The sequence below is a fragment of the Thunnus maccoyii genome, chromosome 2 (genome assembly GCF_910596095.1).
Source record: "Thunnus maccoyii chromosome 2, fThuMac1.1, whole genome shotgun sequence".
Lineage (NCBI taxonomy): Eukaryota > Metazoa > Chordata > Actinopteri > Scombriformes > Scombridae > Thunnus > Thunnus maccoyii.
The window spans coordinates 12,183,466-12,327,644 of record NC_056534.1 but is presented as its reverse complement, the minus strand read 5'-3'; the positions used below and the strand labels follow the sequence as shown (position 1 = coordinate 12,327,644).

Genomic DNA, 144,179 nt, shown 5'->3' with positions numbered 1-144,179 from the left:
AGACTCAGATGAAAGCTGAGATTAAGGAATGAGAGGCAGCAGCAGAGGCTCGTTCCTCAGATAATTCAGGTCTAATCTATGCTCTGCAGGTGTGCAGTTAGCACCAAGAAGGTGAGCCAAGCACCTCTACAAAGATTTACTCTCCGCCCTTATCTCATCCATAGAAACCACAGACACACACCAACATACACAAACACACAACATTACACTGAGTTCAGGAGTTTGCCATGATGAAATTCCACCACAGAATTGAGGTTTTTAACAAGACTGATACGTGGAGTTCTGCTTCAGACAAAAAGGAGTGAATCATGTAATTGTATGTTCAGAAATATAACGTTTTAGAATTTTTCAAAATACACACAAAATGACATGACATTGGAGAAAAGAAATGATAAAAGAAATGAAACCATGTTTGAATGATAAGGCTTTGTATGCTTGATCAAAACGATTTAAAAAGACTGCAGAAAATCGAACACGGCTAATGAGCGTGCACTCAGAACATTTTGTAAAATTATACCCTACTGATTAGTGGCATTTGTTTAGTGAAAGTACATTTTACTGTGAAATAACCTTTTGTCGAAGAAAGGCAGTAATTGAAGATCTGGGGGTTTTGGGGGTTGCAAATCCTTTTTAGAAATTTATTTTGTTCAATGAAACATTACATCTTAGATTTTGTGTAACTTCAGATTAATTTTGTGTAACTTCAGACTGAATGTAGAGCATTCTTCTCAGGCAGCCAGGTGTTAGAGGCAACAACAGTTTTCACAGCACTCCGACAAGCGGAAACCAATCCGCACTCCTTCCAGCAGGCTTGTGTATGAGGATTGAGATGGAAGTAGTTTACTTAGCCATATTATGAAGTAAATATGTCAATTTTGAATACTGAGCATAGTGATAGAAAGTGGATTGTGCTGCAGAAGGGGTTTGAGAAGTTTCTATAGATGTTTTAATCTTTTTTTTTAAACTTCATCACAGTTGGAATCAATAATTTCCAAACTGACTGCTGCCTCAGTTGTCTGCGAAGAAGAAAGCTAAATACAATTTAACAGCAGGGAAAAGTTATTCACACTCAAAAGATTGATTTTTGGGAATGAAGAATGTTTTTTTATTTTTTTTAAAGGCCCTGCAGGCACCCACTCAGGTGTTTTCACTTATACTGATTAGACCTTTGCTCACGTTGAAGTTAGGTGGAGCAATGTTGGAAATGACATGAAGTCACCAGAGATGTGTCCCACATTTACTACAACATACTAACTTTGCAGTCATACCATACAAATAAAAATCTTTGTACTTCATGGCTTTGTGCTTCAGATAATGGAAGTTAAACTGTGACACAGTCAGATAAACTTCACAAAGAGAAGCAAAACTCTTGCAGCTGTGAGTAGGTCCCCCATGTCCTCTGTGCATCATGGAACAAACAACATGGTTTATTAATTTTGTATGACTTTAGTTGACAGGGACAATTGTCATTGATCAACAGAATAAAAAAGATAAAGATGGAATAAAATACTATGGGTGCAACAAAATCATCAGAGTCAGGAAGCTGTCAACCAGTCTGCACACACCCACATCATCTAGAGGAAGCTGTAATGGGATGAATAAGTGAAAACACCTGTGTGGGTGGACCGTGTCTTATTAATATTAAACCTATTAATTTTAAGGTGCTGTTAGCAGGAGTTTTTACTGTCTAAGGCTATTTGATCAAACTAGATCTCATCATGCTATTACCTCACTCATCTTGTGTTAATAATTTAAAAAATGAAAACCTAGAAGCTGCCACAAAAAATTGAAGATAAAAGACATTACATGAAAGAAAATCTGTATTAAAATAGGTTTTGAGGGTTTAAACATATGATACTAATTCTGTGACCTTATGCTACTTGGCCAACATGTTTCAAACCCTTTCAACACCTTTAGTTTAAAGGAGCCCTGAGGGTCTGGGGCTGCACGCTGACTCAAACAGAATTAAAAATATAGCTTGGGGCCATGAAATCATGTTTTAAAAGCTATAATCTTAAAATCAATGCGAACAGGTAACCAGTGAAGAGATGCCAGTATTTCATCTTTGTAGCGTTTTACATTCTAGCCGGTGCATTTAGCAGCATGATAGAGAAGTGCGGTTGGTGCCAGGAAAAAAAGAGGATTGCAGTATGTGAATGTGGTGAGAAACACTTGATTAAAAACAGCTTCATTTCTTTCAATGGCTTCACATATTCTATTAGAGAAAAAGACAAAGCGTGTTGTTGAACAACATCTCTGTGAAAGAACTTATTTATCATTTTTTCATCACAAGATCATAGCCTTTGAAACACCCAACCATCTTCATTTTGTTCAGCAAAGTTTGTTCTGTGTTTTTTCAGTTCCCACAAGTCAGCATTTCCCTCACCATTTTTCCTACCAATTGGTTCTCTAAAAACCTCCAGCACATTCTTATGTTCCGGCTCAGCAGGATAAGCTATAAAACTGCAGTTCATTTGTCTTCTCCGCAGATGGAGTATGTAGATGGCTACTGCCTCTTTCTGTGCTTTAGTGCTGCCGGCTGTGATGTGGTATATGGTCGTGCTATTCAGCCTCGTCCTCTTCTGCACAGTTAGCCAGTTCCCAGCTGGCAAAGTCTCATTCAACTTCATCTTCCCCACACAGAAGCATATGTCAAATGAACCGTGTGTGTGTGTGTGTGTGCGTGTGTGTGCTTGATAAGTGAAAAAAGTCAGGAGCTCCAGTAACTGAAATGTTTTCCTGATGCCTAGTTATTTTCAGGTTTAATCTTTTTTTAATTTTTTGAACGGAGGGGAAAGAGATTAAAAAATATATATAAATAATAAAAAATCCATGTGCACTTCAAATTCTAAATAATGTGTTTTTTTCTTATCACTTTGTGGAACTCAAAAACCATTAGCCTATCAGCAGGAGTAGTCTTAAGTTTTCTTTTAATATTTTCTAGCATTCTTATCTATGTTCCTTGCAAGACTTTGTGTAGTATAAAGTAAACAGCTGTCTGTTTGGCAGCAGGAAAGCCAGCAGAGTAGGTAAAAATCTGTTTTAACAGATGTACAAAAAGTCTGTAAGGCTTTTGTTGAAAACAGGTAAAAATCACAGAACATTCACGTTCCCCACAGGATGAGTTGTAATATATTTGGTGATCCCTGGACTTTTCATCTGATCCCATCATCAGGTCAAGATTTTAATTTAAACCAAATACCTGCAAACCTAATGGCATAAACATTAACGAGCAGAGATAGCGACCATGGTAAACATTATACTGTTAATTATATTATACTGTTATTATTATTAATTATATTGTTAAACATCAGCAGGTTAATATTGTTGTTGTGTCTATGTGAGCATGTAGATGTTAGCATTTAGCTCAGAGCACTGCTCTGCATTAGTACTGTAAAATTTCACATGCTAGTATGGCTGTAGACTCTTAAAGGATACATATTATGGACATTTACAGGTCTATATTTTTAGTCTGGTGCTCCACTGGAATATCTTTTATAGTTAAAAAAAATCCTTATTTATTTCATACTGACCCTTTATGCAACCCCTCAGTTCAGCCTCTGTATGAAATAGGCCATTTTAGCTCCTGTCTCTTTAAGGCCCCCTCCCAACTAGCCTACAGTGTTCTGATTGGCCAACTCTCGAAAGCTGCTCCTTAGGAGACTTCTGCCAGCTCCGGAGGCCACGTAAACAAACCATAAAGACCATAACCTGTCCAGCACGGTGCTGTTAAACCAGAAACACCGCGGCTACACCTTATTTTTATACAGTCTATGGGCTACACACAGCACAGCATGGCTATGCTAACGACACTAGCCATGCTAACTAGCTGCTAGCATCAAACATGACACACAAAAAAAACAGAAAGGCAAACTCGTCTACTGGCAATGTGAAAGGAATTAATCACCTATTTTTAGCGAGTTTACCCTACCTGTATATACACACCAATTTTGGTGTAAAAATGGTTTAAATCTGACCAAGATGTGAGACAAGATGTGCATGAGAGAGTCTGTCACCATCTTTCCAGTCTACTGTACACTCCATTGTCCTCTGGACTGTTTATTTTAGTAAACTATGATTTCGGTAGTTTGAGCCAAGCGCTGACCTTTATTAACACCATTCAGTCTTCAGTGCCACAGAACTCCTTTGTGAGTTATACTTACCTCTTTATGTGTCATATTTAGAGATGGATGTTTAGAGCAGTAGATTCATCCTCACCAATAAATCCTTCAGATGTCAACACACTCAAGGACAGGGATTCCCTGAAGTTATAAGCTGTCCTTCTTCTGAGATAATGTTTGTAGCTCTCTCCTGGGAATAGTTGCCGACATTTTCCCTTTGCCCAGTAGACTTTTAATTTAGACATAAAACACAATCTGTACATTCTGACAAGGAAAATTCATTATAGATGTATTTGACTGAAAATATTTGCTTGCACTGGCAGGCACTCATAGTGACACTTGAAGTGTGCTTGTTTGAGGAGCAAAATCCTTCAAGATGAGTTTTGCTTGTAAATCTGGGTTAGGAATAACTCAGGTAACCTGGTGCATCTAGGTTGTCAACATACCCCTCCCTTGTTCACTCATTCTCTATTTGCTATATAACAGACACTGCTGTAAATAGTCTACACTACAGTAAGCAGTAAAAACATCATAATTTTGTGTCATCACTGACAGATTGAGAGCTGCACAACAGTAATTTTATCTGTAAAATGCGACACATTGTGGTGTACATGCCATGGATGATACGCTGTAATTCATTCATTTACAACTGTACTTTTCCTTCTGTGACATGTCAAAATTGTTCCATGAAAAAGGCCTCTGAATTGTGAAACAACTGCTTTACAGTTTAGCAGATGATGCAAGTAGTCTCTACTTTTTAGATTTATATATGACAGATTTATATATACTGTATACCTAAAGCTAAACATTTTGAGTTTTACAGATTTTCACCAAAAACATACCCCTGTTCTTTCAATGAGTAAATTAAGGTATGTTGTTGAGTTAAACCAAGTTAAACCGTTCACCCAGATTATATGTACACTCAGTTCTTGTGTTTTCTGCTCCAAAGAGAGTTCACATTCAACAATATGCCTCTTGCAGCTATGACAACTCAGAAAATTATGAAAAACATATAAGCTGCTGATCATACACAGTCATTTTTTTTAAATGTCAGATGTTTAAAAACCAGACAGCGATTTGTTGTCTACCCATTTTATTAAAATGGCAATGAATACCCTTATTTGATATGACTGTGAAAAATTAAAAAATTAGAAGACCTAAGTGTCCTCATGGAAAACAGGGCAAATGTTGCCTCATTTATGCACAAAAGCCTCTGAGTCCTGTTAACTTTTCAGACCTCTGACTGCTCATATGCTCTGGTATGTGCCTGCAGACAAAACATAATCCAGGTCAAACAAAAAAAAGACGAAGACAAAATGAATCCCTCCTAATACAGCAGAGGATGGTGTAGAGGGATCTTTGGTGACATTTTTTTCCCTTTAACAATGTAACTACCACCCATGAGGGTCCAGGTTGTCAGGATGTTGAAGACATGATGGGCTGCTGGTGAGAGGTGTTTTCATTGCTGAAGGCAAAGTTCCTATTACCTTACATATACTGTAGATTGTTCAGCAGACAGTTTGCAGGGAAATGGTTAGTCTGCACTGCTATGTAGGCAAAGTGATGAAGTATTTGTTGTTGTGTTCCTCATTTGTGTGACCCATCATGTTACAAATTTGAGATTAAACGATTAAAAGTAATTCATGTATGTTCAGAAACTTGCAGCAGTAACAGCATTTGCTGAATGATGGTCAATCCTTCAAGGAGAAAGCCACCTGCCTGTCGACCTTGACGTCACTGAGCACTCTTTTTCTTGAATCCTTTTGGGCTTTACAGCCTCCAGGATACAAGGTATTTTACCTTGGTGTGGATAGGTGATGATGACATTCACACTTAATTGCATCATGAACAACTTCCACGTCTAACATGTCTCCCTAAAGGATGATTTGGTCTTAATCACAGAATAAAAAATGGCTCCAAATGTAGTCCAAAAGACATCACATACTTAAACTCCTATATTCTTTGGGGGCAACTTAATAAAATGAGTTGACATATTTTTGGATGCATGAAAAAAATCATAAAAGCATGCCAAAATATATTTTGATGGCAATCAAAGAAAAAGCCATCTATCTATCTATCTATGTTCAATTGACTAATTTAATCATCTCATTAATAAGAATGTTGGATTCTGCTGAGGAAAATGAGCCTATATGTGTGATGCAGCATACCTCTGAAGGCCTGGTCACACCAACATTTAAAAAGGCCAAATTTTGTGTGGAATCAACAATGGAATTGCCTTGATCAGTACATTTGCTAGTGGGGTGAAATATGCCTGTGTTAAACTTGGACAGACAAATTCACAGACAGACAATTCAATGAATTTTGCTGTGCCACTTCTTGATGTGACCACGCCTTAAAAAGTTGTTTTCATTCAGTATTACAAAGAAAATGGAAAGCTGCACACTCATAATTCTGATTCCATCAAAATGTGCAGCTTTTCATTTTCTCTGCCTGAAAGTCAGCACCTTTTTACAATAGATGTCCTTTTCCCCCCTAGTTTTTAACATCACTCAAATGCAGTGTGTATACCCTTGAGGCCTGATATGTTGAATTCATTTCCCTCCTCAAAAAACATTTATTAAGATTAATTATATTGTTTCATTGTTTACATCCATCTTTACTGACCTGCAGTCTTCTTCTTTGTTGCATTTGATGGTGCATTGCTACATTTCTTTGGATGTAACTGCCGTTAACAATCAATCAGCCAAATAGCTTCAAACTGGCAACAGGAATGTAAATTACATTGCCCACACACTTACAGTACTGTGCAAAAGTTTTAGGCACTAAAAGTAAAGTGAGAATGCTTACAAAAATATTGCTATAAACTGTTTTGATTTATCAATGAACTTCTTCTACAAAGTTGAGTAAACAGCAGAAACCTAAATGAAATCAATATTTGCTGTGAGCAGCTTTGTCTTTAAAACAGCAGCAGTTCTCCCCGGTACACTTCAACACAATTTTTCATGGTAACTTGCAGGTACGTTGCTGTAACTATCCTGGAGAAAGAATGTTCTTCTGTGGATTTATTGTTTAGGCCATCTCAGGTGCTTCTTCATGTAATCCCAGATTGACTCCATGATGTTGAGGTCAGGGCTCTGTGGGAGCCATGCCATACCATACCATCTGTTGCAGGACTCATCATTCTTCTTGTTGCTGAAAGTAGTTCTTTATGACTCTAGCTGTATGCTTGGGGTCATTGTCATGTCATGAATAAATTTGGGACCGATCAGACACTTCCCTGATGGTATTACATAATGGATAAGAATCTAAACATCTACGGTGCCTAAAACTTTTGCACAGTACTGTATGTGCATGCCTACATACTGCCATAGCACAACTAGTGGTTTAAAAGTCCACAAAGGACCTTCAACTCACCTGCAGTACATCATGCATAACCAGCTCAAACAAGACTGAAGACTGTATACACGGCTTCATGAAGTGAAATTCATCTTCAGCCTTTAGTTCTCTTCACTGTATTCATTATTCTACACTGCTATGCGAAATACACAGATGGATCAATGTCTGACCCTGGGATAACATGTAAGTTAATAACCCATGCTTCAGCTTTTATAAGGTCATGTCAGCAGACAGGAATGGTAAAGGTGGTTAGTTCACCTCCCCATGGGCCACGACACCGAGTCAGACATGTGGTCTGTCATTTATTCTCCATTTAAGTCTCGGCTGAACCGATCTCAGTGGAGGATGTCACGGGTGCAGCCATGTTTGTGGGTCACTAACCTCGCTGGTTACTCCAACTGTCAAGCAGGTCTTAGGGAATCTTGTTAAATGCGAAAATGTAAGTATTTTTATCGGCTGGCTTGCAAATTATTAGCACCACTGAACAGAGGATGTTGTTAAAATAAACACTGTATTAAGGAATTTTATATCTTTCTTGTTTGATGCTTAAGTAATAATTGAATTAAAACATTGAGCTTGTGGTATTGTGAAAAATTTTGAGTTGATCTTCTATTTATCCTGTGTTATATAGTCAATTTCACGAAGGATTAAACCTTATTTTGAAGTGAGCAGTTGTGCTTGGGTGGATTTGTTTATATGTGTGGGTGCGTATAGAGAAAAGGTGGAGAATAGCCGACTACATTTGAAAGTGATAAAAATATCCTGCTACTTATCATGATCTGGATTTTTACCCTATGCATTGTGTAGCAAAATATGAAATTCTGTTAAAACATTCTTAACATGTCATTTAATGGAATTTCATTTGACTGTATTTCTTTGTGGAGGGTTATTTGTATTTTTCATGCTCTTTCATTCACTTTCTCAATGTAAAATTGAATTCTTGAATTCTGATGTTTTTCTACCATTTACAGCTAGATCCTACCTGGTTGGCAAAAGGACCTCTACGAATAAGTAGAAGGCTGAATACATTCTTAAGTGGCTCTATATTTGTACCATTATGTTGACCATAATACGCTTCTTAGATGAGGGCTGTGTACTCAAGAATGGATGGATAGCCAGAGCAGAAGCCAAATGGACATAGAGCCAAATTGTCTCTGGTGCTTTAGGGATAGAAAGGCAGCATTGTTGTTCACTGTTGCCTCCCCCAGCGTGAAGCTCTGGGTCTGTGCCACGAGTGGATGCTGTGCTTTTCTCTTCACACTCCGCAATGGTGGAGTGCTTAAATAAAGAAATACAAGCAGGAGGTTTTGTAGGATAAAAAAATCTTTGTCTCTACCTACATTTTCAACCATGTGCATTCAAATTCAGATTAAAGCTTTCAAACTGATTTCCACAGCCATTCACCTGTTGAGTAATTTGACTAACGTGAAAGAGTTTCATCTTTTTTTATGCAGCCAAGACACCAGTTTTTCAAAGGGTTGTGTAGAAGCTTGATTAAGACAACTGCAACATTAGCATGAAGGTAAACTGTATTCAGAATTTCTATTTTATTATATTATGTTAGGCTAAATTGCTACTATAAGCTTAATTACTTAAGGTACAAACGGTGTGCCATCACTGATCTAACTCAATAACTGTATGCTGAAATTTGCAGGAACCTTTTCAGCAATCTGTGTCCATTCAATAACTGAAATGACATCACCGAAATTGGCTAAGAGTGAACAGAGAAGTGCAATTTTGTCATTCAAGAAACACCATGCCTCTGTGGCAATTCAAAGTCCTTAACATAAGGTGAAGAAATGTATTACAACATTTAAAAAACACAAAACAGAAATTTAAGTGTATTAAAATATCATAAATTAGATAAATAACTTAATAAAAAATAATAAATAAAAGACAAAAGACATACAGTTACAGTTCAGTAATAAGTAAATAAAATGCAGTGTAATACCACGTCTCTTGCAAGGGCAAGACTGTAATTATAGCAGGAGGGCTATAATTAATTATAGTTCATCTAAATAATAGTGGTTAGTTGGTGTCAAGATTGTTTGCTAAGTAGCAACCCATCAGCAGCAGATTAATCATTCCCTTGATGGCAGCAACAGTGCAACTGCAACTGACTGGATTGTACAATGATGGAGACTGCTCCCATTTACTGCAGGGAAGATTAAAGCATAGGTTCACAGTTTTTCAAGTCTGTAGTCGGGTGCCCATATGAACATCGAAACAGGTTTTACATGCTGTAATCATTTGTCCTGTTTATACTGGCTGTTAAAAGATCCCTTCATAATGCACTTGTAAGAGATGAGGGACAAAATCCACAGTCCTCATTCTGTGCAAATATATATTCAAAAGTTTGTATCAAGCTAAAACCAGGCTTCAGCAGTTTGAATAAGTTAAATCAAGTGGTTAACTTCCAAAGTTATGTTGTTGATTTTTTGTAAGGGACTATTTTCAGCTGCAGATTTGATGCACAACCGAGTGCATTGATTTACAGAAGCAAAACAGTGCATGTGGGACTGACTCAAAAAAAATGATAGTGCACATGTTCATTGTAATGAAGGAACATGTCACCAAGTGCAACAGCTTGGCTTGTTGATGTGTTTTTTAATAGTTTTAAATAATGAGGTCTATAGCACAGAGAAATAAGCTACATTAGACACAGACAACAGTAGGATAAATTCATTGTTAATTATAGTCTTTTCATGGGATTCTTTAACAATAAGAAAAACAATATCACCAGATTTATCCTTTAAACAAATCTATATAAATCCATCAAACCTCCTACAGTAATGAGTGATATCAATCTGGTCAGATCTGTCCAGATGTGTCCAATGGGTCAACAGCTGAAAAATACTCTTACTCTTTGCATGAAGAAAATCTTAATTTGCAATTTGTAATTAATTTGTTCTTTAGAGAAGTTGCTCCCTACAGTCACTAAAAGGAGCTTGACCAATATCATGCATAGGGCCCCCAGAACTCCAGAGAGGGTCCTGTGTAGGGTGACAGTTCTTTAAGCAGTGATCCATGATAGTGATCTAATGGTCTGCGGGTTGGGAGGGAGGGGTGGGACCTTCTGGGTGCTTTGTGACCTGAACATGTCTTCCTGATAAACTGTCAAGGGGTTCTGCTGAACTATCTACATTCAGTTGAGGTGAGGGATGCTGGTAAGATGGCCTTGCTATCATCATTCATCACCAACAAACTGGTCTGCAATCCATATCTGTTTCACATGAATGTATGTATTCTCTGTGGATGAAATCAAATTTTAATCTATTCTGTAGATGCTGTGCTCTTAATTTTGGAATATAGCCAACCCAGAAAATAGATAACAAACAGGACAGTTTGTTATTAAAGCAAAAATGAGCTACTTTTCTTTCCTTTGGTGTATTTTCTGTCCAGCAGACAGATGTATTCAATTGGAAAATTCAGTCTTAGCAGTTCACTTACCTGTTCTCCTCTAATTTTCCCCACCACCCTGTTATTTCTAGAGTCTGACCTTTAGGTATGTATTGGACACAATTACAGGCCTTTACAGGATTGGAATACATCAAATAATATAGAAGTAACATGTTCATACATAGAAAGCTGACATTTGTATGGACAGAAAGGGGGGAAAAATCACCCTAAATGTCATTTTAGATGACATTCATTTGATCAGAGTCATTTTCTCACATCTAATCAGCCACCAATGTTATTTTGGTTACATTTTCTAAAACAATTGTATTTACACTTCGTCATTTCATGCATCTTGGGCTGATCATGTAGCTATCGAATATCAAAAAAGCTTGTAAATGCATCCAAGAACCATTTCAAATAGACTAAAATCTTGTTGCAAGGCATGTTGAAAAGGTGTAAATGTATCTCTCTCTCTCTCTCTTCAAGACACCTACATGATCTTTACTTCTCAGGTGTAATTATATGTCGGTAAGTGCTAGTTGTGGAAATAGCCACTCAAAGAGTCTGTCCCCTGTGATAACTGAAGCTGAATTTAGACTGAAATCAGCCATTGTCACTCAATCAGTGTCTCATTAAAAGGATAGAAAAAGTGTCTTCTTGCAATTACAGAATTGTGTTGGAGAGTGTCTAAGTAAGACTTTGTAAATCCAACACTATCAGAATGAAATAAATTTCAATAGAGAAAGTAGAGAAAAGAACCAATCTTAAACCAAGTTTTGGTCACAAAACCTGATGCATTGCTATATTTGAAACTACACCTTGTGTCACCTGGACAAGTACAATACTGATACACATTAATGCACTGCAATCTAATTTAACACTGCAATTGGATATTTCTTCATCATGATTACTTTATATTTTGTACCTGAGAAGACTTTTTATTGTGATATTGCTAATTAAAGTTCCTCCACACCCACAGGGGTGTTTTCATTTTCCAACTAATAAGAACTTTGCTCCCATTAAAGTTTTGACGTATATCTTGCCCCGCTCTCCTTTCAGTGTCAGCAAACATTTCTAGTGGCATCCAAACAGTATGCACGTAATAAGCACACAAAAAGGGTAGGAGCAAGAGGGTGAAATCTAGATGTTTTGTGCTGATCCCTTGGGTGCTGATTACTGCATCTATATGGCTTCACACTGAAGTATACACCAGTGTGTCAGGAAAATAAGAATTTATGTGAATAAGCAGAACTGCTTAAGTCCTGAGTCTTCAACAGCTAACGGGTCCTCAAAGTTACTCTAGGGGGGCTTTTCACAAATTTAAATATTTGAAAATACACATTTACATGAATCCAACTTATCATTATCTTACAAGATAAATTTGCAAAAAAAGCTTAATTTACATAACATTGATTATAGGCTGCCCATGAATCCTCGTGAAATCATGTCAGCAAGCTAACCTACGCTAAATCTCTATGCAGCACCTCTACATAACAGCAACATATTATTGAAACATATTGGCCAGTTAGATGTATTATTATCCCAAGTTTACGGACAACTTCTCAAGCAAGAGACTCTGCCATACCCTCCACCTCAGAAACCACTGGCAAAAGTGCAGCGGATGACGCTAACGCACCTAACATTAACATTGCTACAACTGCTGCTGACTTAGCAGCTACAGGTAAGCGCAAAAAAGAGAAGGCACGAAAATATTCAGAGAATTATCTCAAGTTTGGATTTAACTTCAAGGTGACTGTCATCTGCTCTGCAGTGCTGTCAAACAAAGCTATGAAGCAAGCAAAGCTGCAACATCACTTGGAGTTACAGCCACTTAAAAGAAAAACCATCAGAATATTTCCAAGTTTGTCTCCAATCTCTCAAAGGTCACCAGACATTAATGAGATAGTCAGCTAAAGTTGGTGAGCTAGCTTTGAAAGCCTCTTATTTAGTTATTCAGATTGCTCAGAAGAAAAAGCTATACATAATTGCAGATAATTTAACATTGGCTGTGTAAAACAATGTTTGGAAATGATGAGTATGTTAAGAAATTGAGAATTATGCTGTTGTTGGACACAACCATTGCTTGCCGTATTGATGACATGGCATCTGATATGAGGGTGCAACTGATAGAGGCTTTTGCATTACAATTGGATTAATCTACGGACATGTCATAGGACACTCAGCTTCTGGTGTTTGTGCAGTTTGTTGATCAAAACAAAATATATAAATTTAAAAAAATTAAAAATTAAAAAAAAAAAAAGATATGCAGGAGGACTTTTTGTTTTGTAAGCAGCTTCTTGAATGCACAACTAGTTCTGAAATTTTCAAAGTGATCAATGTTTTTTTCCAGAGAAAATGACATACCCCGAGCAAAATGTGTTGCACTGTGCACTGATGGTGCACGATCCATGACTGGTTTAAAAAGTGGACTAATAGCGCTTGTAAAGGCTGTGGCATCACAAGTGATGTGGATGCACTCCATGCTACACAGGGAGTCACTTGCTGCAAAAGAAATGACTGCTGAATTGTCGTTATGGACTCGATTGTGATAGCTGTCAATTTTGTCAAGACGAGTCATGCGTTTCTTTTCTACTCTCTGTGCTGCTGAAGAATACAGTGCTCTACCATTCTGAGGTTCGATGGTTTTCACGCGGAACAGTGTTGTCATGCATGTTGGAGTTACGCACGTGTATTCTGGAGTCTTTACTTCTCTGAAACCACGCAGAGCTGGCTACAAATTTCAGTGACGATGTCTGGGTCACTAACCTTGCATATCTTGCTGACGTTTTCTCTGAACTGAACTTAACAGTTCTATGCAAGGATGCAATACACAATACACATGCCATCCAGCTGTATGACAGAGTGGAAGACTTTCTCGAAAAAATCAGAAAATGGAGGGGGCGAGTCAGGGAGGGAATTTTTTCCATGTTTCCAGCAGTAGATGAGTTGGGAGATTCTGCAGTGCTCTCGCTTCATGTAACACATGCAATTGTTGCACACTTGGAGGTATTCATGGTCAATTTGGGGAATATTTTTCTGAGACTGACTCCTGGCACAGGGATAAGACATGGATACAGTTTCCATTCAAACACAAGACAGGCTGCCAAGTCTTACACATTGACCATGAGACTCACACAATTCACCCTTTTGAGGCACTCTCACACCACACGTCCATTTTCTCATGCAGTGAAAAACGAATTCATAACTGATAACATTGCAGCGTGAAAAAAGGACATTGACAGCACACGGACAGACAAGACAGAGCAGCACAGCGCAACAGCAGCACCGTGCAGCAGCAAGTTATTCAGACCATCAGGGGGAAAATGAGAAATATACATAAATTTATTATATTGTAATTTGTTCCCATGCATGCTGCTCAAAACAATTTCAGTCTCTTCTCCCTCTGCACTCATGCCATGCGCATGCAGGCAGGGGTGAGAGTGAGTTACTATGGTTACAGGGACACTCTATGTCTCTGTTGCTCTGAAACTCTCTTGCGATTCCCAATAATAGGTTTTTAGGTTAGTTGTGAGGCCATTTGATTAAATTGTTTGTACTTTGTTGTTGTTTGTTAGACTTTGAAGATGGCCTTGTGAGTATTGAGAATAGCAACACTCAGGTTTACCACAGTTTAACCAGGTTTAATTATCCAAATCATATTGTGATGTGTTGTAAGGCTATGTCATAAATTGTAAGTCCTTGTTTGACCTTGAAGATGGCCTAGTAGCCTGCAACCTACTACCACTTTAGGCCACATAATGTTTTATAAATATAATTTAAAATATGAAATAGCCATTCTTCTGATAATCATTTCCTGTCCTGATCCACCCAATTATGTTCTGTTCTTGATGCATTTTTGGTTTTCATAGCACCCTCAATCTAGTCAATCTAGTGCAGATGGCTGTTTCTTGGCTTAATCCAAGAAGTTAGATGGTGTAAAAATGCAGGAAATTTCTTTTAAATTACAATTTTTCCCCCCGCCAAGTATGTATCTTTTCAAGTTTGCTCCCCTATTTTAAAACATTACGAGGCACCCATGGTGATGATTATAGATCTTCCTTATCCTATGTTTCGAAGAAAAAAATGTGTACTATCTGGAGTGTATATCAAAAACACTAACCAATAAACACAAATTAGCAAAAAGAAAAGGTGTTGGTTCATAAGGCCAGAGAGAGGTTGAGTGGGTCCTTTCTATCCCTAAAGCACCAGAGACAATTTGGCTCTAGCCCCCCCCCCCCCCCCCCCCCCCCCCAACCACCACCACCACCACCACCACCTCCCAACCCACAGGAACAAATCTCACTCCAAGCTGAAGTGAAAACTTGGCAGCCCTGACTCAGTCAAGGGGTCCTTGTCCTGAAAAACATTCCTGCCTTCCATGGCTTGGATGGCAGGAATCTTGCAGAAACTGGTGGTTAAAGGCACACGGTGAGTCAATAATAACCTCACTTCTCAGTAACTTCCATTTATCATACACACATTGTTTCCTTTGATGCTTACTCTCTCTTTCAAAGCAGCAGGAGCAAATGAATTATTGTATAGTTGAAATCACTGAGGGCAGTACCTCTTTATGGATTCTTTTAGGCCTGAATATGTCTGGACATGCCACTATTCCAATAATGATGTCCTTGTTTCATAATTTGTAGAAATCGTGTGCATGGACACAGATCCAACAATCTCAAAGGGCCATTAGCCTGAGGGATATGATGAATATTGCATGGCTTGTTTGGAGAGGCCTTTAAGGAGGTAATTGTTGCAGCAGAACAACTAATACGTCTGCTTAAATCTGAGACATCCAATGTCCATTTATAGTATTAAGAGCATGCAAAAGCCCATTGCTAATGCATTAATAATTATCTCACTTCACACAGAGTTTACTGTCTTAATTTGCTATGCAGCAATGTGGAATTTCCAACCTTGCTGTCTCTTAAACAAAGCAAACAGTAATTTGTATTTTACTCATTGATGCTGTGGTGATGTACTGTATATGCTGCTGTTGATAAGTAAGTATTAATAAATAATAGTCCTTCTGTTGGGACTAAATACCACTCAAACATACAAAATAGTGGTAACCTTTTTTCAATGAAAATCAACATGTCACACATTATTCACTTCTTTATGAACTGACAGCCTATGAGAGTTCAATAGGCATACATATTACAACTTAACAAGAATGAAAAGTAACCCTTAACCAAGTTACATAGACAATTACACAGATTATGAAATAATACAGGTACTGTATATATGTTGGTTTAAATTAAGCATCGACTGCATTCACCAAGATAATCAGCAGATAATACTAAATTTTTACTGAAACATATTCTGACCCAAAAGAAGCATTAGATTTTTTTGGTACCGTAACAAACCTGACAGTTCTGTTTTGTTGTTACAAAGATGTACAGTATCTCTATGAAGGGCTCTCTTGGTATCGAGCATAAACACAAACTGGAGTGGATGTGAGTCATCTGTGTTAAGTACAGTACAAATTTCTCAGAAAATGACCCACATGGGTGTAAATCAGTGGGACTGTCTCTCTACATCGGCTGACTCTTACCTCCCTTACAGAGCTCCCACTCACCATTGCTGCACTGTGAGGGTCATAACAGACAGGTCTTGGTGGGAAATTAACAGATGCACTACAATGCAGGGTACCTACCAAAATAGTACTTACAGAGATGGTGAACAGCTTGTAATATCCAGTATGTATCAAATTTTTCTGATTATGTGAACACACTGGTTTATGCAAATATATTCAAAAGCATGCATATGCATCGACACTGAGCAAACTCATTTTCTTTTGTAAGAGTAAGAAATAATATGATTTGTGGCATAAAGAATGAAATCTGCAACCCAGTACTGTAAGTGCACCTGGAATTAAAATGATTTTTAAAACTACAATTTCCAAGTTCAAAAATTAACTTTCACGCTCAAAATTTGACACACTTTGTTCTTCCACACTTCAATGCCTTTAAGTGTAAAGTATAAGATGATTAATTCCCCATTTGGACTCACTCAACAGCTCCAGTTAGCTCTGTGTTCACTATCTTTTCCAATGCACAAAGGAATTAATGAGTTTTGTTAAAGATGCCAAAGTGTTAATGAATTTAGATGGTTAGGTTGGCATCCATTGCAAACATGTCAATGGAAAAAGTTTTTAATTGGCACATAGAACTTTGGCTAAGATTATATAAAGACTTCTTCTTGACACTATTATAACATCTACTTTAATTAACATAATTCATTTTGTGATTTTGGTTTTTAGTACATTTCTGTACAAATAAAACTAAAAATTGAAGTTGCTGCAGAACAAAAGCTGTTATGGCCGCCACCAGCCCCTGCTTTATGTGTAGTCCTTTTCTTTAGTGTTTTTTTTACATGTCAAACAGTCTACAAGGCTCCTCCCACTTCCTGGTTAGCCTCGGCGGTGATTGGAGCGGCACAACAACACTCCAATCCAGAAGATTCAATCAGGGGTCTGAACCAATAAATGTCTGGCCAGCCTGTCAGTCCGGGCAGCTAGTATATTGTTAACAGCTCGTCACTATGCCTCTCGTTGTTGTGTTTAAGAGTGTAGATCTGTTGTAGGTCTGTTGTTGTGAAACTAGAAGAAGTACTCGATCACTAACTGTGCTTCTTGTTGCTATCAGTTAAAAGGGTAAGATATCTATTGCTGTGAAACTAGTACGAGGCACTCGTTTGTTACCTGGGGACTGGGCCAGGTTTAGTTCTGCTGACCACTGATTGCATGCACACTTAGTATTCCTTTGTTAGTTTCATTAGGAGCAGGGGTGCTGTTCTTATTATGCGCATGTTTTTCCAACCCACTAAAGAGTAGGTCTAGACAGTGAGGTTTTATTTTTAGAGACTGAGCCAAAAAGGCAGAGGACTACTGTAAAACAGTAGTCCTTGCCTAAGGGTGACGGTTTGATGTCTGTCGTGGAGAGATCAAACCAAAACTCAATTATTCGTCTCATCAAGACCCACAAATCAGACCCCCCTGACCTAAATCCAACAGGAAGTCTGCAATTAGCCTTTCAAAATAAGACTTTGCCCCAATTTTAGCCCCCAAACAAACGATATCTCCTCCGAGGGCATTAATGGTATCGGCTTCAAACTTTAATTGGTGACTTATGACACTATGCTGAAAAGAAGTTGTTAAAAACTGGATTTTATAAGCCCTCAAAGTCGCAGTGCCACATCACACCTTACAATGTAAAACAATGGGGAGGCAATCTATGGGCATGAACTTTGTGTCAAACAGAGGCTTCTGACGTCTAAACTATAAGTCTGACCACTTTCAAACCTGTATCAATGGATTCGCCACAAAATTTCCTACTAAAAAATATGATTTTTAGTGTAAGATTTGGCCAAAGTAATGGGATTTATGAGGATATTTCACAAAAAGCGTACTCTAAAATCCTCCTCTCTAACTGCTCCTGGTGATGTCACTCCCTCAGTGCTGTGAAACATTCCGCAATACACACTCATCATAAAATCACAGGAGGAGCAAGAAAAGACTTTAAAACTCAAACTCTAATATCTCAAAAACAGAACAAACAAAAGATAGAAAAAACATGTAAATTCAAGATTTGTAGGTCAAACTCTCATGACTCATTTAAAGTTAAAATGAAGTCTGTATCTAAAACTATATGGAAGCAGCAAATGTTCAAAAAGGTGTGGGTTCGCTCACACTCTCCATTCAACTGTATGAGTATTTTTCTGTGTCCAGCTGCAGTTACTTATTGTCTCTACACACCTGACAGAACACATTTCAATCAAACTATGACCAGGTCATGTGGGTTAAAAGTCTTTACTTTTCTAAGAATAGACTTGATGAAAATTAGGAAATTAATTTGTTTTACATACAAATCATGAAGAGTTTTCAATTTACTAATTGAAATTCAAGTGAATGGGCCCAAAACTTGCATGATTTTGATGACATAGACAAGTCTCACCCTGCAGAAAATTCTCATCCTGTCAATCAAACTTTCAAAATAAAAGCACACCACACTTGTAAGAAATATCCCTCATTTTTAAAAAGCAAAATGATCTGATCTCGACGGGCTAGAGTGCGAGGTCCCGACCAACGCTGCTTGCAGCTTTAATTATCTTTGTTTTTTTGTGTTAGTTAGTTTTAGTTCAGGTTTAGGAGCCCTCTTTTGGTTATACTAGTTTTGTTTTTTTTAACAGCATCCACAGGCCCCTCTTCTTTGGTAGTTTGCCTCTTGTGTTTGTGTATTTTTGAAACGATCTACCTTCTTGTTAATAGCATTATTTTACCAAAAACATCTGGTTTTACAGTGCTTCCTTTTCCCCTAGTGAGCTGGGTCGTAACAAAAGCTATGGAAAAAGTTATTCGGTGACAACCTTTTTTCACGACTAGAAAAAGAAGACAAAAACTACATAAAAAGTAGCCTTTGAAAACAAGAACTATGACAAAATATCATTAACAAATAAAACCTGAACAATAAAGATGGAACAAGTTGATTGAGCGAACAAGCCTTTTTCACTTATCTTGCGATAGACAAGAAAGAAGAAAGTAATAATGGGAACTGTACAAAACAAAGATGACACCAGCTATAGCCTCACAATGCTTAGAAAACATAAACACCTCAAATGCAGGACAAAAATAAAACTACACTTTCACTACCCAAAACTAGATAGTCATCAGTGACTTAATCATCAAGATAGTAATGTCTTCAGTTTCTGTTGAGTAAACTTGGCTAAACTAACAAAAATCAAATGACTAAAATTTAATTAAAACTTCTACATTTTTGTCAAAAGACTAAAAGTAAATCAAAATCAGGTGCCAAAATTAACACTGCTCAACAGACAAGCTAAGAAACTGCCTCCTCAAACATTTGTCTTGCACAATTTGAACACATTTATTTGCCAGAGCTGGATGGATTCTTGTAACCTCATCCACAGCAGAACACGGCCAAAAATGCCCTCTTTGTACAGTCACCTCCAGGTTAATTAACACATGGAGAAGGAGCCATCTCCCCTTACTGCCACTCTCAGAATAGTCTCCTGCCAAAAGCAGCTGCAGGTGGGCCAACCAATGAGCACAAACAAATCCTGCCTTTGTAGGTGACATTAATTGCATCCCACTCTAACAGAACATACCAACAGCAGGTGCTGCAACCAGATGGGTATGTGAATGCCATCTTACAGCCATGGCATCACACCAAAATTCAGAGGCGCCTTCAGTCATAATTATTTGTCACTCTTTGTATCAAGAGAAATTTTAGCTTGACAGGGTGCCAAGAGAAATGTTGAGGTGAGGCTACTGTTCAGACAAAAGCAATACAGTTTATTCTGCGTTGTAGCATGTAGCATGTGCACTTATTTTGTGGAAAAAAAGAGAAAAAAACAATGTAAGAGATTTAATTTGGAATGTTTTTTGGGGTTTTTTCTGTCAGTATTACTTTATCCAGCCATCTACTGAACCTTGTCTGTCTCCTGTGTGTTTGACCTCAAGGTCATGTCTCATTTTTGATGTGGTGCTATGAACGATGACCCCCCCACCCACACCTCCCCAACACCACCACCTTTCCCTGTACTCCCATGATGACCACCGATGCAGTAAATCATTTGCTGGGGGAGTCCCCATAACAGAGCCAGCCAGTCTGCAGGCTGTGAGGGAGGAGTGCATGTTGAAGACTTGCCATGGAAGGTTTCTATCACTGCACAGTCAGTTCTTATCGTTGCTCCCTTTGATGAGAGGAGAGTGGAGGAAGATAATGTCTGAAGGTCAGTTCTCAGCACCGAGCAGGAACCTGATAAGGACTGAAAGTATACTGAGTAAAAGAAACCCTCCGGTCCCGACCGACAACCAACAACTATACCACTCAAAAAGAGATTAAATGGCTTTTTTAAACAGACCTGTACACAGTATCTAATGTTACGATAAAGAGTGCACTGAGTAAGACATGCACTATTTGAGAAATGTGCAATTGTGTTAATCTTTCTTTCTTTGAAGTCAAACTAAAATAAGAATTTAATTCAATTTTACAATATAAAGTAATGATACTGCAGCTATTTTTCAAAAGGGCACAAAACCATTTTGGACATATTTGTGCAAACAACATTTCTGTGTCATGTTTCCCATGACAGAAGACTGACATCTGAGAGCTGACGTTGCCAGGAGACAAACTGTCATTTTCCTACCAACTGCAGCACATACATTATAGCCTAAAAACCTTTCAACTTTGAATACAAGACTTATCCATTTTTCAACCAGCCGATATATAGTAGTATTGGTTATATAAAATACAAGACGTTTATTCCTTTACAACATTTAACATTTAAGGGGATCTATTGTGCTGGCTAACAAGCTAGACTAACAAGCTTCCATTTTCTAATGTTAGCATTAATTCCCACTAGATTTTACTCTTCGCTCATGCTCATTCAACACCTATTTAGTTATGGGCAACTCCTGCATACAACTCATTACTGTTAGCTGTCTTCAAAACTCACAGCAATTAGTAGTCCTGCATCCTCAACACTCCATGTTTTACCTGGTGATTTGAATCACAGCACAGAGTAGCTTACAGAGTCACTGAGGAATGTAGGGAGTGCTCAAATTACAAATAGGATTAGCAATGGCTAACAGTGTTGGACATTATGTGGCTGTTGGAATTATGATATTATGAACAATTTTTAGTGCCCACTCACACAGATGTTGCACCAATCAAATTACCAGTACTGACACTGTTAGTCAGACCAAAAAAAATCACATCCCTCTGTGAATCAATGCAATCGTGCTATAGATGCAGAAAAAAACAAAACTAAAATTTATTTGTTTTGTTAATTACAATTTTGACCAAAAAAGTACACAAGTCGAAACAAACACCAAGGATATCTGTATGCTGATTTCTTAGCAAACTGAAGAAATTTTAATTGCAGTTCAACTTTAAAACATGCATGATTGTACTATTCACTGTGTGTAAGATATTTTAAAGTTTAACTTGTAAATTAGGGGTAGCCTTTTATAAATATTCAAGTGAATATCAGGTACCATTTTTGCCTAAAAACTGTTTACTGTTGGATTGAAATTCTTCACATGTAGATAATATTTTTTTTTCTGCTGTCTCAAAAGAGGCATTTTGGCAAGTCATAATTTGTGGACACTTTCTACTCTATCACACAGCACACAGCCAAAATGCTTCTCAGGCTCTCTGCAGGCACTCATCACTGCCAAAGTGAGAGCAAATCTGTGAAAACAGTGGACGCCAATTCCCACTGACCAGGAGTAGTGACCATGCTCACAGTTCAATATTTAGGCAGCTGTTCAGAGTTCCCACAGTCAGAGTTGCTTGACCAAAACTTTGATATGACTCAGTCTATTTTCTTAAGCTTGTCTGTATATTAATGTCCGTAATTTTTTGTGGAAAAATATTTTATTGCCTTTGCCATTGTCAGTAGTTATGACAGATGATACACTTACAGGTGCACTGTATTGTCAAATATGTAATTAAATTCCCCTTTTCTTTAAAACATGTAAAGCCTACACACAATGACGAATCCACCAGAACCAATCAGTTGTTAAAAAAGAAAATAAGCCAGTTATTCAGTTCTTATTGTATCCATATTCAAAGATGTGGGCTGTTCTCCAGTGATAACAGATAGTGGTGGAATAATATTATCTCTCCCCTTTTGTATTTGAATTTAAATTTATTTGAATCACAATGGAATGTATGATATGCCATTCCTAAAAGACATTTGGATTTGTGTTTGTCAGCCGCATCTAAATTATTCGCTCATCTCAATGAATTACTCAACTACTTTTTTAAATGGGTGAAGCTTCAATCTGTCACTCACTTTTGTATTTGCAATAACACATTTCTATCAATCATGCTTTTTTCTTTTTTCTTTTTACTGTGCCTCAAATGCTTTCAAGCCAAACAACTGTGAATTTAATTAAGTTGGTGTTATCATATTTCTTTTTAATGTTGTCTTTGAGTCTTCACTCTATTTTCGTTGCAGCAGACGTCGTCCACAGTGGAGTCTAATGATCGCAGAGAAAAAATTCAAGCTAATCAGAGGCAGCAACAATAACCACTATCAGGAGCCGGTTCCCATGAAGGCTCCTACTGCTGCAATTCAAGTCCCATACTATGTTATGGAGTCAAAAGAATTTGGTGTCAAACTCACCCAAAATATACTAAACACCATCATTCTCTTTGAGTTCAGGCCATAAGGGTCATTGCTCCTGCAGTGCATAGTGCAACCTAGTGTGTGCTTTTTGGGAGGTAAAAAAAACATATAATATATAAAGAATGTCATTGCTTAGAGACTACTGTACATCGGAAAGCAACTGCATGGCCCCTGCATTAAGATTATACATTTGCTTACTTCTCAAAGATGATTTTCAGTTAAATTAAATGAAAGACAGCACAAGTTGTCACTTGAAAGTCTTAAAGCCGGCAAAACCTCAATCCAAAGATGGCTGCCATCTCACAATCGTAGCACCGCACCAGGAAATGGCTGACATATTTTCAAATTTAATTAATAAGGCTAAATCCTCCACTTTGGAGACATAGTAACATGCAGTAGTGCAAATAATAACCTTAATCCTACTGACTGGGGTACCCACAGACCCCAGAGGTATACTTTTTGTCATATGTCACAGGTGCTTTATTCTATTATTTCATTTTTTTCATGACTTTGTCAATTAATTTGTTCCTAATGACTTTATATCATTGTTTTCTGTTTCTGTTTTAATTAGTGCTTTTTAAAAAATACCAATGTATTGGGGTTCTTGGGGGACCCCAGTCAAAAGCATCCAATTCCACCTCTGCAGTTTTAATAGATGGAACTATTTATTGAGTTCATGTTTGTCATGGGTCCTGGGGGTAAGGTCATTCTGTCAGTCATTTTGAAGGCTTTGTGGAAAGATTGTACTTGGGATAAAAGCTACAATTTGTACTAAAGCAAAGTATATATTTTCATTTTACACAACATGCAAATTAACTGTAACTTTCCTAAAATAATAATAATCAGTTTTTTTTTTTCAGATGACATTAATTACAAAACTAATGATGTTTTGAGAAGAAATAAGTTAACATTTTGCTATGATGGTTGTTTCTTATAGTAGTTTATTCCTGGGTTCCCCACGGACCCCAGTCGGTAGTCCTTGTATGTTAAATGTTGGTAGGGACAATGGAGTGGGGCATGGATATGTGTGTATGCAAAACATTTGAATTACTTTTGACTGGCATTTTCCGCAGCCTTTACAAATAAAGATTTGCATACAAAAAAGGTAAAAGGTGCATTTGCTTAATAATAAAACTCACAAAAAACAGCCAGTGTAACATAATTTAATTTAGTTTTTACTAAGGGAAATTCATCGGACCTGCATGTGACATTGATGTGTTGCAAATTTGGGTGTCTGATTCTGTATCAGATCTCCATATTACATGATACCACTTTTTTTTTTGTTTTTTTACAAATGCTTGTTATACAATGCCGTGTGTTCTGCAGAGCAATGAGTCAGGAAGCATTGCTGTGTTTTCCTTGCTCTCAAAACAAGATTTATGTCATGACTGAGCAACTGGTCCTCAATATTGATGTGCTTTAAGCTTGGCCTTTTAAGGATCATTATTCAACTAAATATGATCACAGTGTAGCCACCTGTCATATTTGATCTACATTGTAATCAGTTCAATGTTTTTATAATGCCATAAAGACAGCAGGCCCCATTTTGTCATTCAGACATGAGGACATTACACAATCAGTGTGAAAGTGCAGCATCCGAAGCATAATACATGGCTATTTGAAAGAATAATGTCAGAGGATGAATTTTAGTTGTGCATTGTTTTGTAATATAGTTTTACAATCACAATGGATTTCTAAATTTTAAAAGGGTTAACAAAATGAAAATTGTAAATCAGTTTGTCATTTTTGTTAGTTTTTTTCATTGCATTGTGAGTACACAGACTCAGTATATAAAAATTAACTACATTTAAAAATTCTTCATATTCGTATGTTACAGTAAATATTTGTAGTGTATTCCATGGTTTCACCAGTGAATGTATGTTTTATTGTAAGTAAAATCTTATATATGGTAATATCCATCCCAAGTCTAATTACACTAGTATACATTATATGTCCAGGACTTAGGTGATTCAGATTCTGATGAATTGATCGTATTACATGTGTTCCAGATGTGGACAACAGTGGTCATAAAATGTGAAAAAAAAATGCTTGTGAAGTTGACATTTAACCAACAGAAATTCTGGGCAGGATACAACCAGATATCTGAAGCCAGTTTTTTTTTCCTTTTTTTTATGAGCTGGATGCTCGTGTGAAAAATAGAGTGGGAAGAGGGAGGTACAAAATACCAATACTTGCACAGACTGAAAGAAATAAATGAGACAGGAGAGGAAAGAGGGGAGGTACAGTGAACAAGAGAGCCAGATAATGCCTTATCTTGCTGCAGTCAAGGGTACTTACACTACAAAGTCTGACACTGCAAATAATCCCAGCTGGTAACTCTTTAAAGTTTCAACTCTTCTCCATGAAACTTTATTATTCCTTTCAATCTACTTTCTTTTATTTACATAGACATTCTTAAAACTGACCTTGCAGTTTTTGCTGCACACCATTTGATGAAATGGGAATTGATTTTATTGATCGGCGGTCCATATGCATCTGAGTTTCACTCCGCTGCAGTTTCTATGGACTAAGCTGCAATTTCTGATTTAAACTGCAGAATCTTTTGGCGGGTAATGATCATGATATAGATCTACTGATGAGGATGAGCCTTCCAACACCACCATTTCACAGCTTCATATTCAGTCCAGTGGATACATCAGAAATTGGCAGAACAAAATGTATGTGTTCAGTCGTGCACAAAGTGATGCTGATAACTTGTAACATGACATGGGTTGTGCAGTGACTATGTTGGCTAGCTATTATGTGCGACAGTAACATTGGCTTATTTAGTGATGTTATTGCCTGGGAAAAAATGGTCTATGTAGTATTGTATATTTATTGATTTTTCTTTTTTTCATTGTTTAAGCAGTTGGCAAGCTGCTGTGAAAAGAAAGATAGCAAGTACAGTGACTAGTAGTGCTACCTACCTTGGATAACCAAAATAGCTTGTTCATACTACACATATTCTGCAAAACGTTGATTGACATATACAGATATATGCTTGTCGTATATGTCCATGTTTAACTACTATATCTATTTGTTGCATATAAGGCATGACCAAGGTTTTTGTGGTTATGTTTATGCACTCAAAGCACTTGCTTGAGATAGGATTAAAGATTGTGGTCTTCGTTAAATATTAAAAATGTCAACAACAACTTGAAGCATGACACAGAATGTTTTTTAATATTTAGTCAAAACCGCAATCTTTCCTTAATCAGTGTTTTAGTAGCCTAATCCTAAACATATGTGTTACTCAGGATTCAAGTAGAGTAAGTTATTGCCTTGGATGCAGGGGATGTAGAATTGGATAGTGGAACATCTGGGCATACTCCACTTTGAACATTGTGTTTGACACTGAACGTGATATAAAAGCTCTGTGCAGATTTACTTCATTGCCATGAGAACATCACTTGATCATAATGATTCCATTCATAGATATCGACCTGCAATTATTTTATATGCAAAGTAAAGTTAAAAAATAAATAAATAAAAAGAATCCTTAAGATTTTCTGAGCACTCCCAGAATTTAAGAAAGAGGGGATGAGGATTGCAGTGTTCGGGGCACAAATGATTTATCCATGTGTAATGAGTCTTAAATGAATCACAAGTAATGACAATCAAACTTTATAGAAGAGTCCGTCTGCAGGCCTGTTCTGCCCAGCTGTTCTTCTACATTATTAAGGAAAACTGAGAAAAAAAAACTCACTGAATGAAGAACAACTAAGTTTGAGGTCTCTAATTAAACTGTACTCTGTTAGGGAGCTGTATGTCATGTGTATGTGATGTTCATACAATGGAGGAACCATGTTTTCAACTGAGCATCCTTTAACATAATCGCCATTCAGTAAAACGCATGTGTTCTTTCTATGTGGATACTGTAAGCACAGAAATGACTGAAAGTGAGTTCTAAAATTAGAAATTAATTTTTATTAAAGTGAATATTTTAGATTTCACCACAGCCTTCACGCCTCAGTATACATCTTTGCTTTGCTGTCCTCAGGAATGTTTCACAAATCAATTCAATCTGCCTGTCTGCCCCTCCCCAAACCATTTGCATGTGCTCACACCCACACACTCACTTTTTTTTCCATCAGTGATGAGATACGAAGATCATAGAAGAGGCTCTCTGCGCCCCCTCATCCCTAATATCAGCCTGCTCTCTCTCCACTTGATTCGAGTAGTCGGTGGTTGGCAGTGAGGAAATTTTCTCTGAGACTGGGCTGATGCCAGAGACGCTCTATGGTGGTTCAGTTTTCAAGTTTTACCACAGCAGCCCATTAGGTCATACATTTATTACTCATGACAGACCAGGGAGGAGAGGAGAGATGAGAAACCCAAAAGTTTAAATTTCTTCTGAGGATAAAATAGACAGAATATCGCAAGAAAGGAAAACACTAGCATACTTTTCCTCTTGCCTGATACATTTTTACACTAAGGAACCAGACTGAACATCTGTGTATCCTACGCAGCTGTTGGATTATTTTACATCAAACCTGGTACGCCTTGTATCCCCATGACAAACTGGCATTTTCTGAATATGATCTCATCAGCTGCCCCTCTGATTAAGGCATACTGTAGTAAAGTTTAAGCAACTAGTTGGATATGGTTAGGGAAAGATTGTGATAATCGCAAAGTAATTGTTGTGAAACCTGCATTGATAGACTTTTTGGCCACTTGGGGGCCGTGCAACAAGCTGACATGCACAACATTAGCATTCATTTGGAATGTATGTCCAATGTTCACTCTCCTTTTAGCTCTGTTTGTGCTCTCCACCAACACTTGAGGAAAAGACACAGTTCATAAGCTGCTAAATGCTGCGTTCCCCAGCTAGTCACTAACTTAGTCTCTCTGCCGTTTGGTGCAGGGCAGGTAGTAAACAGCAGGTTTTAGCGTTTTAGCAGAAACTAAGCTAATGAGAGCAGTGAAAGTGAATAAAAACAATAAAGTCGCAGGCCGTAAAACCAAAGCAATGCTAAAGAAATACAAAAAAAAAGCTAAAATGCTCTGAAGAGCAGTGGGTAACTGCATTTGTCACTAGCAACCCCTTTCACATTACATATAGTTATTTGATCCATTTTTAACATAGAAAAATTGACTGGAGCAGCTATAAGGTATTGTTAGGTGTATCTTTGATGCTTTATCAGTTGCTTATAAGGCTGCAACAGAGGCAACCCACACAGCTCATTATTTTTAATTAGCTCTATCTTTTTTGTCCATTACAACTGGCCTTTACCAGTGCCTGTGTCAACAACTGTTTGTGCTGCCAATAACCGGCCATTAACATTTTCACAATCAAACTACAGTACACGCTTCTATCTTTTGATGTAATGCACTCTGATCCTTATCCTTCAGTGAAAGTTTGAATAGTTTATGTTGATCTAACTGCAAAAGACCATGAAAATGAGTCTGTGCACTTTTTACTACACAGTGGATTTGCATTTTGTGGAACTGACATTAGGATAAGGTTTGCATTTGATACTTTGACACAGTCACCTTTATATGAATGATGAAGCTGAAAATATTCTTTCTAATGCCACTGCATGATTTCAAACAATTTTCTCCAGTACCTGAAACTGATCCTCCTTTAAACTGAAGGAAATAGACTCAGATGTTCAACAATACACAAACTGAACCAGTAACTGTAAGTGCATTTATTTTGTTTTTATAAAATAAATTTCTGTACGTTGCTGTTTGGACAATGCAACCCAAGGATTGAGGAGAAGGCTTTAGCATGGCTGGTGGGTAAAATTGTAATTTTCATGTGTCTGCTGTATTATAGCATACATCTTGTGCATGTGTGATTCATTTCTCATGCAAACATAAATGAAAGTCTCTACATAAACCACATTGAAAATGAGACATTGTACGTGAGCCAGTTTTAAGTTGCAGGAGAAGCACCATTTTTTAAAGATGATATGGAGTGAGTCCCATAGGTTTTTTTTCCTTCTCCTTTCTTGCAGCGATGTGCAGAGGCTCACAGGTCAAATGCGATAAATGTTCAAGATTAAAGATTATACAGTAGTCAGTTTAATGATAAGTATTTCATCCAAAATTACTTTAGTCTAGTTCCTAAGAGGCTCACCTTATTATATATCAAGTACATGGGCTGCATAAATCAGCCAGTTCATCACTGATTTCATATGGACCCCTTTTTTTCATCGAATGACAGGCATGAAACCCACTAGTGGGACGCTGATCTCAAGGTTGGTCATCCGCACGGGTTGCTGCACACGGGGCGACACTTTTCCATTAGTGGTTCGCTCCTGTCCGACAAGGGTCAAGGGCTCAGTTGAAAAGAAACTGTCACCATACACTATAGCCGAAGTATGCTAGAATTCAGTGGAGGATATAATAGTTCATATTGATCTGGCTGCAATGGACCATGAAAATAAACTTTTTTAGGCTCACTTTTGTGCAACTAACATCCAGATAAACCCAAATTTGCATTTGTATGGTTTTAAGCAGCACCTTTATAAAAATGATAAAGCTGAAGAATTTCCTTTGTTAGGTTTGCAGGTATACAATTTGAAATGTCCTACAGCACCTTTGAGATTTGAGATTTATCAACAGAACACAACGCATGATGAATATCGACATTTTGATGAGTGTTTTGCCTTGAATTTGTCCTCTATTAGGACATATGGAACTGTATTGTGGGGCCAATGGTTTCCTGTGAAGGTAGTTCTTAAGTTGTTCATTTGATATGCCATTTAGGAGCTGGAACAGTCTGGGATCTTATTAGAGGCAGAGGGTAAATATAAAAGACTCATTTGGTTTAAATCCAGGGCAGGGAGTAAGGGAGGGAAGATGAGGAAACGAGAAGGAAAAATGTGGATGGGGAATGGGAGGGGTAGACTTTATAGTTTGCCTATGACAGAAAAAAATGATCCAAGAGGGAACTGGAATGGAGAAGGCAAACTTCCAAAGGGGAAGGAGAGAGAGAGATTATTATGGTAAATGATAGACAGCTGCAGGGGTTGGATGAGCTGAGATGATAAACGATACATAATCTGAGGCACATGAAAATCATGGGGCCAATTGATTGACAGATGGGCCAATTGGTGGCCGACGAGTGGGGAAGGCAGGCTACAAGTCATGACTAAGTCAGAGTCCATCATTACAGTTCCTGATTTATTTGTCAGAGATAAATCTGTGTGCTCAGTATGACAGACGGAGAGGACCGTGTGCAGACTCGGTAGAGACGGAGTGCACTAACTCTGTGATGTCGACACAGGAGTCTAGTTCAGAAGTCTGACTGGGATTAATTATAAAGCTAACCATTTTCTTTAGTGGCCTGCGGTTATTTTATCAGTGAAGTGGATAAATAACAATCCTCTCGCTATACACAAAGTGCACTGCCTTCAAGACACACATAATGCAATCATTAAAAATAGTTCTGATAGAGCTTGGTTGTATTAAATTATAAACACAGACCTCTTTTAGTGATGGAACACCTTTTTATATCCCGTGATACAATAAGTGAATGTTATTACAGCAACTGAATAACACTAAATATTTCACAGTTAGGGGATTAATGGAAGCACTTCAGGGCTGATGTGTCGGATGCAGCCTTTATTAACAGAGTGGCTCTAAATGTTTTTCATATTGAACTGACCTGCCTGACACAAAATGTGTGAATAGTGTGCACTTCACATTCCAGTTTCACTGTCACTTTATCAAGTAGTTCTTTGAAATTTATTCACCAAACATTTGTCCTTAAAATGTCATCTAATTTGTAATGTACTTAATAGTCAGCAAAGTTATAAAGCAGTACTGCAATATGAAGTTCACACTTGCTACTTGTAGCTATAGAATTGAAACAACAATGCAATATAATATATTCCAACAGCTGTAGTAGTATTGCCAAGTTGTTGTATTTATTCATTGTGTGGCTGCTTTTAGTATTCTGAAACACTATAAAGCAAACATTGTACTGCACTGAAATACTTTTTTAATTAGTGTATTTTTAGAATGTTGTATCCTAGTAACTGCTTTAAATTATCTATGACATTATGAGTAGCTTTACACTGCTGATATTGACCCTGTGAAATGGATTACAATGTAGAGATACACAAAACATAACAGATCTAACATTGTTGAGTCCAGCTTTCTTTGCAGTGCCGCTTACAATAGGATGTGTTTAATTTGTATGTTTTAAGTCATGCTAGCAGCATGGCTCGAGGCGTGGCAATGTCAGTCTGTTGGTCTGACTCACATTGGTCCTTAGGTCCAGAAATATCTCAACACTTTTTTGATGTATTGTTATTGATTTTTTTTTTACAGACATAAAGGATGTACAGGATCAACTACTGACTTTGGTGAACACCTCACTTTCCCTACAACACAACCATGACATTGACATTTGTGGCGTGAAATATCTCAACAACTATTTGATGGATTGCAATGAAATTTACAACAGATATTCAAGCCCCCAAGAGGATACTTTCTAATGGTTCTGGTGATACTTTTTCTCTAGTGCCCCCAGCAAGTCAACATTTTCAGTTATTCTGTGAAATATCTCAATGTCTACTTGATGAAATTGCACAAAATTTGGTACAGGCTTTCATAGTTCCTGTATGATGTATTATAATGACGATGGGAATCCTCTGACTCTTTCTCTAACACCACCAGGAGGTTAACTGATTAGTTTAGTGTGAAATTCTGTACACACATTTATGGTCCCCATAGGATGAATTGTAATAACTTCGATCTCATCACTTTTCCTCCAGCGCAATCATCCAATGAAAATTTCATTTTGGGCAATACTTTGGTTTACGACCAAATACCTGCAAAACTCATGACATTCCTATCAGCCTCAGCTGTACTATGTGTTTAGTGCTAATTAGCAAATGTTTGTTCTAAAATGCTAAACCAGCATGGTGAACATGGTAGAAAATGAAACCTGCTAAACATTGAGCCACCAGTATGCTGTAGACTCTTAGTCTTGCTAATTAATCACTTCCTGTGTATAGCAGTCTTGACTGAATGGTAGTCTAACTCTTCAACTAATGGCTATTAAAAGCTTGAATGTTGTATAAACCACACATTGTAAGAACTAAAGCAGGAAAACAGACAAAAACTTTACCTTTTTTACTAACTGCATAGCAGTGTAGCCTTGTAATTTTCCAATAATATGAAACTACAAACTCCAAGATCTTGCACTGTAAACCTCACACTGACACACCTCACCAATCATGAATTACCACTTTTTACATTAACTTACCAAAATGGCTACCTGTAGAGAGCTACAGGTCAGCAGAATTGACTTCACACCTTAACTGTGATACCTTAATTCCACTCAGCCTGGGGAATGCTAGATGATTGTTAAATATGACGGAACTTCAGTGCACTGGGCTAGTATAGCAGTCTTGCTAGCTTTCACACACACTCACTTTCAAACTTAATTAAACTACATAAAGATGTTTTTAAATCACTCTATATTAAAAATATTATGAAAGAAAATAATGACAATCCCTTGTGCCTTTATCAGTCAGCTGCTAAACAAACACATGGAACACATTTTTGAGTGGAGGGGGACTTTAAGTGTACTGCTGCTAATAAAGGTCATTTAAACTGTGAGTTCAAAACTCCAAACAAACCATTTACTAAATTAATGTAAATATAAGTCGATTTTTTTAGTAGGGATGGGACAGTCTTTGTTATTTTCTGCTCCACTTTGTACTTTAGGCTCATAAGATTTCTGTATTTCTACATACAACTTTGCCTAGTAAAGCTTCAACCCCTCCCTTGGTGTAGAAACAGCTGTGGTGACTGCTGGGTAAACAAAACATGCAGTTCATTAAGAGTCATTAATCAAGTAAAGCCCATAGTAGCAGAATCATATATCATTCACCATAAACACACTTCCTGGTTAAGTTTAACATAGATGCGGACTTTATAGCTGTATGGATGTGCAGTGACTAACATATCAAACAGCAAAAAACACCATTGTATGGCTGATAAAAGATTATTGCCTTCTGTGAGTAATTGCCTCACCTTCTCCAAATGTTCCTGCCCAAAAGGTGAGCCCCTCCTTTTATCAGACAAGAGAGGAAACTGAAGCTTTTCTTTTGGGTGACTTGTACTGTTATTTGATTCCTGTGGAAGGAGTAAATGAGCTGTGAAGGTGAGGCAAGAAAAGAGTGGGATTGACACTTTTCTGACCATGGAAATGTGTTTACACTAAACCCCTCTTACATAAGTCAGCAGCTGGGTAGTCCGCACAACATACACACACGGGCACACACACCTTCCTAGCAGATGGAGACTTCATTATTCCAGAGGAGAAACAAGCCTTTGTTTAGAGCACAAGCACAGCCAATTCAGACTATAGTGGAGGACTGGCAGTCTATTTCCAACAGTAAATGAACTCAGTGTGTGCATGTGATCTGCTCCTTGTGAGACTCTATTGTAGCTTACAGATGTGATCAGAGGGATACCGAATTATTATTTTATAGTGTTTTCTTTCTCTTTTGGAAGAAAATGAAAATGCGGGCACTCAATAGAGACATTTCGCAACATTCTCTGCTCGCAGTGGTATTGTTGTTATTAAAAATCCCTATGAGTTTAAGTATGTGTGTTTTTTCATTCCCTGTCTGTCTGCAGTTCTGTAGTGTATGGCTGACAGTCCCTTGGCAGGTGGAACAACATGCTGCTCTGGGATTCTGTTCAGATGTTGTTAACCACAAATCTGTCTCTACAAGCAGGAAACAGCAAGGAAATAGATTCTTCCCCCATTCTGCACACTGGGATAGACTGGTGGCTGCAAGCCTGAGACCATAGAGACCATACTTTATGACAACTATACAGATTTTATTGCAGTGCCTCAGTGTAGCCAGACATAAATACAAATATATGGTGTGGTCCTTATGCACAGAAGGCATACAGTAGCTTATAAGAAAAGAGACACAAGTATGGTTGGGAAATACAGTGTTGCAAGGGTAAAACAAATGTAATTACGGGGTGATGATCTTTCAGAGTTCTGTTCTTTCTCAGGAATATACCATAAAATACTATATAATATCTGACAGGCAGATTACAATATTATGCAGCATTGCTTCTATCTTCTGGGAAACATATTCAGAGTGCGTATGATTTTATTCTCAACACGTTTTGTGTTGAGTATGATGGCAATTGTTTTTGAATAAATAATACTAACATTATAGCCAAATTAAGGTAAAATATAAACAAATTAATCTTACATTAAAAAGAGAAAAATTCCAAAACCATATCATTATTCTTGTATACAGCAATAATATTTGCATGTTCTCCTTGTGTATGTAATATGCACCAGCCTTCTCCATGACCCTGCACAGGAATGAGCAGGTGAAGTAAATAAACAAATGAATAATGTTATGCCCAGCATAAATACTGTCAATCATATACACGCAAGCATGGCATGGCAATGTGAGGTAGGTTTATTCATTTCATGCACAAAGGAAACCCAGAGTGTATCAAAAATGTTGAATACAAAAATTAGGCATAAAAGGATAGAGAACACTTTAGAAGACATTAAAAAGATAAAAATAGACAACTAAATCAATGGTAGTTCAGGAAATAAGCACAATGTGGATGATGATGAATTGTTAAGGTTCAATCAAAGACATAAATGTTTTGAATCCATTTTGGGTAAAGTCTTCATATATATAAATATATAAATATACAAATATATTATGGATATTAATTATATTATATTATTATATAGAGATACAGATACAGATAATACCTATATGTGTATGTGAAGTGAAGGCATGAAGGAGTCATTATGTGGTAACACAATGACCTAAGTTCTAAGATGTTGTTTTTGCACTGAAAGTGGCTCTAATCCATTTACCCCTGATATGTTTTAAGATCACATTTCTAGAGTGAGGAATTTATATTGAAAATAATAATCTTTCAAGCCCTGTGAGAAATTAGCAACCTGTCCAAAAGGCTTCATCGCCTTTTTTGGGAGGACAACTGTGGCTCAGGAGGTAGAGTGTGTCATCCACTAACTGATCCCCAGCTCTTCCTGTCCATGTGTCAAAGTGTCCTTGAGCAAGACAGTGAACCCCAAGTTGCTCCCGATGATTAGGCCAGCACTTTGTATGTGCCATCGGTGTGTCTGAGTGTGTTTGTGAATGGGTGAGTGAGAGGAAAATATTGTAAAGAGCTTTGTCGGTTCAGGTAGAAAAGCACTATGGATGGATGGATGGATGAAGAGATGGATGGATGAAGAGATGGACAGACAGAAAGATGGGTAGACAATCACTGGATGAATGGATTGGATGACTGAATGGATTCATTGATGGATGGACTGACAAACGGATGGATAATCCTCATCGTTTCAGTGAGAGATGGGCATCAATTACTGTGACTTATTGAAAATGAGTCATGTTGAAAACAATAGGGAGGCAGTGCCACTTGTGTATGTGACTGGTGCCCCATGAGAACCATTGTATCTTAACAAACTCCCTTTCTCTTCTTCAGAGGCAAACAAGTGATTATGCAGCTAACTAAGCTTACAGGCAGGATGAAGAAGAGTCTCTGAGGATGTGTGTCTCACCACACAGAGCAACACAACACTTTGTGGTTCCTACACAAACACACACCACAAATGTGTGAGGGCTTTCTGTATAATAAAACAAGCTACCAGCTTTGAGAAGACAACTACACACATTTCTCTGATCTCATTATTTTTAAAGGATATACTGGTGCTTTTCTGTGTAATATTCTGAGGTTTCATTCCAACATGTCTAAATTTGATACCCACTGGAGAAAAATTTTGCTTTCAACAGTATTCATGTTTGAGTTAAGCACATCGTGGGTAGCTTAACAAGCACTGGATATATGCAATGCTTTCTAGGAGTGTATGTTTGTGTGTTTTTGTCTGACGCTTCACACTAACTAGTGCAGTGTGGATGCAGTGCGTTTAATGGTCCAATAGAAGTGCAGATGCAGAGAGGTCACTAAAAATGCCCTCCAACTGTTTTTCGCACTCTTTTGCTGCATACACAACAAGCCAACAAACATCTGCCAAAACTGCCCCTGGGAATTTTTCTTAGTGTATGTCTGCAATGCATGTGCTTGAGGTTTTATTCTAATGGTAAGCAACTCCATAGAGCTCAACTCAATATTATAAAATGTTTCTATTTCTAAGAGCAGCGGTTTTAAAAGTGTGGTCTCAGATGTCCTAAATATTATGGCACAAAGTGTATGTATTTTGTGTGTGTGTGTGTGTGTGTGTGTGTGTGTGTGTGTGTGTGTGTGTGTATGTGTTTGTGTGTGTGTACATGCTGTAGAGGAACAACACAAATCTCCTTATCTTAATTGGCGTCTTTACAAAAGGAAATTGGATAGTTTTGACAGTTGTTGTAAAAGTAGCTATTTAAACAAGTTCAACAAACTCACTGCTTGCCTGATGTGACACAGCAATATTTACTTTTGCCTAATAGGGTTTTCTGGGTAATTCATTCATTTCCAATATTTTCTGGTGCAAATATGTAAAATATTAATACTATTAACTAATAACAAACACTAATAATTCTGAGCTGTACAAGCTGCACTTGAATATCTCCAGACTGTCAAAGTCATCTTACATGTTTGGACTGTCCTTTGATTTTGATGCTTCATGGCTGTGATTCTATGATCTTCATAGTTCAGCTACCGACGTGATTCTCAAGATATTTATTACTGAACAATACATTTTGATACCTTGATTCTTATTTCTTTTGAACTTTGTTATTGGATGCATTAAAAATAATTTGTACTTAAGGTGAAAAGTTATGTTTCTGGGGTCCTCTTTCTTTAAGAAAATAGTCCCTACTAGAATTTTAATAAACCCTCTCAGCTCTTAGAGTAATGCCAAGAATCATCTCATGAGCTTTAAATCAGATTCAGGTTAAAGGATAAGGTTGCCAATGTTTATATTTTTCTTACTGCCAACTAATCCCAAGACCAGAATCAGCAATATACTAAAAAGTATGGTCATTAAAGCCAAAGCTGACATACATGGTTATTCTACTGTGCCACAGACCTCTTTTGTTGTGCAAAAGCTATTCAAAACACATCAAATAAACATGTGACATGTTCCTTATGTGTATTAATCCACAAGCTGAAAATAGTCCCCTACAAATTCACTGTTTCCTCCTTTTTTTAGTATTGTTTGTTAAAAACTGCAGCCAGCTTTTCAGGAAATTACTGAGACATCTGTGTTTGTGAATTGTTTTTTAAGTTACAACTTCAGTGGCAACAAGTGCTTGGGGCTGAGTTGAGAAGAAATTATTGAGAGGCGGACTAAGAAATTGTTGGTTTTTGGTCTTTTTTATGGGATTTGTTGGCAAGATGAAAATATAACATATTTCCAGCCTTTAAGATATCGTTCCCTTATTTGTCACTAGGGTATCTCAAATGTAAACACATTTTTAATGAAATTTGCTTTAAGTTATTAGCTTTTGCTGTGGATTCTTTAAGAGTATTTTTCAACATTATGAGCATTTCATATTTATATTTATATTGTATGCAAATCTGGATCCAAATTCATATTTAAAAAAGAAAATTATGTAATTACAATAGTCAGGAGATTGTCTATCCTTGGCAGGGCTATGCAGTGTTTTCTACTTTTAGTCTGGTCACAATCATTCAAGTATTAAACAATGTTTAAGTACAAAAGTGTAAATGATGAAAAACTGACAAAGCTGGATTAATTGTGACTATGAATTTCCATAACATCCACAAGTCATGCTGGTGACTATTTGGTGTTAGCTGAGTTGTGATCGATAACTTGACCTTGCTGTGCACTTGCAGTTGAATGTGATCCTGACTGCTCAAATTTGGAGTCAGTCCTTGTATTGGCCATCATCCTCTGCCACTACCATCAAAAACTCTTTGCAATACTGGTGCCTTTAGGCATAAAGCAGTCTGCACACTACTTTGAAATCAAACCTATCGGGCTACATCGTAAAATAATGGGCCGAAACAAAGTCCAAGCTTGGAATCAGACAAGGAGTTAGAATGCCCACGTTGATAACAGTATAACTGTGGGATATACAAGATTACAGTGATCACATACACATGTAGGCGGCCATGAGCAGCACTGCTACAGCTGTAATCAAGTGCAATGGGGTGTAACATCACTGCCCTTACCATACCATAGAGTGATACTGTTTTTATGTGGGAGTTACCAATAATGGCCAATGCTTCATTTTCTCTCATATAGCTTCCAGCGTCTGTGTCATATCGCTGACCAGCCTGTGACTAGTCTACACACAAATACAGACATTGCACATACATACTGAACAGCTGTTTTATGATTTCACACTCCCTCCAGGCTTGTAGATGATGGATGTGAGCAGAATATAACCTTATTTAGAAAGCAAATAACATTCGCTAGATGGGAAAAGCTGACATTTTCACTATCTTAACTCAAATCTATTTTCAAATGTGATGTCAGCTTCGCTTTGAAGACACATTACAAACACTGTCCAAATAAAATGTGGTGGTTTTGCATAGTGTTTAAGAAGCTCAACACTATCTTTAGTTTATCTGTCTGTCTATTTGAGGAGTAATTTACTACTGACTCTCCTCTATCCTTTCATCTCTCAAATACAATTTTATTATGAGTTCTCATTTCCATAATGGAGGAGGGTAGAATTAAAAACTAATATTATATAGATGCACAGATACATAGAAGAAAACACTCTATTTAGGGTAAATGTGTTAACAAGACATTTCTGACTTAGTTTCAAGGAGGTTGACAGAAGGGTTTCCAAACATTCCTCCAGAAGATGAATGATGTTGAATTTTCTATCTTTACTCAGTCCTCACTAGTGGCTATCAAAAGGGAAACTCAGATCTGTCAGACTTAAATTAATCACTTTCCTTGTCTCAACATGACATGTGTGGAGTAAAATCAAATCAGGCTTTTCAGCACATAAAAGAAATATATTTTTCTACAGATCATTAATTGTCCCTTTGCTAAGCTCCACATCCTCTCTTCGTTACTGCTGTTAGGCCTGCCATGCTTCTCACATTAGCACATCTCATATGCAGATTCAATGATGACAGATGATAACAGATTCACCTCACACCTCAAAATTACATTTTTTGTCATTTTGAAACAATAGATCTTTGATTTCAGACAGAGATAGACGATAGAAGTAGGCTGCTCATTTCTAGCTGATGACCATCTTGTTTTGTTTTAAAACAGAACTCTGTACAAGAGTCTAACATGCACTCAATGGTCACATACAGTATATGATATCATGCTAAAGCAACATGTCCCAGGCAAAATGTTAGTAACCTCATCAATGCAAGTTGTGAAAAGACATGGAAATAAAGGAGCAGCATTGTTCTTGTGTTGCAGCATAGCTAGGTTCAACTCTACAGTGCAGGATGGTGGATTTGCCTGTCCTGAATGCTGAGACTTTTTCTAATGTAACCCAAATATGCAACAGTTATCAAAAGATATGCTAATAATGGCCTGGAAGTAACATTAGATACTATATGTAGTGAGCTAGTTAGTTGGACATGCTAACATTTGCAGCTAAATGAGACAAACACACTGTTAAACCATTCTTTATAACATTCCTCTTGTGTTTTTGACTTTGGAAAGGCTTTTAGCCTAAACTGTTTAGATACCGAGTATCACTCCTACTAGAGCCTCATGCACACCATGTCGGCATGTGGAGAAATCCAAAGCTGACAGACCTGGTTACAGTCTAGTTGTTGCTGTGATTGGACAATCGCTGTTCGGGGGGAGGGGTCTAGCGAACAGTGAACAGAATAAAGAAAGTAAAACCAAATTAAACGCTGCAAGAGTGACATTTGACACATTTTTTATACTTAAAATATATTAAATAATATAGACATATTAGAATTTTTACATTTAGTATGTTTGTTATTAATTCAGTTGTTAGTGTTAACTAACAAGCCAAGTGAGTTGATGCTGTATTCTCTATAGGATAGATTAAGGCAGCTGATCAAGGGATCCAGAGAGCAGAGATCACATTAGAATGAATTGTTAATTAATTAGGTCTATTTGTCATTGCCACGAATGTGTCGTGGGACTGCACAGAATCTGTACTTGTTGATTCTGGTAGCTGCAGCTGTGAGGGTATCAGATTTCCCTGGAGGGTCCGTGAGGCACAGGCGGGCTGAGAAAAGAGCAAGCGTCTGGTGGCTGAGGCGCAGACAGACACGGCCTGCTGACCTTTGAGCCAGTTGCTGATTCTGCGGGTGGTGGCATGAGGGTAAATAATGGTGACGTGCCTGTCACCTCAGGGTACAACTGCTTGGAAGTTTGAGGAGAGGAAGCTGTCATAAATTCACCAGGGGCCAGATTGGGTGGTCCACTGCCTCAACTGAAGGGCATTTCCATTTAGTTGTTTAAGTGGAAGTTTAATGAACTGATTGAAATGGCAGGAAAAAGAGCGGTTTCATATCTTTTCTCATTTATAGCTGCTGGGACATTAGCAAACAGAGTGGCATGTCCGCAAGGGACCCCCAAATGAACAAATTACATGTTCTGTTCATTTCTTGCCATAATTTAAAGCTCACAGAATCTGTATATTTCATATTAACTCACTATGTGTAATGTGAAAGAGATAACTCATAGTAATGAACCCATAGAATTATCACTCAGCCTTGCAGCTTTATGGATTTTTCAGCCTCTTCTAGCTTATTTTTTTGTTTTACTTTTACTGTGTGGTTGGTTCAAATTGTTCTCATCAACCCCATATCCAGCAGCAACAAGCTGCTGTTTCCAGCAAACAAAACCTAATAAAATGGTTCTACTTTACTTTAAAAGTACCAAGCTGCAGATGTTTGAAACTAGTTGGTGAAGAAAAATCAAAGCACACAGTAAGTTCTTATAATTTAATCAATCTGCATTCTGTCAAACTGGAGAAGAACATAAGTTGGTCAGCTGGAGACCACCAAGGTGACGCTGTGGAAAGACAATGAAAATGCCAGATATTGCAGCATGGTCTCCAAAGATAAATGCCTGATTGTAATTCACAAAATCAATTCCCTTCATTTGTCTCCTTCCACTGCTAGAATGGTGCCAGCACCAAAAGGCTACTTAGAAATTTAAGGGATCAATAGAAAATAAAGCCCTGACAAAGATTTATGGTGGAAGCACCATCTTAAGAATAAATGGGTTGAAGAAAAAAAGGAAATGTGTACGTTTTTTTCACAGATGCGGTCAATACATGGGAAATATATAAGTTCTTGGAGACAATATAATTGTATTGTGGTTATTTTCTACTGCAAGGAAACAGCACCAATTTATCTTGTCTCAGTGGAAATAGAAAGTGGTAATTTCAGATACTTATCATTGATATGGTTGAATGGGAGACTCTAATTGTTTGATTTTTTCACTCTAGGACACCATTTAGCTGATGTAATCTTGATAAACCTGACAAGGCAATCCGGTTTTAGAGGTAAACAGTCTGTGTAAAAGGCATGATACTGGTGTAAAGTACATCAAGACTTAGCATTGCTTCTCATTTGGTGGCCAGCGGGCTATTACATTACTGATGTAACAGCTGATGACCTCACTTTTATAGGTTACTATTATTTCTCATAATAGGGGCCAGTTGACAGATAAATGGATAGAGGCCTTTATAGAAAAATGATTTCAGGACATTTTCACATTTGTTGCACATAAATACTGATAAAAAGTGTTTTCAAAGGTGTCTGTGATATAATGTTGAATAGGAAGGTTGCCTCTAAAATTATTTTGTTAAGGCAGCTATAATCAAGATTTTTACAATGACCATGTATCAAATGACAATGTGCACTGTAATGATGAACCTACAGATAACAGTTTCAGCTCATTTTCCGGCCTGCATCCATTTTGGTTCACTCAAAACGCTCTCATAGTGTTGTTTTCAGCTATACCAAGCAGCTTTTTTCATTGAAAAAGCTCTAAAAACCCACTGTACACTACCTGCTCTGCAGCAAACAGACACAGTTTTCAACAAACTGATCAACATAGTCTAGTCATTTAGCAACTAAAGAGCCAGATTCCCTGAGCCAGAGCTAAAATAGATCGAATACTGACCTTACATTTACCAGGTGGCCAGAAACATAACACCAAATGAATGATAATGTTGCTCTGTAACTGCTGGATGTGTAAATAAGCAACTGTTTGCTAACAAGTTCAACATATTAACTTAAAAGGTCATTGTCAGCATTGCGTTCACAACTTGTTTTCATTGCAATCCTTAAGATTTTCATGAAATTATACCCCATTTTTGACACAATTTATGGTTAGCATTTTTTCAGCATTAGCCATTCAGTGTATTTACAGTCTTACCTCTCTATACAGTAGTTTTTATTTTTATTGCGTAGTCTGCCATTCCTGCACTGGATTCAATTTGTCTACCTACACACAAGGGATTCCTTGGAAACAATGCATGCATGTAATCTAGCATTACTGTTTGTAATTTGATCTCATTGACATCAGCCTCTCTTTTTACTTGCTCACTCTCCTCCAGCAATATCTGTATTAAGTAAACTGAACATTTCCTACTGCCACTGCTTGACATTGCTCAACTGGCAAAATACGGGATGACTTTTGTTGTGAAGCAGTCACAGGAAACGCAATGCCAATGGCTATATTTGGCATTTTTTGATAGCGGATTAGTTTTAGTCATTGCAGAGAGGAATGGGACAAGAAGGAGCAGCTCAGCAGCAGTGAGCCGTTAGATAAAGAGCTGCAGGCGATAGGCTGAACAAAATTACAAGGTAACCAACTTCACTGTTCCCTGCTTTTGTGTGGAAAACTACTCACAACGTGTGTAAAATTACTCTGGTTGCTCAAGGCGTTATGGAAAAAAGCTAATTATTGACTGACTTCTTTAGTTAAACTTAAGTTGGTTTGGCTGCATTCTAAACAGATACAACAGTTGTTCCTCTGACAGGGCCGCTGCTCCTAGATTTCTGCAACCTGTAGTAGTAAAGCGCACCTGCAACCAGAGGTACTGCTGAATCAACCAGGACAGAAATCAATAAGCACCATAATTTTAAGCATTTTTATAACATCATAAAAACATTTTATCAAGTTGCCATCAAAATAGTCCCAAAAGCACACTATGCTTAGCATTTAAATGTTATTTTTAGAAGGAATGTGAATAAAAGAGCATAATAACATATGGCTGAGCATAATGCCCAGATGTCACTGCAGAAGCTTTGCCCTCCCCTTGACTTGTGGGTCACAATATCAGCATCTGTGAAATTAATATGCGATGTATATGCTTTTTTAGGGATTTTTTTGTCTTACCATGAACCTGCGAGCCTTGGTCAGGTGCTCATGATCCTTTAATGGCATGCCTTGATGAGTAAGCCACGGCCATTCACACATTGAGAAAAGACTCAGGGCATAAACATGCCAGAAATTTTAAAAGGTTGAAGATTGGACTGCATGTCTCACTAGCCAAGGGCAATTTCAAGGTGGAACTAAATGAATGATGATGATAATAACATCCCGGGTCACCCCTGTAGTTATGTGAAATATTTCTGCCCTATCTAATGTATTTTTGATTCTCCAGTATCAGCCACAAGCAAAGGCTGGTCACTGGTGCCCAGTTTGCTGTAGATTCTTAGTCTGTAATGAAATGAAAGAATGAAATATTCACTTCAATTTCAGGAAATTTGCAAGCGCACTGCAATTTTCATGAATTCTTTACTGCTTATGATAAACTAGTCATATTATTCTTTATTAATATTTTATCTTCCATGCTGACGATTTTCATGCTTCTCACAAAAAGATACAGATTCACATGCTGCACACATTATTTTAGGAATATTATTCTTCGAGGCTGAGAAAGTAGACAGTATTGTATTGTGTACTAATGACCATGAGGCTGAAATAAAACCCATTTTTTAATTTTGACAATTTCATAACATAACAGTAATGATTCGGTGCTGCACTACATTACATTCACACCACATTATGCCAGTATAAAGACGACTTCTTGTCTCCCTCCTTAAGGTCCGGATCTCCTCAGTTTGTCTTCAGTCCCAGAGGAGTTCTGAGATAACTCGGCCTGATCAAAGAATTTGAATGAATCATTCTGTAGTCTGTGGGCCTTTAGCTCCAGGGAGAGTCACAGCCTGATTGGATTTTCCACTTTCAGGAGCAATCCTCTGTAATGTCACTGACACCTCACTAAAGCAACACTGTCATAGTCTGTTATCTGGTTCAATATTCTCCTATTGGCATTTTCCTGTCTGTGAAGAGCAGGGGACATACCAAGAAAATGAGACAAGTGAGGGAATATCCTCCTTGTTATTTCCAACCAGCAAGAAAGGGAGATGGTGTTATGTTACATTGACAGAAATATGAAACGGCCTTTCTCTGCAGGGAGTCGACTGTTACAGCATTTTGATACAGAGCATTACGGAGCACCATATCAAACTGTTAGCTCCACAAACACAACAGCCCTTCATCAATTATGCTCACAGACTAAACATGCAGGCTTATTGACTGTCATGTGAGCACTCAGTCAGTTCAGTTAGCTTGTGTATTTGTGTATCCATATCAGCATATACAGTAAGAGCATAGTTGTTTGTATGCGAGAACACACATCATTAAGTCTCTGAAGGAAAATTTGACAAACCCACTCTACAAGGAAACTCTTTTAGGTGGAAAGTAGACAGACCATACTATCTTTTGTGACTCCAAAATATAGATGGTATAAAAATAGTGCAACTTTTCCTCTTGCATTTATTCACCTGAAATATGCTGCAAGATTAAAATAGTAGATGAAAGCTTTCCGAGAGATTTGTCACAGCAGTCTGTCAATTATACTTATGTTACCTTATCTTTTTCCCTCTCAGTTGGAATTCTCCCTGATCATAATATATGAATATCTGATCCATTATAAAAATATTGGATTTAGCTCTCAGAGGCACATTTTTCATTTATGTAGCTCCAAGACAAAACCTTATGCTCTTATTCTTTCTTTTCTCATTTTTCCTCTCTGAGGTGTACTTACTCTGATGTGATTTTTTTATGAAGAAGTGAAAATGGCTTTATGTTTCCAGTGAACAATACCAAAGTTTGATTACAGGGACACCAAAACTAAGAAGACTTTTCAACTTTATATACATCAAAACCACTGTCACTTTACTGCCTATGTCAAAGTAATAACGTAAAACTGCTGCTAATGAAACTTTAAGTCTCTGATTAACACGTCCAAAAGAAATTTGCAAGTGTAAGATATCAATAACTGTAAGTACAGATGTTTTACAACTAATATTTATATTCATATTGTGGAATTGTAGAATTTCACCTTTGCATATTTTTTAAGAAGTATATTTTTGTCTTTTTCATTGCCTACTACAGTACCTGCAGTAGGAGAGAATGGTCAATGGTGTAAGCAAGATAAAATGTTAAATGATGTATGATCAACAAGCTGAAACAAAGGAAAAGTCTGACTTCAGTAATGCAAAGCAGATCATAAATTGTATGGTCCATCTAATTCTTGAGGCTAAATCCAGCAGGATTCAGGCAGCCAGAAAAACAAAATGTGTTCATTCTAAAGTGTTGAGGTAACTCAGTCGGTGCAGAATGAAATGTTGAGGAATCAAGACACACCTGCAGGCAGATGAGAAAGAAACCTCAGAAACCTGGCTCATTGTGTATACAGTGATATGACTCTCATGAATTCTCATGTTCCTTGTTAACATTACCTGAATATAATCAAAACCATAATAAGACTCAAAACCAGGATTATAATAAGCATGTAAACTTACTCACTGTATCATGGCCATAGTGTTAGCTTGGTGCAGGGGCTGGAGCTGTAGAGAGGCTGTTAGTCGACACCAAAGGAGGAGAAATGCACTTCTCAGTACCTCAAAAGTTATCTTAATAACATGTCGTGTCTTTATAGCTTCAAGCTAGCCACTGGTAGCCTTGCCTACATTTGGCTGGTTAACCTTTAGTTGAGTACAGGACTTCTCTGAAGTGCTACATGCCGTAAGTCGCTGGGGCTAAGCTAACGTCAGTTGTATTTGGACAGTAATTACCTCCAACAATTGGCTGGATGCTTGTTAAATCAGTGTCTTGTTTTTCTTTTCAACTAAACATATGAAATACAGAAAATATGATGAGTGGGAATGTAGGCTTCGGAGTTGTTTAAAGGCACCTTTAATTTGGCCAGCACTGATCAAAGCAGACATTTTCACATTCTTCTCAACATCTGCCCTTTATTGCATATTTGTGTTAAACAGTTTCTACAATAATGTGTAATAAACCCAATTTCAACTTGCTGACTTTTTTTGGGCATCTGTCTTTGTATATCAGCCTCTAGACTTCACAAAGACCAGCCCTGTCTCCTGCAATTTTATGAAATGAGCACAGTGTGTAGAATTTAGCGGCATCTAACAGAACAGCAGAAATGGAATATAATATTTATAAGTATGTTTTTATTAGTGTATAATCCAATGAAAATAAAAAATTGTGTTCATTACCTTAGAATGTGCCCCTCCATGGAAGGGGATCTGCTCACTACATAGAGAGTGTGTCCCCTTCCACAGAGGCCACCATGTTGCACCGCCATGTTTCTACAGTAGCCCAGAACGGACAAACCAAACACTGGCTTTAGAGAAGGCCTTTCACAAATTTCGCGGCCACTGGAGGCTCTCCTACATACTTGGAAAGGGAGGGTAAGGGGAGGGGTATTCAGTTGGTTTCAATCTGCAATCTCACCGCTAGATAAATTCTACACAGTGGACCTTTAAAATGCCCATGCGAAATAAAAAGGGAGAATTACATTTGCCATTTGCCTATACAAGTAAAATATTGCATTCAAACCATGATATTGGTACAGAAACTATAATGTAGTACAGGAGTTTCATCTTTACACCTCTTTTCTCCACAAGATGTAGTGTACATTGCATGGTTTGTGTTCACTTCCTCAACTCTTATGAGATTGTTTTGTTGCCCTAACAGTACTGCTCTTGGTCTCTGGGAAACTGCCACTGTACAGAACAGCCTGTTCCCAGGTGCAGTCATATCAAGGCTTGCACAGGACAGTGATGTTTGAACACCCTAATCCTCAGCCTTCATTTTTCCCAAACTTCAATAGCCACCGCTGTTGCCACTTCCCCCACAACAGCTACCTCTGTAATGTTTTGCACACAAACCCAAAGAGGGCCCCGGCTGCAAGAAACATTCGTTAGACCTTCAAAGGAGAGCCGAACTTGCTTGATGATAAAACACTGTTTTGACCCGTCTCTTTGAAGAGTGTTACAATACATGAACTGTACGAAAAGCCTGAGTACACATATAATATGCTGCACAAACTCTCTCTCTCTCTCTCTCTCTCATCCACACACACACACATAGTCATACAGTACATACAAAATGACAAAGGGATAAGATGGATAGCAAGAGCGACTACAGTCCATTTTGCAGCAACCTTCAGATCAATCCAAAAAGGAAAGGGCAGGGTTTTCGCCCTATCAGTATAACAGAGTCTGTTGACCTTTTTAAATGAGTGAAAGATACGCTAAGGTAAAGTAAACAATGGTTTGTTTGCAGTATCAAGGCAAGCTGTATTGATCCCTGTTCTCAGAAAAGGTCATGCACTTGAGAGGTGATTGTTATTAGATAAGCAAAAAACAGACAGTGAACTTTTCAGTTTGGCAAGCGCAAGGGCAGAAAATGACTTTTAATTGTATTAGCTCTGTATTAATTCGGCGTCTGAAATTTATTTTCATTTCATGCACATTTTTGTGTTAGGCATGGTTGCTTAGTTTGGCTTTGGCCGGACATCTGTGCTGAGTCAGCAGTAGAGTTGTGTGTGGTAGGTCATTAGCTAACGAGGGACCTTATAATGTCTGATAAATAGCTAATAAGTGTAGTCATAAATGTAGCATTGGGAGACCCCTCAGGTCCTGTTAACTAAATGTTGTACTAAATGTGCCTAGGGTGATCCAGCCACGTATGAATAGCTGTATATACATGAAATAACCAAATACAAGTGTTGACAAAACATGGATAACACATTTGGACATTAATCTAACATTATTAATCTAATTTAACTCCTAACATGGTTATTGTGACAATTATTGTTTCATTAGGAAGATATTATTGGCTATGTGCTGGGGTGTGTTTGCTTTGATTGACAAATGTCTCAGACTATCACAGTCAGCTGCACTGCTTGTTGCTTGCTTGTCCCCATTTCCAAATTTGAATTTTCAGGTTTTAACAACTGCCAAGATGACAGAGAGCAAATCAAACTCAGCTCCAGACTTCAAGACATCTGTTCAGAAAGTGGCATGTGACATCACAGATGCAACCTCCATATTTTCCCAATGCATGTGATATGAAAGGCATTCTGATGCCAGATGTGGACTGCCGTCCTTCTCAACTGGATGTAGAATCAACAAACTGGAAATGCAACAAATGACATGGGTCTCAGTAACCTTCATCTTAATCCCAAGTCTCCTGCTTCTTCAGATCTGATTATGCATCAAACCATGTTTAAAAAGCTGTATACAGTATGTAAAACATTATTAGCAATTATGCTATTACTCTTTGTCATGTTGACATTATGAATTCCAAGTTTTACAACTTCATTTTTATACCAACAAATGAAAAACTTCACAATTTGATTACTGAGTAAACCTGCTCCAAAAAGCAAGTTTTGTATGTGATGTCATTCTTTGAGGGGCAGAGGGTGTCAACTGACGTATTAAAAATAACTCTGAGCACTGCAAGCAGGCACATTTTTACCCCATTACATTTAATTAAATGAGACAGTGAAGAAAAGGGTTTCTCTCATAGAGCAACTGACAAACTCCCACAGAGATGAGGAAGTTGATGAAAATGGAATGGTTTATTCCTTCAGGGTCCTTTTTATTCTTTTAAAATGTTTATGTATGGGCTATTGATTTAGACAAAACATGCTATAATGACCCTCTCAGTTGCGGTTTGGCTGTGTGTGTTTGCCTCTTGCTCATTCCTCCGTGCTGTCTTGAGTTTGCCAGACTGCCACTAAGGAAGAAAGAAGCCCATCAAACATTGATGAATGCCACTCTCCGCCTGCTGCTCCACTGATTTGCATCTTCATCCTGGCACTGATTTTCAGCTCTGGGTCTTGCAGGGGGGGACTTAAACATGCAAATACACATAAATTAAAGACTCTATCTTAAAGCCAGGTCATTTATATAAAGTGTTACACCTTTTATAGCACACACGCATTACACACAGGCACACACACACACAGGAACATATTGCCTTATTACAATAACAGTGCTGTTAGGGCCACCAGCACAGCCCTCTATGACCATGTCCTGTGTGCAGATTATTTGCCACTGAAGCACTCCTGCGAGTCAGTGAGGAAAGAGGCAGAACTGATGTCCATCTCACGATGTCAGTTTCAGGTACATAATGCACCATGAGAAAAAGTTTGTAACTCTGGGGGTCAGATTTTCATGATTGGCACTCAGAAATCAACAACCAAAAAAAAGGTAGCTGAATATCCACTGGATTGACATTTCCTAAGCCCAGCACCGCTTAGTTACTGTTGCTACGCCTGTCAAGCTTTCTGTCCGTGAGCGGCACATATTCAGTTTATCATGTACAGTAAGAAAAAAGTAAAGTAAAGTAAGTGAACTTACTGTTCATACTGCACCAATTCTGACTGTCATCGGTTCAGTAGTATGTTCAGTTTGTTGCTGGTTCAAGCTGTTATGTTCAGTTCAGAACAAAACTAGGCCTATAGAGCACTGTTTACAAGGATAAGAGTTCAGGAGCCATGTTTGCAACACAAAACACATTATGATGGTTTCTGTTGGTTTTGCAGACTTTAATAAGAGTTTAATGAGGAAGTCATGCACTGTGTATCACAGCTGAGCCCACAATGGTGCTCCAAGTCACCAGTGAGAGGAGCTCCACTGCTGAGAGCTACTGATTCAGTCAGTGACAATGGTTATTCAATGGTTATTAAGTTCAGTTTGAACTTGATTTTGTGTTAAAGATTTTTAGCATGTAGCCTGCTGAACACCTCTAGTAAAAGAGTCTTAAGATGCACTTGATGCATCATGCTAAAAGACTGACAAAAAGTTAATATCCACACAGCTGATAATTCCCATAGAAGACATAGAAATAAAGGAATAGCATTGTTTTTGTACTTCATTGTATAGAGCTAGTTAGCTCTAGCATTGCAGTACAGTATGACAACGAAAAATCTAAGATCAGACAGTTATTTCTCACATAGCCCCATTTGGATGCTTAGTTTACAGGCAAACATACTATCTAAGGTAAGGTTTGGGATGGGGTCACTGGAGTGTCAGCTTCCCCAGATCACCGCAAATGTGACTGAACCCTGATATAGCAGCATCCTAAACTGGCACCCATGTAGACAGCTCCCACCCAGTGGATCTCTAAATGCTGAGGGGGGCTTTTTCTAAACTTGTAACCCTACAAAGTGATGTAATTTGCTGATGATATGCTCCCTAGTCAGTAAGCTATCCATCCACTCCACCCATTTTCCGCTGCTTATCCAGGACCAGCTTGTGGTGCCATTAGACTGAGTAAGGAAACCCAGACAATCTTCACCCTGGCAGCGCCCTCCAGCTACTCCTGGGGGAACCCAAGGCATTCCCAGGCAGTGACAATGGTTATGATCAGTAAGCTAGTTAGCTGGAAATGCTAACGTTTGCAGCTGTGCATCACTCCTACTAGAGCCCCATGCGCACCGCTTCTTTTGTATTGCTGTCAATGCAAAACCTCATAGGTCTGCCGTGCTTCGTTGCGGTTGCTAAGCTATGTTTAGACAATTGCTGTTCGGGGAAGGGAGTGAACAGATATTGTAATGTAATAGTGATCCATAGTTTTGGGTTACAGTACCTGTGACAATGAACTAGTGATTCATAGATTTCAGCAACAAGACACCAACAATTACACAAGTTTAATTTGTACCTGCTGTAAAAAAGGATACAGTGTGAACATAGTGGCTGTCTGTTTGCCACAGATGTGATTACACAAAACATTGTCTTCAGGCAAGGACCAAGTACCCATCCTCTGCTGTGATTGTGCCAAGGACATACACGCATTATTCCAGCACTTAGTCACGCAAATGTTCTCTGTTTTGTACACAAGACGGAAAGAAAGAGAGAGCGAGGGAAACTTTAGTCCTTTTAGGTCCTTTTATTCACTCCCAGGAGTGATCTGACATCCCCCAGATCTGAGGATTAGGAAGCAGCGTGAAGGCCTCAGGACATTCCCTAAGCTGTCTAAATCTGAGAAACGATATGGCTCCTATTAGATAAGCAAATGTGTCTGTAAATACATAATACATGACTGCCAGAAGACTATGATTGGCTTGTTTTTGTACAAAGAATGCGATTTAAGAGCAAGGCGGTGTCTTGTGGAGCCTGAATGAATACACTGTGAAGTACTTATTGGTTTCTGTTATTTGCAATTTAGTGTCTTCTGAGCACTAGTTCGTTGATGGAAACTGTGGGCTGGTTGACAGTGAAAGGCAACATCATCCTCAGGGGTTTGAAGCACTCCCAATCCTCTGTATCACTGTCTTAAAGCCCTGAGCTGTAAGTGAAGTCATAGTTGTTGGTTTGAGTGTCTTGTTGACATGTGAAACTGCCCTTGTAAAGCAGAATAACTCTGACTCGGGCATCTGTTTCTTGCTGATATATACAAATTCACAACTTTTATGGCAACAAGAAATTATCTGGGCTCCCAGGGTGGGAGATGAGTAATGTGTGTTAACATGAAGTGGAGTGCCACATCATTTTAATGTGCAACAACAAGAAGATGAGGTTTCTCTACAAACACGAGCCTCCATTACAAGGCTTTACTAATCCATCCATGCAAATCCATGTCCAAAATGCGCCTTTTGTGTATAATCCCGACACAATTTCTGTGGGATTAGGATTTAGCAAAAGGAAAAAATGACTGGTGGAATACAGTACATCAAAAATATCAGTCGGTGTGGTGTTCAATTTGTTGTTTATCCTCCACTGCCTTTATATATTACATTACATCAAAGAACTGACCTTGCAAAAAAGCTGAAGGAAGTCTGCCTCAGAAAAAATCTTACCAAATTCTGTATGGTGACATGCTGGTTATTTGTAACGATAGCATATACAGAGTTACTCTGCATGTAAAAGCAGATTAAATGACTTAATCCTATATCATAACAATTTATTCTACTTCAATCTAGCTTTGTGCTTGTCCTGGCACGACACACATAGACATGCACTGCATATGGTAAGCAGCCATGATATGTTTAGCGTACACTCTTCAAAGACATTATCTCCCCAAGCAGCCAGTCAATCAGCGCTCCAGAGCCCAGAGTCTCTGGAGGAGAGGAGCTGAGGTGATTTGAGGAGAGAGAGAGAGAAAAAAAAGATGTACTGATGTATCGGAGCAACATGATTAGACAAGACTGATGACTCAACTTCCTCTGATAAGCATAGAGGAATAGTTTGACTTTTCATGCTAAGCTAAGCTAACAGGCTTCTGGCTGTAGGTTCATATTTAATGGACAAATATGAGAGTCGTATTGAGCTTCTCAACTAACTCTAAGCAAGAAAGCAAATATGTGTGCCTCACAAAATGTCAAACCATTATTTTTAATATTGTTTGCAAGTGACTAGCAAGTATCAGCAGTTTTGCATTTAGGTTTGAGGCAAATAGTGTCATACATTTCATATATTTTGATTGTTTTTTCACATACAAAAAATACAATAAAATAAAACATCAAAAACTCATGAAATCATCCTCAGTGCTTTTTCTCTTCTGTGGGTGACTAGATGGACTTTGTTCTCAGGGCTAATAAGGCGAACAGCCTGTTTAGAATATATTTTGGATGTACAACTGTGATCCACTTGGGGACATCTCCAGGGACGGCCAGTGAATTAAAAAATAACAAAGAGCTTCGAAATGTAACACAGTCTGAGTCCAATGTAGAGTTTATAAGGAGGAAAAAGAGGGTTATTGATTTCCAAATGGACATGGTACAGGTTCTCATTATAGCCTTGCATGCAGACAGACTGCAGAGAGCACTAATCTGTTTCACACGTTTTATTTTCCACTTGCATGCTCTCTTAAAGCAACAACGCCAATAAATAATGCATTAGTGTTAACTCTCCAACCAGGTTGCTCCAGATATAGCACAGTGTCATTTTTTAGGTAATTATGGAAGCTTCTACAACCAAGGGGCTTTGCTCAGATAATCTCCTGCTTTGCTTGAGGCAGCAGAAGACTTTATTTTCAGAGCACAGCGGTTTGTCTCCAGCTACAGGGGAAATGTCAATTGTTTATTTCCCATAAATTTCTTGTCTTATTTTCTGAAAACCACTCCCCTACCCCCACGCTAAAAAGGTGTCAGGTACACTGTGTGACAAAATAAAACTTCATTTTGAAACCCAAAATCTCTGCTCATTTTGTAATAATTTACCCCCAACAGGTACGCTATCTTTTTGCACTGAGGTCCATCTTAAGAACAACACATAGCACCAGCTCTGGGAGGGTCAGTGACTTTACTTGAGGACACTTCAGCAGGGTGGAGATTGAATTATTCTAATCTCTTTTACAGTTAAGCTCTGCCTGAGGATTCTACACCGATTGGGTGGTGGGAGAAACAGATACCTGGTGCTCTATTGCTGCAGGCGCACTACAAATCATCTGTATCTTTTCCTGATCTCTATCCAGTCTCAAGTTGCAGGGGAACCTACAGCTTAAGACATTAGTCACAGGGAAAGGAGAAGTAACTCACTCAGCACGCCAGTTCATGCCTGTTCTTAACATCTAAGAGGAAATTGAGCCTTCTGTGTGTTACACGTGAGAGAATATGCAGCATACTGTATGGCTTTTAATGAGACGCTTAGACTTCACATCAGTATGGCATAGGATGCGGAGACAACTGATGAGTCAGTTGTCAGTCTATCACACTACTTGCCATCAGAAAATTACGCTCTAGCAAATATCCTCCTGGGTACAAAATGTTATTCCTTAGTGTCTCCTGATCATATAGAAAGCTCTCTTTGTGTTTGCTTTACCTTGTTATTGAGGTACTGGAGGAGTTCCCTAATGCAAACAGTATACATCCATATGGTCTATAAGACTCTAGGACCTGACCCCCAGCAGCCAGGACTGCAAACACTTCATGAGATCAAAGCAGTGGAACCAGCCCTGGGCATCACCTGACCTGAATTCAATTAAAGCTTTACAGGCAGATCAGAGGAGAAGCTAAGAGAGAGAAAGCAGTTTTAGATACCTAACATTGTCTTGGACAAAACTGAGGGAGAGATAGAGGAGAGGCCAGGAGAGAGATGAAACATTGCACACTTGCTCTCTGACACGCACGCTCAATCTTTCTCTCACACCCTCTCTTGCACACATACACACACACATACACACACACACCAAGCCCATAGGTCTCGTTCGTTTACTCAGCCTGTGGGCAAATGTGACTTTAATGAGCCAGTGCTGAATGGACATTAGGCAGAGATTCTCACGCTGGACCGCCAGCTTAAACAGCCCTGCTCTGGCATTTTTTGGCAGTCACTTCACAGCACGGTGTCGAGTTTATGTTTGAGGAGCCGAATGAAGACATTTGCTTCTCTGATGCCCAAACGCATTCACTGATCACTATGAAAACTACATGGGGGTTTCATAAAGGGCACACGGACACAATTCATAAACAGTAGAGATGGAGAGAAAATAAAATGAAAAAAAAACAAAACAAAATGTTGTAAGGTGTTTGCTAATATTCTGGACAGAATAAACAAGGCTACACTGCAGGCAACACACTGAGCTGTGCATGCATGGAATGAGAGAGGAGTCCTTGCTGTCCACATGAATAGACCTCCCATCCCCCTCCCCTTCCAAGTGTGTAGGAAAAACCTATGGTGGCCATGAAACTTGCGAAAAACGCAAAAGGCCCTCTCTAGAGCCAGCGTTTGGTTTGTCCATTCTGGGCTACTGTAAAAACATAGTGGTGCAACATGGCCAGCTCTGTGGAAGAGGACCCACTCCCTAGATATAAAGGGCTCATTCTAAGGTAACGAAAAAAAATCTTATTTTTCAGGTGATTATATGTTAATTAAAACATACTTGTGAATATTATATTCCATTTCTGCCAAGTCCATTCTGCTAGATGCCACTAAATTCTACACACTGCTGCTTTAAATTGTGGTGTTTATTTTAGAAATGCACCATTCTCTCCTATGCTGAAGAAGAAAATATGCATCAGACATACAATTAACGATTTAAATTAAATTATTAGACTAAGTAGGTTTATCTGCGTGACAAATAATTGGATAAGCAGACTGCAAAAACAAAAACAGACAGGTTAATAGGCTAATCAAATACCTCACTTTCCCCACCAGTTGTATATGCGACTTCCTTTCACTCCTCCCCCTCCTCAGCCTGCACGAACGGGAATACTGTGAGCAAGAAAATCACGACTTTGCCATTTCTTTACTCTTTTGTCATCTTGTGCGCTCCTGTCAGGATTGTGATATTTCCGATATCACCTAAAGGCGGCAACAGTGTGCAACTCCACCTGAACCGTTGTGGAGGAGAGGAGCGAGGCAAACCATAGCCTACAGCTCTATCAAGCCAGCATGTGTGAGGACTGAGACTTTGAGCGGATCGGAACAGAAAGCTCTGAAACTGTGAGGGACTGAGGAAGAATAAAGTGACGGATTCACTCAAACAGAAGCCTCCCTCATATGCGAGATGCTCGCCAAAAATATTTACCAGAAACTGACAGGATTTATGTGAAGGGAAGTTTGGAGCGGCAGCCGGCAGTCATCCAGCTGGTCTGGTGAGTAGACTTGAGTGAAATTATATTGACTCGTTGTTTTGTTAATAAAGACGGTAAAAAATACTCTTAAAACTTGGTGCTCAACTCGAAGCATCTTTTAGAGGACGTTAAAGTAAAGTGAGTTTTTCTGTCTGACTTGTGCCAAACAACCAAATATACAAATACACATGCTTAGCGCACTGGAACACATGCACCTGCACACAAACTCACACACAGAAACAGTCAGGGGCAGTACAAGTTGACAAGTTGTCAAGCTGCATGCAGCACAAGCTTTCTGCAGGCGCACCAGCTGGATGACTGCAGTCCGGGCAAGAGCAGTGAGACAGCGCCATCAATCGCATAGCAGCCACACTCCTGTGTGCCTGAAGAGGGGAGGCAGTGCAGCTTAGAGGTCTAAAGAAGCAGTCAGGATGACTGTGAAAGGAGGGGGGCTGGTGGGATCAGCGCCTTCATGGCGAATGTGCCTCCACCATCAGTCACCCTGCTCTAATGCCAAAGTACAGAGACTGGGACGCACAGCTGGGCACTGTGTTTTAAGCCAGCCTATTAAAAAGAATAACATTACTAAGAATAATGAGAAGAAGATTATCTCAAGAACTGATGTAAAACACATAAAATGCAACAACACGCGCGGGGAAGTTTGCATTTGCAAGTATTATTAGTCTATTTATCATCATCAGGGATGCCCTGAACTGCGTTCATTTGCCAAATACAGTTTACCCACCTTTTTATGCTGACAGCAAAATTATGATGTGAATTCACGGGTCATTTTTCAGCACAGCGAGCATAAATTACTGTCTAATTGAAAATATTTTTATATTGTTTGTTTGACTCCCAGCAGCTGGAGGTCACACAAAACGCACCCTTTTTCCCTTCACAAAATGCCTCTTTAGAGCGCATAAATGGTTTAGGATGCAGCTGAAGAGGTGAATGTTGGTGATTACGGTTAGTCCCATTTAGGAAGGGCAAGGTTTTGCCCTTTGTTACAACCTCGAAGGGGACTATAATGAATGTTATTTTAAACTATTTTAGGTTATAAAAATAACAAACAGAATGTCAGAAAGAAAAATGCGTGAAATTGTTTAGTAAGTCTCATATGCGCAATTGCATCACAATGAGCAATTTAGACAAAATATTAATAATAGTTAATAACCTGCTGGTCACTATCCGTAGTTAACTTGCTCTAAGAGATGGATACATATGTTATGAAGTTTTAGTAACGAGTTATTTCACAAAAATTAAACCCTTTAGCCCATATAGGGTACTTTGGGGCTATAGGTGAAGCGGTGGCTACTAGATTAAAAATCATCCGATTTAGTGAAACACAACACTTGGCCTTTTTCAGAATATTTCAGATGAATATACAATGTAGCCACCAAGAATCAAAGTGCCCAGGTCTTACGGGTTCACAGCGGAAAGGTTTTATCCTTCTGCCTACCGGTAAGTAGATCCGGACGTGCGCAGCGCGGAGAGATACGGAGCAGATCCAGTGTGGGAGAGAAAGGGAAGCAGTGAGGGAGAAGAGAGAGGCAGCCTGGTGGTGGTAGATGGAGTAACGGAGAGTAGAGAAGTCCACGTATTACCATGCCGAGATTTGGACTACACAAACTACATGCAAAACCTCCCAATCTACGAGATTAATAATAGAAGAGGTATGTGAAGATGCGTGTTTGTACTCTGTGGTGTTTTTTTAGTCAGCAGCGGTTAAGCTTCGGCATCTCTGTAACGTGTAAAAAAGTTAGGTTAGGTCGTTTATTGTGGGCTGCGGGGCTGTGAAAGAAACCAACCGCCGCTGCTTTCTCTCTACCTCTTTGGAGAAGTTTATCCTCAACGAAACTGAACGCTAAATGTCGTTTTCTTTAGCACGGAGGTTTGAAATGTGTCTGGTTAATTCTGACATTAGTTTATACGTTGTTTTGTGTTATGTTGATAAGATATGTGGTGTTTTTTTAAGCATATTTCTGCCCAGCGCGCGGCTGCCATCGTTTCATGAGGTGAATGGCTTTAGTTGGGGGATGGGGGTTAGAAATGAAATAGTCTGGAGGCACATAACTTATTTTCTTGAAACATTTAACTTTTTTGCATTGTGAAAACTAGTCGCTGGTAACAGGGTGCATGCAAACGGAATTTAGTAAACGCTTAATCTTTTTTTCGTTATATATGCAAATATGCTACAGGTTTTTAGTCTTAGTTCATGAATTTTTACAATGGTCGCACACAAGCAGATGGTTCTTTTGTACCTGCAGGCGATAGTTTCAGATTTAAGGTAATTTGAACTAGACTCTGTCACTTATTAACCCCACATAAAACATTAATAACTAACCTCTGTCCGGGTCATTTAGACACACCAAAAGTAAATAATGTGGGTTTTATACACAGGACTCCTTCGCAGACATAGCAACGACTTGCCTTTATTTGTCTTTGTGCGGACACCCACACAGAGCCTCAGACGTTGTAAAGCGGCTGTAAACGAATGAATCTGCAATTTTAAAACAGTTTCACAATCATCTCCGCTGTAGTTTTAACCGTGATTGTAGCTCGATGATGAGATCGTAATGAGCATACTTGTGCTTGGTTTGCAAAGGCAGATTTTTAAAAAAAAATCTTTTTGTGCAACAGTAGTTGGGAGAAAAGTCCAGTGTCGTTTTAAGTTGTTGTGTTAGTTGTTGATACCTGTGCAATAATGTATTAATTAATAAGATTATATTTTTAAATTATTTGTAGGTGACCAGAAATGAAAATGAATGCATTTCCATACAAGTGAAAAAAGGAAGCAGTACTAAATACGCAGTCTTGCATTTAATATATTTTTTGCATACAGGAAATTATTAAATTCACATGTTCTCTTATTGTCAGTTCTTTGTCTGAGCTCATTAAGCTGATGTTTGGATAAATGAGGCTCTGCTGTTAGGAAGTGCACATAGCTGGCTGGCATCTGGCAGTGTGCAGACAGGGGAGCAGTGCAGGCTTAGATCTTGTCACCTGACTGACTGCTCTGCTTCATCTTATTTCCACATGGAACCTATTTGGACATTTATCAGCCTAACCATCACTTGTCATGACATTTAAAGGAGTCTGGGAAAGTGCACAGCAAAGAAAGGAATAAGAGTTTCAGCATTTAGACTATCTCCTCAAGATGATAATGATAGTGATCTAATTTGCCTGTTCGCTCAGTTTAATTGTAATTACAGTTAATTGCCTCCACAAATCCAGTTTGTTAAACTATTTTGTCTGGGAGAAAGTGTTATGTAACTAATCATAATTTTGTTCGTTCCAGGTGAAGATCACGGTACAATAATGGGGAAGCGCTTGGTTTCACTGCTTGTGCTGCTCCTGCCGCTCATCTGTGGCTGCGCCGGGAACCAACGGATGGTGAGGGCCGCCTCCATGCAATTCACCCACTCTGTTTACAATGCCACCATATATGAGAACTCTGCTGCTAAGACATACTTAGAGAGTCACACCAAGATGGGGATCTATATCACAGACCCAACCTGGGAGATACGGTACAAAATCATCTCTGGAGACAATGAGAACTTATTCAAAGCAGAGGACTACCTGCTGGGAGATTTCAGTTTTTTGCGAATAAGGACCAAAGGAGGCAGCACAGCCATTCTGAACCGGGAGGTTAAAGACCACTACATGCTGACTGTTAAAGCTTCAGAGAGGGGCACCAATCTGGAGTGTCGCACCAGAGTGAAGGTGCAGGTACTTGACACCAATGATCTGAGGCCTCTCTTCTCGCCAACATCCTATAGCATCTCTCTGCCGGAGAACACGGCAATACGCACAAGTGTGGCCAAGGTCACAGCAACAGATGCAGATATTGGTACGAATGGAGAATACTACTATAGTTTTAGAGAGTGGACGGACATGTTTGCTGTTCATCCGACTAGCGGCGTAGTGACACTGACCGGCAAACTCGACTACTCTGAGACGAAGCTGTACGAGTTGGAGATCCTTGCAGTGGACAGAGGGATGAAGCTTTACGGTAGCAGTGGCTTCAGTAGCATGGCCAAACTTACCGTGAGGGTGGAGCAGGCCAATGAGCATGCACCTGTAATCACAGCAGTAACCTTGGCCCCCTCAGATGCAGACCATGACCCCACCTATGCTATTGTGACAGTAGAGGACAATGATCAGGGACCAAATGGAGAGATAGCATCATTGAGTATTGTGGCTGGTGACCCCCTTCAGCAGTTCAAGGCCATAAGAACCAGCCCTGGGAGCAAGGAGTATAAAATAAAAGCAGTCAAAGATGTAGACTGGGACAGCCAGCCCTTTGGATACAACCTCACTTTACAGGCAAAGGACAAAGGAAGCCCCCCTCAATTTTCATCTGCTAAATTGGTACATGTCACTTCTGCACAGTTTAAAGTGGGCCCCCCTATATTTGAAAATGCCATTTACAGAGTCAATCTGAGTGAATTTTCCCCTCTTCATACACCTGTCACTATGGTAACAGCTGTGCCAAAGTATCCACAGCTAAAATATGCTTTTAGACACAAATCTGACAAGAACAGATTCACTATCAATCCAGATACTGGCTTAATCAGCACTACAGGACCAATCAATGCTGATTTTGCATCCCAATTTGAGCTGGACGTTATCACCAGTGACAAAAAAGCGGCGACAAAAGTGATCATTGATGTGATTGACGTGAATAACAATGCACCTGAGTTCCAGCAGACATCTTACAGGACCACTGTTGATGAAAATGCACCCATTGGGACCAGTGTGGTAACGGTTAAAGCCACTGATCTAGATAGAGGTGAGAATGGCTATGTGACCTACAGCATTACCAATATGAGCCCACAGCCATTTGTCATCGACTACTTCTCGGGTGTCATCAGTACCTCAGAGGTCCTAGATTATGAGCTCATGCCAAGGATTTACAATCTGAGAGTCAGGGCATCAGACTGGGGATCCCCTTTCCGGAGAGAGGTGGAAGCATCAGTCACCATAACATTAAATAACTTGAACGACAATAACCCCCTGTTTGAAAATGTAGACTGTGAAGTCACTGTGCCGAGAGATCACGGCGTGGGAGAGCAGATAACAACAGTGTCTGCCATTGATGCTGATGAACTGCAGCTAGTACGGTACAATATTAAAGCTGGGAATGATCTTGATCTGTTTGATCTGAATCCAAACTCTGGGGTACTTTCACTGAAGCACACGCTGAGTGAGGGAGAAGCAGCTAAAGTGTCCTTTCATAGTTTACAAATCATCGCAACTGATGGTGAACACGAGACTCAGCCAATGATCATGAACATAACTGTCATCACAGCACGCAAGCCTGTCCAGTTAAAATGCGTCGAAACCGGTGTTGCCACTATGTTGGCTGAAAAGCTACTACAAGGCAGCAAAATCCACACGCAAACTGAGCCAGATGACAACTTTATGGACATTCCCTCCGTCAATCGGTACGCTCCTCAGTTTGCAGAGTCTTTCCCAAGTATTATCTCAGTTAAAGAGGACCTCCCAGTTGGGGCCCGGGTTGTCCATCTGAGTGCTACAGATGCAGACAGTGGCTTCAATGGGAAACTAGTGTACGTTATTTCAGGAGGTGACACAGAAAGCCGCTTCATAGTAGAAATGGAAACAGGCTGGCTTTTGGTTTATTCTCCTCTTGATAGGGAAACAACAGACCATTACACGCTCAACATTACCGTTTATGATCTTGGCATACCACAGAAATCCTCATCACGCCTCTTGGATGTTAAGATCCTAGATGCCAACGATAATAGCCCTCAATTTTTGCAAGATTCGTATTCTGTTGAAATAAGCGAGAGTACACCTGTTGGTACAGAAATTATCCAGGTGGACTCGACAGACAAGGATCAAGGAGATAATGGCATTGTGAAGTATTCGATTTTGGGTGGCACGGATCATTTTGCAATCAATGAGGAGACTGGTGTGGTGACTGTGACAAAGCCGCTGGATCGTGAGCTCCATCCAGTTTATGTCTTGAAGATTGCGGCACGTGACCAGGCATTAAATGAACCCCAGCTAGTGTCCACAGTGCCACTTAAGATCACCTTGGAAGATGTGAATGATAATCCGCCTAAATTTGTCCCCCCTAATTACCGTGTGAAGGTGAGGGAAGACCTTCCTATTGGTACTGTAATTATGTGGCTGGAGGCTCATGACCCTGATATTGGACCCTCCAGTCAGGTACGATACAGCCTCATTGATAACGGAGATGGGAATTTTGAAGTAGACAAACTGAGCGGTGCTGTGCGGATTGTGCAGAACCTAGATTATGAGACAAGACAGGTGTACAATCTGACTGCAAAAGCTAAAGACAAAGGGAAGCCCATATCCTTGTCATCAACCTGTTTCATTGAGGTGGACGTAGTTGATGTGAACGAAAATCTCTACCGTCCTTTGTTCCGATCGTTTGTGGAAAAGGGATTTATAAAAGAAGATGCACTTGTTGGGACTTCAGTGATGACAGTAACAGCCGAAGATGAGGACAAAGGACAAGATGGAGAGATTCGATACTCCATACGAGATGGATCTGGCCTGGGGATATTTACCATTGATGAGGAAACTGGTGAGTTTCTTCTCTTTTTTCAATGTCACTATAAAGTTAAGTAAAGCTGAAATACGCATGCATCAGCTTGAAACAATTTGCATAAGGAAAGTTTTATGCAGAGTTTATTCAGTCATGTCATTGTATGGAACAATGAGGTAAGGGAGTCTTCCAGGAGACGGGTAAGGTTCTTGATTCCATTCATTTTTCTTCTTTGGGAGAATTGATGGCATGAACAGATGGAACAGCTGTCTCTTAGACCTGTGTGGACATTCTTAAGTAGTTGCTGTGGAACGAAGAAGATTCCCAGTGATCTCACCTCCTCTTTCACCTTCTCTTTCTCCAGTCATGCTATGACTGCATATACTCTAGTTATGCATATACTCCACTCTATAGTTTCAATTTGGAAAATAGTCAAATTTATTTGACCTCAGGTTAAGATATTCTAATAGCATTTTTTTTAAAAATGGTTTTTAGAACAGCATATTTGACATATTGTACTGACGGACAGGATTTGCTCGCGGGTTTCTTATTATGTTGCTGAAAATATGTTAATACTTTCTCAGCTGCCCAGAATGATTTTAACAGCTGACTCAAATTAGCTCAAAATAAGCAGTCTGGAATTCCAGGAGTTCCTACCCAAAACCCAGCAATCACCTGATTTGGATGTTTTAGACTTCGTTTGCTGTACTCTTTTTTAAACTTGATAACCACATTCTTGGGTGGCTTAATGTGATTTGAAATTAAACATCTCTCTGCAGTATACATATTTAATGTCTAAATGAGGCTGTGAAACTTAATGCATAATACATTGATTTCTCTTGGCACATGTAACCTCAAAGGTTCATATCTACATGAGAAACCTGGAAATGCAATTACAAATCTACTGCTGACTTTTCCTGTTGTAAAAGGGGTTTATATCATTAGTTTAATGTTTATTAGAAATCAGATGCATGTGAATTATTCAGTACATTGACAGGAAGTCTCTTCTGTGAATCTGGTGGGAAATACTTTCTTTTGCATGGTAAATTTAGCATGAGGAGATTCGCCTTTATGACCGATCCATCCTCCAGGGCTGCGTGTCATCTGTGGTGTGTTTGTGATTGTTTCTGTGGTAATGGTTGAATATCTGATTTGTATTAGGGTTTTGTTTTATTAACAGATATGCTGGGATATTTAAAGCTTGAACTAGTGACTGCTCATGCATTCATGCAAGGATTACAAGTGTTGTTCTGTGTTGTTTATTACATAAGTTTCCTTCCTATTTACATTCGTAAATTGACAGAATTTTGCATAGATTTAAGATGGTCTGCCGTACTACATTATTGGTCTTGATGGAACCACATGCAAGCCAGCCGCTGGCATCCATGTCTAACTCATAATCCTGTGTAGGGTACAGATTCATGGAGCCTGGTCTGATCTTCTACTTAATCCCAGAGGCCTATATTAAGTGATTATCAGGAGGTGCAATGATAGGATTGTCCTAGGTTGGGTCCTGTTATTATGGATTACATCTGAGGTCAGTAGACAACTAAATACAGCCAAGGTGGTAATGCCCCTCCTAAGATTTCACTAGATGGAGGGTGCGGTTTGTTAGGCTACCATATGCATTTGGAGTATTATGCCTCTAAAAAGGAAAATATAAACATGGGTGCACACCCGGCTATATACTCAGTGCTGCAGCTGCATGTTGTGAATCCTAACCAAAATGTTTTAAAATGGTTTAAAATTGGAAAACAAATGAAAAAGTGGTGTAAGGAAAAATGCCAAGAGTCATACACCTTCAGATAGGGAATTTATTTTTCAGAATGAGTGAGGGAAAACTGCTGAAGTCCTGTTTTACTTGACGCTTGTAATCTTAAACCCCTGCAGTTGTTGCAAGAGTACATCAGTCTACTGCAAAGTCTTTATCTGTGTTATATAGTGCTGTGTTTGTTCGATCACCACAATATAAATCACTATTCTCTCAGTTATTCCTCTTATACTGGCATCCACTATATGCCACACAGTAACAACAATACTACTTTGTGGGTAACAATGTGTTGCTGTGGAAAGCGCTGCATTTTTGGTGGTTGATGCAAGCAGACACTGAGTGAATCTCATTGAGTAGGTGTATCTAACAAATCTGAACAAAGTATATATTTTAGAACAGGCACACAGGCCGTGCTTGCCACCCACTTGACTGACGTTTCCAAACCATGCATGGAACAAACAAGTTATTTGTTTGTTTGCTAGACATGGTAGTTAAATTTAAAAGTGGTGTCTATGATTGCTGTTTATTGAATGCCATCCTGTTCTCATTTCCATCAATTCCAAGTAAAAAAGTCTTTTACTCCAGATATGGTTCCCTTTCTGTTAGACTGCTGAGGGAGTCCATGGCAACTGTTTGCCCAGACATTCTCAGTGTTATTAAAAGCTCTGTGGTCACTGGCTCGGTGCCATCTTAATTTAAACTTACTCTTATCAAGACTCTTTTCTGGGCCTCTTTCAATGCTGTGAACTAGCCTATATTTACCATTCCTCGCTGTAGTCTAAAAATGCTCTAATCATCAAGTGATTTTTTACCTATGGGGACCAAAATGTCTGTATGCATCTCATAGTTTGCTAGATGTTTGAGTTCCTTCACTAACAACTAGTTTACGTTTTCCCCAACAACCTGTGCTGCGACGGTAGCTTGTATGCTTTAAGTGGCTGCCTACAGCTTTAGTGGTGCCCTAAAGGTCAAGCAATATTGGTTTTCAAGGGCTGATGCCTATTTTTGAAGCGGCCAGGGTGGCAATTGGCTGATGTAATAACATTTTTCACCCTTTTCCTCTTTTAGCTGCAAAGCTATTGCTCTAAAACAATTGAAAACAAATTTAAAAGATGCTAGCACTCTTGGGCTGGACATCCACCAAAACTGCACATGCACCAGAAAATGTTATTTGCCTTACAGTATGACTGGGAATTAATTCTAAAGTGTGTCACACTGTGTGTGGGTCTGAAGGAGTAAAGAAAGTTGTGATTCCTGGAACAATGCCCTCAAATTGAATATAGTCAAAGAAATACAGTATGTGCCATTATAGAGTTAACTATGATATACAAAGGGTAAGATCAGAAAAATAATGTAAAGAAAAAAACATACACAAACACTGCCAATAACTGCTTGCAGTAGTACTCAGGTTTATTCACATGAACCTCTCTTAGGTCAGCTTCTATTGCCAGTTGAAATAGGCTAGCAAGGAAACAACGCTTATCACTATGACCGGAATCAAGTCTCCACTCCTAAAGTATGCTTGACTCACATTCAACCTGACACACCTAACATAAGGAAACAACAAATAGATAAAACAGGCAAGCCTTTTTTTTATTGCCAATGAGTAACAGCAGTATCTCCTTATAATCATACAGGCCAGATGGACCGCCAGGCCAACAAGAGGCAAAAAAAAAATCTTTTTTTTATGCAAAAATAACACCAAATATCCATTCATTTGGAAATCAATAGCATTTGGGAGCCTCTGTGTAGCACTGTTCCAAAACGAGAGTCAACCTCTGTGTTGTTGCCTGGTAAACTCTTGGTAGAGTAGCTCCATTAAAGGCGCAGTATGTAGAATTTAGTGGCATCTAGCAGAACGGACTTGGCAGAAATGGAATATAATATTCATAAGTATGTTTTTAATTTATATATAATCACCTGAAAATAAGAATCATGTTTTTGTTACCTTAGAATGAGCTCTTTATATCTACATAGGGAGCAGTCCTCTTCCACGGAACGTGCCATGGTGCACCGCCATGTTTCTACAATACCCTAGAACAGACAAACCAAACACTGGCTCTAGAGAGGGCCTTTCGCATTTTTTGCGAGTTTCGCAGCCACCGTGGGTTCTCCTACACACTTGGGAGGGTGAGGGGAGGTGTATTCATTTGATTGCAATATGCAAACTCACCACTAGATTCCACTAGATCTTACTCACAGGTCTATTAAGACCGAGTGTGTGGTTGAGGGAGTGCAAGCGGCAGAAAAGTGACGGTGAATGTGAGTGGAGCAGAAGAAAAGGCTGGCAGTAAGTTGTCAATCTAGCAGTGAATGTACAGTACAGGCTGCAGTGTGTCAGTTTATAAATGTTGTAGCTTCTCAAGACAAATAAAGTCCTGTCTGTTGTTTCCCTAACTGCTGGAAGGGGGTTAGCCCTGAAGTTAGCAACAATGGGTTAGTCTAGCCTGGCCAGTCTCTCTTAAGGTGTACTGACCTTCAATGTGGACCAGCTAATCTCATTTTAGTGTCAATCTCAGCCGCTCCTTTTACCGTCTGGTATGACTAAGGGAGATTGTGCAAATCAGGAAGTTAATCCTTAATTGGTCAAAAGCTTCGGGTCGACAGTTTGGCACTTTTAGATTAAACATTGACTTCATCACAGGTTTCAGGATGGAGTGATGTTAGGTTAAAGATTTTTTGAGGGTTTGACTTGAATGATTTGGGACAGTGGTGAATTGAATGATTTGGTCTAGTTTACAGTGATGTTGACAGTACATGAGATTTGGATTTATTAAAGTGACTAAGAAGAGGGACTTTTGTACTCTTTAGACAGAGAGGACCATTAAAATGTTTTATCAGGATCAATATATGTGTTATACTTACCACAGTTAAAAGTTTTCTGCTCCTTGAAAGCAGTTTTTATTTCATTAATTTTCCTCACAGTGGAAGAGTCCTGTTTGTGGTGTAACTGATTTAGTCTCTAATCTAATCTTTTCAGATGAATGTTAATAAAAAAGGTTGATGATTGATTGTCTAATCAATTGTACGATGTTTTATTCGTGTTAAAGGTCACTTTGAATGATTTTAACTAATGATAATGTAGAAAAACAAAGACTTTAAATTTGGGATGGTCCATATTCACTTCGGGACAGCTTAGATTGTATTTCGCGATGGCTCTAGGAGGATGGTGAAAAAAATTAATGAGCCCTCTGACCTCACTCAATTGACCACATATGGGTCCTGGGCACTCACTACATTGAAAAGCTATCAACATCACTGAGTTTAGTTTTTCTTTTGGACAAGAGAGCAATGCTATTTAATAATCTGCAGTTAAGAATATCTGAAGCCAAACACCTCTTTTAAATTAGTCCTAGAGCAGTGACAGCAAATTTGTTGCATAATACAAGTGGTAGGGAGGGAGGATGTTGTTTGCAAGATTGAAAATAAATGCAGTAAAAATTCTGAAGCTGAAAAGATGAGTTGATCAATTGATTAGTCGATGGAAAAAATTGTCAGCAGAAAGATGAATCAGATCAGATCAGATCAATAACTAAAATAATTGTTAGAGATGTGGATGATGATGTGTCTTGGAAAATGATCTAGCCGATCACATGTTTCAGGGGTCACGTTTCCCAGAGAAACTGTCATTCATATAATTTCTATATCTTAATCGTTTTGAACCAAGACCTTCAGTATTTGGACCAAGTAGCCCAGTTCATGAAAAATAAGGTTTACCAAATTTAATAAGCTACACCTGTTATATCAAATATATACAGTATTTAATTAACATCTAGGTAAATAGAAGTATTATATTGGACTGGGTATTGGCAGATACCCAGTATTAAAGGACTTCATCAGGACATCCCTAATAATTGTTTGTTGCAGCCCTAACAAAAACACTCTGTTAAGCCTTATTGTTCAAATGTGGAGAAATGTTCATTACTCCTCAGTAATACCTGTCTATCCTTTACATATGTACAGTAGGTACATAGATGTCTAGATGAATCAGTCTATCTATTTAGTATACTGTGTACAATATACTATGAAATACATTTTGGGCCATATCGTCTGTCCTTTTAGTGAAAATCAACTAATGCAGGTCACAGGACAATCAATTAGTGTGTCCCTACTTGGAAGGAATGAGTAACTGACGGCTAGATTGCTATGGTGGTGATGGTATGGAGTTAGACACAACTTGCTTTGAAGATGTGTTCAAAGCAAGTTGTGTCTCAGCTTGAAGTGAAATTATCCAGTATACAAGGTGACCAGAGTAAAGAGTGTTCTTTCTAGATGAGACACAGATGCTGATTGTATAATGTATGCATTGCCCTTTCTTGTTGGATAATATATGCATTGCCCTTTCACTTGAAGCTGTTTGCAGCCCGTACTGTGAAAGCATTCTTTGTGAAAGCAAATGAAACACTTTGATGCATAATGAGAAAGTCCTATTAGTGTGTTTTTCATCTCCACAAATTATCCACTTCTTTTTCTACTGTCTCGCTATTGAAGTTAACTGATTTTTGACAATTATGAAAAGATGTAGAGTAGTTATTGTTCATGGATGTCTTTTGGCATCAAATATAATGTGCTAAAACTGAGAACTGTTGCTCTTTGTCCCTGATTTTCTATTCAGCGCCTATAAGTTTAAGATAAAAATGGAACTGCAAAGTGGCACATGATTCCAAATAGTCTTTGCTTGAGTGCTGTTACTGTGGAGACGGAACCAGGAATGTGCAGCGGGACAAAGTTGATTGTAGGTTGCTAAATGAAAAACACACTGTCCCTAGTTAAAAGTATGTTGTCCTGTCAGTCCATTAAATCTTTTAAAGAAACTTAGAGCTGTCTTGTGCAGAGGACGTGCTTCATTGTGTGTTAATTCTTGTCATACTAATACTCACTTGATTTAGATCTATACTCCCGTGAATGTACTGCAAATAACATTTTTAGTGGGGAGGTTCTTAATGATGTTATAGTACCGTATTTTATTTAAAACTTTCACCAATTTCATTTTACTGTTTTAGTTTTGGTTTGCAAACCACTGGTACCAAACAGAAATACTGCCCTAAACGGCAGTGTATAGCATTAAGTTAGCGTGGCTTTGCCAGACTAATTCACAAATGCATATTAGTCTGGAACCTTTCAGTTCATTTTTGATTTCCATAGGGCATTATCAATGGACAGACCAAAATGGACGCAAATGGATGAACCTATAACCAATTAGAGCATCGAACCGTGTGACCTAGCACTGAGACATGCAAGTTGGGCGGTGCTTGGTTTTGACTGGTCTTTTTTCAACATGGCACCCAAGTCACAAACTTTCTCAACAACCTAATCTTGGTTCATATTTGATCAGTGCTGCCTTGTTTGACCGTTTTATCTGAGTTTCATGAGCTCTGCGGATTTTTTCTCAACTTTAGACTGCAGACTGTCAGTCATCGTATCAAACCCACCCCATATTAGATAAATGGTTGTGATTGGCCTGTCCAGTTCCAGGCTGGGTGGAAATCTGTCTGACTGGGAGGGGCCAGACACATCTGCCAGGGCAAATGAAACATGAGATCGGCAGATTTGTCTGGTTCCCAGGCTAGCATTAAGTAGTACAAACAGCAGTGATTTTTTGAAAACATTAGCATCTTCCCCAAAGACACATCTGAGCATCTTCACCAAGGGTCCTCTCTGCTAAATTATGGCAGAGATATGAGAGATACTGACATGCTTTTATCCTTTTATTCAAATTTAAGTGACTATTTCAGGCATTTACAGCCAATTTCATGATGTGTGATGCCTGACAAGTTACAGAGCTGGCCTGTGGAAGCCTATAGCAGACTATATTAAAATGACAAATGTAAACATGAAAATGAAGATGTAATTCCAGAATAGCATAATAATTTTCCACATATGTGTGTGTGTGTTATTTGAGTAAAACTCAAATAACACACAGTAAAGAGTAAAACTCAAATAACAGCCAAATAACAGGAACAGCCTGGCTACACAACAAGATTTTGCCGCACCATCAGGCCGAGACAAGTCCTTGACTTGTAAACTCTGTAAAGGGTGTACACGAATGGCTGCCTTATCAGGCATTCAAAAATAAAAAGGCTAAAAAGTCATTAAGGGCTACTGTGATAATCTGTTCCCACCAAGAGATATTGCATTTTGATTATGTGGTAAAATATCCATTCGATGTAGCATATATGTTGATTGTTCATATATACACAGCCAGTATTTTGTTGAAGTCATCCTTAATTTAGGCAAAGACACTGTTTACATCCTTGACTCAGGTTTGAAATACACAGCGGTAGTGTTGACCACTTAAAGAAAACTTAAAAGTTAAGTTTGTAGTTGCAGGCATATTATGTGTTCAAGAAGAGTCCAATATATATTCATAAAGTTTACATAAGAGGAATTGGTCTGTTCTCATACGAAAGAACATTTTTATTATTATTTCCTCTTTGTTCCTTTTACGAGAAGGGAGTGCAAAGCTGGAACAGTATGTGCATTACAGGACACCATTGTGTAGTGACGCAGTCAAGTCCAGCAAGAACCTGAGGGGGGGGGGCGTGAGATTCAAGATGGCGGAATAAAGATCGCACAGTAAACAGTAATGCCAATGTCAATATCCTTTATTAAATGTGAGTATCAGTGTGCCAAAGGGCAAATACAACACATATGTGTTACAGGTGATCCATCTGAACCTGTGTTCAGCACAGCGGGTAGTGTTCTTACACCAGTCTGCAGTCTATTAAAGCTAGAAAAGGTGAACATGTTGGTATTTCTGGCCAGAAACCTTGAGCAGTCTTTATTAAATTTATTTTATTGAGCTACATGATTTTTATTATAGCTATATTACAGCTAAATGAGGTTATTTTTGGCTTCACTTTTGGGGAACTGTCCAGCTCATTAACAGAGAGCTTTAGTAAATTATGTTATTCAGTCTGTAGTGTAGGTATAATAAAATCATGTAGCTTAATTAAATGAAATGAAATTTAATTGTATGATCTGTTCATTTTAATACATTTATATTTATTGAAAAGTAGTGATATCTGTGCATATAGAGCCATGAGCAGTGCTGTTGTTCTGTCCAGTAAAAACATGAAGCTTCACTTTACATTCAGACGAACTAATGGCAGCTACAATTGTTAGATTACATCCATGAGACCAACATTTATTTATTTTTAGTTTCTCCCTTCTTCTAGTCTTTATACTAAGCTAAGCTAATTGGCTGCTCTCTGTATTTTCATATTTACTGCACAGACATGAGAGCGATATTGATCCTCTCATCTAACTCTCAGCAAGAAAATGAATGAGAATATTTCCAAAATTGTGGAATTATTCCTTTAAATACTGCCATCTTCTTTTCTTGTTAAAACATTTGTTGGGACTGTAAGAGGTTTTTGGTCAGCTGAGAGTATATCCTCTGTATGTCAGCAGAGGTTATTGTATACAATGGGAATACTGATTGACAACCAAATGGATGTAGAGCTAGAGAGAGGGTTGGGGGTGTAGAAATGAATGAAGATGGACTCTGTCTTCCTCTCACTGTTATCAGAGGAACAGGCTCTTTTGTCAGCTCCTCTGGGCTAAGAGGTATAGTAACTGCTCCTAAATAATACTGTGATATTGAATCAAGAAGTATTGCTCTGAGGCCCGTTCAAAGGCCTTTGAAATAACACTGTTCCCAGCAACAATGGAAGCTTTGTATTGTCAGCTAAATCCCAAAAGCTATCTCAACTGGAATTAATACGCATTTTTTTTTAAAAAACAAGAAAAGAAAAACCCATTCAGTCATGTATCACAGACATGTAACAACTGCATCAAATGATTTTGTTTCTTTCCACTGCTCACATGCAGTCAGTATACAATTTTCATGTTTTCTTTAGACACAAGATTTTCATTATTGCAAAAGAAATTCAGGTTTTTGTGTGACATTGTATCTTCATTATGATGATCTCAGAGACCTCTGCCCTGTGTGCCCTTCAAACAAAACAGAAGAATTAATACAGTATGTATCAGAGAGCATTGGTATTTACTGTAAAACCTGTTCATAGCAATAGATTTACAGTACTTTATGTATGAAAATGTAACATGAAAAGATTAGAGGGTTAACTTGGAGCACTGACCAAGACCACTTCCGATTATTTAAAATCTAATCCCAATATAAAAGACCGGGAATGAAAATTAAAATAACGGAGCCCGTTTCACCACCTTTTTGTAGTTTCAAATTTAGCATAGTTATAACAAAAGTGGAGATATACACTTAACATTAGTTGTTACTGAATGTTTACACCTGCTAACTGCACGGTGTAACTGCCATAGCTATCAGAATTAACTGACTTGACAAACTATAGCTCAATATAAGACCCATTAAGAGTGAGGCATAAAACAGATGTATCATATCTGACCTGACACTTGATAACAATGCAACCCAGGGAGATTTGAAATTACATTTGTAATTTGCAATAATGTGCTTCAGGCAATGCCTTTAATAACAACAACAAAAGGTATTTTTGCCTTGAGCCATACTTTAGAATTTTTCAAGAGTTTCAGGCTAACAGGCTGCCACCAGGCTTAATGTCTTTGAAGCATGGATCTCAGCTACAGATGTCTGGGAACTTTGGGGTGATGTGATATTAAGTTGCTGGGTAACAGGAAGCTTAGTGCAGGACTCTTTCTATTGCACCAGGCCCTACAACGTGGTAGTGGAATTTGAAGCATTTTGCCAGGGCTGTGGAAAGAGAAGGGGGGAGAAAGCACTGAGAAAGTTTATGCAAGCATGTGAGCTAGAGGCCTGAGAAGGCTGAGGAATGTGGGGTAGGGGTGAGTGGAATTAGTAGAGGTAGTTCAAAGCAAGCCCCGACTTTTCAACTGCAGAACGAACAAGGAAGTACTAATGTATGTTGAATTGGCTTCGTTTTTAGTACTCTGAGTTGTTTCATTGGCCAACTTGTGACATACATGCAGTAGACAGTTTCCAGCAGCTTTTCAACAACAAATTTCAACCTCTTCAATTCAATTGGCTAATTCTTTCTCTACTGTGACTGTAAGTTGAGTAAACGCATTGTGTATCTGTGCAGGGAGTTGATTTAGAAGAGCACACATAAAATACCTGCTGGTCTTTATAGTTCAAAATCCCTCAGCTGTCTGAAGACTCTATTGCTCTGCCACTGTGCTCAGGTAACTTTGAAGAACAAAGCCAGAGGGAAAAGAAAAGAGCAAGGGAAAAAAAGCGGAAAGCAAATCTAGCGGAGGCTCTTGCACGGTCTGTTTTTTTTTCCTGTGGCCTAAGGGCAGGTTTTTCTACTGCCTTACTGGGTAGGCTAGGTATATGGGATGGGTGTGGCAACTAAATTCTTCAGATTTATCTTTCATGTGCTTTGTTAGTCAGCCAAAGGCCATGGCAGAAAGCTTTCCATATATACACATTTAAGGTCAAGGTTTCTTTTTAATCTCCTCAGAGATAAATATAAACATTTGTTAGAAATAAGTTAGCATTGACCTTTAGTTTGAGAAGGCACAAAATGTGGACAGTAACATTCCTCTCACAGCTGCAGTTGTTTTCATGTTGCAAGTTTTTAACTGCAAAAATATAAAGTCTCCTCTATGGTGATAGAAAGAAGGTGAAGAACTGTGCGCACAAAGCTTGATCCTGGTGAGGGTGGAATTGTTCTGCTACGCTGGTGTCTGCCAGTCAAACAGATGAGCACTCAAGCATGGGCATTTCCTTGGCAGAAGCACAAAAGATGTCTCATACTTTCCCGTTTGTCTCCTCTTCTCTTTTGTACTTTGTCTTATTAGCACGTGTGCATGTGCACACGACTGCTCATCACCCGAACCCTTCTTACTGTTCTCATTCATTTTTATCTTCAATTCTGTCTATTTATGTCTAACATTTTCAATTTCCTGCACATTTCTTCTTCCTGTAGCAATCTTTGTTATTCACTGTGAGTTGTTAGCTTCAGTAAGATCAGAAATTAGTCATTACAGTGCTATTTTGTTTCTGAATTATTTCAATCAAACCACTGTGTTATATGGTAATGTCACTGTGAGACTTCTCCAAATGTTTGGTTGTGTTTCTCTCTCAATGTGTTATCAGCTTTGAGGTATTGGTTTGATACCTCAAAGGGGGCGGGTGGGGGTCCCGGTCTGTTTGGGAGCTACCTATTTTCCCCTGCCTGGCTACCATTCTTATTACATGCCTTAAGCAAAGTTGAGAGAGCTGTACTACTAATGACTAATGACACGAGAGGATCCCAGGGAAATATGAGAGTGCAAAAGTAAAGCAGGGCGAGAGAATAAATGAGCTGTACCCCCAAACTCCCCTCCCAAGTTAAATTTGAGGATTTTGTGACAAGCCATTTGGAGTGTTATCTCTTTTCTGAGAAATCTTTCATTACCCAAGGCAAGAGATTTGGCTGCTCTCAGTTACAGTGCTTCACTGCAGTTCATCAAGTTACAGTGAGTGAACAAAGGCAGCATCAGCAAAGAGGGAGTCTATGTAAACTATTTCAACCTTTAGAACAAGTTCTTATGGTTTTGTGGAGACTCCTTATCTGGACAGCAGTGATTGTAAGTGTGTCACAGATCCAGACTCAACACCCATATCCGGTAATGATACGGGTGTGCCTTTACAACGATTCACTTTTATTAGTTTCGGATGATAATAAAATCAAATATGGTCATACATTTCAATTGCAGTATAAAGGTTATACAGGTATCACAAATAACACAGACATGGAAATGGTTGTCATTATAAAGGTTGTTCAGGTGTCCACAGTCTGGAAGATATTTTTGGGTTTATGTTGCCCTTCACTGCCTTATATTTTGTGCCTGTTTAAATAATGTGACCTCTCATGAGCAAGTTATCCAAATAATATACTGTTGCTGCATTTACTTGCAACTCCTTTTTGGAAGCACTTTTGTCCTCTGTGAACCCTGCCTTTTGTTCTATCCCCGCTCCTCAGTACATTTCTCTCTGCTAAAGAAATAAAAGGAAGGCATTTTGAAACGTAGCCTCAATCAGTATGTTTATGTTCACACTATAACCTGATTGCAGTGAATAACCAATCAGGATATCTGCTATATTATGGCATTCACATGCCTCACAGTAAATTGATTTCCCTGCTTTATCCTTTTGTTTGATAATCAGAAGTGAGTCATCTTGAATGATGTAACAAAAAAGTTAATGAGAAAAGACAAGAAAAACAGGGGAACTTTGTCCTCATGTTGATGGAAACTGATGTAAATGTCACTGATAACAAAATTGCGTATGGAAATGTTGCATCAGGTTTATTTTGTGACCCTTGCATAGAATAAAAAACAGGAAGAAATGGATCTTGGGTGTCAGACGTTGGACAGTGAGTCAGATTATGTTACTCTTGATTTAAGTCAAATAGTATATATGACAGGATCAGTAATTAGACCGGTTAAAATTGAATCATTTGTTTGCATGTAAACACATGAATAACACCTTTGTCAAGCAAACACACATCCCTCAAACTGAAACATCCTTGCACCTATTTAAACACACAAATGGAAATGTACACACACACTCACACATACTTATCCCTTTCCTAAAGTGCAAATGCACCTACTGAACACCTGGTGAGAGCTTGTAAGTGGGGTCGGGTGTAGATGAAAAGCACTAAAGCAAATTCACTCCTGTGAACTTTGCTGTTTGCTTTTCCTCAGAAAGACTGGCAGTAACAGTTTTAGACATTTAAACATCTAAACTAGTGTCAACAGATGGTATATTTTCAGGTTATGCAGGAATATCTGTGTCCAATATGTTTTATGTCAATAAAATGTACTTAATTGATTTCAAGCATATAGCCTACCTGTTCTTTTTTCATGAGTATAACAGTTTTTGCCTTAGTGCATTGAGGAATACTTACACAAAACACGTTTGTGCTATTTAACCCTGCTGCATACTGCATTTCCATCTATATTCTATTAGCCACATATTTTCATGTACTACCTTTTAGTTCTTTCAGTTTGCTGAATCTACCCATCCTCCGCTCCTCCATTTTATCCATTGTCAACCTCTACAACTCGCATGTCTCTGGGAGCTCTTTTGTTTGCTCAGCTGAAGGCTAGAGTCCCCACATGGCAGTCAAAAAAAAAATCCCTGCCAGTAAATGTAAACAGGAGGCATTGACTGATTGTTGTTAATACACCACCTTGACATGTTTCAGTCAAGGTCTCTTCAACCAACCTCTATATCTGCCTGGTCAGGGGCAGCTGTTGTACAAGCTTCTGTTCTCTTCATCTCCAGAAATTGATTACAGAGATGACTGATAGCGCAAGAAGTGATGTGAGACTCAGGTCATGTGTTGCACATAAAAATGTTCCCTGTCTCGATGGAGACTAAAGAGTTTGTCTATGTCTTTCTCATCTCTTAGGTATTATTCGAACACAAGAACTGCTGGATCATGAGACCACACCTCACTACTGGCTAACAGTCTATGCCATGGATCGTGGCGTGGTGCCGCTCTCGGCTTTTGTTGAGGTCTACGTTGAAGTGCAGGATGTCAACGACAATGCACCGCAAACCTCAGAACCTGTCTACTACCCTTCTATCATGGAGAACTCCCCTAAAGATATGTCCATCATCCAGATAGAAGCAGTTGATCCAGATGCCAAGGCCAGTGATAAACTCACCTACAAGATCACCAGCGGAAATCCCCAGGGTTTCTTTGCTATTAACGCCAGGACAGGTAAGATTGCTGTTACCGGGATAGTAGTGCGTGCTACCACAAATTGTATCCTCAGAGCAGGAAGTCTCTGCTCTGAGTCATGAGCTTATATTGTATTCCAGCGCAAATGCTATTCTTGAATATGGCCACCAGCTTGAGAAAGAAAATTACAACTACTACAAAAAATTCAGTTCATGGAGTGTAGCTTTGAAAGGTACCCTTTTTGCTTGTTCAGTGTATCTCACCATATGTCAAACAATTGAATATTAACTACAATAGCTTGTTTTACAGTCTTAAGGTCACATCTCCTGCTTTTCATGTAAGCAGAGATCAACTTAGATTTACTAACTGACTGATGCATATAAAGGTTGAACAGATGAGGTAAATGCATGTGGCATTTCAGGCTAAATTTCTAAGGGCATCAACCACTTAAAACATCACAAATGTGTCAAACAAACTCAAAGAAGGGTTCTTATTATTACTGAATTATCCTATGAGACTTGGGGGCAGATTTTGAGATATACTGTAGTGCATTACTGATTAGCTTATGAGTTTCTGTGAGGTTAATGTTTCCTTTCTCGTGACAAAGAAGAGCAGTGTGAAGACAATATTTTAACCTAGGACGGGAGTGGGTTGAGCCTACAGGGGTTTTTCCACTCTAACACTCTAAAGCGTGTTCTCATTTGGTACTCTGGAAATGGTGTGATGATTAATATTTTATTGGGTTCTTATAAAGTTGCTGGAGCAGGCTATGTTTAGTTGAATGGCAGAGGAAATACTCGTAATAGGTGTATTGTAACGCTCCATTGAAAGGCAGAGCCCTTCTTTAAATTTACAGATTTTTTTCCTCTGTTTTGTGGGATGCAGAATTTTTAGTTTGTTTCCATCGAATAATTCGTTCTACATTCATTTTTAAATCCACTCAGAGCTCTTAAGTTTGATGACTGATTATCAAAATACAAAACAAATCAAGAACATCCACGTTGACCAACATATGTAGCTCACAGAAGCAAATTGAGATGGTTAAACTTTGTATCTTTCTGTAAAAGTGCCAATTACTGAATTTGTTTTCCTTTCTTACCTAGCTTAGAGACTAGTCTCTTATTGCTTTGAATGCAAGTGCTCATTAAACTGAAATGAGGAAAGGGTAGTGAAACAGTTGCTCCAATTTGTCCTTACTGACGTGTGTGGTCCAGTTTCCCAAGGTAGTCACATCAACAAGCCGGAGTTATTTTTGTTAGAAGTAGCAATGTGAATTTTCTGACCAAATAAGGATTCATCATGTAGCATGCTTCCCAAACAAGCCTCGCAGTAGTGCTGGGCACTCCCCAATGAACAGGAAAAGAAAGAAAAAATAAATTATAAAGAGAAGGAAAACCTTAGGTATGCAGACACATAAGGTTGGTGTTTTGTCTGCATGCATGACGAGATCAGCTTACATATGCTGATATGGATGCTGAAGAAGAAAATCGAATATTTATCTTTCAAAAAAGCAGTCATACATAACACTTTTTTAACAATGTAGGCAGATTTTGAGGTGTGAAGAAAATATCTTTGCAATTATTTGTGTCTCCAAGATATATTCTGCTTTTTTTTGCCCTTCTATGGATAGATAACCTGTGATAATATAGGGCCATAGCTGGAAAAGAATGTTAACATTAAAGCAGTAGATCTTTAACTAAATAGGATTTATACTTTCTCTTTTCATACATTTTCTTAATCCAGATCTAGATGTAACTGCTTTGTTCAGGATTTTCATTAATGTCCAAGATAAACCTAGTACACCACATATTCACCATTTGAATGCACTATTTTTAGCCCACATATCTAAAGTAAATATTTCCTACTTCCTAGGATTACAAAGTATTTATGAAGCTTATGGTCAAGTCCACTGTGGGCAGAACCTCTTTACAGTAGAACGGGCAGTATCTTCACGTGGTTTCTTTTTATAAGCGTCAGAAGAGCTCTGAAAAAAAAAAAGAAAACTGGTTATATAGAGGACACTGAGCATAAGGATAAGACCCATTCATGCATATCAAAGCATGCTAAAACATTTATCAGTGGGACACCAGAGCCCCTTGCGTCAGAGTGGTTTGGACAAAGAACTTCATTAAATCACAGTTGTTTAGATTTTTTTTTTGCGTTTTTTTTGTCTTTTGTTTTTGAAGATTCCAGCAGAGAGTGGAGGTAGAGAGGTAGGAGGGAAGAGAAAACAGGGAGCCAAGTGTAGATGACTACTTGAAAAGACAGTGATTTATGCAGAGTGCCAGTTAAAAAGACGGCAACATTTAAGCAGCCATTTTCTTTTTAGGTCAGAATTTGAATAAATGTTTTCTTGCATGATTACAAATGATGTTTTAGTTTTTATATCCGTGGTATTAAATGAGATCAAAATAGGCTTTATCTCTCCACATTATCAACTCAATATGACATTCTCACCGCATATTACAGGTTTTTGAAAATGTTTAAATTTACTACATGCAAGTCTCTGTAATTACATGTTCTAAAATTGCATTGGAAGCATAGGCCCTGTCTTGGCATATCTACAAAGCTTTACAAAGGGGTGGGAAAAAGGAAAAGACGTTAAGGCCTATGTTTTGTGTGTGGGTTTTGGAGCTTCGGAGGCATGTGTTCCAAGCTAACTAGCTAGCCTTCTATCATGGGCTACGGCCTTGTGCTGCTTTCCAAGCAGCCTGTCAAGCTTCAAACACATATGAAGGCTTCGCTTGACGCCTTGGGTGGCGATGGTTGCCCTTTTTCCGCACAGACCCACATTGGCTCAGTAAAGCCCAGGATGAAAGGCTTAGGCCTACTTTATTTCTGCCAAGTAAACAAGTCCTGCTGTTTTGGCTGTTCTCTGACTTTAGTTTGTCATTAGTGTGCAAGGCCAGCTCTTCTCTAGCAGACACTACAGCAATACCAACATTGGAAAGCTCAGAACTTAACGGCTTGATATAGCCTTGAAAGGATTGGAGAAGAGAGAGAAGAAAACAAGGCAGAGCTGTATGGGGTGAAAATTGTGCCAGTCAGCTGGATAGGAATTGTGTGTTCTAAATCAGTATTAGATCAGCGAATTTGAATAATGCTGTTGGGCTCTGAAATTTTAAAAGATGAACCAGTGCTCAGCTGTGTGGTGGCACAGATCTCATCCCACCCACAGACCTGACCGCAGTTGTTCCCGGCTCCTCAGCATTTACTTGGCAGCTGGGGAGAATTGTTTCCTGGATAAAGCCTCATAGGCTTGTAGTTAACAGATCTCAACAGGATACGTGAGGCAGTGTGAGACAGGCAGATACATAATTGTATGTGCTCTGTAAAATGCCAGTTAGTTGTATTGTAGAGTAATCAAAGGTTGTTTATACTGGGGTGTACATTTAGAAAAAGGATGTCTTTTCTACACATACTGCATTTGAGACAGCCAGCCCACCAGCTGTCTAGTTTTATTTTCTCTTCATAAAGGAGTTGTCAAAGCTCTGTGCTAGTTCGTTTGAGGTTTTTGACATGAGATGCCCGTTTTTTTTCTGTGGAAGAGTGAGCAGTGTTCATTACCTGGTGAATCACTCGCTCTCTCTCTCCTCTGAAATATTGTTTACTGTGCTACGACATACTGGACTTTGTACAGAGCTCTTATGCCAGAACATGCTTGTGTTAGGAAAGGACAACCAAGCAGAACGTGTAGTCAGATCACCCCCACCCACACACACACACGCACGCACACACCCACCCGCACACACGCACACACACACACACACACACATATGCATAGAGGAAGTTCTTAATGTCTAAGTCGGGGTGAGAGAATTGGAACAAAGATCACTACGATAGCAATCTTATCTCGCTGAATTCTCATTACTCTACATCCTGTTGCACCTTTTCTACCTTTCTCTTCAAGTATTAGTACTTTCTAAAACTTCCCTAATCGTTCCAATGTTGTCCATTGAATTTATAGAATGAGTTATCATTTGTCTGTGTTGACCTGACATATGAGATTTGTGCTTGGAACACCTAAAGCCTGTTGAAAACCCTACCCTATAATAACAGTGCCTATCTGTATTCGTCACCAGACAACAATGTAGTTATAACTGACAAGAGCATGCTTTTAATAGGACATGGTTGTCTGTACCTGATTGTTTTTGCCCTTTAATGGCAGCATTCATTCCAGTGGTTGAACCAAAATGAAGAAAGATACACTCAGGTGAATTCTTACAGCTGTATTGAACAATTTTAGCCCATCCCTTTCCTCCACCTGGAGCCAGCAGCTCATTGTCATAAAGTGAAAAGGAATGCCGTGGGTAATGCTTTGGCAAGCTTGGATACCTCCGACAGGTTTTATGTGCATTTATCATCCTGGGGGTTGAATGAAAAGGTAGGGGAAAACAAGTACAGCTCATAGCCACTGGGATTTGCAGCTGCAAATCATCTACTTTCATGGCTTTCATATCAACTTTCAGTAACGCCTTCTCTGTTTGAGAGAAAAAACACACACACACGCACACACACTCACACACACTGGTGTTATCAGTGGTTTACCAATGCTCCAACCATTATCAGGGGAAGTGAAATAGGAAATGGATACTTCCAACAACTTCCCGATGTTTACGGTGATTTGGGGCCAAACAATTGTCACAGCTCTCAAAAGAGATTATGAGAAGAAAGTGTGGAAATGAAAAATAACTGATTTTCCTCTTAAGACCTCAATTCAGCCACAGTATTTTCTGGTTAAGCAAATCTGACCTGGGACTACTGTAGCATGTTAGCTTTTCAAGACTGTGGATTTCTTTTTTCAAAGAGAATGACTGCCACGTCTTGGTGGTGTTAGTGTCTGGAGTTTTCATTGAATCTTATGGTTATTCTTACCCTAATTTGAAGACATTAAGAAAATTTATGAGATCTTCCACTTGAAAATAAAAATGAAAATGATTCACTCAAAAATTCAGTTTGAAGATGGCATTCTTTCAAAAAGGAGGCATGAATAAACATCGACTGACCTCTCAACCTTATAAAAGCGCCACTGCATAAGTAGGATTTATGGAATGCAAATTGAAGGTTGATATATTAATGTGCAAATATAAAACTATTACGGGCTAGGTGACCCACCTCATGGCCTAAAAGCAGTAAACATGCCCAGTAGACCTGTTTGTTTGGTGTAAAAAAAAAAGAAAGAAAAAGAAAAGCATAGTAACCATGACAACCTTCTGTGCCATCAACACATTTTAAAGTCATCTTTTAATAATACTATTGATTAGTTTGTCTTTTTTTTCCTCCAGACATTATTTTGAAATATAGTTTTTATTTAACAATGACAAAAGAATGCAGAACTATGGAAGACAATGTATTGACAAATCTGTTAGTGTTACATGGCGATCACACGAGGTAGACCAAAGCTTACATGCAGTCATACAGCAGAGCAGATTAAACATTGTCCCAGACATCAACATATCGCTACACAGTCAGCCTACAGTATGCAGTGTTTTAGTTTGAAAGTTTTTACATTGAAAATCTTTCCTGCTTAAAGGTTAATGTGAAAGTGCTCTGAGACACTTCTGTTAAATGGACCAGGTCTCTCTTGTTGGTGCACATCAAAATGTGATTACGGTGTTCTCACCTACTCAAGTGAACCATACATGCATTCACTTAAGATGTGGTAGGTATAAAAGTGCCTTTAAAAATTAACTGTACAAATCTACAATGAGTAGACCACAGTATAACAATATTTGTAGGCGGTAGCATGTCCTTCAAAATTTGTATTTTGTGGATGTTCAACTTCTTTATACATTGTGTTGCCTCTTTGCCCCTTAATTAATTAATATCCACTGAGGATGTCAAAATCAATTCATAATCCAATTAAAATTGTATATATATGGTCTCTGTCCATGTGAGATCTACAATTATATACTAAGGATTAAATTTCATATCAATTTTATGCCTTTCCAGAACTTAATAATTCTGCTTCATTCTTATGACACACCAACAATGCAACTTGAATGGATTTACATGTTCATGGATTTGACAGAGGCCTAATGACCACCAAAGTCTTTGAGGGAAAACAAAAAAAAAAATCCTTAAAACAAACTCCTCTTTACATCAGACAAAGCAAGCAATCAGTTTGTTGACATACACTTAAGTAACTGGGTGACAGTTGGCTTTCTCCTGTAAGCAGATTTCTTAAATGTCACGTAAACGAGAAACCTGGTTTCTGTAGCCATGGTTTAGGATTAGACAAGCCTGATTTCCCCAGCTGATACCGGTAATCGAGTTTCTAATCAGCTTTTTACATGTGGGCACGTGCAGGACAATACTTAAAACAGGGAAGGTAAGAGCAAGCGGATTAAAGGAGAGAAATATTGCTCAGAGCGATGCATCCTCGCATTTAAAATGATTCAATCCAAAACCTGACTTAAACTGAAACCAACCACTAGTCACCACTAGAACTCTATAATAAATAGTCATATAAAGTTGTTTCCACTGCTTGATTGATCAATTGATTTATTGATGTTATTTATGGATTATCAGACACACACACAAAAAACAAAAAATCCAATTATTTCCAACATGGTCCCAAGATATTAAAAGTCAAAGAAACATAAAGAAGCCCGAGACATTCAACATAAAAACTACACAATACAATCCTGAAATCCAAAAACACATCACCACAATCTAACAAATAAAAAATAATAACTCCCACATCAAAAGACAAGAACAGCTAAAGTAACAATGTCATTGCAGATTTCATTATAAATCTGTGACCCTGTTCCATAAAAAAGTCCTAACCTAACTGATAAGCCCCTCTCATATTTTAAAACTGGATATGTAGCGGAAGGCTGTTCCCCAACATGGCACCAGTGTAATAAAAGGAACTTCTGGCTACATTATTCACTTGAGGCACTTTACGTGAATGCACACTGGCCCTGATTTTACTGGCCTATTGTTATCTGAAGGAGCATACCCATTGATAATATTATACATACAATGCAGCTTCTGCTGTCCTGCCCTTCTGAATTCATCACTACCAACATGAATTTGAGGTGAAGCATTTAATAAATACCAAATAATATTTTGCATCACCTGCAGTTTGTTCCTAAGTTTAGCTAACCACTGTACCAAGCAGAACATGACACTGTATCAGTGTTAACATTGTTTAACATTTGATTATTTGTAAGATTAAGACAGCACAGACACTCACAACAAAAACCAGGAAGGAGCTTCCTCTTTAATTAATACAGTTAAAATGAGCAACTGATACATCCAAAATGAGGTCGGGTTATGGAAGAAATCTGATACCTGACCAGGTTATTACAGTACATGTAAAAGCATTCTCACATTACCTGCATAACCTGATTTCTCAGAGCAACCTGGTGTCTTAAGTGCACACGAATGTACTTAATATGTGTCAGAACCGAATAATCCACCATAATCTACAAATATGAAAGACACACAGTCTCTTACTGTTACTCCCTGTAATGCCTTGTCTTATTACCTCCCAGATCTCATGTGTACATACACAGATAGAGATCAAAACTCAGCTGCTCTACGGCTTCCAAATGTCCCATCCATTTAGACAGCTCCACATAACATTCACTTTCACAAGCATTCAGGAACTTGAATCCCCTATAGCCCCAACTCTTCCATGACGCGCTTATCTTTTCAGATTACTAATAAGCCTTGCAGCTGTGAGGTGCTGAGATATCTCAATCCTAATGTAAACAGTTCTTCCCGGCTAAATGCCCTTTACTCATTTTCACAAAGACCTCATGTATGTATACATTCGCATTAGCTTAGATGGCATCTCTTTGTTGCATTTGTCAAATTCTGTGTGTTTCCAGACAGGACAGTAGTTGGACTATACAGATTTGAAATGGAATACCAAGCATTGCTCCCCTTCTCAATAAAAGGAGATGGTCGGTAGCATGCAGTATTGTAAGACTTGTTATAAAGAAAGGAACAAACAGCTTCTACTTTGATATACCAATCCCTTCTTACGCTCCCACATTCACATGGATTTTGGTGTTCCACACTTTGAATTTTAGTGTAATGATGGCATCACGAGTGGTGAAAATACTTTCAACAGTGTGGTTTTGGGCTTGAGTATCAAGCATTTAACTCATAATGAAGCTGAGAATATTGTTATAGTTGTCTGGGATCTAACATTGGGTGTCAGAATAAGAAATGTTTGCAATCTGTGTTCATTATTGTCTTCTCACAAGAGAGAAACAGCAATTCAAATAATACATTTTCGTTTACATTTCATCAACAACGATTCTAAATATCCCAAAGACTTCAAAATTGGATGTCTAGCCACCAAGCACATTCCCGATTGTCTGGAGTTACAGCTAAATGTGTGTCACATAAATATGTGTGTCACTCTCAAGACTGCTAATCACAGCAGCAATGCTGGGTATGAACCAGCCCAACAATGTCCTGGACTCCTTAACTCTCTCCAGGCCTCCATTTCCGAGCAGTAGATCTAGCACTCAAGGACATGGTTGAGAGTGCCACTGCTGCTTTGCTGTTGTTTTTCTCCCCCTCTCAAAACAGCATGGCTATAATTACTGTCGGCCCAGCTCAGCCCACGCCTGAGGATGGCTTTTGTGTGTGTACGTGTGTGTGTTTATATGTGTGTGTTGGGACAAAGGCTGCGGGTTAGAAATGCAGACTTCTTTGGTGAGCTCTGGCTTACCAACCAATCATTTTACAGTTCCTTAACATTTAGGTATAGATAGAGAGGTATGCACCTTTATTGGCTGGAACACTGGTGCCAGCAGTCCTACATAAAAGAACTATTGCTGGTAAGCATGAAGCCCTTTTTAAGAGCAACTTGCAGGATAAGATTAAATAGATACTAATTTTTGAAAGTTTTTGACACAAGATTTTCTGAAAGTGCTTGGATATTTGTGTGGGCTGCAAGTTTGAGCTGGCAGCATGTCAGACAAAAATGGAACACCAGCAAACAAAAAGCATTTTAATCCACATCCTGCATCAAAATAGCTTTAGTCATCCACAGTAGATGCAACATATTCTTTGCATTATAGATGTTTGACTCTCCTCTCAGATCTCTCAACATCTTGTAGCAGATGTTGGTGGCATTCTCCATGAAAATTCCAGAACAGAGCCTTAAAAAAAAATTCAACCAGTGATCATATAAAAAATTTAAGAAAATCCCCCTAGCTGACACTTAACCAATTGACAGGAGGAATCTGTGAAAGATGGATGCTCTCTGTATGACGGGATCGTCTGTTGCATTCAATATGTGTTAAGAAAGCGTCGCCACCCTGCTGTGAGAAGGTCAGCACCCTGCTGTTAGCCCAAGGTGCAACTGTATTTAGAAAGAGTCCCACCCATATAAAACATGCTAATATTTCCAACACCTTTCCAAATGTGACACTATGGACAATGAAATTTCAGCAAGGTATATCACATGACATCTGAGTGTGCTCACTACCCGAGGGTTGCTGAGAGTAACCACAATGAAATACGAACCAAATACCTTTTTTAGTTCCTGTTGAGCTTTGCTTTCTCGATTGCTTCTTCTCTCTCGTGCACTCTTTGTAGGGAGAGTAAGAGAGATTACAGCTGAACCAGAAAGAAGCGCTTTTTGAACATGCATGAGTACCCATTAACAAACTGCAGCCAGTAATGTGTGTGTTTGTGAAATTGGACTTCTTTGCAGTCTTTGCAAGGCATAACTTAAACCAAATTTCTACTTTCCAAAGTAGACCTTGGATGAAGTCCAGTTGGTTTGTGATGTGGTTTCGCTAATGTTATGTTTGTTGTCGAGATGTGCTTCTCTACTGACAGTATCCTGTTTACTTTACAAGCTGTGTGTCTGTTGTGATACCTTGCCAGGTTTTGATCAGGCAGCTAATTTGGAGAGAAACGATAAATCAAAGACCTAGACTCGGTATGGTTAATGTTGTCATCTGTATTCTGTTCTATAATACATGTACAGAGAGAAGAGTGACCTAACACAGCACACAGGGGAGATTAAAAACATTATCATCCATCAGCTCCAGCCTTGCTAAAGCACATAAATAATTAGTCAGCGCAGTCTGTATTGATGTGGCACAGCAGAACTATTAGCATCGACGGTAATAATCCTCAGCTCGCAAGTCCCTGTAACCCATCCTGATCCTCTGCTAACTTTCTTGCAGACGTCATGCAACATCGCGCGGAGGAATTCCTGCAGGTCATGTTGTAAATATACTAATCTTCACTCGTGTTGTCAGCGTTGAAACACCTGAGGAGAGGGTGTATGTAACACTGTCGGGAACTCAGGGTTGCAGCAGATTCTGTCTTTATGTTGATTTAGCTTTGTTGTTCACATTTGCTCCTACAGTGGGTGCTATTTTATATAAAAGGTAAAAAGGTTTAAATTTGTTTCCCGTCAAGTCAGTGGAGAAAAAACATGATGTGCACCGAAAGGAAATTCTGGTTGTTCTTCTTTTTTTTTTTTTTCTTTCTTTTACGAATATGAGTAGACCTGTATCTTCCTATATAAATATGAAGATTAAATAAAGCCTAAGAAAGAGAGGGGGAGGGGGCAAAAGTGCCTCGCTCATATGCCTCAATTGCAGTGCAGAGGGAGGGCTATTTCAGGACCTGTAAGTTGTGGCCTGCTATTCTCGTTGCAGGCATATGTGCCATTGATGGGTTTGGGTTTCGGAAATCCTTTGCTTTATGCTAATCAGGCGCAGTGTGGCAAGCAGACAGCACTGGTGCGGTCGTAGTTGGCATGTGTACTCTACACTCAGTGTCTCTGCAAAGTTGCAATTACACTGGGAGTGAGGACAGAAAGCTGCTTATAACATAGCCATGCAGCAATATCCATCCACCCCCCCCCTTTTCTTCTTTTTTCTTCCTCATGTTTGTGAATTTGATTCAAAATTGGATTAGCAAGAAACTCAAGACTCAAGCTTGTTTTATTTTTACTTTTGTCAAAGCCTAGCTTAACAAAGTCCCCTTTGTGTGATTGATGTCACAAGACATCAATTCTCCTGCTTACACTGAATGATAGAGCTCAAAGAGACCCTTGAAACACTTCAACAAGCAGCAGGATTTTTTTTCTGAAGTTTGTTTTTCTCTGTTTCAAAAAGTGCTCAGGACTGCGGGCTGTGTCTGACTGGCTGTCTATTTATTCAGCTTGTGGAAGAACTAAAAGCAGGGTGTCAAGGCTTCGCTGCTGTTTGGGCACTATTTGCAGAGCTTTGTGATATTTCACATATGTAAGGCAGTGTGGTGGGCTGTCTGGCAACTGTGTTGACCAAAAACAAGGAAGACTTGCGGGGAAAACACTCCTCCAGATGCAAACTCTTAACTCATGGGTGACTGATTAGTTCAGATTATGTCACCCAACTGTGAATGGAAGGATTGGTTTTTGAAAGTTTTATTAATCCAGTATTGTTAGTTTCTTTTGTATAGTCCCAGTGTATGCTTCAAAGTGTCTTTAAAGGAGGAGAAGACAACATGATCTGTATTTAGTCCAGCTTGTAACCGATCAATACTGGATTTGTGAGGCCGATAATAATATTGAAATTTGAGAGTTTAAAAAATGTGGTAACAGTCTTATGGCTGATTTTAATTTTTTCACATAGAACACATAACATAGATAAACATTTTGGACAAAAATCATTCTAACTTAACAATTAAAAAAAGGTATTTTAAAAAAAATCAGTGCTTTCTGTATGTAATGGAGAGACTGTACCTTAATCATATCTTTAACATTTCTGCACGCCAATACTGATATATCTGCAATAAGCGAATATCTGCCAAAACGATTTTTCTGTCAGGGCACTCATCCTGCATTTTCAGTGATAGTTTCGATAATTAATGATTACTTTATTATGACAAGATCTAATAAAAGAGAGCAATACAGACTTGTTCACTTGGTTGTTTATATAATTAATTCTGTATGTGTATTTTTCATTTTCTTCTTTCTGATTGCTTCCAACAGGTCTTGTTACAACTACTTCAAGGAGGCTGGACAGAGAGCAACAAGATGAGCACATTCTTGAGGTAAGCACTTTAGTTTGGCAGATTCTCAACTTTTATGGAAACAAACACTGGAGCTGGGTCAGTATGAGCCTGTCTCATTTATTCATGAAAACGAATTAGTAACCAGATAATCAGAAACCCTCAAGGTCAACAAATGTAGTTCCCACATTCAAAAAAAATGTCTGTTTCTGAATGTTTTCCAGCCTACGCTGGCTGAGAGCCACATGTTGCTAACGAAAATAAGTCTCGCAGTATGTGCAAGAAAGGTCCTTTTGGAATAATTCTTCCTTGTGCTGATTTCCGGATGGGGTATGAGGGAGTGGTGGGAGGCGTGTGGGAGATCACGGTGACTGTTCCTTTGTTCTTTCCCACTGTTCCGTCTCGTGGATGGAGCAAGCTGGGACAGGAAACTGCTGTCAAACCAACAGGCCAATGTCTAAACTTGTGGGTTTTAATTGAGCTCGGCTCTGTTCTCTCCTGATACCTCCCTCCCTCTTTCTTGCCACAGAACTGAGGTTGATAATTGTTGTTTTAATTGTGTTTCCGGAGCTGACAGGGAGCAGATTGGACGGCTTTTAATTATTGTTAGAAGTTGCACCATTCAGTGATCATTGGGTGACGGTTAATGCTGGTGCATCTGGTGCCAAAGTAGTGTTGTATTTCATACTCCGACTGTACATTACACTTCACTAATTGTAGTGCAGGATTGAGAATAAATGATAGGGGATGTAAGTGAGGAATAAAGGAAGACTGTGTTCCTTTAATGGAATGTTTAGCCGATGAAGGAAATTCTTTTTTGAGAATTGAATCACAAAGTTGTAAGGAAAAAACAATAAAATGTAATATTTTGTGCAACACCTGTTGAATTAGTAAAAGCTTCTGGATATCAGAGTCTGGAAGGTTTTGTATACAAACTCAAAACTTCTCCATCTAGCGGTGTGCTGTAGATGTAGAATTGCTACTTCCAACATGTGGCTGAAAGCTGTTGAATTACTAGGTTGTAATTGGTGTCTCATTTAAAGTCTTTGTGTCTGAAAAAAAAAAAAAAAAGAAAAATGCTAATTCCCGCCCTAGCTGAGCTCATGAATGTTGTTCATTTGTCTCATTTGACAAAAGGCCTCCGGACAGACATTTAATAACCACATTAAACACTGAGCACAAAGTCTGGTAGACTTTTATGTTGAGCCAAATTCAACACTCACACTCAACACTATTTTCTTCAGCTAATATTCCTGTTTCTTGTAATGTTTATTACTAAAGTTTATAATGATTAATCAGAGACTATAATCCCAGCACACAAAGAACCAACATTTTCCAGAAAAGTAAAAAGTTTCTCTTGCACATTCCTATTTAATTTGAGTTTTAGGGATAATTTAAAGCAAGCAACTTTTGACCTAAATAGGTACAAAGTGGCTGAGTGAACACAGCCTTGGAAGAGGTGTAACCATGGCAACTTAAGAAGTTTGTATGTGTTAGTCACTGGTTATTGGGTATCCAGCAGGAAGCTCTTTATTGGGCTGCACATTTGTGGAGCAGAAAAGACCCCTAAAGCCTACAATCTTCCTTCCTCACACACACCTAACAGTGTATCCTCCAGGCAACTGATGGAGGGCTAATCATGACTCAGAAGAATATATGTGTGTGTACATGCCTTTGTGTGTTGACTGGGTACTAGCAGAGCAAAGCAAATTCAAGTCCTCGCTAGTGCTGTTTCTGTACTAGCTTGTTGTAGAAGAAGAAACGAAACATGTAGGGCTATTTGGAACATGTGGAGCAATTAGGGTGGGGGCTGTGTCAGCATTGTTTGCACCAAATGCCAAGAGGAGGTGGAGGGAGCACAGGGGGGCCTTCAGCTTTTATGATGAGACGGATGGGGGTTGGTAGTCGTGTGCCTGTGTGTGAAAGAGAGAGAGAGCTAAAAGGCAGAAAGGCAGTGGGGGAATTTGAGAAAAGGCAAAGCTGCTCTTGATGGTCTGAGTGTGGGCTCTAGCGGCAGGATGAGAGGCCTCCATCGGAGGAAAGGGGGGGGTGGGTAAATAGCAAAAGTGGGACATGCCAGGACATGCTGAGGATTCAGGCCTGGGACTGCAGAGAGAACATTATAATGGAAAAGCAGGAGTGAATGGGCTGTTCACATCTGTTGTTTGGAGCCTATCCCAGCATGCATTTGGCAAGATGCAGGGTACATTCTGGACAGGTTGCTAGTCTAGATTATTTCACCAGGATATTAGATCCTACTCAGTCCATTTTTCAGATAAATCATTTAATCTATAAAATGTCAAAAAAAAGGAAAAAAAAATGTCTTTGTCTATAACCAAATGATATTACATTTACAACGCTATAAAATAGAGGAAAACAGCAAACCTTTTCATGAGAGAAGCTGAAATAATTTATGTTGCATTTTCCTTGATAAATGACTGAGCGAGTAATCCTGCTACAAAGGGACATAGTCTATTTCTCTATGTAATTTTAATAAAGAGCAAGTGGTGCTATTTAAACAGAGCACCATTTAAACAACTGCTGTGGAACTTGAGCGTCACCCAATATTATAGCCAAATGCAATATACATGTATTATACTCAGTAACTAACTAACACACAAAATCCAACACAGTTTATCTTGATTCCCAGGTTGTTTTAATCACCAACAATTGCATTAAAACATTACCTACATGTGGTCAGTTAGATTAAGCCCACAGTTTTGCAACAGATAATGAGAGCATAATGGAGTGTCTCAGTTTGCGGCTTCACAGCAGTGCTATACTGGTGCAAAGAGACACACTCCCTCTGATGTACCTTCTCTGTCTTTTGTGCAGTTTTCCTAATTGTCAAACAAAGGCTTTTGATAAAAATGTTCCAAAGACAGGCATGTGGTGATGGATAGCTGTGTGCACACATGCATAGTAGTTGTGATTAGTTACTGTGCTATGTCGTGTGCTCACAAGGTTTCTATTTATTATCATCTAATTTCATTTAATTTTAATACCGGTTCAATAAACGGAGTACCTTTTCAAGATATTTAAATGTTACAGGATATCAGGTGCTCTACCTATATACAACATATGAAGCCAAAGTGCACATGTGATCATAATGGAAATATTCATTACAGAACACAGGATGGGCACCAACACATCCTCCCTGAGAGAGACATTCACGCTCAGGTTTCTTGTCATCCCATTTAATTAATTCTACTCATGTGAATAGCACAGACAGCTGCAGACACTGCGAGAAAACCAAAAACGCATTACTTTAGTAATTGAAACTATGGTACCAAATGGTGTTTGTCTGGCTCTGGACTCCTGACTGTTTTTAGTAAAGCACTTAGCAGATGGTTTTAAATGACTGTGACATTTGTTCTGCCCTTCTACAGTATTTTTGCGGCTTGAAGCTAGAAATGCTCACATCTCTGCCAACACTGAGCCGCACAACCCTTGAACCCATTTTTTCTGGAATGAGATGAAAATTCTGTTTGTTTAGGTCAGCCTGTGGCTCTTTGCTTTTGATTAAACTCCTCAAACTGCGCACTCGAATGTCCGAAGACACAATGGGCTGTTAAATCTTTGCACAAATTACAAACCGTTAGTGGGCCACCAGCAACACTTGATGTTATGACTTAAATTAAGGCCCTATTAATGATGCAGTTGTGTGACTTTTTATACTGGGTACTTCTGGGATTTAAAAAAGAAAAGGGCAGTAACTCTCAATGTTTATTAGTAGTGCAAAATCTTTGCTTGCAAGTATGACACACTGCAGCAGAGTCAGTTGCAGCCAGTTCTAACAGAATGAGGAGGTGCAGCTAATTTAAAATGATTAGCCGTGGCGGGTTGTCAGTGTTCCAGCCATGCAAGCTACAGTTATCATTATCACAGGCAAACATATTAAACATTTTTTCAGATTAGAAAAGTTTTCATAGCAGCCTCCAGATAAAACAAATAACATTTACATGAATACACCAACCCTCAACAGTAACTCCCCGGGGCAAAAATGGGTTCATTAATATCTATAAAATAAGAAACATCTCTTTTGCTTATTCAGATAAGCTCTTTTACATTATTTAATTTCAAGAGTTATTTGTTAATTTCATTACAATGTGTATAAGAGCTGATATTTAAAAGTAAGTTTTCTGAATTTGTTATGGTGTCCAAAAATCCCTACAAATCACCAGATTTGGGTGCTTTATCAAATCAGGAAGTCTACCTTTTTGCATGAAATTAGATTATGAAACTGTTATTATTAGGCCACAAAAGGGGCCCAAGAGTCTGAAAGCCCCAGTAGTGTCATACTGCTCTTACCCCAACCAGACAAAAATGGCTTGAACCTCACAACCTCACAACCAAGGGACCAAAATTGCTGGTTATTAAAGTCCTGCACTCTCTGCTGCAGCGCTGAAAAACATAAAATCCAATTTAGTCTTGTATTTCTCTGCTGGAGAGTTTTGCTTATAGGACTGAGATTTTTTTCATTGTGAAGAAACATGATCTTTCTGTACTTAGTGTTTAACTGGATTCATTCATTATACTATGTAGATTAGATTGGGTTTAAAAAATAAAGCAAACAAATAGTCGCCATAATAGAAAAGAGTGTAACTACCGGTTTCCTCAAGAAAAGAATGTGTATTTAAAAAACACTTGACAGCAAATCTCAAAGGGAATTGCCTTTTAATTTTGGCAGCAAGTTAACTCACTGAGAAAGAAGTGGAATGAAAGGATGATGATGGGAAAAAGCAAGCTTCCCATCTTCGTCTCTTCGTGATTAATTTAAGGCTTTGGAATGATGAATTTCTAACACAGCTGTCTCTAGCTTTACAAATTCCCATGATAGTTGTACATAATGTTCAATGCTGGTTTTCTAAACTTTTTGTACATTATTCACTGCTTCTGTTCCAAAACTCCAACACTGTATCTATAATTAAAAGTATTTGGTTCTTTACTGCGTCTATGTATGATAGGAAAAGAAAACAACATAGGTATTGTGACTTGAGGAGTTAACAGATATCGAATGTGATTTTAAGTTCACTTGCATCAGATGATATTTGCCTCCTTATTGTCATCCCAAAGCCTTTTAGTCTATAGACTTCTTGGTCTGAAGTCTTTATCCTTTCTCCTCAGATCACTGTCACCGACCACGGCGTTCCTGCTAAATCCACCACCGTCCGCGTCATCGTCCGAGTCCTCGACGAGAACGACAACAGGCCATTGTTCCTTGAGAAGATCTACAAGATCAAGCTCCCTGAGCGGGAGAGGCCGGAGAAAGAGAGAGCGATGAAGAGAGACCCAGTGTATCGGGTCATTGCATCAGACCGTGATGAGGGACCCAACGCCGAGATCTCTTACAGCATTGAGGAGGGGGACGAACATGGCAAATTCTTTATTGAACCCAAGACTGGCCTGGTGTCATCCAAGAAGTTCTCTTCGGCTGGAGAGTATGACATTCTTACAGTAAGTATATAATCCCAGGGCTCCATGCTGTCCTCAGCCTGAGACTCTCAGTGAGCAGTACATTCCCACAACAGATGCTTGTTTATTGTTTTACTGTTTTATTCCCCTCTTCCTCCCATGTTTTCTAACCCTCGTTTTTTTCTCTGCCCTGTCTTTTGCTGCTTCTGTGTAAAAACGCAGAGTGCTCTCTGTAAAAGAGACCAAAAACTAATTGGTCCACACGCATCATGTTGGTCATCAAGTGCAGAAGAAAGTTTGTGGCAAAAGCAACTACTTAAAATGTTAGGGAGCATGTTCCAAACAACAGTCTGCAGTATCCAATTAGGATCTCATTGTTATAGTGTCATAATTTAAGTGGTAGGATGTATGTGTGCGTGTTTTCTTTCTCAACGTGGTGCAAGCGCTCTGGTGGCTTTGTCATGAAGAGCCAATTTGTCAATAATGGATGTGGCTTTTCATTATGGCTGTTAACAAACCCTGTCACAGTGTTCAGCACTTGACAATATTATTTTCTCTTCATCATGACAGATGTTTTTTGAAGAGTATCTTAAGATGACTGGATAGTAAATGTTTTATAAATGTGAAAATGAATGTCAGTTGTCCAGCTTTGAAGCAAAAAAAGCAAGATTACATCTACTTTAGTTGTCACATTTGGCTGTCAAAACTTCTGCAATACCATTAGTAATGATATTTAACACTCATTTTTTTGGACTTAAATGTATTTTTTTCACACAGATTTTATGTCTCCACACAAGCTAAAGTTGTGTGTCTAGCTGCAAGAAGATGCTGCTCACCACAGTTTACAGTAATTGAGCTCCTGACAAAGGGTTGAATCACAAAAGAATACCACACAAAAGGTGTTTTGTTATTCAGAATACGAGGTCCTCTTGCCATGAGGAAAGCTCAGAGTATGAAATGTAAGGTTGTATACCGGAGCATGAACTAGCAAGCTACATAACTTAACATTCCTGTATATTTACTTTTGAAGAGTTTCAGGAAGAAGATCCGCTAGAGAGCTGTGCAGAAGCTCATTTGCAACAGAAACGTCGCATGAAACTGCGTAACACAGTCATCCATTCTCTGTCTCTCTCAGATTAAAGCTGTCGACAATGGACGTCCTCAGAAATCCTCCACTTGTCGCCTGCATATCGAGTGGATTCCCAAACCAGAAGTGCCAGCAGATGCAGCTCCTCTGCTTTTTGAGGAGACCCCCTTCACCTTCTCTGTAATGGAAAGCGACCCTGTGGCACACATGGTGGGCGTCGTAGCCACCGAATCCTCTGATGTTCCTGTGTGGTTCGAAATCACAGGTACTGCTTCCTACGCATGCGTCCGTGTTGTTGTGTGTGTGTGTGCATGTAGAAATATTCTGTGTCAAAGAAATGCTTTATAGGTAGAAAAACACTTCAAAAAATATGACTAACATAGTGTTTATGTGTGATATGGCTGGGAAATATGGAAAAATACTTAATTTAGAAGATTTTATTCCACTAATGTTATCCAGTATGTCAAGACTAATTATTCATTGATTTAAAAAAGAATATTTTGGCATTTTGGGAATTACGCTTATTCACTTTCTTGCCTAGAGAAAGTGAATAAGTGAAGATAGTGTTTTTTGTAGAAAAAATACCATCTGTATAAACAAATAGGGTCAACAACACGTACTGTTGAGAAAGGCTATGTTCAAAGGTTGGATCTTATTTATTTGCCTTATTATAATTGTCAGTGATTTTAAATGAGAATCTGGAAGTTACGGTTTCACTTAGGCTCTCTGTTGATACCTGGCTGAGCACTAAATATGAAGTAGTAGGTGATTAGCGTAGTCTAAAGATTAGAAGCAGGGGAAACAGCTAGCCTGCTTCTGTCCAAAGTTAAAAAATTCTTCTATCAGCACTTAAAATTTTACAAATTTACACACTGTATTTTGTTTATTTAATTCTACAAACAACAAACAGTAATATAAAAACAACAAGTTGCAGTTTTACGGGGCGAATGTTTAACTTAGGAGACAGACAAGGTAGCTCTGCCCCCAACTTCCTTTCTTTATGCTAAGCTAAGCTAATTGCCTGCTGGTTTTAGCTTCATATTTAGTGTACAGACATGAGAGTGGAAATTTTTAACTTCTGTCAGTCAGGCTAGCTCCAGCTGCGCCCAGTGTTTATGCTAAGCTAAGCTAACCAGCTACTAACGGTAGATTCATAATTAGCATATAACCATGAGTGTGGTATCAATCTTCTCGTCTAACTCTGGGCAAGAAAGTGAATTAGCGACATTTTCCAAAATGTTAAATTTCTTCTGTAAAGTATGGAAAGTTAAATTTTCAGTTGGAATTCTCAGGTTTTCTTTGAGAAATCTGACTTGCATAGCCATGTTTAGACAAACAGGAAATATCTATACTTTTCTTTCCTCTTGTGTGATAGCCAATGTGTTTCGAATTCTTCAAACTTAATTCGTCCTTTCTTGAATGTTTGTGTGTTTTTTTTAACTTATGATAGACACTGTATGCATGAGAAGACTTAAATTGACTCCTTTCAAAAATGCTTGCCTCTTCTCCCTTCCTCCCACCCTGTCCTCCATCTAATCAATGTCTGACTGACATGTCTCTTTTCTTCTTTCTTCTTGTGTGCTCTGCAACTGCTTTCCTTTTTCTCTGGAATGTTCTGTTTGGTTGGATTTTTGCAAGACGGCATAGAGGATACTGAGATGTTTTACATCCTTCAGATGGCTTGTGACCACAACTGTACAGCAGAAGGTAGCTGCTGGGATCTCCTAACAGGCATTGCTGTATTAAGAGATCATCCTGCATTGTCTGTTGGTGCTGCCTGTTGGCTGTTGTTGAATCATGTTGTGCCACTGGATTCATATTGTGCCACATTTTACCTTAAACCTGTGATCTGATTAAGAGTCTCAAAAGGGCCAGAAAAAACCTTGTCTTCATACCCTGTGTGAATTAGAGGTCTGTTATATCCACTATTGTATGGTTTATCATTGAGAGTTTGGTATCCTGTTATAGTGTATATTATGTTCTTATACATTCATCACTTTATATTGTTGTGAAAATAGCTGTTATGTGGATTATGTCTAGCTGAACAAAAAATTTATACTGATAGTTAATGACATCAACATTAGCGTATTCATAAATTGATGTTTGTGTGTCCTTCTCAGTGCCCCCATTTAGTGTTTGTGTAACCTTGCTACATGCACACAACTAAGCGATGATTTGTCACTAATCTTTTGTTCTTTCTTGTTGTTTGCACACAAAAAAAAATCCACAGGTGGTAATTATGACAGCCGCTTTGACGTGGGCAAGGCCAGTGGAACCTTGATTGTAGCGCGGCCCCTGGACGCTGAGCAGAAATCAAATTACAACTTGACGGTGGAAGCCACAGATGGGACACGAACTGTCAGCACCCAGGTAATTGAAACACTAATGAAACGGTTGGAAGCTGATGAGGCAGTTGTCATGGTTCTGCTTTTCTCATGTGAGGAATAGCAGGGGGAAAGGGATGAGTAATGAGTGAAGCAGTGGCCAAACTGTCTCTTTTGTTAAGATATGTTTATGCTGGGATGCTGTCATTGCTCTACTGGCCGTTCTAAATGGCAGTTTATAGATCTGAGTCCTCATTACATCCCTACATGACTTGATTAATCGTATAATGTTGCCTTGAGGAAAATGGACAGATAATAGTTTTAGTCACATCACATAATACATTATGATGTTGTGGAGTGTGGCTGAATCGTGTTGATCTACCGGATAGTTAACAGGATTAGAGCTGCAACTAAAGATTGTTTTCATTGTCGATTAATCTGACGATCGTTATCTCGATTAGCTGATAAATGTTTTGGTCAGAAAATTGTGAAAAATCATAGGAGCCCAAGCTGACACATTGCTTCTTTTAACTGACCAATAGTTCAAAACCCAAAAATATTGAGTTCAGTATTATTGAGATTGAAAAGAATATTTTTGCCTTAAAAATGACATTGTTGGAGATTGATATACTGTCAGTAAATCAAATAATCAACTAATCATTTTGGCTCTAAACATGATAGTTGCTGTTGCGTTTCCATTGTTTTGATGTGCTCTGCAGCTCTCCTAATCTTTCCATCAGCTCATCACATAGGGAAACATATATAGTGATTAAATTCAAGGTTCAGTGTTGCCTTTATCAAGGAATAAAACATTACAGTAGCCGGTGTGATTGAAACCGTTTTTCAAACTATGATATGGGTAGTCAGCATTCCTCCTCCTCCTCCTCCTCCTCCTCCTCCCCCTCTCTCTTTTCTACCATCTCAGTTGAGCGTTGAGCTCCAGGAATCTTCCATTGTCTCATTCCTGACGCGGGGCTGCTGTGATGATGGTGCTGTCTAGCCAAAGTTTTTTTTAATGTGTGCATTCTTGAGCCCCTCCTCTGCCGTGTCTTCCTCTGAACCTGTGAACATTCTCTACTTCTCTTACTCTGAGAGGAACAGGTTTCCTCGAGTTTTTTCTGATCTCTCAAATAAGTTAGTATATTACTCTCACATACATACAAGTATGCTCACGCCACAGTCTGAAAACTGCTAAATCAACAAGGAAATAATATACAAAACTGTATGCTCCTGTGTGCCATTTTGACGAAGGAATATTTTATGAGACGAAAAATTCTCCCAAAATACATCCAAAGCAGTTGAATACTTGTATTGTAATATATATTAATATGCTAATTTAATCCTACTTGCATATATCTTGCTCCCTAGCTGATACCAAAGCTGTATGCCATGATAAAAGCTTTTAAGCATGCAAGTTGTCTTTGCTTTTTGTTCACACGGTCATGGCCTGTCCATGAGATTTTGAACATTTTTACATGGTAGTTTGGGTCATATGGGATGGCAGCATTCAAAATGTTTTGTCCTTTGTCCTCAAAGGGGAGCTTCAGAGAACTGTAGCTGGAAAAGAATCTATTTGTTGTCACTCCGTATGAATAAAGCCTTTCATCATCTGGCTGCTGTGCTCCACTGAGCCTTGGATGAAGCGCCGCCTTCACTGGCATTTTTCAGCTCATCCACAGAAGCAGCATGTCCTTTAGCTTAGCACAGAACTTTAAAAACAGACCACAGAGTACCTATTTTCTCAGCCATGATTTTGCCCCCCCCCCGTATTGCACTTTCTTAAAAGACCTGGCAACAGACACTTATTTAAAAGCCTCTCAGCAATACTGCATGCAGTGACATTTTAAGTCAAATTAATCACATTCAAAGGTTAACCTATTCAAAAAGGTCTAATTCTCATTGTGACCTGCTGTACTAGTAAACCTTTCACATGACAGAGGATGATTTAATTCTCAATTTATATAGAAGTACAGTATCACTACCAGCACTTCAAAACTTTCTTTAATTTTACTTTAACTTCCTCACATGTTTAGACCGGAAAACTAGTGGCTCATAAGCCTTTGGTGTATTTAAATCTGGTAACATAAATGTGGATCTGATGTGGTGGATCTCCTGAAAATAATCGGTCTTCAAAATGTAAATTATACTTTGCATACTGTCTGAAAATTGTCTTTACAGATCCTGAAGGATAGCATGCTGACAGCTTTATGAATTCAATTTCCATAAGGCATCACCCATCAGTTTCTTGTAGGGCTGTGTGATCTGACCAAAGCCTCAGATCCTAATATAGGTCATTTCATATCCAGATAACAATACATATCACAATATAGCACATTTTCTGTAAATTGAATGAATGAATAGTTTATGTGAAAGAGGGTTAGGGTTAGAGGCTTCTCTCTGTACTTCCCCCCTAACCCTTTGACATGATTCTTGCATAGGTGGTGCAAGAGGTTAGCGGTGTTTGAGTCTGTTGTGAGGACTGGTCTAATTTGCAAAGTACGTTTTTCTGGTCTGTGTCAGACTTTTCATTCCCAAACCACATCCATGCGTCAGAAATAGCCCCTGTTTTAGGGATGAGTCCGTCTCCTGTTTAGAATTACTGTGTCCTGTATCATGTTCACTCCTCCATGTTTGTTTGTGTTGCCTTCGTGCAAATTTCCTGCCTGCGTTGTCCAAATGACGAAAAATATTGCCATAGAGAGTGTGATTTGCAACACAATGAAATAAATGATCGTCACAAGACATATATCGTCATATCGCACAGCCCTAGTTTCTCGCATCAAATACTCAAGGAATGGGTCAAAGAATCATCATCAGTTGTAAAACACATTCAGCCCATCGCCTGCAACAGTGCACTGTTTTTCACTATCTGCATGTTTTGAATGTGCATATTTTTGTATATATTATTAGTGCTGTGACTGATAGGTTCTCTCGCTGATGAGTGCTAGTTACCCAGCTGACCACTGTAAGTCAGCTGTTTTCTGTTGAGGGAACGGATTTACTGAATTTGTATGCTCCATAAACCACACTTTGTGATGTAGGCCAGTTGCCTGGGATATGCTGAAAGCCAAATAGGTGACTGCATGAGGCATACAGTATAAAGACAGACTGTACTAATTACCCTAATTTGGCTGTCTAATAATAAATTCATAACTATTTATATTTTGAAAATCAGCATATATATATTACCTGCAAAGGAATGGCTCACATTGTGTCGGTTGACTTGCACATATTTTGGGATAGCCGTAAGTGTCCTGAGGATACAGTATACAGAGTGCTTTGACATATTTAAAGAAAGCCATCTTTGAGTGTTTAGGCTACTAACTTGTTTACCCGATAACATTGTTCACTGTTTAAAGTATTTTCTCTGTTAGCAGGGGTTTGAATAGAAACTCTAAACTTCTTGCTGGAAGTACAAGGGCTTTTAAATGGTGTTTAACCAATAGGGTTCAAGTTTTGAGAAAAGTTGTGTCAAGCCACACTTAAATTTGCTTTTCATTTGCTTTTATGGGCCAGTAATAAGCAAGTAATATTAACCCTTTTAATTAGTCCACCTGGTACAGTGTTAACCATCAAACACTGATATATATATCATGCTGAGTAATCGATCTTCTACATAAAAAAAGTCTTCTAATGTACTTGCAACATTAACTAATTTTAACAGGAAAGCATACGCAAATGAGTCATTGTTTGTTATTGAGTATGTATTTGTTTTCTTTGGGAACAGTATCTTGTGTACCTTTGAAACAAGTCATACAGAATTTCACTGCAAATTAGATCTACCCGATCACACACACATACAGTGCACCTCGTGAAAGCTCAAAGTTGGACTTATCTATTCCTCAAATCAAAGTCATGTGGAAGCTGTGCTGCCAGACGGGCTGGCCTATTTTCTCTCTCCTTGGAATGTTTTTTTTTTTTGTTGTTTTTTTTTCTCCCCTTTTTGTTCTCTGTCTCCCTGTAGCCCTCTTTGTCTTTCTTTCTGATTTTCTCCCTCTCCGTTTTTCAAAAATCTCCACATTTATTGGCCAGGCACGCAGGGATGATGATTATTCTGTTTGGGGAAGAATAAAGCGCAAACAAGAACACTGGACCTCTGTAGGTAGTGGGCTGTGTTAATCCTGTTTTGGGAACATGTACGAGTGCTCAGTGCCAGTGCCCTGCCTTTGCCCAGAACCTGGCACCTGGCAGGGGGGCTTCCTCTCCTACGCATGGCACAGCAGGACAATGAGCACAGTGAAAGCTCCCACGTGTCCTGTTCTGGACACCACACAAAAGGTGTTTCTTTCTGCAGAAGCCACTGTTCTATTTGTGGTGTCCTAAGCACACCTTTGTTCTTCAACATCTTTTTTTATTTCCAGATTACAGTGACAGACTATAAGCTGAAAATCCAAAATGACTTTGCACGTGCAACCTTGCTGTGAATCCAGTGGCAGTATCAGTATGAGGGATCGTGGTCTGTGGGAGGTCTGTGGAACACAGTCAGCTATTCTGTTGTGTGCTTTCCGTTTGACCATTGTAGTTCTATGAAGGCGTCTCTGAAGGATCAGCTGATGTAGACAAGGGGTGCTGCATTCCAGATCGGGCACCTCATAGCCAGGAGCTGCGCCAACAAGGCAGCCTCGGCATGCAGCCCAGCCTCCCTTCCCCCCATCTCCTGCTATATGACATCCTCCCTTGGCTGCGCAGAAGTACCTCAAGCTGTTCTGCTCACAATCTGTTCCTGGTCTCCTGTTTCTCATGTTATCTCAGTCCACATTACAAAGACTCTCTTTATGTCTCACTCGAAGGTTCACCTTATTCACTCACACTCTATATGTTTCTTCCCTTCAGAATCGAAGCTGACTTTGTATCAGGGACCTTTTTCCTTCTATTCCCAACCTTTTGTTTGTTTATTTCTTTCAGCCACAACCTGTGTTTTCTAAATGACAATTTCCTTTAGCTTTCTTTGTTTTTTTTCTCTGTCACATCTCTTTCTTACTCTCAGAACACTTTTTTCTTTACTATCTCCATCTGTCATGTCTGTGTCTCAGTCCCAATCTTGTTCCTCTCCAGCATTCCCAGAGGAAGCCATATACAAAGAATACAGAGTTTTCCTCTACACCAGCATTTCTGCTGCAGTCAGACTGTATCATGCAGCTTTGTAATGTTTGGTGGCAAAGTTCCTTTGAAGTGTTGTAGAGCTTCCTTGCAAAAGGAAAGGCAAGTTTGTGTGCATATGGGAGGTTGGAGGGATGCTGAATAATCTTTTGTGTGCTTTCTAAACCACGTGAAATAGTACATTCTGGATAGATGTGGATACCACTGACCAGGTTCTATTCCTTTCTGCTTCTTGACAGCACTATCAGCTCTCGCCACCTTACTCACTATTCACGAGACGTGTTATCTGACGCTGGCCAGATTGAGACACATTGGACAGCCTCTTTGTGTAGATGTATGTGTGGAAGTGCACATTTGTTTGCTTGTGTGTGGGGGTAGGTGTATGCATGTGCATCTGTGTGTGTAAAAGGTAGATTGTAAGACATCAGGGATCTGGTACTATATGATGTCTGGCATGACATGAAAAGACATGCCTGGAATGAGATAGATTGTCAGGCTTCTAAGGGTGCGACATGCACCAGATGCCCAATTTCATACGAATTTTCAGGGTTAATGCGTCATTAGAAAAGAATATTTATTTTATATTACGCATTTTGATTAGCAGTGTGACATCGGTTGCTCATGACACATGACTTGTGGCAAACAGCCAGCTTGCAGCACTGACAGACAGCATGCAGCCCAATGCTCCCCCTGCAAGATGACATCTGTGAGCCTCAGCAGCATTGCCAACATCACAGTACACAGCAGATTGTAAATGTTATCACTCCTGTCAGGTTGAGTCTATATTTGTCTCTGATATAGGCTCACAGTGCTCAACAAACAGTATTATAGACAAAAAAACAAAAGTGGGCAGTTGTGTTGACCAGAGATCTGACAAATTCTGGTCAGCTAGTAAGCTGTCAACTGATGATTGCTTTTGTGACTACAGTCCCCTCCACTGTTCCTGAACCAAACAGCTCGGCTTCGACTGTTTCCTTACGGGACATCACCCCCTGGTGTCTGGTATGCAGGTGTCTAATCTGGGCTGATCCCTTTGTTCCCCATGTTTGGCAACGGTAGAAGCCCCTCGCTGGTCTGGGAAGCAGAGATGGCATTCCAGCAGCTCTCCATAATCCTCTGTCGGAAGTCCAGTAGACGAGTGGCTGGTGTTGATAAAACATGCTCCCAGTGGAATTTTACAGTTTGGGGACGTTAGATTCTTTGTTGTGGGGAGAGAAAAAAAAACACAGTGACTGCACTTTTTGCTGTTCAAAAAGAGGAGCGCATATGTGTAGAAATTTGTGTCATAGGTTTGAGTCTGAACATTTGTTTGCAAATGCTTTAGCAGAATACTTCAAAACAGTCAAAGTAAAACATGTGTAACCATTCTAAAGGTTGTTTTACTTTTAGACACATTATTATATAATTAATACCACTGGATAGGCCTTTTTACTTCCCAAGGTTGACAGATTGCTGTCATGTGGTTTATTACTCTCAATTTAATCACCTGCTCATATATATAGCTCAGAATTCATTTGGATGCATCCTGGTTATTCAGCATTGATTTCTTATTTTCACTGTTAGCAGCATCAAGTGGCTATTCATTTAAGATATTGCTTTTGCCATCATATGTATTGATCTGGTCTATATCTACACAACCCTGCTTATTACTGAAGAGTGCACGGAAGAAGGGTTTAGAAAGTTTATAGTGTGTATGTGTGTGTGTGTGTGTGTGTGTGTGTGTGTGTGTGTGTGTGTGTGTGTGTGTGTGTGTGTGTGTGTGTGTGTGCGTGTGTGTGCGTGTGTGTGCGTGCATGTGTGTGTGTGTGCAGACGAAAGAGGTAGAGACTGAAGGTAAAGATAAAAGTATCATCAACATGTCTTTTGAACTGTTGGGTGATTTCTTAAGTACTAAACTTAATGATTTTGAAATTTATACTGTAGTTATGTTGTTTTTGTATTCTTTGTTTATCCCTGCTTTGTTTAAAACATTGAGCGTGTTTACTTGCATACCAGTAGTATGGTTACTATCAGGTGTTTGGAGTATCCTGTTTATGTATATGCACATGTAACTCTAACCCTCAGAAAAACTTAACCTAGGTTGGGGACCACTGTTTTATAATTATTCAACTTCTAACATTGGATTTTATTTGACTGATACAACCATCCAATCATATTCAGAATCATAACAGTCCTTTGTATATGGGGACAAAATGAGAAAAGTTTCAGATAATAACCTTAAAATTCTTTTCATGATTTGGGAGATAACATAAGTCAGATGTTGAATAACACATACTCAACTATTTACTTTTATGATCCCTATAGGTCCTTATCCGTGTCATTGACACTAACAACCACCGGCCACAGTTCTCTCAGCCTAAGTATGAAGTGAATGTCCCTGAAGACACTCCAGCTGGGGCCGAGGTCCTGCAGATCAGCGCTGTGGATGAAGATGAGAAGAACAAACTGACCTTTACACTCTTGAGCAGCACTGATCCCTTCAGCCTGAAAAAGTTCAGATTAGACCCAGGAACAGGCACTCTTTACACCGCGGAACAACTGGACCATGAGACTATGCATAGCCACATCCTCACTGTCATGGTATGGATCAATGATCACCGACAATTTCACAATAGTGTGGTAAATTATGAGTTCCTACAGTTTAATGGTTTGGAGTTTACTTTTGAGTTATTCACTTCATTGAAAAATTAAACAACCATGAAATTAAGATAAGCTTTGTTTCTACGCTTTTCAAAATATGAATAGTTTACTTTATTGCGATTCTATTCAAGAAGAAATTATCCCTTGAGGGCTCTCATGCTCTTGTCTGTCTGTATGCTTTTTACTCTCCTCTGTATTTCTCTAACTTAACCAATTTCTCCTCTCTAGGTACGAGACCAAGACATTCCAGTGAAGAGGAACCTTGTGCGTGTTATTGTGAATGTGGAGGACACCAATGACAATGCACCCTGGTTTATAGGCACACCTTACTCTGGCCGTGTGTTTGAATCTGCTGCCATAGGCTCAGCTGTGCTCCAGGTCACAGCTCTTGACAAAGACAAGGGCCAAAATGCAGAGATCATCTACAACATTGAGTCAGGTAAATGCACATTAAGTTGCTATGCTACTCTAATGAGCCATAATTTTCATGTTTTGTTTTCTCTGAGAAGAGAAAGCTTTCATTGTCAGATAATGCTAATGAAGTCAGCTCATAAAAATGTACGAGTCATGTTGAATTCTGCTGCCCACTGGATCTTGACCATGAATGGAATACTTTACAAAGAGTAGGAGAATATTAAGGACTTTGTCTAGAGGATCTCCAATTACGTAGGAGATGGGCAGATTCCCCCCCTCAGAATTTCCCATGATGGTTTTCTCCTACAATAAGCTGTGTTATGAGCGTGAGACACATGCTGCTATTAGCTTTTTTGTGTAGATACATACATTTTTGAAATAATTCGGATGACCTAATGTAATTGAATTGTAGCTTGCTTTGTTTGGATTCAAATGGAGGGCTTTGGATGACTGGCCTGAAATGGATCTGATGTTGAGTGGGGAAAAAGTGACATTACAAATCCTAAACATCTTCGTGATACAACATGTGGCAAAATTAAGTTTTTCACCATACATGTTACGTTGTTTATAATTGCCAGCCACATTGCAAAAGTAAGAATGAAGAATATTTTTTGAGTAGAAACAAAAATATATTTTTCTTTTGTCTTCTGTTTCTTGCAGGAAATGTTGCAAACTCATTTGCCATCGATCCTGTCCTCGGGACAATTACAGTAGCCAAAGAGCTTGATCGCAGCAGCAAGACCCTGTTCGAACTCACTGTTAAGGCATCTGATAAAGGAATATCTTCACTGTCGACTACAGCCACTGTACACATTGTGGTAACAGTTTCTGACAATGCAGCCCCCAGATTCACTGAAAAGGAGTTCTCTGCAGAAGTCAGTGAATCAGTCCATCCAGGAAGTTTTGTGAGCTTGGTCACAGCTGTCAGTCAGTCATCTGTTTTCTATCAGATAAAAGATGGCAACATCAACAGTGCATTTGATATAAACCCAAACTCTGGAGTGGTTGTGACCCAGAGAGCTTTAGATTACGAGACCATCTCTCAATACAAGCTGATCATACAAGGCACCAATATGGCTGGACTCGCCAGCAACACAACACTTCTGATTCATCTGAAGGATGAAAATGACAATGCACCAATCTTTCTCCAGGGGGAATTCAAAGGAGTAATCAGTGAGTCTGCCTCCATCAACAGTGTTGTTCTGACCCATGAAAATACTCCTTTTGTCATCCGTGCCTCTGATGCTGATTGTGACCGGAACGCCATGCTCATCTATCAGATTGTAGAACCTTTTGCTCATAACTATTTTGCCATTGACTCTAGCACCGGCGCTATCAGAATCACAACAGCTTTGGATTATGAACAGAGGAGTATTTTCCGCTTCACAGTCCAGGTCCATGATCTAGGAATGCCACGGCTGTTTGCAGAGACAGCAGCCAACGTGACCATTGAAGTAATTGATGTTAATGACTGTTCACCAGTTTTCAGCCAAGAACTGTACGAGACAACCATCGTAGTGCCAACATATAAAGGGGTGGAAGTCATTAAAGTGAATGCTACAGACTTAGACTCTGGACCTAACTCCAAACTTCTCTTTTCCATATCTGAGGGTAACATTGGTGATAAATTTAAAATGGATCCAGTCACAGGTATAATCTCTATTCAGAATGTCACACAACTGAGGAGCAGATATGAATTGAAAGTTAGGGTTTCGGATGGTAGATTTGCCACTGTTGCCACAGTAAAGATAAATGTAAAGGAAAACAAGGAGAGCAAGTTGAAGTTCACCAGAGAGTCTTACAAAGCCTTTGTCCAAGAAAACTCTTCTGAGAAGAAAACACTAGCGGTCATTGCTGCTGTTGGGAACCAGGTGAATGAGCCTTTGTTTTACAAAATTTTGAACCCTGACAGCCGGTTTGAAATCAGCCGCACATCTGGGGTAATCTCAACCACTGGAATTCCATTTGATCGTGAAGCACAGGACACATTTGATATTGTTGTTGAAGTCACCAGGGAGGACAAATCTGAAGACGGGGCTCATGTTCTCGTAACTGTGACAGTGGAAGACGTGAATGACAACAAACCTATGTTTGTGAACCTTCCGTATCACGCCCTGGTCCAGATGGACGCAGAGGAAGGCCAAGTCATCCGACAGGTCACAGCAGTGGACAAAGACCTGGGCCGGAATGCAGATATCCATTATTACCTAAAGGAACATCAGGGGCACTTTCAAATCAGTCCCTCTGGTGAAATCACCCTCAAAAAGAAGTTTGAGAAAAAGTCTCTCGATACTGACCTTGTCATCGTTGTTATGGCTAAGGATAATGGGGAGCCAGCACTCTCAGCAGAAGTAGAAGTGCCAATAACAGTGGTGAACAAAGCAATGCCTGTGTTTGAGAAGCCTTTTTACAGCATTGAAATCCCTGAAAATATTCAGTTGCACACACCTGTGCTTCATGTGCAGGCCAATGATTCTGAAGGCCCTCGAATCGTTTACACTATTTCTGAGGGAGATCCCTTTAAACAGTTCTCAATTGATTTCAACACAGGTGTTATTCATGTGATTCAGCCTCTGGACTTTGAGACACATCCTGCATATAAATTAAATGTAAGAGCCACAGATTCTCTTACCGGAGCACACTCTGAAGTATTTGTAGATATCATACTGGAAGATGTAAATGATAATGCCCCTGTGTTCCTGTCAAAGGCCTTCTATGCCAATATTTCTGAGGCCTCTGTCATTGGTACATCAGTTTTGCAGGTTGATGCCAAAGATTCTGATACTGGTAATAACCAAGAAGTATTCTTTCAGTTGGTTGAGGAGAAGGGGAAGAGTTCAGATTATTTCACCATTGACCGTGACACAGGAGTAATCTCTACAGCTCAAGTACTTGATCATGAAGAAGTTCAACAGCACAAGTTGAAGGTTCGCGTTGTAGACGGAGGAGTTCCAGCCCTCTCTAGTGATGTCATTGTGACAATAGATGTCACTGACCTGAATGACAATGCTCCAACATTTACAGAGCACACTTACAAAACTACCATCAGTGAATTAGCCCCACGTGGACACTTCATCACCCAAGTCCAGGCATCTGATGCTGATAGCTCAGACTCAAATAAGTTGAAGTTCTCCATCATATCGGGAAATGAGGATCAGAATTTTGCCATTGACAAACACACAGGCGCCATTGTGATTTCCAACCACCGTAGGCCACATATGCAGCCTCTGTACAACCTCAATGTGTCAGTATCAGACAGTGTATTCAGAAGCTCGGCCCTTGTCATGGTAACAGTTATTGGTGCCAATTTCCACAACCCAACCTTCTCTCAGGTGGACTATGTGGTAGAGCTTGTTGAAAACTCACCTGTTGGTACCTTGGTAGCTGAAGCAAAAGCAACAGATGAAGATGAAGGCATTTATGGGCAGATAACATACCGGATTGTCAATGACTTTGCAAAAGACAAGTTCTCTGTCAATGAAAATGGAGAGATTTTCACTCTCGAGAGTCTTGACCGTGAGAATACCATTGAAAAGGTCATTCCTATTTCTCTCATAGCTAAAGACGGAGGTGGAAAAGTAGGTTTTTGTATTGTCAATGTCATTTTAACAGATGTCAACGACAATGCCCCACAATTCAGGGCAGTTGAATATAAAGCCACTATTGCATCAGACGTCCCAAGGGGGACCTCTGTAGTTAAAATTGCTGCTTCAGACATGGATGAGGGAAGCAATGCTGACATAGAATATTCAATTGAAGCAGATGTTGAAAATGTGGCAGAGAACTTTGAAATCCACCCTACCTCTGGGGTCATTGTTACCAAAGAGAGTCTCATTGGACTTGAAAGTGAGCTCTATGCATTCTTTGTTAGGGCAAAGGATACTGGGAATCCACCCAAATATTCTGTTGTACAGGTTTACATTAGGATTGTTGCACCAGAAACACCAATTCCCAAATTCGCTGAACCATATTACCGTTATACAATTGCTGAAGACCTTCCCATTGGCACAGAGATCGATGTGATTCAGGCAGAGAGTGAACATCCAGTCTTATACAGCCTTGTGAAGGGCAACACTCCTGAGAGCAATGAAGATGAGGTGTTTGTTGTAGACAGAGACACCGGAGCCTTGAAGCTTCAGAAAAGCCTCGACCATGAGACTACCAAATGGTACCAACTCACGTTGCTTGCTCAAAGCAAACATGAGAACTATGAGGTAGTTTCATCTGTGAATATAAACATCCAAGTGAAAGATCTTAATGACAACAACCCTGTGTTTGATTCGGATCCTTATGAGGCTGTCATTGTGGAAAACCTCCCAAGTGGGGCTCAAGTAATCCAAGTCAAAGCCACCGACCAAGACTCTGGAACCAATGGCCATGTCATTTACAGCCTTGACCCCAAGCAGAACTCACAGGAGATCTCGGAGCTCTTTGCTGTTAATAGTGAAACTGGATGGGTGACCACCTTAAAAGAGTTAGACCGTGAAAAGATTAACAAATATATAATCACAGTCATAGCCACAGACCAAGGGGATAAAGTCCAACATGTGACTGGCACCAGAGTGGAGGTAACAGTCGCAGATGTGAATGACAACCCACCCCGCTTCACTGCAGAGATCTACAAAGGCACAGTCAGTGAAGATGACCCTCCTCCCAGCGGGGTGATCGCTATCCTCAGCACCACGGACGATGACTCCGAGGACATCAATAAACAAGTGAACTACTTCATCACAGGTGGGCGTTTATTATTTTGCGAAACAGATAATTAGTAAGCCCAGAGAGTTTACTCCCTACTCCTTTGTGTAACAGTTTTTCATAAACAGAGCTTAAGGGGGATTATCCGTTTATGGCACTTAATATGATGATAATATCTCATCTTTGAAACATTACACAGTCCTATTATCTGTTAGGAGTCTGAGTTATCGCCTAATCTGCTGAAGCTCAAGGCAAATATTTAGGTCATCATAATACAGAAATGTATAATTATCTGAATAATGCTTTGAAATAGACTGGGGAAAAATACTTCCTCTGGTGCTAATTAACAAGTGTGAATTAACTATGCCAAGTCTGGAAATATCAGGAGAAATCAGAAACTACCACTATCATGAGTTCATGAACGTTTTGTGTTGTTTCTTGGTGTGCAGAGTTGCTTGTGTACCAAACGTATTTGATTAAGAAATAAGGATGTGATTTGTGAAGTAGTGATGAATACTTGAATGGTGATTTCAGTAATTATTTATTAATATTTATTGGAATCAACATTAAAATTGAGGACAGATCCCTATCCTTGTATCCTTTTTAATGACTTGGGGTGCTTCCTGCTTGAAAGCAAGAGTTCTGAGCTGTTGATCATTCCAATGTGATATATTTCTTTTTAATGCCAAACAGGAGGGGACCCACTCGGCCAATTTGCCATTGAACACATTCAGAATGAATGGAAGGTCTCTGTCAGGAAGCCCTTGGACCGTGAGGAGAAAGACAATTATCTCCTTAACATCACTGCCAGTGATGGCATCTTCACTGCCAAAGCTATTGTGGAGGTCAAGGTGCTGGATGCCAATGACAACAGCCCTGTTTGTGAAAAGGTATAGTCAGTTAGTTTCACCACTGTGTTGTAATTTCAGCACTTTGTTTCATTTGTGTGTGCCAGCTATTCCACAATATTCATATTCTTCCTGTTATTCACTTTTCTCTCCCATTTTTCTCTTCTTACTCCATCCATCTCCCAGTCCTTATATAGCGAGAGCGTCCCAGAGGACTCCCCTGCCGGCAGGCTCATCTTACAGGTCTCAGCCACAGATGCTGACATTCGCTCAAACGCTCAAATCTCTTATGAGCTCCAGGGAGTTGGATCAGAATTGTTCATCATTGACTCTGATACAGGTGTGTATCTGTGTGGTAACAGGCATGCGTGCAAATGCTTTTGTGTATGAAGAAGAGTACTGATTGTGTGGTCAGTGTCAAATCATGATCCGAAATAGATAGTAGTATATTTTATATGGATAATACATTAGCTTTTTCTTTCTTTTTGAAGTCTTTAGTATCCACAGTCATTGAGTTAGATTACGTTCCAGCTGTGTTGTAGGTTATTCAGAATATTAGAAAGCAGTATGTGGGACACTAGTGTCAAAGTCTCTAATGAAACTCTGTTGGCCTTCTGCTTCGAGCCATAAAATCAAAAAGGCTTGATCTTCAGCTCAGCATGACAATAGTCTTGTATTCCACACTCTGGAGATTTGAGTATTGTGATCCCTCTGCAAAGTGTTTCTTTATTTGTGTTTCTGTACATGTGCAAATCATTAACAGCTATGAAGGGGGCAGGCAAGTTTTCTCGTGCACAATTGGTATTTACTTATATGTTTTTGAAAGAGCCGAGAACATTTCCCTGCAGGGCAACTGAATGACCCTCAGTGGCACTGAAATACAGAGATGCACACTTAAATTGAATTTATGACTGCTATACTTCTTGCCTGTAAACAGTTTCTTCTCGGAGACCCTCTAAATCAGAGTCTCTATCTGGCTGCAAGGATGAAAAAGGGGAAAAGAAATAACAACAATGCTAGTTAATCACCACTAACCTGTTTTTAAAAATAAATGCAAAGTAAAAGCATGAAAGGACAAAACAAACTAAGACAGTAGATTTTAACTGACACCAACTTACCGACACCGAGGCAAACAACGAGGCAACAATGCCATCCATCTTTCTTTTGGCAATCCTCAATATTGAGTCTCTAGCAGCAGTGCTACTGTTATGGAGAGGGGATGTTATTTTTTTCAGTGCAGACAAGTAGGATTATTGCATATGAGGACCGCCAAGAGGCTCTGGAGTTTTCCAGAGAGGTTGTGGTAATGTTGGCTGCCTCACATCCCAGGACACTTCCAAGCTGCTCTTAGCTGCCAACTCTGATGTTTTCCTTCAGCTCCGCACTCTCTTTGCCGTTCTGTCTCTCTGCTCGTGCTTCAATTACTTATTTAGTCCCCTCTTTTCTCTCTTGAAAGCCATTAGTGGTTTGGATGCTTTTTACTGGTTAGTAGACAGTAGACAAGGGGGTTACAGTGCTTCAGAGTATAAATAGTTTGTCCTCGTCTACATAAATTCAATCTCTTGATTAGTTGCTTACATGGAGTTTGAGTGTTAAAGGCTTTTTTGTTGTTCTTTGGATAGCAAGTGACATTCTTCTTGTCCCTGAAGAGTGTAAGTCTGCGTGTTTGTGTGTTTTTCTAAAAAATGTTCTGTCTCACCCTCAGGGGAGCTGAAAACCTTGCAGCCCCTCGACCGAGAGGAGCAAGACGAACACAGGTTCAAAGTGCGGGCAGTGGACGGAGGAGGGCGGTACTGCGAGGCTGACATCCACATCACTGTGGAAGACGCCAATGACAACGCGCCTCAGTTCTCAGCTGATCCATACACCTTTACAGTCTTCGAGAACACAGAGATGGGCACATTTGTGGCAAAACTGCTGGCAAATGATATCGACGTTGGTGAGGAATTTTTCTTCTCAGACACAATTTTTGCATGACCTTGTTCTCCCTGCAAGAAATTGTATTACTCTCCATTTAGAATTATTTAAGTTTAAAAAGAAACTTTTGTTTTCACTTCTGAATCATATTATCATAGTGACCATCAGCACAGCTGGATCAGCTCTTCCGCATTTGTTTTACTTTCTGTTTCAGCTGAGTTTGCTTATGCCAGCTCGGAAAAACATTTTATTCATATATTTAGATGCAGCTGATTACCTGTGGACAAGCTTTCTGTTCTCTGATTATTAATCCGTATGATAGGGTTCCTAAAATCCTAATATAATTGCATTCTTCCTGTTTAGAGGGTTCTTTTGTAAATATTTAGGTGTTGTATATTAGGTGAAGTTTTGAGAAGAATTTTGTTTTAGATAAATTTTGGAAACATTGAAAGCTCTCAGATAAATGTGTTCTAGCTCCTGCTGAGGCAATAGAAATTGTGAGACAATAAGCTCAAAAATGCCTATACATTATGCTTAAATTACTCAAGGTAAGATTAAAATAGTATGCACATGTGAGTCAAGCTTAGACCTTTAAAGGTGTTTTTAGCATGACAGTATATGCATATGTATCTTGGCTCAATGCTGACTCACAATGTAAAGGCTATTATCCTTTCATTATGCAACTGCATTATACTAAATTGGAAGAGGGAGGGATAATAAATGTGGAATTTCATGAATGATCAACCCCTCAAATTAAAAGCTCCATTACACTCTAATGAAATTCTTCTCTCTTCAAGCTGAATCCTCAAAAGGGCTGATTGCAATTTTCCATTTGCCTGGTGCAAAGCCACAGGGCCACATATTTATCTCAAACGTCTTCACCTTTCACCAAGCATTGTCAAACACCGAGAAGCTCACATATGAATAAGACCGAGAACTTGAACCATGCAGTTTAACAGTCATTTAAACCCCTTGAGACTTTATCCAGGAAGCTGTTGGACCTGCCATTCCAGATTACACCTTTAGTTTAGTGGAGCAGTACATTCTATCTTGAAGAACCATTTCGGTCTGTTCACTGCCTGACAATCGACGCCCTCTCTTTCGATTTCCCTCTTTTTCAGTCCCTCGTTTTGGGTGGACTGACAGCTTGACAGAAGAAAGGGATGCTAGAATTGGGTCCCTTGGACAGAAATGTTAAATGGTGAAAGGAAAGAGAAGACATTTCTTCCCCGAGGCTTTGCTGGCACAAAATTTGTTTCAGTTGTTTGTTTTTTTTGTTTTTTTTTATCAAGGATAAGGGTACTTGAAGGAGGGGTGGGTAAAAAAGGTGCCCCCTGCAGTTTAGCCAGGGGCAATAATTATTTAGAGTTATACTGAGTAAAAGTAAAAAAGGATTTGATTAGTATTTCACTCACATACATGGATATCGCACACATCGATGTGCATAACTCTAGAGTTCTTTTTTCGTGTGTTTGTCTAGCACTGTTTGATTTAGATGCAAGCTTGAAGCACAAATGGAAAGTCCATTGCAACATGCAGTGTGTACGAGAGAAATAGGCGTTGTAGCTTTGACCCAGTTCACTCAGGCTTCAGTCAACTGTCTTTGCAGCCAACCATCAAAATGTGAAGCTTAATGTAACCCTCCTCCTAAGAGAAAAGGGTTGCTTTATCTTCCATCGATATTTGACTCTGTCTATCTCTGCGTGGACTCATTCTTGGCACTGGCTGCCGTGTGCCACAGTCTCTATGATCTGCCTGCCCATTTGGCTGGAAGATGTTTGATACTTACCCACATGGCTGCTCCTCAGTTCATCCTGCTGTTACAATCTCTGAGAGGCAGCACTTATCAGTGTGGAATGGTTATGAAGCAGACAGACAAACAGACCCAGACTGGTGCCCTTGATCTGTGATAAACTAAAGTTATGCGAGAACACATTCCTTCTCTAATTCTGCTTTGTCCTCTATCATTCTGCCCATATCCGAGCGTCTCTCTTTGCCCTCTGCTCTGCCGTTATTTTCCTCATTCGATTTTGCATGTTGCTCCACTGTTCAATTTACTTTGTGCTAGATTCATACATGTTCTTGACTGTCTTGCCAACACCGTGAAGAAAAAATATGTCTTAAAGTAACAGCTGCCCACAGAACAAAATCTGTGTGTGTTGCTGTGCAGTTAGTGTGTTTGAATTTAGCACACACATTTTCATGAATACAGGTGCTGTACAACATTTTCTTTAATATCGAACATTTCGGGCATTGGATTTAGATGAGCATAAAAATCATAAACATATATGTATGAGACTATATAGCCAATTGTGATTCAGCGTAATTCACTTAACCACCATTAAGGAATTGTTTCAAGAATGATCAGACCAAATGAAAGTGATGGGAGACAATATAAGCAAGGCTCTCCACGGTAGTCTCTCCAGCATGATAATGAGATCCACGGAGGATGGGGGCACTTACCTGATAAATGGGAATATAATAGCATATTCCAAATGGGGGCCACCTGCAGAAAGGCATTATGATTATTATTGTGATCTGTCTCTGTCTCGTTGCTGGGAGCGTCTTGCTAGTGGGAGGACATGAGTTATGAGGATGGCATGGATTGGACGTTTACAGCTCCTGTTTATCGGAGGCTGTGTGAAAGATGGATGTTTTGGAGTGAGAATAGAGGGTGATGATTTGAATCATTCAAGAATCAATACATCAATATAAGAATCAATATGCTTGTTTACGCCCTGTACTTAAAAGAATCTTTCTGTTGATGGGGCTATCAGTCTTATTGGGGATGAGAACATCTTCAGTCAGACAATCGGATAGGTTGAGATGTCACTTCATTACAAACAAGATGTAGGTTGCAAAAACCACTGAATTGTCCTTTTTCTGTCATTCCAGGTCTCAACAGCGACCTCCTCTACACACTGGTCGATTCTGCAGACGGATTTTTCTCCATTGATGAGCATACCGGTGTAATAAGCCTGGAACGTCCACTGGATCGCGAGGTGCAGGCAGTATATGAGCTGAAGGCTCGCGTCAGTGACCAGGGATCGCCTCGTCTCTCCTCACTGTGCCAGGTGGTGGTCTCTGTCCTGGACATCAATGACAATCCGCCAGTGTTTGAGCACCGTGAATATACAGCCACCGTGTCTGAGGACGTGGCCGTGGGCACTCAAGTGCTCAGAGTGCAGGCAGCCAGCCGCGACACAGAGGCTAACGGAGAGATCTCTTACAGCATCATCAGCGGGAACGAGCATGGCATGTTCAGCGTTGACCCACGCACTGGTATGTGGTAGCATGGAATGGAATACTTTTCTTTTCCTGAGCTCTTAGCTTTTTCATTATTGGTGGTTTAACATTAAAAATTTCAGTACTGCTTCTAATTCAATTAAATTTCATATTGAATTCCAAAAAAAATCTTGATGACTTTAACAAATTAAAACCCATTTTCCTATCGCCACCACAGGGCTTAAAAGTACCCAGTGGGGTTTTTGACCAGTAGTTGTACTACGGAGCAATGTTTTTCAAGTGGGTCACGGTTTTGTTTATATTATGCCCACACATGAGGAAGCACATTCCTGCTCCAGGTGTCTCACTATACCACTGACTGCTAGCAAGCAGTGGGTGTAAACAATGCACAACTTACAATATGAAAAAAATAGCTTAGTAAATGTTTTATGTGGAAGGAAATATATTCACCGGGTTTGTTAGGTGCAAAAGGTCTGTCGACAAGAAAACCTTATAACCTTACACCTTTAAATGTGACATTAAACAGCAGGAGGCCCATCGGCTGTGCTGAATATGGTTGCCTACACAGTCTGCATTCCTCTCTCAACAGTGATTATGGCATGATGCTTGATTGCCATGTCAACTCACTACCAAACCAATTGCAGTATCAGCAAGTAAGCCACCTCACCCAATGTGAGGACATTTGCAAATTAAAACATTTGTAAATTAAAACATACCACAAACTGTGTTCACCCATCACTGAATGTCACTTTAATTTCAAAAACAACACCCTGCTTTCTGTCAGACTGGGCTGTGATTGGCTAGTTGCATCACTGAAATGCAACTCCGAAGAAAAAGAAAACAGCGTACTGTTCTGTTGTCCAGCCGCAAGCAGTAACTCAAGTCAAAGCGGCTGAGCCAAGCATGAATTTCAAATGAGAGTCAATTACAATCTGACTTGCAGTTTGTGGTGCATTTCAGCTGTAAATGTCTACATTTAGTGTTATAAAGCAATTGACAAAATTTATTAGGAAAAAAAGGAATTACTTACAGTAGATTACCCCTCTGCAAAAACGCTGCAAGCACAATACATAAAAATTAAAAAGACAGTAATTGTCATGACATAAATTTCTGGTGTACTGTGGTATCGTAATGGTATTTAGGTATTGAGATGCTATTCCAAGTTCCACAATTGTAGTCCCACAACTCTCCCTAACTTTCTGCTGGTTCTGTGTCCCCAGGTGACATCTTTGTGATTGAGCCTTTGGACTATGAGGTCTCCCATGAATACTACATCACCATAGAGGCTACAGATGGTGGCTCACCACCGCTCAGCGACATGGCCACTGTGAACATCAACCTGACTGATGTCAATGACAACAGACCCGTCTTCAGCCAGGACATCTACACAGCCGTCGTCAGTGAGGACGCTGAGTTGGGGAGGACGGTGTTGATGGTGAGAGACTGGAAAAACACAGGCAGCATCTCTTTAAGGACACGTTTACATACAGCAGGTGTTCTTGTGGGGCAATAAAACATAATTACTATAAAGTTGCATGGAGGGTGAAAGTCATTTTTCACCTCTCTCACTGAACTTTCCCCCAGCTAAATATGTCAGTTCGTTCACCCTCTCACTCAGTTGTTAATTTATTCCCTCACAGTCTTTCTCCTCCGTGCCCATTACTCACTACATACACTATCACATATCTGCACCTGTGGCAAATCACCATCTGGTGGCACAGCTAATTTAAGACCAATGCTCTTCATGCCCACTGCACTTTGCATTATCTGACACACATGCTCAAACAGTTTAATTAAAGGCATTTGACTCATTAAGCCCCTATCAAAGATGAGGCATTTTCTACCTTTTTTTATGTTAAATTTTCGCTCCGTCTATTCCTGCCCAATTCTTCCCTCCTCATCTAATAAAAGACCTCTGCTTATAGCCATTTATCGGTGTGTCTAATGTACCTGAATATGAATTATCCATCAGAAAATTAGATTTTAATACCTGCCATTGTCTCATACTTGTAAATCTTCACTGTCTGCTGATTTCCCCGGGGATCCCTTTCAATATGTGCCGGTTGGTGGGTTTTAAGACTGTGTGTGTGTGTGCGTGTGTGTGTGTGTGTGTGTGTGTGTGTGTGTGTTACAGGATGCTGAACAGGAGAAAGACTAAGTTGTATGCTACTGAATAGGGCTTTAAAACCTTTAAAGCCCCTGAAATCTTGGTTTCAAATCCAAAGTCTTTCCTTTTAATGATTAATATTCAAAACAACAATCAAAGATAAACAAAAAAAAAAAAAAACATAGTTATTGTTTATTGAGAGTTAAACACTCCAAACCTTCATCAGGACTGTGTAGGTGTGGGTTTGTCCAGTTTTGATTGACAGTGGCTGAACAACCTCTCAACTGTCATCTGATTTAGATTCAAATATTGCTCAATCTTGATTGGTGCATGGACGTACATGACATCACAATTTTCAAATTTAGTCCCACCCACTCTATGCTAGTGAGAAAAACATATAAATGTATAAATCTATCCTGTGGGGAAAAAAAAAAGATTTATTTCTAAAATGGCAGAAAAATTGTGTAGCATCCCATCACTCTTAATGAAAAGCAGATTGATAAGACAGGTTTTCAGGGCCTTTACTGTAACGTATACATTGACATTACATATGTTAAGCGGATGTGTCAAATAATTGTCATTTAAAGCCCTCTTCATGGATTGTTGTTAAAAGTGTTGTCTGATTGATTTAAAGGTCGTGGCGGAGGATGCTGACGGGCCCTCTTACGATCACGTGCGCTACTCCATCGTGGACGGTAACCAAGGCAGCCCCTTCACCATCGATCCGGTCAGAGGAGAGCTCAAAGTTGCTCGCCAGCTGGACAGAGAAAGAGTAAGAGAAACTGCAGATACAATGCTGACTGTACATATAGTTTAATCCACTGAGTAACTAATTGCACTCTATGCAGAATCCAATCAGAGTCATGTCAGGCCTAATAGGGAAGCTTGTTTACCGATCTCCACTGCATTATTGCTTACAAAAGCAACTTTGACCGTGTATGGTATTCTCTCTCTCTCTCTCTCTCTCTCTCTCTCTCTCTCTCTCTCTCTCTCTCCCTCTCAGACATCAGGGTACACTCTGATGGTGCTCGCCTCAGACAGCGGGTTGCCCCCTCTTTCCAGCAGCGCCATGATCAACATCGACATCTCGGACGTCAATGACAACCCACCCCTTTTCTCCCAGGCCAACTACAGCCTCATCATCCAGGTAAGAGGGGAAAAGGGGTCAGTGTAGAAAGCTGATTAGAGGCGGAGAGGAGGAGGAGAACAGTGGAAAGGAAGAAAAGGCCGAGGGGGAGGGGGGAATTGGGGGTTTGCAGTGGACAGAGAGAGAGAGGGATTAACAGGGAGGAATAATGGGAGACTGTGCAACCAGAATGTCAAGAAGCAAGTGGGAGGATGAAGCGAGAACAGGGGTATGAAGAGGGGAGAAAGAAGAGGGGGGGGTGAGGGAATTGAGAGACAGAGGCTGCATCTTAAGTGTAAGAATGCAGATAAGGGATGGAAGGGAAAGACTGTAAGGCAGGAGAGATGGAAAGTGGATGAAAAGCAAGATACTAAGCTTGTAATGGATGGTGGACTGGAGTGAGAAAAAATGTGTAAAAAACGAGAAGAATAAGAATTCGGGAGATACAATAAAAAGGAAATAAGGATTCCAAAGGGGAGGAGGGAAGATGATTCGTTTCCAGTTTCCCTGTCTCTGTTTATAAACCTGAAAAAGTAATTTTAGAGACACTGTGAGGCACAGCACACATTGTGCACAGATAAAGCGCTTCAGAATTTAACATTGTTTTGCCTGTGAAAAAGTCCTGACTGGCTTTCTTTTACTTACCGAAGAGCCTTGATCAAAGAAAAAAATACAGGGCATGCGCTCTACGTACCACCAGGAAAATCTTAAAGTTTTTTTGTTTTTTACAATAGAGAATAAAAGCGAGTTTAAGGTGATGCTTTAAAAGAGTCAACAGAAGAGAAAGATCTGAAGCCCCTTCAGGGACACAAAAACAAAAGACAAACTCTCTACCTTGAAACTGACATATTCCTTTTCACTGGAACGCATCACAGACCGAGCCGTGATGGACCAGCTGTTGGACAACTGACACCAGAACCAGATTAATAAAAGTAGGAGAGAATGTGCTCATATGTAGCTTTGCCCAAATCTTTGAAGGACTCAATTACGGAAGTTATTTTAACTTGAGAGAAACCGGATTTTACTATTTTAAAATGTTGTCAAATGTAACAGTATAAGATCATGTCAAGTTTCTTGTCATACAGCTTAACATGATCATGAAGACATGATCTGTCAGCAGGCCAAATTGAATGGTTATACAAATAGTACCGCATCAGTTCCCTTTTTTTTTTTCAGAAAAAAAAAAGTCCCATCAAATATTTATGTCGGCAAGACATCCCCCACATCAGCAACGTTCGTCGGGTGCACATCTTAACATTCGTAGTTAAACATCACCGAACTGAAGAGCATCAGGAGAACCACCTCCTCTTGCCGCAAATACGAAATCAGCCTCTCTTGTATCCCACAGGAAAACCGACCAAAAGGAACAAGTGTTCTCCAACTCACTGTAACTGATCGGGATGCCTCCCACAACGGCCCACCTTTCACCTTTGCCATCATGGATGGGAACGAGAACGATGCTTTCCACATCAATCAGCAGGGAGCTCTAGTGGCCGTGGGGGCGCTGAATAGGAAAAGTAAAGAACACTACCTACTACAAGCACAGGTGAGTCACAGCACTAAGGAGAAACCAGAGTTGAGAGGTTGTATTGATTTAACTGTCAAGCCACAGCAACCTGATCTATTTGTCTTCCCTCTTTTCCCTTTCTGTACCTTTTCTCTGTCATGCTCACTCACTTGCTTTCTCTTACTCTTTTTTTTACCTCAGTTAGTCACTGTTTGACTCTTCATCTCCATCCTTTAAACTTTCTAAATATATTCTAAATATATCTTTTGTCTTTGTAAACAACAGTCTTTAAGATGCTGAATTGAAAGAGACATAAAATAGCGCTGCTGACAAGCATAAAGCTTTAAGACACGATCATGTGAGTTGCTGGGTGTTGATGTGTCACCTTAGAGAAAAGAACAGAGGAAAAAAATGAGTTGGCAGATGGGATATGAAATGTAAGTGTGATGTCTTGTTACACACGAGATGCACACTCAGATTTGAGTCATAGGTTTTTTTTTTTCCCCTACAGAACTGACGACCATCTGTGTGCATGTGTGAATGTTCAAACGCAGGATCTGTAGATGTTTCGATGGCTTTAATATCAAATGCATCTACAGTGTGTAGATGCTGCCAGCTTAGGGACATTGACAGTGGAAGTGCTTGATTGCCCTCTGCTGTTGAAAAATAATTCTTGCATATCCAGACTTACCAGCCCACATTGTCTCCTCAAAAGTATTTTTGTCAATCTGTAACTTCTTCCCTTTTCTCACGTTTAGGTGTCAGACAGCGGCAAACCTCAGCTCTTTTCCACCGCCTTCATCAGCGTACGCATAATCGAGGAGAGCGTCTACCCTCCTGCGATTCTTCCACTGGACATTTTCGTCTCCACCGCTGGTGACGAATACCCCGGAGGCGTCTTGGGAAAGATCCACGCCACTGACCAAGACATCTACGACACTCTAACCTACAGCCTCGCCCCTTCTTCTTCTTCTTCTTCTTCTTCTTCTTCTTCATCCTCCTCCTCCACAGACGAGAGCAGCGACTTGTTTTCAGTTTCAGCCTCTGATGGTAAAGTCATCGCCCTTCGACCGCTCGATGTGGGCCACTACCCTCTTAACGTGACGGTGACTGACGGACGCTTCACCACAGCCGCTGATGTCACCGTGCATGTGCGTCAAGTAGCTCGTCAGGCCTTGGACAACTCCATCGCAGTACGTTTTGCAAACATTGCTCCGGAAGAGTTTATCGGGGACTACTGGCGCAACTTCCAGCGGGCACTGAGAAACATTGCTGGAGTGAGGAGGAGTGAGGTCCAGTTAGTGAGCCTGCAGCCTTCGGAGCAAGGAGATCTGGATGTCCTGTTGACTCTAGAGAGGTCTGGCAGCCCCTACCAATCTCAGGAAGTAAGATCATCCAAAACTACACTTTCACAAACAAGACCATGCCACTTACTTATGTAAATTAGTTAACTGGAATGATGTGGGGATGAAGGGATCAAATGGGAATTTATGATGGGTTTAGACTGGAAGTTGAACCCAGGGAGTGAGACTCAGGGTGGGAGCAACATCTCTTTTAGGCAGTGTAGCTTAATTTTCCTCTTGTGGTTGGACAGAAAATTTATCTGCAGCTATTGTGATAATCGAATAATCATTTCAGACTTTTTTTAAAGTTATAATGCCAAACATTCACTGAGTCCAACCTCTCAAATCTGAGGATTTGATGGGGTTTTTTGTCATACATGGTAGCAAACTGACTATCTTTGGGTTTTGGACTGTTGGTCAGACAAAACAAGGGGCTGTGGGAAAATATAACAAGCATTTTTAGTATTTTCTGACATTTTATAGACAATTGATCGAGAAAATAATCAGCAGATTAATCGTTAGTTGCAGCCCTAGTAAAAAAACCAAATGTTTTACTTATAATTATTAGTCCCCTTTAGGTTTTCAACTAACAAATATTTCCATTATCAATTAATATGATTTTAGTTAATCATAAAACAATGACAAAAGCCCAATACAATTTCAATACAGAGCCCAAGTTCACGTCTCCAAGCAGATCGTTTTGTCCGACCAATAATTATTCTCATATTTCTTCCAATCTTCCTATTCATTAATTGGAAGCACTTATCCCTTTTATTAAGTCTTTTGACATTCATGTTTCAATCTTCAGGTTGTCTTCCGTAAGCTTAACTCGTCTGCCGCTGTGATCGAGGAGATGACGGGGGTCCGCATCTTGCGGGTGGTGCAGAAGCTGTGCGCGGGGCTGGACTGCCCGTTACACTTCTGTGACGAGGTCATCTCCCTGGATAAGACATCTATGTCAACCTACAGCACGGCTCGCCTCAGCTTCGTCACCCCGCGGCACCAGAGAACTGCAACCTGCCAGTGCGAAGGTAGACTGTCTACACCTCATACACACACTTACACATTTGTTGCTTGTTAGAAACTCCTGTCCTGAGTGGAAGTACGTTTGCACCTAGGTGGCAGATGTCCCGTGTTGAACAACCTGTGTGAGAACAACCCCTGTCCGGAGGGTATGGAGTGTGTGGCAGATCCTCGAGATACTGTTTACAGTTGTGTGTGTCCAGAGGGCAAAAAGGGCAAATGTTCCGGTAAGAACACCTACTTCTTTATCTGTGTTCCTAGATATCTTTCCCCTCCACCCATTGTTGTCTAACTTCCTCTGATTAAGATAATGTAAAGATGAAGGTGAATGTTTTGTCCTTGCTTTTCTGAATACATGTTTGTTACTTCATGTCAGATGGCCACTCGCTCACGTTCAGCGGCAGCGGTTATGTGAAATACCATCTGATGGAAAATGAGAACAAGGAGTTGATGAAGTTGTCTCTGAGGCTCAGGACCTTCTCCAGCCACGCTACTGTCATGTATGCTAAAGGAACAGACTACAGCATCCTCGAGGTGTGTTTGTGTGTATCTGTGTATTTGTCCGGCTTTATTAATTAGCCATAACAGTACTTTGCTTCCTTCATCTTCTTTAGAACAGGGATGATAACCATGCTTATCATAATTAGGTCTAGATTGAGTGTCCCTCTGCATTTCTTAGCCCGTCTTTGTATTACTACCCAACATTTCCATATCAGAAGGGCTTAATAAACACACAACTGACCCGCCCACCCATGAGAACATCCAACCAACTACGCTGAAGGGTTCAAAAAGCCATTTTGAACACGAGGGACTATGGGAATGTGGTGGTGGGTTGAAAAAAATCACACACAAGAGCTATTTTAGTACTGGGAGGGGAACAGAAAGCAGTTTTCCACACATTCCTTTTAGAGTCTGTCTGGAATAGCCGTCTGCATGCCATGCTTAAGACTAAAACCTTGCTGGCTCAAAGGCCGTTATTGTTTATCAGACTGCAATGTAAGGCTTTTAATATCTCCTTATGGTTGTGTGTTTAATTTAAGGAAATAAAGAGAAGTTATATTGTTGTGATTTTCTTATAAAGCCAGTATTTGTATTTAAAAAATGGATATCCTCTTTATCAAGATAAGAGTCAAAATTATTTCATGGTAAACCAATAAATGGATGCACACTTTATTTTTCTGATAGGGAATGATTTATGACACCGTCAGACATTGATTTATAACAGCGACTTGAAAATCTGATAAAGATTTCTCTGCCCGAGTTTTAATCTCGTGGAGCGTTAATCAAGAAGGGAAACAAGGAGCAGAACTGATGAGATGAATTGCCTGCTGATGTCTAATATACACTTGTGTAACAGAAAACTCACTTATGAATGTTTATCATGTCCTGATGTCTTGTTTTATGTCTCTGTAATAGATTGTGAACGGCCGTCTGCAGTACAAGTTCGACTGTGGCAGCGGGCCCGGCCTCGTGTCGGTCCACAGCGCTCAGGTTAACGACGGGGAGTGGCACACCGTCTCGCTGGAGGTGGACGGCAACTACGCTAAGCTGGTGCTGGACCGAGTGCACGCCGCCTCAGGCACGGCACCGGGCACTCTGCGTACCCTCAACCTCGACAACAGTATTTACTTCGGTGGTCACGTACGTCAGCACGCCTCCGCTCGCCACGGACGGAGCCTGCCTGTCACCAACGGGCTCCGCGGCTGCATGGAAGCAATCACCCTGAATGGCCAAGAGCTGCCTCTGAACACCAAAGCTCACCGGGCCCACGCTGTGTTGGAGGACATCGTGGACGTTGCTCCAGGCTGTGCACTCGCACCTGCTGAGAGTTGTTCAAGCAACCCTTGCATCAACGGAGGGGTCTGCACTTCCCTGCCTAATGGAGGTACATAATGTCCTGCTCAGCTCATTGCACTCACTCATTCCTACTAAAGCTGCTTAATATGAAATTCCAGTTTTATATCTTTTGTATACTGTACTTTTTTAGGTCTGGGGGGGATTTAGAGGATTTTTAGCTTCTTCTCTGTTACTTGCAACCAGAAGTAGCATAAAATCTTAAATTTACCTCAACTGAAGAGGTGAACCAGGCTTTTATTCAAGACTATGAATGAAAAGATTATATTTTTCTATTACCCCTGCTTCATGAGTATACTTTATCATAATTTTGTAAGAACTCTCAGTATTACCTGATCTGTTCCCGTGTTGTGTTAATTTGCTGCTAATGCAAATTCGACACTTCTGCATCTGTTTCACATTAAAAACCTGCCAGCAGTTCAGGTGGTATAACCTCTTGCCATCCCTGGATGCTTTTTTATGAAACATCTGCTGGATGTGTTATGTTTCAGTCACTTCAGCTTAGTAACAGTGTTCTGAGCATATAATGACTATGTTGTTGTTTACCACAATTTAGCAAGTGAACCATTAAAGTTAGCCATAATTTCTTCTGTCCTTGTGCAACTAGCCTCTTCATATGCCTTTTCTGTGAATTTCACAGGCTACTTCTGTAAGTGTCCTGCCTCTTTCATGGGCACGCACTGTGAGATTGGTATAAGCCCTTGTGCCTCCAACCCCTGCCTGTACGGAGGCACCTGTGTACCTCGTGCAGATGACTTCTATTGCCAGTGCAGAGGGCAGTACTCAGGACAAAGGTATTTAACTTCATCATGGATAGAAAAAGTCGACATTCACACACGAAGCATGTCTGTGTGTGTGTGTGTGTGTGTGTGTGTGTGTGTGTGATGATAATGATGTGATGAAGCGATACAAGAACAAAATTCTGAATATGATTTATAACATCAATGTAATTTTGATACTGAAGTTAATAGTAGTAACATTTAATGTTGAATAGTAAAAAGTCTTGGTTTGAGTCTGACTCTGATTTCTCAAATCTAATCTGCATTCATGAATGATTTCTTACCCGTTCTTTTACATGGTAGTATATCCTGTAGCAACATTTAATCGTCACTAATTCACCACAAAATAAAAATCTTTTACATGTGAAGAAAAACAGTTAAGCAATGGAGTCAGCAGTGGGATTTGTATTTTGATTTGGCTTGTTCATGTAAACTTGTTTTGAACTCAGGTGCCAGTTGGGACCATACTGCAGAGACAACCCCTGTAAGAACAGTGGGAAGTGTATTGATAGTCTTGATGGTCCAGTATGTGAGTGTGAAGCAGGCTTCCAGGGAGACAGGTATGTCAGCTTTGAGTTCAAATTCATGCACTCAACTCACTGAATTATTCAATATCACCAACTTGACAAGTCTGATTTCCTGCAGCAGCAGTTTGTAATATACATCATTTCACCCTCCAACACACCTCACTAAATTCCTATGTACTGTCCAGGTGCCTGAGTGATGTCGATGAGTGCATCAAGAACCCCTGTGCCAACGGAGGCCAGTGCCAGAATACATACGGATCTTACAAGTGTAACTGCTCGCTGGGCTTCAGCGGACAGATGTGTGAGCTCCGTGCCGAGGTCCGTAATGAATTCATCTCCACTTCCTGGAACATCGGCCTGGAGGAGGTGATTGGCATCGTTGTCTTTGTGTCCAGCATCTTCATCCTGGTGCTCCTCTTTATCATCATCCGCAAGAAGGCATGTCGCAGAAAGTCGAAGAACGATGACGACAAACACCCTGGAGGTTCAAACGTGCCTCACTCCTTCCTCCAGAGACCTTACTTTGATGCCAAACTCAACAAAAACATCTACTCAGACATCCCCCCTCAGGTCCCCGTGCGGCCCATCTCCTACACTCCCAGCATTCCAAGCGACTCAAGAAACAACCTGGACAGGAATTCATTTGAGGGCTCAGCCATCCCGGAGCATCCGGAGTTCAGCACCTTCAACCCAGACTCTGTGCACGGACACCGCAAGACCGTGGCTGTGTGCAGCGTAGCACCGAATCTCCCCCCACCCCCTCCTTCCAACTCAGTCTCAGACAGTGACTCCATCCAGAAGCCAAACTGGGACTATGATTATGATGGTAAGTTGCACTGACTTCCAAATTACTACCGTTGTTTAGTTTGAGTGGCCTCAGAGACAAACAGTTCCATACTCCTGTCAGGGTTTCTGAGACCATATAGTCATGAAAATATGCTGGACTAGGTCTGGATCATTCAGTGGAATCTTACCATGATGACGTTTTATGAAATTTTGTGCACCAGTTTATTTTATGGTTCCATGATTTCCTAATAATTTCCTTGGAGGTTTCCTGAAAAACAAGGTAATTTCATGCTATTCAAAGGGAAAAAAGAGATTATCAGTGCGCTTTCAGTTAATTAATTACAAGCATAACTTAGAGACTTTTTTAGTCAGTGCACAGCAGGTCAGCTGAACAGGCAAAATATGAAATACTTCTAAAGGCAAGCATACAATTCAACATGCGGACAATTAAATTAATATTAACTAAGGTTTAAATGGAACAGTTCTTTCAGGGAAATTCCCATGGAAATCAATAGCTGCCATAAACTATAAATATACACTAACTGAAATAACAGAACTTTGACTCTATTTTCTCTATAATTAGTACCAAATCATGTAATTCTTTCCAGGAAACTTGCTATGAAGTTATAAGGAAATTATGGACCCTTTTTCTGAGTCACAAAAATTCCATGAAAATTGTTTTGTTTTCATGCATCAGATTTCTCTGATGCATAACTGTGAGGCACCATTCAGTGAACAAACATTTGCTTATGTTATGTGATTTTGAGGATAAATATTCATGTTGTGCTATATTTCAGCAATTTTAATATAGAAAAACCCAATCAAAGGGAAAAAGCAACAACTTCTGTCACGTCATCATATTGCCAAGCCCTAGACGGGACCTTTTATATGTCATCCATGTGTTTATACACTAAAATAAGTCTGTGTTTTTTCTTCAGCTAAAGTGGTGGACTTGGACCCGTGCATGACCAAGAAGCCTGTAGAGGACAGCGCCTGTCACCCCTACAACACCAGGGGCAGCATGTCTGAGGTCCAGTCCCTCAGCTCCTTCCAGTCAGAGTCCTGTGATGATAACGGTATGCTGCTATGTAGCATGTTCAATTTATCCCTCTTATGTCATGAGAGAAATACTAATAATACAGTACAGTTTAAGAAATGCGGTATGGTCTAACATATCAGATGTAATTTTGCACTTGTGATGAATCATTGTTTCTTCTTTTGTGTGATCAGCCTGCAGGGTTTTGCAACAGTTACCTGTCTTGTAGAGCCTTGTTGATTTTTATGCTAACACACTCTCTTTGCATGCTCAGAATGGATGGCCCAATGTTGTCTCTGGGTCACGTCTTATTTTCTCTTTCTTTTTGCTGCGGGGCTTCAGCTCCCATATGGATCAAATCAGTCCACAGATCCAGAACAAGGTTTTAAATAGGGGGTCCAGCCTGTAAGTCCTCAGTCACTACCGGTGCAGACGGAAGCAATCACAACAACTTGTAGTGTGTAATTCTCCCGGGATTATATACAAAAAAAAGCATTCTGACCCTGTTTTCCATTCTGTCGACTCTCAGTTTAGATGGAGATTGATGACTTACTCAGACAGCAATTAGATTGTGTTTTAAAATCACTCACAAGTTCATTGACTTTAGTAGACATCTGCATTTTTTGTTTTTGTTTATTTACAAGCATGCCTTTTTCTTTTTTGTCTGTCTTCTTTTTCTTCGAAATGTAGCAACAAACGGATGTTTAAAGCAAACATCAAGGAACATATCACAAGGGTATACAGCATTATGTTCTCTCATCCCTTCTTCATGTCATAGTCATTACTGGGATATCATTTTGGGGATTGTGCTGCTCATAAGTCATCAAAACCTTCATTTCTACCCTAAAAATGACAATGAACCCTAAATTAAATTAGAAATTGAACATTTTGTAAACAGGTGTTTCAGTTTGTCTTCTCACCGTACGCAGGTCTCTCTCTGTGTTAGGGTCGGAAATGCATTTATATCTCCGGGGAATTTCACTGATTCTTCCATCTGTACTGTCAGTGGTACCCCGTAGCATCTCAGTATGTTGTTGTTGTTGTTGTTATCTTGCACAAACAAAACCAGACCCTCCCTCCCACTGTGTGGCCTTCCACCATTGTCTTGTGCCCAGTCATGAAAAACCCATTCAATGTCAGTACTGAAAAGGGAAAAAAAAAGTGTGTCCAGCAACAAAGACAGCAACGTTTGTGGGAAGTTTCCCTTGTGTTGGCATCAGTCACCACCATCATGCACTCCATATGTGGTTGTTTTTTTTTTCTTTTTAAATTATAAAAGCATTTGTACTAATGCTAGATCTGTTCCACCCACCACCCCCTCTCCCCCTACCTCTCACAAGCCTCCATAGTGACTGTAATCCACCTTGTCAACTCTGTTGTTGACACGGTGGAAGGAGAAGGTACTGTTTAATTACTTCCATTTGCCAGTAGTTTTGTCCTTGGTGTTGGGATGTGAAGTGTAGGTTGCAGAGCTGCCATTATCTTACACTGACAAACCTCATCAAACCCTGACGTGTTCCCTTTTAGATTCAGCTGCTAATTAAAAAGACGTGCAAATACGAAATTAAAAAGCAGACACAAAGTCTTGCCTTCGAGTCTCAGTATTGATCTTTGCCAACTTCTGATTGCACACCTCAAGAAGTCTGTTTAAGAAAATGGCAAACCTGTTGTGCATTTATTAACCTGTCGCTCTCTTCATCATTATTTTGTCGTTCAGTGTTTCATTATCCATATTTCATTCATGTTCTCAGCCAATTGTTCCTTTCCTCTCAGGTTTTAACGTGACTTGTTCTTTCTCTCTTTCTCCTCCTTCTTGCCTCATGTAAAGAGTCTTTTTTGGCTCATGATCTCAAGAACCCAAGAGGTGACTTTTTTCATCTTTGTTTGCCTGCAGCCTGACGTTCACTGGTGTCACCCCCCCCTTCCCCCACCCCAAACTCCCAACCCCTAACTCGTCTTAACCACTAACCCAAAGCTAATGAGGAGAGTGTTAAACCCCTGTGTAAGGCAAAGCTGGTGTGACACTGAGCACTTTATGCATCAGTGGCCTTATAAGGTGTTCTGTCTGCCTGTGTAAGACTATTTATCACCCCAAAAACATTCCCATGCATGGCTTTGATGTTGTGACGACATTGGAGAAAATTTTAATCTGAGCATTATATGATCAAAGGTTTCGCTCAGTTACTAACTGGAAATATTCTCAGTCATTGTGTGTGTGTGTGTGTGTGTGTGTGTGTAACTACTGCTAAGAGTTTGTCACATGGTCAACAGTTAATCTTTTTAAAAACACTTAAATGTGGGATATTTATGAATGAAATTCCATATTTTTAAGTATGATTTGTTTGGTGAAGTGTTGTTAGGAAGGACAGCTCCACTTTACATTTGTGAATGTGTGTGCAGTGTGTTGAGAAGTCACTCTCACAAAGTGGTGTGAAGTTAAGTGTTTATTAATGATCAACTCATTGTGTTGGTGTGACGTTGTACTGTGTTATTGTTGCATGGTGTGGGTTCTTAACATTAACAAGATTTTGTGAATTGTTTTTGATGCACTGAGCTGTGGTACAGAACACTAATGTATGTGTTTCTGCTTTGGGTTTTTCCTTATCTGACAGGATATCACTGGGACACATCTGATTGGATGCCAAGTGTTCAACTTCCTGGAATCCAGGAGTTTCCACAGTATGAGGTTGTGGAGTCGCCCGCCCCTTTGTACAGTGACCCGAGTGCCATCGACACCGACTACTATCCCGGCGGCTTTGACATTGAGAGCGACTTCCCTCCGCCGCCAGAGGACTTCCCCGCCAACGACGACCTGCCACCACCACCTTTGCCAGAGTACGGCGACCGCTGCGACACACTGCGGCCCCCGGGCAGAGACTTGGACCCGGCTACGGCCAGTCCAGGCAGCCCGGGCGGGGTCCGCCAGCGCCCGGCCCTTCCCCAGCTCTACAGCCTTAACCAGTACCTGCCGCAACACTCCTACCCAAGCGACGGGGGCGATACCGAGGGCCAAGGTGCCACTTCCACCTCTGCCAACACCACCCCGGCTTCCACCATGGGCACCAGTGGCTACAGAGGGGGCTACCCTTTAGGTTGTAGTCGGGAATTTGACTCCTCAGCTTTGGACAACATGTCCTTGTCTCTGTACACGTCCACAGCCTCTTGCTCGGACATGTCGGCGTGCTGCGAGGAGTCCGAGGTGATGATAAGCGACTACGAGAGCGGCGATGAGGGCCACTTTGAGCGTCTGGCCATCCCGGCGCTGGACTCCCAACAGCACACTGAAGTCTGACACTGGATCCAAACAAAAGTGCCTGAACCCACAGCTACACCTTATGTTAGCCCTTCACACACCACCCACATGAAATACGCACAGTACGTGTACACACAAAACACCACACAAAACACACACACACACACACACACACACACACACACACACACACACACACACACACACACACACATCAAAACACAATGAATTGAGTCAAAACACAGGGGTTGTTGAGACTGGTTGTGAAGGCCATTCAGCTGAGAAGATGTCAAGAAGCTATAGAAGAAACTCTGTAGCATCTTTACACTCTGCTCAGTCCAACTCCTGCCCCTTTGAGTTGGCGGTGCCATTGCTTTAAGTAATTGTCATCATACACAGGAAGTGAATCGTCGGAAGGATCAACATTTCAATGTACAAGAAAAAACATCATGGAGAAAAAAAAAAGAGTATTTCACGACAACATCTTTGTTTCTATAAATAAAATCAAGCAAAATGTTTTTATACAAGTCCTCATTTTCAATGTAAATTTAAATGTACAGTTTTGATTTCAAAGTTTACTAGGTTTTGTAGATATTCTATGCTTTTATTTTCAACAAAAAGAGTTAAATGGTGTGACATTATCAGCCTTACTGTGCTTACATTCACCAAAAAAAAGAAACGTTAAAAATAGAGAGAGAAGAGCGTGGCTTTTCTGAACACAGTGTACTCGTAAAGTTTATTGTCTCCTGCTCATTTCAAAAAGGGTCTTCAATGAACGACTGCATATTCCTGTGTTGTTGTTTTTTTTATTTGTTTGTTTGTAAATTTTGACTTTGGAACCTCTTTATTTTTCCACCAAGAAAATGGGACCCAATATATTTATAGTGCAGAGTTATCCATGGACACATTTTTCAGGTGTCTATGTGTGTGTGAGCAATGCTATGGTCTTGTTAAGGTTTTTATTGAATACTGCCACAAGCTCACGCTTTCCTACTGGCAATAAATTATTCCTAAAAAATATTTCTGCTGTCTGTGTGTTTATTTCAAACCGTTTTCGGAAAATGTAATCCAGTGTAGTAACAGTTATTTTAAAGTGGACTAGCAAAGATGTCTATGGCTGGTATTTTTTGTGCAAAAAACATTAAGTTAGTGATTTATATTTGGAGTCATATTGAACGGCTGAAGCAAACATACTGTTTCACTACACATGCAACAATAAAGTAGATCTGAAAGTAGATTGATCGAGTCAACTGTCAGAAAATTTTCTTAATCTTTTCTTAATAGTAAACTGAACTAGTTTGAGTTTTACATTGGTGGTTGGACAACAAATTGACATTAACATCAACTTGTGTTCAGGGTAACTGTGATGGGCATTTTGCTCTGTTTTATAGACCAACAACTTATAAAATATCTGACATTTCATAGATTGCATGATTAATTGAGTATAAGAGAAAATTGTTGGCAGACTAATCAATAATGAAAATAATTATTAGCCGCAGCTCTATAATCAAGTATTACATTTTTGATGAAAGACAAATTGTAGTGTCATTTTTCAGTGTTAACTACGATACACGGCAGTTCAAAACACAATATATAGAGTTTAAATGTTTACTTTAAGTTTAAATTCTTACAATAGCATTTTAATTACCTTAATCAAAGCAACAAACATCACTAAGCTTTAATAATGAGTGGCCTGCTAGTGCCCATTCATACTGTGCAGCCAAACACTGTTCAGATCCTCAAAATATTATCTGAAACTTTTGTAGAGATCCCAAAGTTTCCACACATATCAAACATGTCAGGCTGCTAGAATATTTCCATTTGATGAAATGGTGCGGTAATAAAATATATGGAGTCTTGGGTTTGAAACATCATTCAGCTTCATTGAAGAGTCAGAGCAAGCTGATACAGAATAGGTTTGATTGTGTAAAGCAGTGTGGAATAAGATGGTTAAAAATCTTCAATTACTCAAGATAAAACAAAAAGGAGAAAACTGGATCTGAAGGAGTTAAAATCATGAACTTCTGAACTCATCCACAACTCTCCATCACTTCTTGTTTGAAGACTCCTTAAAGTCTGACAGCTTTATATCACCTCCCTCCTCTGAGTCCCTGCGGCTGCTTGTATCAATAAACCCCGGTTGTCTCACATGAGGCTGATAAACTAACATGACCCTGATACTGTACCTCCAGGCCTGGTCCACCACTACAGTCTGTATGTGTGTTTTCTCACTGTTTGACTCTCTTCACTGCGCTGACCTGTTCATGGCTCCACACAGGATTGACTGTTTTTCCTCCCGGGCTCTGCAGTGGAAGAATGACCTTTTGACCTTCAGTCAGGACAGTAGAGTCACTCCCCAACTGATGTTATGGGCTGAGCACTGTCAAGATATATCTACCCTCAGCCTCCCTCTAATTATTCCTATCATATCACCAATATAACTGGCTGTCTGTATGAGAGCAGTGCGTCATACTGTACCACAGGGATGCATATACAATCACAGAAACACTTTCTACAAAGGCATAATTTACAAAGTGTTTAGAGTGATTTAGTGTTTATTTCTGTCAAATATGTTGAATATTTGGCCCATCACACATGGGATTTTACAAAACATCAAAAAATATAACATGCATCTTCTGGTAACACATAATAAACCCAAATGAAAAACATAAATTATAATATTCTACTATATACTTTCAAACATTATGTACAAAATTGCACATAAACAGTGCATTGTGTAACTAATGGCTTTAATAATGGTTAATACATTTATGTATGAACTCATTTTGCTGGTGTATTTCCTTGTGCAGCGCAACTTGCCTGGTCTTCTCAACACAAACACCCCTCTAATGAGCCGTTCAGTTTATTTCAGGAAGAGAGAGAGCCACAGACTATAAGATCTGTGTATTAAAGCCACTATATAATATAGACTATAATCACCAAAATCCATTTATTAAAGTCAATGTGTATACAATTATTACATAATTATACTACAATCACATAAACACTGCTCAGGAGGGGCACATCCAGGCTTTAACAACCTTACACAAGAATTACAGATCAGATGGATAATTGTAGAAGAATAACACCTTGCAACATTTCTAACTTCAGATCTGATGGCTGATGATAAAGTTAGGAACTTACTTTCCTTTCTTAATAACTTACTCACTTTATACATTATTATAATATAATCAGTCCACAGTTATAAATGTCAGTAATTCATTTAAAAAAGGTGATGGATTTCTCATTTTCTAATTATCTGTTGAGTCTGCAGTTATAAATTTAAGTAACTTCTTATTCATACATTTGGGTCTCCATAATGAATTAAAGAGCTGCTGATAAAATACAAAGTAAGTCATGCTGGAGGAGGATATACACCAGCCAAATAGATTTTTCACAGCCCGGTAACCCTTCAGTTGTCCTTATTAATCGTTCATTAGTGATCTATGAAGCATTAATAAATTATTTATTAACCATAAAACCATAACTTACAGCTTATAAAATACCTTTACTTTAGGATCTTGGTCGTGTTGTTGCTTTCTGTTAAGTTTTAAAAGCAGAACACTGTTGCCATGCTTTGCTGCATCTCCAAGTATAAGAACGATGATGAAGACGTTCCTCGTTTTTCAAGCAATTAGATGCAGGCTCTACCGATGCCTTTCTACTCTATATTTTTCACCCTGAGAGGAGTCTGCTGCTACAGTAAGACCATTATTTTCAGTGTGAGAGTGGACTATTTGTTCTCAGCTGGATTGCAGGAGAAAAGAATATATTTTCAGAATCAACCCTCAGGTTTCAAGTGTTGAGTTAAACAGCTCCACAGTCTTTGTGGTATATTCGGAGAGAAATGTATATATTCCAAACTCAAGCAGTGGTTGTTAATTGAACCACTTTGCAACCACTCATGTGTTCCTTAATCTCATGCTTGATGGATCAAATTAACTCTGGAAATGGCATCAGGTGTTTTTTTTTCCATTAAATAAATTAAGATTTTCAGACCTATTAATGCATTATTCATATTATGGAATCAAGAGCACAGTTCTGTGGAAACCGGAGGGGTTCTGCTTCAAGGGTTGTGGTTATTAGCTTTCACTCGGGAGGCTGTCAGGGTGCAGTACAACATGACAACCACAAGATGTCTGTATATGACAACTCATAACCAAACCAAACTCAACCAAAAGAAGACTGCGTGATTCTGAGAGACGAAAATGAGCAGAGCAACCCGGTGAGAGACACAAGCAGTCTCATCAAATGATTTCACTCAGTTGTTCCTTCTGGCTGAATGAAGGAACACAAATCAGCTAAATCAGCCAATGCACAGTTGGTTGATCAGTTGGTATGAAAAGTCACGCAGTGATTACATGATGTAAACTGAAAGTCATGCATGGTTTCACCCACACAGCTCTTGTCTGCCTGAGTCTGACAATACCTTCTCTTCTGCCCTTAAAGCCAAATAACCACATTTGCGAAATTAAAAATATATACCTTATATTTATGCCATTCATGTACTGCGGGGGAAAAAAGGGTCTGAAACAGTAAGTCAGAGTTTTTGACAGCAAGATTAGCTTTATACCAACCACACCTCAAGCTCAGAATGGTTGTTTGCACAGAGTGTGTGCATAAGACCTTTTATAAATGCAAGCCATGGTTCTTTGTACAGTATGCAAATATCAAACACCTCAAATATCAAGTCAAATCAAACAGAGGTGTCTGAGACAACCAAAGAGAGAAGAAGAAAGGAGAAAGTGATTAACAAGAGGCCAGCATGTTGATTAAACACAGTCTACACAGTACTAAATGTGTGGAGGAAAAAATCAACCTCCTGGGCCTGAAAATCTGCTCAGTCATTCATGTGAAATTATGTTGAGAGCCCACTTCAGTCCCAGAAATGACTAACCTACACAAAGAGACACACAGCTGTTATTAACCATTAACCCACCTCAGCTGTAGTATTTGCACCAAACAGTATTCTCCACAGACAATGCAGAAAAGGGGGAACCCTGAGTATGGGAAAACAAAGACACTTGTTGAGGTGATCTGGTCACAACAAGAGCAGCGGGTGTTAAAACTGAGAGCGAGGCGGAGATGGCTGCCATGTCAATTTGAGCTGCATGAGAGGTCTTGATGATGTTTGATAGTGGAGGAGATGATTTAGAGGTGCTGTGTTTGTTTTTAATGGCGTAACCAAACAACCATTTTTGTGTGGAGTGTTTCTATATTTTTCTATATTTCTGCTGAAAAAATAACTATATATATATATAGTTTGGTGACTTTTAAGAGTTGTTAACTGACTTTTCTTTTTCAAAAAAAGAGCCTAGTGGCAAATCATCAGCTCTCCTTGAAGACTCATACACAATCATTTCTCGCAGGGGTTCTCTGGTTTGATCTACAGTATGTTAAGAGTTGAAGGAGAGCAGCGGCAAGTCATCAGCCAGACAGAAACAAAAAAGAATGAGCTGACCAATAATTATAATGACCAATCATATTGTTTGATTGGGGTACTTACTTACAAAAGTACATAAAAATATTAAAAGGTAATTAATGAAGCTAAATTAGAGTCAGTTGAGCTTAGTTTGACTTTATTTTATGCAAATGCTTTAAACGTTTGAATGATTTGATTAATTTTGAAGATTTGACAGGACAGCAGCAATATTGTCTATAAATTAGAATAATTGTGGTATCACTATATATACTTTCCATTGAAAAAAAATTGAAAAACATTGTTGGTGAATACATTTTTTTTTTAACAGAAAACTTGTGTGCAATCTGGAGGTGTAGAGTTTGAAAGATATGGTCATTTACAAAACAGGAAGAAAGACATTATCCAGTTGCATCAAGGGAAATATTGGATTCAAACAAGAGAACTGGCATGCTCAAGTCAAATGTCTTCAGAGTATAAACGGTGCCGACCTAAAAGGCACAAAAATATCAAATGAAGTCATCAGCACAAATAAGTATGGAACACTTTTAATAATGCACAGCAGCAGAAGGAAACGGACGTGTTTCAGCTCTGTGCTTTCCTCAGCATTTCTGAGACATATGTGGGTGTGACCACCATTACGCAGCAGTCAGGGACCTGCCAGTGATTAACAACCTGTTACAGTACCAGAAGATTCCCCGGTGTTTCCCCTTCTCTGTGTTCCCAGTGCTCCCCTGTCTGTCTCTCTCCGTGTTTATGTTTTGTTTGTGTGTGTGTTGGCGCGGCTCCCCTTCGTCGTCCTCCTGGCTGCCGGTGTTACACCGTATTTGATGACCCATCAGATTCTGTGACCTGCAGTATTGGAAGACGTACTCAAATCCTTTACTTAAGTAGCCTATCAGTACCACAATGTAAAAATACTTAATTTCAAGTAAAAATCCAATCATACTTAAGTATAGAAGTATTATCAGCTAAATTTACTTAAAGTACTGAAGTAAAAGTACTAATTTTACAGAAAATCAGGCTGTGAGTGATATAATAAAATGCCTCTTATTCATTGACTCATCAGTATTAGTTATGCACTTTGTTAAATGTAATTAATATATCAGATACTTTTACGTAAGTGAAGGATCTGAGTATTTCCAACACTGCAAGTCTCAGAATCTGATGGCTCACCAAATTAAGTGTAACACCGGCTCTGCTCATCCTGCACACCTGTCTGCAATCATCACTCATCACCTCTCCCAGTCTGCTCACCTGCCTCTCATCAGTTCATCAGCTTACACTATATCTAGCCTGGCTATTCACCCACTCTTCCCCAGGTTGTCGTTTCAACCGCAGTGGTAGCTACAATTCAAGGCCAACTTATTTTATATTCCTAGTGGTTCAGTTTCCTCGTGTCTCGCATGTTAACTTGTTTCTCTTGTGTCCCAGGATCATTACTTCCCTGCCTGTCCTCCTGCCTGTCAGTAGCTTCCAAGCCTCCAAGATATCCTGCCTGCATCCTCCCACTCACGCTAGCCACACTCCTTCATTACCTTCATCCAACCCTGCTGTCAGCCCATTCCCTGCCATCAGCCTCTCATCCAGAGCCCCCCCCACCCCACCCATAAAAACTCTTTTTTTTTAACCACACATCCCTCTCCGTGTCCTGCCTTTGGGTCCTTCCTGTGTCTTCATAACACAACCAGCTGATACAAATCATTAGAACAACATAATAGTAAGTAGTAGTGTGAAAAATTAAGTCATAAAAAGAAATATATCACATTCTGTTATTGCCACACTAATTTACACACTAACAATAAGGAAATGCATGTATGTACATATGTAAACTCATCATTTGCAGAACCTCCATAGAAAATATATAAACATCAATAATATCCATCTGCATTCATAAATATACTGAAAAAATCAGGATCCTGATTTAAAGCAGCTTCAATTTTGACTATTCTATATTTAATCTGTCTCTTAAGTCCCCCAATTTTATGAAAAAACAATACTAAATCACTGAAGTACCACTATAAAGGAGCTGAGAAGCTATTCGTTGATGTAAAAGAGAAAAATGTATAAGAGAAAAGCATACAACCCCCCCCCCCCCCCCCCCCCCCCCCCCAAAAAAAAAAGTAAAAATAAAACACGGCATAAATGCACGCCCATAAAACATCAGCAGGCCATGGCAAATTAATTCTTTAGTTTAACTCTCTAGGGGGCCAATGGACTAAATAAACAACAACAATAACAACAAAAAAACTAATTGTCTGGCCCCATTCACATTAGAATAATCAGTTACTGTATTGTTATGTGTTTGTGCGTAATCATATGCTGTGAGAAAACGTGTGTGCATGTGCGTGAGAGAGAAAGAGACACACGCAGAGACCACTGACCCCAATAATCCTCTTTCTCCCAGCATACCCATCTCTTTCCTGGGTGGAGCTCCGCTGTTGTCATGGCAACCGGCTGAGTGGAGGAGGAGGAGGGATCGACGGCGTATAAAAGCAAACACTCTTGTTTCTCTGTGGGATGTAGTGATGACCAGTGAAGCGGCAGAGACATGCCGAGGCTGTGTCGAGACCGCACTCATTACATTACTTCTGTCTCTTCTCCTTCATTTTGCTGACAGCTCTCTCAAATGAGAGACACAGGAGAGTGTGTGTGCGTGTGTGTGTGCGTGTGTGTGTGGTGGTGGGGGTCCTCTCGGCACCCTCCTGTCCTCATCACAGGAGCATCTGCCCTTTCCCTCCCCCACACACGCTGCACTTCTCTCCCACTCACCCTTTTCCCCTCTCACCCTTCCCCTTTTCATTGCCCTCCTTCCCCCACAAAACTCTCTCTTGAACCTGTTCTCCGTTTGGCATCCTGCGCTCATGAAACCACACTGTGCATCTTCCCACCATCTCTGTCTGTCCTTTTTAATTTTCTTTTTTATTCGGCAAATGAAAGTGAAGAAGTTCCTTTGAAGGTATTTTTAAGGAGATAACATTCCTGTTTCTCTTTCTCTCTGAGTTCAATTCACTTTAAATTGAAAGGTGGCATAAAATACATAAAGTGCGTCTGTCTCATCTCTCTACCTTTGATGTTCTTCTGATGACTGAAAATGACACAAAATGGCACAAATCAAGTGTTCATAGGTGCACCATGTGCAAGAGCATTATTCCGTTTACTTTTTAAGACCATTTTAATAAAAGTAAACCCTTGTAGCTGTGGCATGCTTTCCTAAAAGCATGAGAGTCAAAACAAAACACAGTATTCCCTGCAGATATGTCTCTCCAGCTCTCAGATGCCTGTTCATTTCTTGTCTTGGGTTGGGTTACATGTTCTATGCTTGCTCCTCTACCGCTGAAATTACTGATTTATAAACCGCTTCAATTATCCATTAGATAAAAGTCTCATTGCTCTGGATGATTATAAAGGCTCAGTGGGAAAACAGTGAATCACTGCCTTCAACAAGGAATATGAGGTAGATACAGGACTTTCAGCTACTGATGTACAAGAAGAAATACTTTGGAATGTTTCATTAAGGTATACTTTGCAGGATTTTCCTAAAAAGCAATATATAGACTCATACACAAGTAATTCCTCTCAATCAACTTATGCCCCACTAGGAGTGTGTTGTGGTGTACGTATCTGCAGAGAACCTGCCCTCTGCCCCTATTTTCTTATTATTTTGCTGCGTTCAGGATGTTTCTGGGCATCAACCTTTGCGCAGCGGTTGTGTAGCCCCCAGCCAATAACAGCGCATAGGTTTGACTCATAGTGTAGTGACCAAGTTACATCGTTGTCTCTGTCTTTCTCCTCTGCTCTGCTCTGCTCTCTGTCTCTGTGTCATAAAGAGCTGCAGGTCTGTGTGTCCGCTTGACCGAAGGCGGGGCTGAGCTACACACACACGGAGCAGAGAGGCCACAGCGGACAGGATGGAGCTCTGCATTCAAATCAAATCCGGAAATGCAGCACCTTTCTACAGGGTTGTGCGAAGTTTGGGCGTTTTTTTGTGTTTTAGAATGTAACTGCTGTGAAACAATCAGAAAATAATGTTTTATTTATCTGATTCTCGCCAGCACAACTTGCTCTCTTCATTCACTCTCTAACTCACTTGACCACTGCTGCTCTCTCTCTCACTTGCTTGTTGAGCCGTGGAGGAGGGACCATTTTTGAATGCTGTGTGTTTACAAACACCAACTGACAAATCTTGCATAGTATATCTTTAAAGTTGTGTCTCTGTGTCGTAATTCAGTTGATAGTGTTATATGCGGAGCGTTGAGATTACAGAACTACCCAGTGTGGTGAGTTTTGACAGTCTTTTTCCTGTTAACCCATGAAAGATAGACAGCTAATGTTTGCTACATCCCCTCCTTTCAATAATATGGGATGAACATTATACTGAGTGTGCAAGAGATGCCAATTATTCAGCATGCCAATTTTTCCGAGTGGAATACAAACTTAACAGCACAATGGCTCCTCTCAAATATTGAATGTTGCAAAAGGATAGACATTAACAGAATGTGAGCTTGTTGAAAAGGAGGAAAAAAAATCTTGAATCAATGTTTGTAGGCTACAGAGCTACAATATACTCCAGTCAGAAGTGCTCACCTCATAGCGATGCAGCCTCTCAAATGTCAGTCGACCGCTGCCATGGGAAATGCTCCACAACAGGCTTAAAATGTTTCCACATTATCTCACACTTAAAATAATTGTGTAAACCACAAATTGTGTTAACACTGATGTTTGTTTTATAAGATTAGCGACATCACTTTGAATTAACCGATATATCTTCTCCACCTAATAAATGAAACTTGGTTTTGATTCATTTGACTCTTAATATTACAAGCCATAAATACTCCTACTCTGTTACTTTCCAGTAAAAATAGCAATGCTTTCCCCACAAACTATAAATGTTGACTCACAGGCATTTTAAAGTATTTGCCGCTCTAATAAAGTAGCTCAAAATGTTCCACCTGTTCTGCTGATCTGTAAAAATGGAAATGATGGAACATCAACAACTACACACAAAGATTCACTCTAGTCTTCTCCCTGCTAGTCTCCTTCTACTGTTTCTTCATTATGTTTGCTGCACTGTCTCACAAACTGCTATGATTATTCAAAATTGGTCCCTGCTGGTCCCCCCCAACACATACACAAACACACACAGGCTCGTTGCGTGTGCTGATCAATGTCTGTTAGAAGAGCGTTAAGAAAAAGCTGACCTGAAATATAATAGGGAGACGAGACGAAAGGGGAGAGTTAATGATCATGTTTTGTGTGAATGCAATTCACAAGTATTTTATAATAATGAGCTGTTTGTATTTTAAAATGACACAATGAAAGGCAGCGAGATGGCAGATAAAGGAAGAATTAGAACTAGGACCATTACAGCTAATAATTTTGGCATATTTGTGTTGTTGAGGGACAGAAAGGAAGAAAAGATCAGAGCCTCATCTGAATAAAAGCAAAATCAAGGCTTGATCACTGCGTTATACTGCACTTACAAATCAATGAAATATGCACAACTGCACAACAGCACTGAGCGACTACAAGAAAAGGAAAGAAAAGCATTTTTGAATTATCTTTTGATTCCAAAGATGCTCTACTGACAACTACATGAGCAAAGTATCCTTAAAGTGTCAGAAAAAAAGACTGAGTTGTCAATTTTGTGACGGTTGCAGGATTCATTGTTACCACTGGTTTGTTTTTGGCCATTTATTTATTTATGGTTTGGTTTCATAAAGCCAAATAGGTCAGAGCTTTTCATAAATGACGTGTTTGGCTCTCAACAAGTCTAGCTTTGCATTAGCAGCTGTTGGCGTCTGGGTGAATAATGAGTGTTTTTCTTTTTCAGTGACAGTCAACAACAACACAGCGACAACCTTTATTGAAATGAGGGTCTTGAACAATAAGACTTACCACAGACTGTGAGTGGTTAATCAATACGGCATTGAAAAAAGAAACACATATTGACAATCCTATTTGTTATAGTGCAGGTGAAATATAATGATTATTGTAAATTGGCTTAAAGGATTAAATAATCCATGAGGTAATCTGTGTCTGATTATGGGTCTCCTAGTAAGGGTCAATGACAGGCCAGTAACTTAAACAAACTAGAACGTGCTTTGCATTAAATGCTTACAAAATGTAGACACATGAAAAATTGATTTACAATACATACATTTTGTGTGTTTACACATACAAAATTAGATTTACTCTTTCAGACATTTCTTTATTTTATCTTTCTTTTTTGTTATTTTTTGTGAATGTCTGGTTATTTCTTCTTTAGGCTTTTAAAAAATTACTCAGATAATCATCTTTTGGCTTACATAATATATGCTTCATTTTAAGGTGTTACAAGCCCAAAAGGTCAGGAACTATTGCTGTGTATCATTATAAAAAAATCCTATAATAACAGGGGTGGTGGGCTGGATCCTTTCAAATCAATCTGTTCTCAGATGTGTGATACTCTTGCAGTATCTTCAGATTTGAAGATCAAAACAAATCCTTAAATGAGAGACTTCACTTTTATTATGACAAACTGTCATTCTCTTAGACAGCCCGCGAACAGGCTATAAAACTGTGTGTGTGTGTGTGTATGTACCAGGTATTTCTCATGTTGTGGGGACTCGTCTCCCTTATGTGGATAAAAGCAAGTCCCCATAATGTCAATCATTAATTTTAGAGGGAAGATTTGGTTTAAAGATAAGGGAAGTTTAGGGTTATGTTAAAGGTGCAGTGTGTAGAATTTAGTGGCATCTAGTGGAACAGACTTGGCAGAAATGGAATATAATATGCATAAGTATGTTTTAATTAGTGTATAATCACCTGAAACTAAGAATCATTGTGTTTTTGTTACCTTAGAATGAGCCCTTTATATCTACAGAGGGAGCGGGTCCTCTTCCACCGAGGCCACCATGTTGCACCGCCATGTTTCTACGGTAGCCCAGAATGGACAAACCAAACACTGGCTCTAGAGCGGGCCTTTCATGTTTTT

The 144,179-nt window shown here is 39.4% G+C and overlaps 1 protein-coding gene across 3 annotated transcripts; it reads left to right on the top strand.

Moving 5' to 3' along the window:
* The first annotated feature begins 55,551 nt into the window (after positions 1–55,551).
* On the top strand, positions 55,552–132,804 carry fat1a (FAT atypical cadherin 1a). Of its 3 annotated transcripts, none has more exons than XM_042427813.1 (29): positions 55,552–55,825; positions 59,103–62,384; positions 76,497–76,811; positions 88,738–88,799; positions 93,885–94,214; positions 95,308–95,524; positions 97,490–97,629; positions 104,988–105,263; positions 105,552–105,762; positions 106,398–110,471; positions 111,126–111,322; positions 111,467–111,620; positions 112,986–113,219; positions 116,093–116,479; positions 117,664–117,878; positions 119,185–119,322; positions 119,554–119,697; positions 121,025–121,222; positions 121,942–122,568; positions 123,335–123,557; positions 123,645–123,776; positions 123,926–124,083; positions 124,966–125,434; positions 126,044–126,197; positions 126,632–126,742; positions 126,895–127,535; positions 128,434–128,571; positions 130,360–130,395; positions 131,144–132,804. In XM_042427813.1, exons 2-29 carry the CDS (start codon positions 59,123–59,125, stop codon positions 131,821–131,823), a joined length of 13,923 nt encoding a protein of 4,640 aa, XP_042283747.1. In that variant the 5' UTR covers positions 55,552–55,825; positions 59,103–59,122; the 3' UTR covers positions 131,824–132,804. The 3 variants fall into 3 exon arrangements, with proteins under 3 accessions (XP_042283747.1, XP_042283730.1, XP_042283738.1); XM_042427796.1 differs by lacking the exon at positions 55,552–55,825 and adding an exon at positions 57,331–57,477; XM_042427804.1 differs by lacking the exons at positions 55,552–55,825; positions 130,360–130,395 and adding an exon at positions 57,331–57,477.
* Positions 132,805–144,179: the final 11,375 nt, after the last annotated feature.

What these genes read in the sequence shown, in the direction of transcription:
- fat1a (XM_042427796.1), top strand. Translation starts at nt 57,438, where the DNA reads ATGCAAAACCTCCCAATCTACGAGATTAATAATAGAAGAG. An exon ending in CATCATTGACTCTGATACAG is followed by an intron (nt 111,621 to 112,985) that starts GTGTGTATCTGT and finishes TCTCACCCTCAG; the next exon opens with GGGAGCTGAAAACCTTGCAG. An exon ending in GCCAGCTGGACAGAGAAAGA is followed by an intron (nt 119,323 to 119,553) that starts GTAAGAGAAACT and finishes TCTCCCTCTCAG; the next exon opens with ACATCAGGGTACACTCTGAT.